The 144,179-nt window shown below is 42.9% G+C and overlaps 2 protein-coding genes and 1 long non-coding RNA gene across 5 annotated transcripts; 2 read left to right on the top strand and 1 right to left on the bottom strand.

Moving 5' to 3' along the window:
• Nucleotides 1-52,939: 52,939 nt before the first annotated feature.
• Nucleotides 52,940-58,522, top strand: LOC134301309 (cysteine-rich venom protein). Its single transcript, XM_062985964.1, has 6 exons — nucleotides 52,940-53,057; nucleotides 54,621-54,711; nucleotides 55,533-55,675; nucleotides 56,647-56,732; nucleotides 57,899-57,981; nucleotides 58,150-58,522. Exons 1-6 carry the CDS (start codon nucleotides 53,010-53,012, stop codon nucleotides 58,278-58,280), a joined length of 582 nt encoding a protein of 193 aa, XP_062842034.1. The 5' UTR covers nucleotides 52,940-53,009; the 3' UTR covers nucleotides 58,281-58,522.
• A 4,133-nt stretch (nucleotides 58,523-62,655) lies between these two features.
• On the top strand, nucleotides 62,656-111,308 carry LOC134300975 (inactive phospholipase C-like protein 2). 2 transcript variants are annotated; one of them, XM_062985470.1, is made up of 7 exons: nucleotides 62,656-62,732; nucleotides 64,462-64,979; nucleotides 88,496-90,982; nucleotides 95,911-96,114; nucleotides 100,595-100,670; nucleotides 107,533-107,642; nucleotides 110,721-111,308. In XM_062985470.1, exons 2-7 carry the CDS (start codon nucleotides 64,743-64,745, stop codon nucleotides 110,928-110,930), a joined length of 3,324 nt encoding a protein of 1,107 aa, XP_062841540.1. In that variant the 5' UTR covers nucleotides 62,656-62,732; nucleotides 64,462-64,742; the 3' UTR covers nucleotides 110,931-111,308. The 2 variants fall into 2 exon arrangements, with proteins under 2 accessions (XP_062841540.1, XP_062841542.1); XM_062985472.1 differs by lacking the exons at nucleotides 62,656-62,732; nucleotides 64,462-64,979 and adding an exon at nucleotides 66,129-67,585.
• A 2,801-nt stretch (nucleotides 111,309-114,109) lies between these two features.
• LOC134301154 (uncharacterized) lies at nucleotides 114,110-130,601 on the bottom strand. Of its 2 annotated transcripts, none has more exons than XR_010007418.1 (4): nucleotides 130,522-130,601; nucleotides 127,414-127,579; nucleotides 114,914-114,960; nucleotides 114,110-114,784 (listed from the first exon to the last, which is right to left on the bottom strand). It is a non-coding gene; the product is annotated as an uncharacterized LOC134301154 (long non-coding RNA). The 2 variants fall into 2 exon arrangements; XR_010007417.1 differs by having other exon boundaries at nucleotides 127,414-127,570; nucleotides 130,522-130,595.
• Between the last annotated feature and the right edge of the window lie 13,578 nt (nucleotides 130,602-144,179).

Below are 144,179 nucleotides of genomic sequence, written 5' to 3'. Positions count from 1 at the left end.
CCAAAGACGTGCAGTCAGGTTATATAAAGCTACTTGAAACTGCCCTGACTGTGTGTGTGTGTGTGTGTGTGTGTGTGTGTGTGTGTGTGTGTGTGTGTGTGTGTGTGTGTGTGTGTGTGTGTGTGTGTGTGTGTGTGTAATGGACTTGAGACCTGTATGAACACATGAATGAATGAATTAACGAATGAATGAATGAATGAATGAATGAATGAACAAATAAATGAACGAACAAATGAATGAACAAACGACTGAATGAACGAATGAATGAACGAACGAATGAATGAACGAATGAACGAACAAATGAATGAACAAACAAACGACTGAATGAACGAATGAATGAACGAACGAACGAATGAATGAACGAATGAATGAACGAACGAATGAACAAATGAATGAACGAATGAATGAATGAACGAACAAACGAATGAATGAACGAACGAATGAATGAACGAACGAATGAACAAATGAATGAACGAATGAATGAATGAACGAATGAATGAACGAACGAATGAACAAATGAATGAACGAATGAATGAATGAACGAACAAACGAATGAATGAACGAACGAATGAATGAACGAATGAATGAACGAATGAATAAATAAATGAACGAATGAATGAATGAACGAACGAATGAACAAATGAATGAACAAATGAACGAATGAATAAATAAATGAACGAATGAATAAACAAATAAATGAATGAATAAATAAATGAATGAATGAGTGAATGAATGAACAGCAGAGTAAAGTTTGTTGTTTCTTCAGCGCTCACATACTGCATCTGTCCAAATACTCTTGATCTGAAGTGGCTCACAGAAATGTCGCCTGTACGCAGGGCACGAGTTTCAATTCTATTCATTCTATGATCGTTGGTGTGGTGGGCGAGGTGTATTAAAAGCATCGCGGAGGAGAGGAAACTGATCTCAGCAGGATTCCACTCTTGACCTTTATCATGAAAGTGGACTGGAGGTGAAAAAAATTCCATCAGGCGTCAAATTTTCTTTAAATAACTCAGAAAGTCTCAGTCGGTTATTTGGTCACTTTAGATGAGATTGAAACCTGTGGAAACCTGTAGAGAACTGTATGTTGGGTCGATGTGGGATGTTAGTTAAAAACAAAAAGATTCAGATGAAAAGATGCATTATTATAGTCCAGATCAGTGACTGAGTGAACATGTGTGGCATACACCAAAAGAACAGTACTGAACTGAATGCTTAATCCCAGCAAGAGTGGCTTTTTAAGCTGAGCTTGGGTCGACCTGTATCCTGTAAGGAAAGGGTCGCTGCAACTACACCTGATCAATATGATGGAACATTTCTATGCTAAGGGCGGCATGGTGGCTCGGTGGGTAGCACTGTCACCTCACAGCACAAGGGTCCTGGGTTCGATCCCCAGGTGAAGCGGTCCCGGTCCTTTCTGTGTGGTGTTCTCCCCGTGTCTGCGTGGGTTTCCTTCCGGGAGCTCCGGTCTCCTCCCACAGTCCAAAAACATGCAAGTGAGGTGAACTGGAGATACAAAATTGTCCGTGACTGTGTTTGACGTTAAACCTTGTGAACTGATGAATCTTGTGTAATGAGTGATGAATGTAACCAAAGTGTAAAACATGAGGTTAAAATCCTAATAAACAAACAAACAAAATACAAACCGAGTCTCGGAGACTCGTATAATGAATCTAATTTGGTCCGACACTTTACTTATAAGGAACAAACAGCACCCACAAATGCATCAACACAATCTTCCTCTCTCATTCTGTCGTAATGAACCCGGCTCCGTCTGATTCCATTTGACTTTTTGATTTGCCGACGCTGAACGTCCCTGACGGCGCTGTGCTGCGTTCGCCCTTCCCGGAGTCGAAAGATATTAACTGACTTTGCAGTTGCTTGCTCTTGCACCCCGTGTGCTCTGGTGTTGGAGGAATAAATAAAGAATGGTTTTCATTACAAGCTTTTGGGAAAACAGCCACCGGGCAGCGGCTTTTCTAGTCGACCTTAATCGTTGTGAGAAGTCTTAGACAAACACTTACCGCTGCTCTAATGAGTCATGCTAGGTTTTATGACGGTTTTCCAGCGTCTGTGGTGTGCTTAAGGTGGTTGATTAGCAAAAAAGGAGTTTTTTTACTATCTTTCTTGACATCCATGATTATACTTGTTTGGAGAAATGTTAGGTTTGGGATTTAACATTTTGTCTGGGATAATAATAATAATAATAATAACAGGCGTAACCTTTGCTCAGAGACATGAGATGGAAAAAAAAGAAAGTAGATCACGCACCCGGTCTCTAGTCGTCCCCCTGAGACTATTATTAAGAAATGTAATTATTTTTTCATTTACTCTTACATGCTATGCACTGAAGGGGCACGGGAAATCGCCTGCAGCTCAAAGGGCTAAAACAGGTTCCAGTTTTTTCTGTAGTAATAATAATGTTTTTTTACTTAATGCACGTGCCGTGGTCACACTGTGGCTGAAGCGAATCAAACTCAGACTCAAAAAGTCAGACCTGAAATCCTCTACCAAAGTTGGTGTTAGTGTTTGCTCTCATCTAATCTGTGTTCACAATATTTACCCCACTAGAACCCCCCTCAAGGCTTTTAAAGCCTGTATTCAGGACTCAGAAATGAACGAGCACTTTTTCTGAGCGATGGCAGTGAAAGATGCTAACATGCTTAGCCAGTTTAAATAGCACCGGCGCATTTATTGCGAGTCATTTGAGCAAGGTAACATTGCTAGAGGGTTTTTATGATGAAGGTTTATGACTGGCGATAACACATTTAACACAGACGAACAAGTCGTAGTGGAATTCTTCTTTCCTGTATGGATGTAGTCGAATATGTGAGCGCTGATAAATGGTGGCACCACTATTTTTTTTTGTTTTTAGTCCTCTGAGACACCAGGATTGTTTCCCAGCTACTAACCCACCTATACCAGGTACTGGGTAGTTTTTGATTACATCATGTCAGGATGAGGAACACACACTCATTCATTCATTCATTCACTGAGACACAAACAAACTGTTCTTAACTAGATGGAGCCACTTATTAGGATTTTCACTTCGTCTTGTTTTCTACAAAGGAAAAAATCCCACTGATACCCCTGCGTAGCTCCAACGGCGTTGTTATCGAGTCTCGTACCCTCAATTGCTGATGTTAGGAACGCTCATGTTCCCCTCTCAAGTTTAAATCTCAGCTGAGTTGATGACCGCAGGATGGGGGGTATCGTAAGGGTTGTCTGGGGGTCGGTCGGGTGGGGGATTGTTTGGAGGGTGAGCTGATAGTCTGCTGCTCTCCTCAGTCAGGTTGGAGGACTGCAGCAGCAGAGGAACTTACAATTTGGGGAGTTGGATATGACTAGATTAGTTAGACAAGGGAGAATTCAATAATAATAATAATAATAATAATCTTAAGTCTCAGTCAGAAACTGTAAAACCAATTCAAAGTTAGAAGCTTCACAGTTTGTTTATTCAGTTTTTATTCTTTTATTTTCATGATGCTCAGGGTTGCAGCAAATCCCAGTTCTCCCAGTAAGCACTGGGTGCAGGGCAGTATTACCCTGGACAAGCCGCCAATCCATGACAAGACTCCTTTAAACCAGGATCGCAGAGAAAAATAATAATAATTAAATAAACTAATTTTAACAGGCACATAGACAGTTGTAGCCAAGCGGTCAAAGCACTGGACTAGTCAGCATAAGGTTGCTGGTTCAAACCCCACCACTGCCAGGTTGCCACTGTTGGGCCCTTGAGCAAGTCCCCTAAGCATCAATTGCTTAGACTGTATATTGTAAGTTGCTTTGGATAAAAGCATAAATGTGAACATGAAATGAACTTGTACATGAGCGCCCCATTGTGGAGGCTTTACGTTACATCTTGTAAACCACAGTGGGACCAGATTGCCTTATTAAGTATATTTCATTTTGTGTTTTGCTTTGATGCGTTGTTTGTGTTGCCTGGGTCGCGGTAAAAATCATGGACAACATGAAAAGCCCCCCCCCCCCGAAAAGCCTAAGACAACATGGTACAATCATAGGAAAACAGGAAGGGGGCTTCCCTAAACTGTTGCTACAAAGTCATAAGCATTTGTTTAATATACTTTAATATACCTGAAACACCTGAACTAAACGATAAGACTTGGTGTCCACATACTTTTGGTCACTGTACCTGACGTCAGGGTTTGATAATGGTGTGTGTGAGTGTGAGTGTGTGTGCAGCAGACTCCTGTCATCAGTAGTCATGAGCATATGAGCCCCAGGGCACCGCGGCACACGTTAATTACCTCGCTAATGACCCTCTGTGAGAACAGCCTGTCAGGGCCAGAGTTCCTCGCCCCGCCCGAACCGTTCCTCCGCTCCCGTAACCCTCACATCTTCAAAGCTCGTCCGAGCCCCTCCGTAAAGATTCCAGCCCAAAAAAACAGACATCGGTTCAGCTGAGTGCTTTTTTTTCTGGACGTTTAGTGCATCTGAGACGTCTTGGACTCATTTCCTGACAGCGATCAGAGTAACTGTGTTTGATTTTCTCATAAGGTTCCTGAAGGCTCTTGGGTAATTCTGGCTTTAATTTCAGCCTGCACTGCAGGGATTCCTGCCAAGAGTGTGATGCCACTTATTGGTGCATCTATAGCTGAACGGAAAAAATAAAAGGACAAAAAAAGAGAGACCGGTGGCTCAAAATACAGGATACAGGACAAAAACAATTCCAACTCTGGAGCAGTGATCAGAAGGTTGCCAGTTCAAGTCTGACTATTGCCAAGTTGCCACTGTTGGGCCCTTGATCAAAGCTCAAATAGTAACTGTTATTAAGTTATACTGTATACTGTAAGAGGGCGGCACGGTGGCTCGGTGGGTAGCACTGTCGCCTCACAGTAAGAAGGTCCTGGGTTCGATCCCCAGGCGGGGCGGTCCGGGTCTCCACACAGAAAGGACTCAGACTGCTCCACCTGGGAACCGAACCCAGGACCTTCATGCTGTGCGGCGACAGTGCTACCCACCAATCAGCGTTAATGTAATGTTCCTTCTTTATCTGGTGTATCTGTGCACATAAGCGTTCACACTTCAAAGTGCAGACACCAATGCTCAAATTCATCCTTAACTATTGCACAAATTAGTACACTGTATAGCCAAAAGTATGTGGACAGCTGACCATAAACCTGTTGGACATCCTATTCTAAGACCTTTTGCATTAATCCCCTTTTTTCTTTAAATGTATAGCCGCCACTAGTGTTTTGGGAAGGCTTTTCACTATTTTTGGACTCCCTTTATGACCAAAGATCAAAAACCAAACACCAGACTCATCATACCATGTCTTTATGGATCTTGCTGTGTGCACAGGTTCACAGTCATTATAGAATAGGACAGAACATGTCGCAACGATAAATGAAGCATATTTATCTTATAAAGCTGATTTTCTTTTACACCTTTTAGTAGTGGGTGTTGGCACGGTGGCTCGGTGGGTAGCACTGTCGCCTCACATCAAGAAGGTCCACCCCGTCCAGGGTGTTACTGTGTGCCTTGTGCCCATTAAAAAGCTGGGATAGGCTCCAGCACCGGGAGCTCCGGTTTCCGCCCACAGTTCAAAAACATGCAGTCAGGTTAATTAGAGACACTGAATTGCCCTATAGGTGAATGGGTGTGAGCGTGTGTGTGTGTGCCCTGCGATAGACTGGCGCCCCGTCCAGGGTGTTACTGTGTGCCTTGCGCCCATTGAACAGCTGGGATAGGCTCCAGCACCCCCGCGACCCTGATTGGATAAGCAGTTAAGAAAGTAAGTGAGTGAGTAATGGGTGTGATTGAAACTCATTAATGATGAGAGGCATCCACACACATCACTGCGACCTGACTGCTTTTATTTCCCGGAAACTGTATTTTTACCTCCACATATAGCTGTAGTACAGATAACTTCATCCAGATGCAGAGGCACCAGCTCTGGATAAAACCCTGTACAAGAAAATTTCATCTTCTTTAACGATCGCTCCCGTTTTACATGCTACTCTGGATGAACATTATGTTAGACGGTAGCTCAGATGAGTATCTGCAGCGCTCCCTGGTATAATGTTCTTTATGAGAACAGCTTCGTCCAGAGGAAGGAGAAACAAGCCCTGGTTTTAATGGAATCGTGCTTCACCATAACACATTACGGTTATTAACTTACTTGTTTTAGCATTGACTTTTTCTCCTTATATTGAAAGCGGCGAGAGCCGATGAATAAAAATAACACAGTAATGTACTTTATCACCAGCGCTAATGAAAAGAAAATTCAATTAAAACGTTGTATGAAAGGGAGACGCTTTATTTTTCCCCATGGTTCATTCAGGACTCGTTGTTTATAAGTGCAACTCAGCCTCATGCAACACAGAAAAGTTCATACGTCCATCTAAAAAAGTATATCGTCGGGTTTGCCATACAATAAAAAAATCACCGGGTCAATAACAGACTTACAGCTAATTAGCCGATTCATTCGGTGATGTAGAACGTTCTATAATGTCATTTACCTTCGCCACATGGCCTGTTTATTCCTCACTAGTGATTCTGACTGACTACACCTAGTGACTTCTCTGTGCCCATGTAAATAAGACTTCAGAAATCAGGAATGCCACTCAGAGCCATTTCTAAGATGAACGTCACGTTCCAAGATAATCTGCACACACAATAATCGGGCGGCACGGTGGCTCGGTGGGTAGCGCTGTTGCCTCACAGCACAAAGGTCCTGGGTTCGACCCCCAGGTGGAGCGATCTGGGTCTTTTCTGTGTGAAGATTGCATGTTCTTCCCGGGTCTGTGTGGGTTTCCTCCGGGAGCTCCGGTTTCCTCCGACAGTCCAAACACATGCAAGCTCACTCGTTCGTGAGTCAAAATACCATAGAAATTTTAAGATACCTTACTAGTGAGCATTTTAAGGCATCTAGGATTTCGAACAGCCTCCTTCTCGGGAGCGCGTCTATGTCGAGAGCGCACTAGGTTTTCGAACACACCCATAGAGTTTCTATTATTCTGAGCCTAAAGCACTACTGGTGGGTACTGGAGCAGCACTGGAGCAGAAGTGAGCACTAGAACTTGCAAAAATGAAGCATAAAACAGTGAGAAAAAGGCGAGAACAACGCGAGCCTCCTGAAAAAACAAAGCCTGCTTATGTAAACAGAGAGATGTGCGCCGTCTAGTGGACGATTACTGGACTACCAGTCTTGGTACGCTTCTCGCGGGGATTTTAAACAATCGGACCGGACATTCGGTTTTCCAGGTTTTGTCCGTTAATTAAATGGAGGTCTGTTAAATCGAGGTACCACTGAATGTCCAGACAAGCTCTTGACCAGGCATTCATATAGTTTTATCCATACAATGAGTTTTAGATACAGTGTTGGTACTTGTTTATGTAAAGACAGACTATGTGCAGTCAGGACTTTGATTACTGACAGCGTAGTAGCTTCTATTTCTGTACTCGTATCTAGAAGCTTGTGGGTTTAAATGCCGCCGTTTTGTTCTCCACCGTAAGCTCCTCGGCTTTGTGCTCGGAATGAGTTCTACCTTCTTCGTAGGTCTCTTGGCATAAGAGCGCCGGTCGAAAATCAATACATGTAAATAAGTGATGGCCTTAAAGCTGTAGAGAGGAGAGAAAAAAGCCTTTTTGGGCTTTGTGTACGGAGTCGTTTGTAGAAAATGGACAATTTTAAGCTCCAGCCCTGCAGCTACAGCGCACAGCGCTAACTTTAACTACTGCCTGGACTACATGTCACCTCCCCTGAGCTCCTTCGCTTCTTGATTGCTCAAGTTTTCTCTTCGCTCTTGTTCTGGCCTCTCTGGTATATACGCCAACGTTTTCAGGAAAGGAAAAAAAAGGGGGGCAGTTTTTTTACACCCCGGTGACTCAGTCAGTGTTGGACTGTTATAATACTGAGGTCTTACTTTACTGTACTCGAATGTCACTGAGCATGAGACAAAAGCTATCCCAGCTTTTCAATGGGTGCAAGGCACACAGTAACACCCTGGACGGGACGCCAGTCCATCACAGGGCACACACACACACATTCACTTATAGGGCAATTCAGTGTCTCCAATTAACCTGACTGCATGTTTTTGGACTGTGGGAGGAAACCGGAGCTCCCGGAGGAAACCCAGACACGGGGAGAACATGCAAACTCCACACAGAAAGGACCTGGACCGCCCCACCTGGGGATCGAACCCAGGACCTTCTTGCTGTGAGGCAACAGTGCTACCCACTGAGCCACAGTGCTGCCCGCAATTGGTGTAATAAATATATTATATTATTATAAAAAGGAAATTACTTTGCAGCAACAGTTTAGGGAAGGCCCTTTCCTGTTCCAGCACAAAGCAAGCTCTATAAAGACATGATGAAAGTCCTTACCTCAGCCCTACTGAACAGCTCTGAAATGAACCAAAACATCAACTGAGGCATACAAATGCATTTTAACTAAATGAGCACAAATTCCCACATACTCTTTCCCACCGTCAGCACTGTCTCTCCGTGCACGATACGGATCTCCATCTGAACCCACCTCATACAGGTGAAAAGAAGCGGTCAGCTGGCTGCTGCACATGTGTCATTGGGAGAGTGTGTTAGTCAGGAAGCTTGAGCTCGAGGAGAACATGCAAACACCACACAGAAAGGAGCCAGGCCGCTCCACCTGGGAGTCGAACCCAGGACCTTCTCGCTGTGAGGTGACAGCGCTACCCACTGAGCAGCAGTAGATGAAGCAAAGTGCATTTGAGTAATTGGATATGAAAACAACTAAATGACCTGACCTATTAAATGATTATTTTTTTGACTAAATGGACGCAAATTCCCACAGACATGGCAAAATCTCATGAACAGCAGCCTTCTTTAAGGAGTGGAGGCTGTTGTTGCTACAAAATTGAGGTGGAAACCTGATTATATCAGTACACATTGTCTCATATGGATTCTACTGTACAGGAGAAATTGCTCCTTCATCTTTTGTCTTCATTTTAATTTCTGTGCTGGTGTCCGTAATCGTCCGGTAGATCTTTTTTAAACTCGGGAGGTTTTGTGGTTTTAGCATTCATTGTGAGGCAGCGCACGCTGAAAGCTAATCCTGAAAGTGGCAGCGCTTCCCAGATCCGAACCCTCCGACCAGAAGAAAGCTCCAGAGCCTAATGGAGAGCAACACGAGTGATTTGTTTTGCAGGTAAAAAGGTCTATTAATAGGCACTCGGTGGAACTCGGCGGCGCGTTCGCTCGACAGGATGTGGCGGACGCTGGGTTTCGCTCTGTTGCTTGGAGACGCCTTCTGAAAGACGAGCTCGGCTAAATAGGCGGCCGTGTTCATTAACATCGTTTCTTCCTGCGTGGATGAAAATGGCGGGCTGTCACCATGCCGCCGTCACATGGCGTATTTACCTCCCTGTACTGCACGACATGTGGCATCATGATTACTGACTTCTCAATGTGTAATAATAATAGTTATAATAATAATAATCATCCCTGTCACTGGTCAAATGGGCGGCACGGTGGCTTGGTGGGTAGCACTGTCGCCTCACAGCAAGAAGGTCCTGGGTTTGGATCTGGAGCCTATCCCAGCTTTTCAATGGGCGCAAGGCACACAGTAACACCCTGGACAGGACGCCAGTCCGTCGCAGGGCAGACACACACAGACACATTCACCTATGGGGCAATTCAGTGTCTCCAATTAACCTTGACTGCATGTTTTTGGACTGTGGAAGGAAACCGGAGCTCCTGGAGGAAACCCACACAGACACGGGGAGAACATGCAAACTCTACACAGGAAGGACCCGGACCGCCCCGCCTGGGGATTGAACCCAGGACCTTCTTGCTGTGAGGTGACAGTGCTACCCACTGAGCCACCGTGCCGCCCTTCTCTTATCCAGTTATGTACAAATTTAAATAAATGTTGTGCACTGAGCAGCTTTTATAATGTGGAAAAACACTTAAAAACTTTCATTTGTATTTATACATGCTGTTTAGTTTTTCATAAACGCTGTTTACATGTTTTAAAGTATGAGCAGTTGTTAAAAGTGAACGTCCTAAGGCCAAAGCTAACATCGTTCTGTTGTTTAAACAAAAGAAGTAATTACAAACAGACAGCATGAGAGAGTCCATATTTACTCTTGCTCAGGAAACACTTACATTCATCATATAACCATCATTCCATTAATTACACCTCGCTGAGGAGCGGCCTGTGATGAGCAGCAGGAACAGAACGGGTTAACAGGAAATAATAAATAGTTGAGAATATTTTCTCCCCCGAACGTCTCATTTATCAGTTCATGAAATGCCGAGGTGCCTTTTTGACCTTTTATTCAATTTCCCATGGAAGCCTGGAGAAAATTCTTTTCTAATTAATCACCGACCCCGTACAGACGACTTGTTTTGTCGAGAGAGAGAGAGAGAGAGAGAGAGAGAGAGAGAGAGAGAGCTCAGTGGCTTTTTTAATATTAATTTACATTACATTTACAAATTACGGGGAAATTTTTCATTAAGAATGATTTACTTATTTACTGAGTGGGCAGCACGGTGGCTCATCTGTAAAAAATGGGTGCTTAGAAAAGAAACATGGTATATGTGCAGTGCTTTGGTCTGTTCCTACCTTCCGAAACTTATAAAAGTTGTACGTGAGTGTTTAAATGGGTACGTGTGTGGCAAGGTCCTGGGGGCGACCAAGTATACCTGTAAGAGGGGGGCGTTCCTGCTATTATAAAACAACTGACAAATCAGAATAATATGCAAATTATATTATGCAAAGCTGTAAATGTTTTATGTTTACGTGTGCCAGCTCTGTACCGTTGCATTTAGAGTTTCTAATCTGACCTCCTTAATGCAGTGAAATATTTAACTAATAAATAACGAAGCTAGTAGGCATTACTTCATTATATAACATTCAGGGAAGGCACTTTCCTGATCCAGCCTGAAGGTCCCCCTGTTTAACAAGCAGGGTCCATAAAGACATGGTTTAACAAGATCTGTGTGAGGGATCTATCTATCTATCTATCTATCTATCCATCCATCCATCCATCCATCCATCCATCCATCCATATTGGGGGGTGAACATTTTGAGCACAACACACACTAACACACCACCACCATGTCAGTGTCACTGCAGTGCTGAGAATGAGCCACCACCTAAATAATAGCTGCTCTGTGGGGGTCCTGACCATTGAAGAACAGAGTGAAAGCAGGTTAAAAAGTATGTAGAGAAACAGATGGACTACAGTCAGTAATTGTAGAACTACAAAGTGCTTCTATTTGGTAAGTGGAGCTGATAACATGGACAGTGAGTGTAGAAACAAGGAGGTGGTTTTAATGTTATGGCTGATCGGTGTGTGTTGTAATTACCGCCTTGGCACCCTGTCCAGTACATATTACTTACAGCCTTTCTTGCACCCAGTGTAAATAACTTACTTAATCACTACGACTTTTGTTTCTTGGACTTCTCACCACTTCACTTGCACTTCAATGCACAGTCTCATTCTTAAAAACAAAACATAAAAAGCTTAAAGAGAGGTGCACGGTTTGACAGCACATAGTTATTTATGAGGGCGGATAAATCTGATTAATTCATTTTTGGGATGGATGGGAATGTAGCTTGTGAGCCAGGCCTTTTTTTTTATCCATAACAGCGATTGAAATGCTCTCCACGCTCCAATATCTGGTGAAAAGCCGAAGTCTGTCAGTCCTGGATTATGTAAGGTTGCTATACAGATAAAATTGACTTGACTTGATAGTCACAAAGATGAACAATTCATTTACTGCCAGTGGTTTTGAAATTGAATGTCCAGCAAGGTCATGTGGTTTTGATGTAGCTGTTCACATAATTTTGGCTATAAAGCACAGCTTAAATTTTAAATAGCTTCTACATCACATTATTCACCACTAAATCAGTAGCAGTTAGCATCCATGTACCATTTTAGCCTTCCAGTGTAAAAAATCATCCAGTTTTGTTTTTAAAAAACAGTGGACGCTTCACAGAACCAGATCTGTTCAGGCTCCTGCGTTTGATTTGCATTCTTCAGTGATAAATGAAGTCCTCTGAAGTGCTGTAATGACTCATTAGTCAGGAACGTCGTCCTCGTGTTTAAGCGCAGTAGTATTTCACCCAAAATCGGCTGCTTGGTTTCGGCTCGGCTTTCCGTTTCTCCGCCCGTAGCCGAACGACTCAATGTACAGTTAAAACTTCTGTCTGAGATAATGTTGTGTTTTTATTTTTGTTTCTGCTGCTGGTAAGTGAGGTGATACTAATAATACTTAATAATTTGTGCTGAGTTTTTGGAAAGACAATAGAAACGTGTATTTAATTCAGTGTGAGGGAAAAATCTAAACTCTCTGCATTTTAGTAACGTGTTTACTGGGCATTTACATTAGTCTGTTTTTAAATAAGTCTGTTTTATTATATTTTATATATCTGTGAGCCTTTTTTTGTAAGCTTTATATATTGGTTAGTGCTTTTATATTTTTTATATTATATAAAATATATTATATATTTTATTATTTTTTAAATTTTTATATATTATATTTATGTTTTTTATATTGGTAAACTTTTTTATATTATATAAAATATATTTAATATTTTTTATATTTTATTTATTATATTTATGTTTTTTATATTGTGAGCTTTTTATAATATAGAAAATATATTTTATAAAACTATTTTATATTGTTGAACTTTTATTTTTTATATTATATAAAATAGATTATATATTTTATATTCTTTGTATTTTATATATTATATTTATTATATTATTTATTTTTTATTCTTTTATATTTTATTAATTTTTTATATTGGTGAGCTTTTTATTTTTTATATTATATAAAATAAAGTATTGTATATTTTAGATATTATTTATTTTTTATTTTGTCGAGCTCTTATATAAAATATGTTATATATCTTATTATTTTTAAAATATTTTATATATTTTATTTATGTTTTTTATATTGTGTTTTTTATATTTTTATTATGATATATAAAATATATTATATATTCTATTATTTAAAATATATTTTATATATTATATTTATGTTTTTTATACTATGAATTTTATATATTTATATTTTTTATATTATATTTATGTTTTTTTTTTTTTTTTTTAGATATTTACCTATAAAGTGGGTTTGGGTTTGATGATCATTTATTTTGTCTGCTTCTGTTAGCTCCCGCATGTTTGATTTTGACACTGTTTTTACATTAGATCCCCTTCTATTTATCCATGCTTGGGACCAGCACTGAGGGTGCACTGACGTGTCACTTCAATGGCTAGATTCACGTATCATCATGTGCTCTCTGTATTTTTGAGCTCAGCCTGGGATTCAAACCCCTGGAAATCCTACCATTACACCACACAAGCTCAGAAAATAACCTGATCTAACCCCTTCCCATTCTAAATCCACATTAAATTAAATGCTTTGTTAGGGTTTTGTTTGATCATTTCAGTCCCCTGATCGAAACCCTGTTAAAAATCTGTGAAATGATGTAACAAGAGTCCATAAGAAATGACCCAGGAGCCTGGAGGACCTGAAGCGATCTTTGATTGCTTGCTCTCAAAAGCATTAAAGAGGAAGACTTAGTGCTGTTTAAATATTTACTAAAGGAGGTTGCATAGTAAAAGTAGAAAACCCCTGGAGCCAAGAGAGTTAAGGGACTCGCTCAAGGGTCCAACAGTGGCCAAAAGTGTTGTTGATTGGTCTGACTATAGAACATCATCCACAAAGTTTTGAGGACCGTCCAGGTACTTTTATGGGAATGTCAGCAAGCACTGAAGTTGCTCCTGGTTGGTGGTTGTTTTCTACTCGCTTCGTTAAAATAAATCCCGTTTACTTAGTTCTTTTTGAGTTCGGACATCAGATTTAATGTCTTTCTCCCCTTATCCAGTTTAATTATTAGAAAAATGAGGTTGCACAATGTTCTTATTATTAAAAATAAAATCCAACGGTGCCAGAATCTCTGGAGCCGAACACACGGAGAGTCTGTAACCATATGGAACTGAACAAAGAACCAATGTAATGCGAGACTTGGCAGTCAACTACTGACAGACGTGCGAAAGCCTCCGAACAACAGGTGGCAGATCGTCATGGAAACAGCGCCACAATCCCGGCGCGGAGACGGCATCCATGGAAACCCTGGCGAGTCCGAAACCCGAGCCCGCCGTTACAGAGCCGTGATGCTCGCGCTCGCTCATTCCTCCTACAGAAAAACGCGTGTTCTCTCGCGTTCACGGCTTCGCGTTTCCGGGTTCCACGCTGAGCGAGCCGGGTTCCATCCGAGCGGATCATCTGTCGGCGTGTCGCGACGTGAAATCAGCTCTGAGTTTACAGTAACCGATCATGAGTTCGGATGCGCCGCAGGTCGCTCAGGTTCTTTATTTTGCTTTTAAGATGATGAAGTACATCAGGAAATCCGCAGTGAAACTGGAAAGTTGTAATGATACACGCCATTAACGTCCTGCGCTCTGAATATTCAACCAGTTTTTATTGATCAGGTTTGACGTGAAACGGAAAAACAGACCCAGTCTTGATATTGTGCTTATTTTTGTAGTCATACGACTGATTAAAATATTCTTTCTTGCGGCTAAGACAGCGGCTAAGCATTTGGCGACATGAAGCTTGATCGGCTGCGGACAGTGTCACTCACTAATGTATATCAGACCTGTTTTTAGAGGTTCTACGTTTACATCTGACTCTTTTGACCCACATTTATGCTTAGCGTAAACTGAGGTTTGTGTTTTCTTTCAGACCTTGTCAAGAGACAACTGTTCCAATCCAAACCTTAAACTAGTTCTGTTTATACGGGCACAGAGAAGTGACTTTATATGGGCACAGAGAAGTTTTTGGGGAAATATTTTAATCATTTAGTCACAGAACAGTCTTTTCACAAGGAATATATTAGATTTGATGGTCACCTAATCTAAGATCCAGTTGTTGGTTATTTTGTTGACATTTTATGTATGTATTTATTATTTATTATATTGTGTGTGATCCCCTCTCGTTTGCACGTCTGTGCTTTCTCTGTGCAGTCCTAGAATCTGATTCTAACCTCAGCGTGTTTGTTATGCATGACTTGTCAGTTTTGCATGTCTCTGCTTTTGGGGGATTTTGACTCAGGAAGCATAAAATGTTTTTAGGTTTGAGGTTAGAAAAATGGCTCAAAAGTTTTAAACCAGGCTCTCATGCATATAAGCAGTATGTGTGGGTACCAAAAGTATTTGGACACCTGACCATGAGCTTGTTGGACGTCCTGTTTCAAAAACAAATGGTATTAAAACAGAGCGACCTCTATAAGATCTTGTAGCTAGAATAACAGCCGCTCTTCTGAGAATTTGTGCACGTTCAGTCAAAAGAGTGTTTGTATGGCTCGGTCAAGAAAGCCGGAACCGATGTTCCAGTTCATCCCAAAGCTGTTGGTCAGGGCTCTGTGCAGACCACTGGAACTTTTCTTCACGTCTTTATGCTGGAACAGGACAGGTCCTTCCCTAAACTGTTGCGCCCGTTAGTAAATGTTGTGGCTGAAACACATGAATTAAAAATTAGCTACTTGTGTCTCAATACTTTTGTCCATGTAGCGTGTATAGACACGCAATCTTTTATGAAGGCTTTCTACAAGGATTGGAAGTTTGTCTGTGGGAATTTGTGCTCGTTTAGTCAAAAATGCATTTGCGAGGTCAGGCACAAAGCAGCTGAGATTTTAATTTATCCCAGATGTGTTTAATGAGGTTGTTTGAGGTCAAGAAAGCTTGAATTGATGTTCCTGTTTATGTCAAAGCTGTTGGTCAGGACTCTGTGCAGACCACTGGAGTTTTTCTTCACGTCTTTATGCTGGAACAGGACAGGTCCTTCCATAAATTGTTGTGCCTGTTAGTAAATGTTGTGGCTAAAACACATGAATTAAAAATTAGAACTGGTGTCTCAATACTTTTGTCCATATAGTGTGTATAGACACACAATCTTCTATTTAAGGCTTCCTACAAGGATTGGAAGTTTATCTGTGGGAATTTGTGCTCGTTTAGTCAAAAATACATTTGTAAGATCAGGCACAAAGCCAACCAGACACCTCAAACTGTGTCCACATACTTTTGGCTGTATATTTTACACATACTATATTATATACATTAACCACCGCGCAGCATTTGTGCTGAACCTCACCGTAACCACAGTGTAACTGGTTTTAGCTGACAGGGCTTTATGATACTAAAGCAAACCAGACTGACGAGTCAGAAACACACACTTACGGCGGCGAGCGGAGACGAAGCTGTCACGCTGATGAGCTTATTTTCACCATCGTGCAGCTGCAAATAGCGTTTCCTAAAACCAGTGGCGGTGGCGGCGCATGGGCTCCTTTATGTGTGAAAATAACATTTATTTCTCATTTGTTTCTCCAGCAAACAGGAAAATGTGGGAGGCTGAAGGTAAGCGGCTTTATTTAAATTCCTGCCGCAGATCGGGTTTTCACGCCGGCCGTCCATTATGAGAGACACGAGGGACGAATCAGAACTGAGACAGGCGAGCAGATGCTGAGATGTAAATTATAACCAGAGCTGGAGTTGCTGTGTGTTCTTTTTTTTTTCGCAGAGAAGGGCCTGGGTTCGATTCCCTTTCTGTGTGGAGTTTGCATGTTCTCCCCGTGTCCGCGTGGGTTTCCTCCGGGTGCTCCAGTTTCCTCCCACAGTACAAAAACATGCAGTCAGGCCAACTGGAGCTACGAGAAATTGCCCTGAGTGTGTGTCTGTCTTTTGCCCAATAAATTGGACCCACTGCAACCCTGACCAGGATAAAGTGGTGGTAAAACAGACAGTGAATGAATGAATGCTTGTTCATCAGTCACTTCATCCTGGTCAGGGTTGCAGTGTGCCAGGCACAACTTTGGGTGCAAGGCAGAAATACAGTACACACTGGACAGGTTACTAGTTCATCACGAGCTATCACTCATTCACTTATTAATTCACCCACCCACTAACTCACTCATTTACTTACTCACTCACTCACTCATACTCACTCACTCATTTACTCACTCACTCACTCACTCACTCATTTACTCACTCACTCACTCACTCATTTACTCACTCACTCACTCACTCACTCACTCATTTACTCACTCATTTACTCACTCACTCATACTCACTCACTCACTTATTTACTCACTCACTTATTAATTCACTCACTCACTCACTCACTCATTAATTCACTCACTCACTCACTCACTTATTAATTCACTCACTCATACTCACTCACTTATTAATTCACTCACCCATTAATTCACACACACACACACACTCACTCACAAACTCACTCACTTATTAATTCACTCACTCACTCACTCACTCATTAATTCACTCACTCACTCACTCACTCATTAATTCACTCACTCATACTCACTCACTTATTAATTCACTCACCCATTAATTCACACACACACACACTCACTCACAAACTCACTCACTTATTAATTCACACACACACACACTCACTCACAAACTCACTCACTTATTAATTCACTCACTCACTCACTCACTCATTAATTCACTCACAAACTCACTCACTTATTAATTCACTCACTCACTCACTCACTCATTAATTCACTCACAAACTCACTCACTTATTAATTCACTCACTCATACTCACTCACTTATTAATTCACTCACCCATTAATTCACACACACACTCACTCACAAACTCACTCACTTATTAATTCACTCACTCCTTTACTCATTTACTCACTCACTTATTTACTCACTCACTTATTTACTCACTCATTCACTCACTTATTTACTCACTCATTCACTCACTTATTTACTCACTCATTCACTCACTTATTTACTCACTCATTCACTCACTCACACACACTTACAGTAGCCTGTTGTGCTTTTGCTTGTGTTTAGGAAGAAGGGAACTATCATACCCAAAGGGAAACCCTGAGTATAGATTAGATTTTAACCCTAAACCTTGGAGCATTGCAGAACCAACATAACTTGCTAATACCTTGTTTAGTTTGAGTTTTTTTCCCATGTTTTGACGCCAGATATAAAACGTGTACAGTCGAGGTTAAACTCGGTTTAAGCGTTAGACATTTTTGGACAAAGCCAAGCCCCCCCCCCCCCCCCCCCCCCCCCCCCCCCGGTGCCCCAGACAAGAAGGACTCGGAGAGATTTTCTTCTGAACTCCGTTAAACTGAGGTGAGTGTCAGAGAGGAAGGAACTGTGCACAGATCTTTGTTTCCTGTTGACGATGATGCTGTCAGGCCGTCATGGTGCCTCAGTTTTCTGACGTCTATCACAGAAATCTGCTGCTGATTTTATTTATCAGATTAATTCTTACAAAATCCTGACAGTCGCTTCACGCTGTCGCTGTCGCCGCTATTTACATCGACCTGAACGTACAGTAACAAAAAACTAAACGTCTGGTTTAAAGACACCTCAGTTCATGTTACAACAGAATCTGAGCACGGTCAAGCTGGTGTAACCAGATTCTATCTGTCTGTCTGTCTATCTGTCTGTCTATCTGTTTGTCTATCTGTTTGTCTGTCTGTCTGTCTATATATCTGTTTGTCTGTCTTTCTGTCTGTCTATCTGTCTGTCTTTCTGTCTGTCTGTCTATTTATCTATATACATATATACCTGTCTGTCTGTATCTATCTGTCTGTCTGTCTATCTATTCTATATGTCTGTCTATCTATCTATATACCTATCTGTCTGTCTATCTATATGTCTGACTGTCTGTCTATCTATCTATCTATCTATCTATCTATCTATCTATCTATCTATCTATCTATCTATCTATCTATCTATCTATCTATCTATCTATCTTCAAATTTCTCATTAGTCATCATAACTGACTAGAGCTGGTGACTTCTCTGTGCCCATATACACTATATGGTCAAAAGTATCGAGACACCCCTTCTAATTATTGAATTCATGTGTTTCAGTGACAACAGTCACTAACAGGAGTAATAAATCAATTATATAAATAAATCAGCAACAGTTTAGGGAAGGCCCTTCTCTGTTCCAGCATCACAAGCTCTACCAAACAGCTTTGGAATGAACTGGAACGTCAGTTGAGGCTTTATTGACCAATATCAGTGCTCGGCCATACAAATACCATATGTCATCTTTTGATTGAATGGGCACAAATTACAACAGACATACTTCAAAGTCTTGTGAGAAGCCTTGTGTGAAGTGCAGCTGTTGTTATAGCTGAAAAGATCACACAGAGGTCACTCATTTTAATAATGGTCAGGTGTCCACATACTTTTGGCCATAGACTTCATCTGGCTGAAAGTTTCATTACTGTGGCTGTTTATTTATTATTATTTTTGACATTTGTTTAATCTTTCATTGGCAAAAAAAAAAAAGAATAGGTGTAGGAATCCTAATCCTAAACCTGCTCCGACCATAATGTCCCACAGCTGTATTTGTCTGGTGTTGAGATGGATGGGACGGACGATTCAAAAATATAAGCACAATATAGACACCCTAATAAAAACGACCAGCGTGTTTCACTGCAGAATCATTCCAGAGATGATAGAAGGGTCATCCCGCGCACCTCGGTCGGGGGTAATGTAACGTAACCGGGCGTCTCGAAAAGATGCTGATGGTTAAAAACGTAATGTCGCCTCCATTTGGGGGAATGAAAGTAGCCTGTGCTCAGTCTGCCCGAAAAAAAAGAGAGACGGGAACCTGGAGTCATCAGAACAATGGCAGTCATCCACGCGGCTCAGGCGAGATGGAGAAAGGCAATGCGGCAAACCAAATGGCCCTGAATTCTCGCCTGAATGTGCCTCCCGCAGAGCCTCGTTCCGTATGATTTTTTTTTTTTGCTGGCTGGCTGCTTGATGAAAGCGAGGGCTTCCCTGCATCCAGTCGCTCTAATCTACTGCATAAAAACAGCACTTTTTTAAACCCAGGATTCTACACTCAGCATCGTCTTCCAAAAGAGCTTGTAGAGCAGATTTGCATTTGCTTAAAAACACAATTTTAAACCCAGAATTAGGCTGGTAAAGATGTAAAAGACGACTTGGGTTGATTAGTTTTACCCCATAATATTAGAAGGATCGTAGATCGGCGTTTGAAGGAGTCTGCAGGAGGCAACACAGTCACAGTGCAGCACGATTATATATCAGGTGAAAGGTTGAGAGTTTGAATCCCAGCTCTGCCATGCAGCCATGCTGTTGGGCCCTTGAGCAAGGCCCTTAACCCTGTCTGCTCCAAGGGCGCCGTACGATGACTGACCCTGCGCTTCCAAACAAGCTGGGATATACTGTATTGTAGCCTAGCGGTTAAGGTACTGTACTTGTAAGCAGAAGGTTGCTGGTTCAAACCCCACTACTGCCAGGTTGCCACTGTTGGGCCCTTGAGCAAGGCCCTTAACCCTCAATTGCTTGGACTGTAAGTCGCTTTGAGTAAAAGCATCTGCTAAATGCAATATATATACAGTATATATATATTTCACATCACTGGCTCGTTGGGTAGCACTGTCGCCTTACAGCAAGAAGGTCCTGTGTTCAATTCCTAGGTGGAGCGCTCTGGGTCCTTTCTGTGTAGAGTTTGCATGTTCTCCCCATGTCTGTGTGGGTTTTTTGGGTGCTTCGGTTAATTGGAGATACAAAATTGCCCTAGCTCGGTGTGTGTGTGTTTGTGTTTACACTTCGAGGGCAGATGTAGCCTAGTGGTTAAGGTACTGGACTAGTAACCGAAAGGTCACTGGTTCAAGCCCCACCACCACCAGGTTGTCACAGTTGGGCCCTTCAGCAAGGCTTTTAACCCCCAATTGCTTAGACAGTATACTGTCACGTTACTGTAAGTCGCTTTGGATAAATGGGAATGGACTGGTGACCTATCCAGGGTGTTTCCTGCCTTTCACCCAGTAAATTACACCCACCGTGACCCTGACCAATATAAAGTGGTGGTAAAACAATGAATGAATGAATATATTTTAAATGACAGAGACAGGGAGAAGCCAGTGTGATGTGCCAACCATCTCGAGCTCTGTGCTGTTTAAATGCACGGCCTGTTTGCCCGGCTTCCTGCCCTCACGCTTACTTTAATGGAGCTGCGCTACTGAAGGCCTGCTGATAAAACATATGATTTTCCACTCGGGGGGGCAAAAATTCCACTTTCATTTTGGCGTAGCGTTTAAACGGGCTTGGTGTCGGAACATCATTTCATTTAATTGATGACATTGCTCTCCAGACAACACACTAGAACGTAATTACAACATCTGGCACGCTTCAGCGTCTGTAAGATCTACAGCTCTTCTTCTGCTCCCAATATTCATACAAGATAGAAATGTTGTACATAAACACAGCACCCTGTACAACCCCCCCTCCCGGGTACACCGAGAGATGAATGCCCGGTCTGTATCGCGGCACCATAAACTTGATTAATATGATTAAGCAATAAGCATGCCAGTCCCTCCAGCAGAGCCGCGATAGGGATCATTAAGCGCGTTCAAGCTCTCGCTGCACTAATTTATTGTTCCCATGTCGTTATCGTACATTCTGCCTCTCTTTTCGATTTTCATTAAGCTTTATTAATAATAATATCAACAAAAAACACTGATTACATTTTTTCCCTCCTAGAAAAATAAGCAACTGAGCAAAAATTATAAAAAAAAAACCCCAGTATTTTTTCCATCAGTTTATAGTTTAAAGGAATAATTAAATCAAAAACAAAGATATTTTTTCATGTATTATTTAAATAGAATTATTACTTATATTTAATATAAATATTTACTTTTTTATTTTGTGTTTTTCTTGTTTTATAATATTTATGTATGTTAAATGTTATCTAATTCTTAATATTTTTTTATTAAACATATTAGCTATATTTATTCATCAATATATTTTTTAAATAATGATGTTTAAAGTTATTATTATTATTATTTAGTTTTCTTTAATTTTTCAATTTATTTATTAAATTATTTAAATTAATGTTTTTGTTGCTTGTTCTATTTTGTATATAAAATATAATGTATGTTTCTAAATGTTACTAAATATAAATGTATTATTAAATGTCTATGTAATTTTAGTAACTGTTTTACAGTATTTATTTAATACAATTTTATTGTATAATAAAATATACACACCGATCAGCCATAACATTAAAACCACCTCCTTGTTTCTACACTCACTGTCCATTTTATCAGCTCCACTTTGTAGTTCTACAATTACTGACTGTAGTCCATCTGTTTCTCTACATACTTTGTTAGCCCCCTTTCATGCTGTTCTTCAATGGTCAGGACCCCACAGGACCCCCACAGAGCAGGTATTATTTAGGTGGTGGATGATTCTCAGCACTGCAGTGACACTGACATGGTGGTGGTGTGTTAGTGTGTGTTGTGCTGGTATGAGTGGATCAGACACAGCAGCACTGATGGAGGTTTTAAACACCTCACTGTTACTGCTGGACTGAGAATAGTCCACCAACCAAATATATCCAGCCAACAGCGCCACGTGGGCAGCGTCCTGTGACCACTGATGAAGGTCTAGAAGATGACTGACTCAAACAGCAGCAATAGATGAGCGATCGTCTCTGACTTTACATCTACAAGGTGGACCAACTAGGTAGGAGTGTCTGATAGAGTGGACAGTGAGTGGACACGGTATTTAAAAACTCCAGCAGCGCTGCTGTGTCTGATCCACTCATACCAGCACAACACACACTAACACACCACCACCATGTCAGTGTCACTGCAGTGCTGAGAATCATCCACCACCTAAATAATACCTGCTCTGTGGTGGTCCTGTTCTACAGGGCTGCTGTGTAGAATTATGTAAATAAAAAACAATCACTGTTGAAGCTCTGTTCGGACTTATGGACCTCAGGGTTGAATTGTTTAACCGAACACGCTATCGTGCACCGATCGCTCCGACGTGCTTTCACACTATACTTTGTTAACAATCACACTCTCAGCGCTATATTTAACCACTTCCCCGGAGCCTTTCCTTACCTCAGTGTTTCTTCTCAGCTTCAGCAGGGTTCTGGATTCACACAGACCTTCCGCAGCATCTCTAACACTCCTACCGACACCTTGAACGGTAACAATACTCCTCGTGTTTTCAGAAATACAGAAATAGATCAACCTTGATCCGCTTTCTCAGAGAGCTACGTGATTTGGAAGGATTTTGCTTTCAGCGTTTGGAAGTCTTATCACGTTTTTATAAACATCCCCGGTGAGAAGGTTCGTAAACCAGCAGGGAACCCAGGCAGTCATTTCAGCTCAAAGTTCTCATCCCAAACCTACACAAGACTAATAATAAAAAATGATCTTAATGCTTTGATGAACGGTTTCTACTGTGGGTGATTAATCTTTCTATGATTCACCAACCTGTCAGGGGCTACAAATGTTACCGTATGTTTTATACCACAGCGTATCTGGTATATAGTTTGCAGTAGGGAACCGTGACTCCTAAACCTCGGACCTCTGACTCCCCATTACCTCATCTAAAAAACACAGCCTAGTTAACAGTGTCCTCCAAAAGTCCTTACAAATAACCACATCGTCACACAAGCACTGCACCCGAGTCCCCACAGCGGGGTACGGTTAAAGGTAAGAGGGGTACAATTAAAGGTAAAATGGGTAAGATTGAAGATTTAAGGGTAAGAGGGGTACGATATTAAAGGAAAGAGCGGTACAAATTATAGATATGATAGGAGCGAATTACAATCTAAGGATAAGAGGTGTACAAGTAAAGGTAAAAGGGGTACGATTAAAGGTAAGAGGGGTAAGATTAAAGCTAAGAGGGGTTGCTGAACCACCAGTCACAGACAGGTGGGAAAATTCTGGTAGGTAAACAAAGCAGCTTCTTTGATTTAATCCTTCACATTCCAGCACTAATTGAAAACGCAGGTATGAAGGATTTATTTGCTTAGATTTGTATTTGTTTACTGTTCATTGTATAGTTATAAGCTGATGAAATAAAATTAGAGCTGCTCACTTTTAAATTATTACATTTTTGCCTGGCTGGCTGATAGTAGCACTCAGATTTGAACCCAGATCTTGTTTGATTTTGTTTATTTACATGCTTTATTAAACCATCCCTGTGATTAAATTTGGTGTGTGTGTGTAAACTTTTAACTTTCTGTCTGACAGGATTTATTAATAATTTATTTTAGAGAACGTACCTTCTTTCCCAACCAGGAAGTCCAGGTGACAGTAAGTATAAGTCACTCCAACCTTGGTCTCCACCTGAGGTCTCTTCAGGGTGGAGTAGATCTTTCCTGGACTGCAGTCGTCTGTCTGACGGATCTTCCTCAACCCACAACCCATCTCTACTTCCACACGCCTCTCCGATCCTGAATGTAGAGATACACAGTGAGGGGTACGATTATAGGTAAGAGGGAGTACGATTATAGATTTAAAGGTAAGAGGGGTACTATTATAGGCAAGAGGGGTACGAGTTAAATGTAAGACTGGTATGATTAAAGTTTACGGGTAAGAGGGGTACAGTTAAGGATTTAAGGGTATGAGGAATATGATTAAAGATTTAAGGGTAAGAGGGGTATGATTAAAGTTTAAGGGTAAGAGGAATATGATTTAATGGAAGAGGGGTACGATTTAAGATTTTAAGGTAAGAGGGGGACGATATAAGATTTAAAGGTAAGATTTGAAGGTGAGATGGGGACGATTTAATATATATTAAAGGAAAAAGCGTTACAAATGATACATATGAGAGATACAAATTAAGATTTAGGGGTAAGAGGGGGCGATTTAAGGGTAAGAGGGGTACAACATAAGATTTAAAAGTAAGGGGGGTACGATTTAAGATTTAATGGTGAGAAGACGACGATTTAAGATTTATGGGTAAAAGGGGTATGATATATGGTAAGGGGATGTGATTATAGGTAAGAGGGGTACGATTACAGGTATGAGGGGTACAGTTTATGGTAAGGGGGTACGATTATAGGTAAGGGGTACGATTTAAAGCTAAGGGGTACGATTTATAGGTAAAATTGGAAGATTTAAAGGTAAGAGGGGTATGATATAAAGCTAACACACTTCAATGTCTTGGGAGAAGCTTTATGGGAGATGAATTGTGAAGCTACAGCATCTCTGAGGCCTGACGGTTTTTTATTGTGATTAAATAAATGCAAATCTGACAAAGTTTCACCTAATGACTTGTGACTGTGGAGGAATAAACTATTAAACGTAGTAAATAAGCTCAGTTCCAACAGCAGATTAGCAGAGCGAGTTCCTCAAACGGCTCCTGATTTAAATGTGTTTTGACGCCGGCGCGACGGCTGATTAAACGGTGAGGGAGCGGCCCGACACTTTATTACGTTCCCTTCTAATTACGCCACCCCGCTTTATGGTGGCTGGCTAATCTAGAAGGCTAGCCAGGGAGGAAAATAGAGGCGCGGCGAGGTGAGCGGCACGGACGCGGAGGTGAGAATCAATCACAGCAAATCAGTGGCCCGTGTTGTTTGCTTTGGGGTCAGAGGAACTCGGAGGCGAGGCGCGGTAAGGAAGGGCGGCGGGTTTAATTAGGGCCTCGGCGAGGAGCCTGCCGTGAGGAATGAAGTTTTTTGGGAACGCACGGACGAATTGATGCGTTTCATTAAACGTTGGGATAATGACGTGTCGCGCTAGCGGTCGTGTCTGAATGATGGCGAGTCCACCAAACAAATGGAATAAAGCGCAGGAGCGGCAGTCAACAAATAACTAAACATTCAGTGATTGTTTGTGTCATTTTTTCCTCTTTATGTCTTTTGAGCGACATTTTATAGGCTGACTGGAGCCTGAAACAGGCGTTTTGTACACTAGCATCCAGCTTTTACAGACACAAACAGGACAGTTTAAAATAAGTAAGTAAATAATATATTCAGTATATTTACAAAAAATACACTTTTATTCTTTTAAAATGTGTTTAATAACGTCTCATCTGGGCTCAGATGCCATTAGAGACTTACATGCTCATAATAATGATTGTAATAATATTTTTTTTCTTTTAGCTGCTCTTGTATTTAGGGGTCGCCACAGCGGATTTGGTCCACATATCAAACCGGGTTTTACCCCGGATACCCTTCCTGATGCAACCCTACGATTTCTATCCAGGTTTGGGACAGGCATTGAGAGCGCACTGACTAGGCTGACCCCCCATAATAATGATAATGATAATGATAATGATAATGGTAATAATAATGATAATAATAATGATAATAATAATAATAATGATAATATAAATAATAATAATAATAATAAAAAATAATGATAAAATAAAAATAACAATAATAATAATGATAATAATAATTATAATAATAATAATAATGATAATATTAATAATAATGATGATAATGTTGATGATGATGATAATACTAATATTAATAATAATATTAATAATGATGATGATGATGATGATGATGATAATACTAATATTAATAATAATAATAATAATAATAATGATGATGATGATGATGATAATAATAATAATAAAGCTAGTAGTGGGGGCCACTCATTTTCTGTCCAGGTTTGGGACCAGCATTAAGAGCGCACTGACTAGGCTGTCTCACCCTACACTTATAATAATAGGTGGCTCGGTGGGTAGCACTGTTGCCTCACAGCATGAAGGTCCTGGGTTCCATTCCCAGGTGGGGCGGTTTGGGTCCTTTCTGTGTGAAGTTTGCATGTTCTCCCCGTGTCTGTGTGAGTCCCCCTGGGTATGTGTGTGTGAGTGTGTTTCCTGCCTTTCACCCAATAAATCAGACCTATAGTGATGCTGAATAGGATAAAGTGGTGGTAAAACAGACAGTAAATGAATGAAATAATGAATAATAATAATAATAATAAGCTAGCAGTGGTTATGGGGCCCCTTGCTGTGTTTATAACCCTAAAAAGCTGTATATGTTTCCTAGTAGGTCAGTTTGGGTCTAAATCTTCAGTTTTTATGAAGTAGAAAAGCTATAAAGAGAAAAAAATGAAGAACGGAGAGTGAACAGAGCGACAGAGAAAATGAAAAACTCTCCCCCAGCTCTCTCGGAGCAGTAATATCTCCTAAAGTGCCTCAGAGGACTCGCAGCTCTCAAAAAACGCTTCTTCCAACAAAAACATCAAAACACGAGTCGACATCGGAGGTGTGGAAACACACAAAGCCTCTAAAACACAAAGCTCTGATATCAGAAGTGCTCCAGATCGACTCCTGAACCCAGGAAGGCGTTCAGATGGTAATCCACGAGAGTCCCGACCGTCCCGAACAAAGCCCAGAAACAGCGGGAGGAAGGCGAGGTATTTTTAGAGTCGAGCGAGGAAGTGGGAGATGTTTACGCTTTCAGAGCGACTTCTGGATTGCTGAAGTCCAGACTCGTGCTATCGACGTTCCTGGCAGCTCTTTTCCCTCCAGATTAGAGTTCTCTCCAAGCATGTCGGAGACTGACAGCGGAACAGAAGAGCGCAGCAAGTGCTGCCGTCCCCCGACACCCGAAAAGAAAAGCAGAAAAATGCATTTCCCGTTAGATTTTAATGCTCCGAAAACCTCTGCACATGCCAACATCTGACTCCAGCAGTCTGGTTTGTGCTTTTGTTTTGAGGTCTACAAATAAATAGACTTGCCATTTTAATTCTTTCATTCATTGTTTGTTTTACCAAATTTTCATCCTGTTCAGGGTCACAGTGATTCAGATTCACCAGGCGAGAAGTATGAAACACTTTAAACAGGTCACCAGTCCATCACAGGACACACACACACACACACGCAGGGCAATTTTGGTAGCTTGACTTGTGGGAGGAAACTCACACAGACATGGGGAGAACATGCAAACTCCATATAGAAAGCAGCTGGACCGATCCACTTGGGAATTGAACCCAGGAGCGTCATGCCAATAATGCCTAGTTCACACTACACGTCTTTTGCCTTGATTTTCGCTCGCCGACTGGTCGGCGCTAGATTTACCGGCTCGGGAGCAACTCGGGTGTTCGTTCGGCGATCGAAACTCTGCTCTCAATCACTATGTGTGAACTACTCAACAACTCCGACCAAAGAGAGATATCTAGCATGTCAAATATCTGGACAAGATACGGTGTGAGGGGAAACACAGGGGGGGAGTTGTAAAAAGGTGGGACAGGGGCATTATATAGTTTATATCAGAATACATCGGCACACACTCAAGTTTACAGTATTTCTGACCTTATCGTTCTCTACAAAGCACCCACGCTGCATTGCAAAGAATATTTATTAACCCCCAACTCACTATAGAACAATCCATGCTGGTCGCGTTGCCAAATCCACTCAGATTCATTTATTTTTCTCCTTGATTTTACGCTGCACATCGGCGCACAAACTTTGATCGCTCGCTATTTGTTGACGTGCATTTTTGGACGTGGTATCATTAAACCCCTCGTCACTTCTCGTGTGACAAAACGTAGTTTGGGAGACCAGAGAAGCTCGCCTGCGATTCCAGTTGGTGATAGATGGTGTAGTGTGAAACCCCCTATCACCGATCAGTCGTGTAGTGTGAAAGCCACACCGACCTGAAAGACTCCCGATTACAAGAGATCCAGTCGTGTAGTGTGAACTGTACAGCGACCCGACCACTTGGAAAGTCGTGTAGTGTGAACTTGGCATAAGGCTTCCTATGAGTTTGAGTTAAGCCTGTTCATGTCGTTTACTTTGCTGCACACTTAATATAAAAACATAAACAGACCAAAAATTCTCGTGTGACCCCCGACCACCTCACCCCCTCACCCCCTCGCACCATGTTCAAACTTTTCCCTCGTTAAGTAATAAATAACTCAGAGGTGCAGCTTCCTGTGCCGTGTTTTCATCCAGTCAGCAGGGAAGCGACTCTCGGTGAGGTTCTGTGTTACTTCCTCTTTCCTTCCTGCATGGACCTCCTGACCTGGGTGGGAGCTGCATGTGTGTATAATAAAAGGAACTGTACTCAAAGGTAGGGGGTAATAGGTGCACCCAAAAGAGAGAGAAAGAAAGGGCGAGTCCATGCTAACGTCCAGCTTGGTTTTAAACAGAACAGGGTTCTCAAGTGGTGCAGCAGTAAAGTACGGGGATCCGGAGATCCGGGGTTCGAATCTCAGTGGTGCTATCAGCAGGACATGATTGGAAAACAGCTTAGCCATCAGGAGGTGCACTAGGATGTTTACCATTTTGTAAATTAAAAGGAATACGCTTTTAATATTGTCACAACAGTTTAGGGAAGTCCCCTTCTTAGAGTCGAGCAAGGAGGTGGGAGATGTTGAAACAGTGAAACAGAAGAGCACAGCAAGTGCCCTGATAAACATTTTATCATTGTGGCAACAGTTTAGGGAAGTCCCCTTTCTAGAGTCGAGCAAGGAAGTGGGAGATGTTTATGGTTTCAGACTCGTGCCATCAACATTCTTGGCAGATCTTTCCCTCCAGATTAGAGTTCTCTCCAAGCATGTCGTAGATAAACAATTTCAAATCAAGCAAAGAGGTGGGAGATGTTTACAGTTTTCGACTTCTGATATTGACATTCTTGGCAGATATTTCCTCCAGATTAGAGTTTGCTCCAAGCATGTAGATCAACAGCAGAGCGCAGCAAGTGCTACGATACACATTTTAACATTGTGGAAACATTTTAGGGAATTCCCTTCCTCTTTCAGCATGATGCACAAATTAAGCTCTATAAAAACACGGTTTGTCCAGTTGTGTGCAAAGGTGCTCCAGTTGCAAACTTGGATTGCAGACCAGTCTTCCTCTTCCAACATCAGCACCTGACCCCTCCTAAACAACAATTTGTAAATTAAAAGGAATTACAATAGTAAGATTTGGAAAGTATTAACACCCCTAACTCTCAGACTAGCTTCAATCTTGGTTCTTACATTATCTTCCCATTTGCTGATAATCTAGTCTGGGTTGTAGCAGGTCCAGTTTCACCGGGAAACACTGATTGCATTGCAGGTATACCCAGGACAGGGCACCAATCAATCAGGGCTTCGGCCACCAATTCTCCTTAGACAAAGAACATTGTGTCTGTGTAGATGCCCGGCCGGCCAATGGGAGTTGAGATTCGAACCTGGATCTTAGCGGTGGAGGGCTAGCATAATAGACGGCTCCGCCACCCAACTGTTACTATACGTAGATTTATATTTTATATTCTTAATTTCTCAATAATGATGTGAATTATAGAATTAGGTTCGAGGGCTTGTCCAGATCTGTGCTTCTCTGTGATTTGGTCACTGAATTGCTTTTAAAACTTGAATGTTTATTTGTTCCAAGGACTAATTTCTAATGTAGTGATCGATCTCACAAAGAGATGAGCTGCTTATCCAAATGTAACTGCAGGCTAATATAAGACCTGAGATTGAGTCTAAGAGTTGAGGGGTGTTAATACTTTCCAAATCATACTACAGTATTATTATTCCTTTTAATTTACCAAATTTTAAACATCTTTAACAATCGTTGACCCATTTTTGGGGGAAAATTCAGATGCATCATTTGTCGTTATTTATCCAATGCTTGAAGGGACAAGAGACAAAAAAAAAATCCATTTACTGAGCATCTCAAGACCTGGCCATGACCACGCTGGGAGCCCGGCCCTGGATGATGGGATTGCCATGGGAACCGGCCCCTTGACAACCATTTCATACAAGGCTGAATAAAAGACGACAATATCGCTCTCCCTCGCTCGGTCCCTCTCCGTCTTTATCCCTTTTGTCCCTCTTCTCCCTATCAGCTAGGCTTTTTTTCTCATTTACATTTTCATTATGGACAAACGAAGCACCCATATTCAGCTCGCACTTTTACCGGCGTACTGTAGGGCACGACGAGGTTTATGGGTTTATAGGGAGTCTATTAACGTGAGTAAATAATCCAATAAGGCGGCATAAATAATAAAGACCGCACGCACGCGGCACGTGCCCGTTCCAGCCGAATAATCGAGGCATTATCTAAATTTGCTCCCAGGCATTTTTTCATCAGGCCAAATGGAGGCCAACGTGGTTTCCCTTTAAAGCAGAGTATTGAAGTCTGCGTCTCCGACATCAGCGGATCAATATGAGCGCAATTATCTCGACCACCCATTACAAAGCGAGTCAATCCGTCCCTGCTTAACCATCACCGGCCCGGTACACTCGGCGGGGCCGGCGGCTCCCCGACACCTTTCCGCTCAGACTTCCTTTTAATATTCTCCCCGTGACAAGGCGGCGAGTGATTTTTTTTGCTCAGGGCCTTCAAGAGGAAGCTAATCTCCGCTCCAGCCACGAGAGCGTAATCCATTCAGAGCGCCGGGGCGTAGCGGCAAGGAACAGAAATCGCCATTCATCTTCCGTCCCGATACCGGGCAAAGCCGAGTCAGCTCGCGGGGCCGAGGCGGGAATGCGAAGCCACGTCTGATTTGTAGCTTCAAGTGAGCAGTAGTTCAATTTCCTCCCGGAGCGGAGGCCTCGAGCGAGCCAGGAGTTCGGTGGGGGAGCTATCGGCCCCAGCGAGGGCCACGAGAGGTGGCGAATAGTTCATACTGCAAAAAGAAGAGCCAATCCGGTTACCTAAGGTCACTATTGCAGTTAGAAATTTGCATTTCACAAGCACAGAGTCTTCTTAATGAGCTAAATTAGCCTGAATTGGACTCGGAGGATTCTCCGATCTAATCAGGTTATCAAAATATTGGAGCTCTCGCTTCCGTTAATCACGAACCCTCACACATCGAGAGAAGAACAGCTGCTGACTCGAAGGTAACAACAACAACATTGTCATTAACGAAAAAACGAAAGATTTACAGAGTGGATCGTCAATGTGAGCGCGTACGTTCCTGTCAGATATCGAAAGACGGACGAGGCGAATGGGTTCATACGGTTTTATTATCATCAGGGAACCATGAACATGCAAATAAACATTTATGTTTACATTTTCGGCATTTAGCAGATGCTTTTATCCAAAGCGACTTACAGTACTGTGACAGCATACTGTCTAAGCAATTAAGGGTTAAGGCCTCGCTCAAGGGCCCAACAGTGACAACCTGGTAGTAGTGGGGGTTGAACCAGCGTCCTTTCGATTAGTAGTCCAGTACCTCAACCGCTAGGCTACAACTGTCCTTGTTTATTAAATAAACATAGAAATATAGTCACAAATATGTAGACACCCAAACACAAGCTTGTTGGACATCCTATTTAAAAGCGTAAGCATTAAGGCATTAAGTTTGGACTGCCTCTGTGGGAATTTGTGCCTGTTTAATCAAAACAGTGTTGGTAAAGGCTGCTGTTGTTCCACAGGGTAACAGTCATGCTGGGATTTGTGCTCTCATCATGAAAACGCAGCACATTTCAAACCACTGGGCGGCACGGTGGCTCGGTGGGTAGCACTGTCGCCTCACAGCAAGAAGGTCCTGGGTTCAATTCACAGAATGGGTCCTTTCTGTGTGGATTTTTGCATGTTCTCCCTGTGTCTGCATGAGTATCCTCCTACAGTCCAAAGTCGTGCAAGTGAGGTGAACTGGAGATCTAAATTGTCCATTATAGACTTGAACTGATGAATCTTGTGTATTCAGTAACTATCTGTTCTGTTATAAATGTAACCAAAGTGTAAAACATGACGTTAAAATCCTAATAAATAAATAAATAAATAAATAAATAACATTTCAAACTAAAGCCTGAGGTGGATCAGTGACAAAAAAAACACATATTATTGTGTCCAAGTGGCTGTTAAGGCAACAAAAGCAAGCAAAACAACGTCAGTGAATCATGAGATTGATTCTACAGTCCCTGAATCTGTACGGGAGGAATGGAACAGCGTTCTTCCTCAAGATCTTCCTTAATTTGCTGTGTAGAGGGCGGTGGACAGGCTGGGTAACATGCCGGCCCTAAATCTTTCAAAAAAGGCTTATTAAATAAAGATATGCAGCCTGTGACGTCCCAAATTATAATTCTACATCATTTTCATACAATAGATGGTCAAACTATATAGCTATGCCTGCTATTGATTCAATTTAGCTGTTTCTTTAATACCTATTGCAAACAGGTGTATTAAAAAACGCTATACTGTAAATGATATGCTTTTAACATTGAGGAAATGGTTTTTTGCGGCCATTGTTTTCCCGGTGGAAACGGACCCACCGCAACCCTGACCACGATGAAGCAGCTAATGAAAATGAAACGATTGCATATTGCTATATGATGAAGTCAACTGGGCGGCACGGTGGCCAAGTGGGTAGCACTGTCGCCTTACAGCAAGAAGGTCCTGGGTTTGATCCCCAGGCGGGGGAGTTTGCATGTTCTCCCCGTGTCTGCGTGGGTTTCCTCCGGGAGCTCCGGTTTCCTCCCACAGTCCAAAAACATGCCGTTAGGTTATTTGGAGACACTGAATTGCCCTGTAAGTAAATCGGTATGTGTGTGTGTGTCTGCCATGCAATGGACTGGCGTCCCGTCCAGGGTGTTACTGTGTGCCTTGCGCCCATTGAAAAGCTGGGATAGGCTCCAGCACCCACCCTTCCCCCCCCGTGACCCTAATTGGATAAGCGGATAAGAAAATGAATGAATGAAGTCAACTGCAAGTGTTCTTCGTCATATGCTGTCTTGACCGAATGGGCACAAATTCCCACAGACATACAGCACTTTAAAACCATGTGAGGTTACTTTTGGCCACATAGTGACCAAAATAGAAGTAGATGAGCTTGTTCTCAGTCAAGCAAGCTTCACTTTTTCATGTCCAGAGACAGACTCAAGTCCAGTTTCACGGTCTTGATTCCATAGCATCCTTTTCTTTATTTCAAGTAAAGCTTGCTTGACTGTGGACAGAATTACCCATACATTCAAGCAGCTTCTGTTTCACTGTTTTTAGTTTAGTATAAACTTGATTTATATCTGACCAGTAGTGACAGTTAGGTTTTTCTTTCTGACCTTGTCAGAGACCACTGTTCCATGCACTGCAAGAATATCCGCTTATCAGTTTTACAAAACAAGTAAAGAACCATCTGACATCGCTGGCACACGCTTTAAAGGAGTTATTTATGGCATGAAGAGCTGACAGTAGCCCGGTAGCTTTTATGTTTTAGATTTCAGCCACAGCGACTCTTCTGTCTGAGGTTTCGGAGCCGAAGCCGCCCGATCCCTGACCCTCCTCCCCGCCAGAAGCCGGTTCTGATTAATGACAGTTTGCCCCCTTCTGCCCTTTTCCTCGTTCTTCCTTTCCCCGGCCCACATTCCTCCGTCTTCCCTCGTCTCCCGTTTCTGTCTCTTCTGATTCGTCCTTGACCTCAATTTTTTAGGTGGAATTTGAGAAACGTTGGACATGAAAGACGCATGTTTTCCTATTAGAACTTTCAAAAGCCATTAAACGATCGAGTCAGGTGGACGAGTCTGGCTTTCACAGAGCTGCACTGCGGATCATGCTTTACACATGTGACTCCCGGCTGCTGGTGTGTGTGTGTGTGTGTGTGTGTGTGTGTGTGTGTGTGTGTGTGTGTGTGTACTTTTGAAGTTAGAAAATCAGTGTCTTGTGGCTGAACATGATTGATTCTCACAGTAGATACCACTATCAGCAAAACCTCTGTTCTATTCTGTCTATTTCATTTACACCCCTGTCTGGGCACAGACCTGGCACCAAGAGGATGCCCAACCTCTAAGTGAAGAGCTCTGTCGAACATGATAATTGGCACCAAGCACAATCACAAGTTCTGGCTCATTCATTTAGTTTTAATTGTATCAAATGCTTTATCGTGGTCAGGGTTGCGGTGGGTTTGCTTACATAAGGAAACACTGAGCATGGTGCCAATCTAGCCAATCGTGCCTGTGTTGACAAACAGCATCACTGAGATTCGAACCCATATCTGCTGCACCACTCAGCCACCCACTGATTTACATCAATACTTGTGATCGTTCTAATAATAAACACAAACACAAACACACACACACACACACACACACACACACACATTTTATACACATTCTATTATGAAGAAAGTCAAACAACATGTGCTGGATCAACGGGACATCTATTTAGTCACAGCCACATCCCCACCATCACTTATTCAGTGGCATGAAGTCGATCCCTAAGCTATTTGGTAATCTATTTCCATAAATGTGGCTCATGCTGGCAATATGTTAATATGCTATATAAGTTCAAGCCCCGCCACTGCCAAGTTGCCTCTGTTGGGCCCCCGTTCAAGGCCCTTAAGTCTCAATTGCTCAATCCCTTCATAATTGTAATTTCCACTTGGAATCAAGTTTTCAGACCTCAGGGCTCAATTAACTGTTTCTGTTTATGTTCTATTTTAAATATATTTAAGGTGGTATTATATATTTAAATATATTATAAAGATATTTAAGGTAGTATGAAGGAATCAAAAATGATGGGACACCATCGAGATCTGATTTTGCCACCTTTGATAATATTGCCGCCAGTTATCGACAAGCTCCAGGTACCAATATTATTACATTTCTAATAACGGGAATAAAACCCAACCAGACTGTATTGCTAACAAAAATAAATGAAACGACTGGATTAACTGGAGTTTGTCTGTCTGAGTCTGAGCTGGCATCAAGAGGATCCCAGTGCGACTAATACAAAAAATATGGCTTATAATGGTAATTTAATTAGTATAATTACAAATACATTGGAATACAAGACAGTATTGCCAAAAATAAACATTAAATAATATGGACTGGTCAGCTTGTGGGCATTTCAATCATCCATTTATTTACATCGCTACCTAAGCAAAGACCTGACATAACGAGGATCCACATGCCTGTGAGGGTACTTCCAAAAAGTTTAGACATCAGATCTCATTTTCATTTTCCACCATTTTTGATAATGTACATGGTGGCAGCAAGCTAAGCAGATCAGCCCAAGTCCTTCCATATAACCCTTCCAGCAGGAACTTGGGTCTGGACCATGTTGTCCAGCCAGTAGATTGTGCCTGAAACAGCTAAAACCAGTTCTTCTTGAGTTAAAGGAGCAGCATCTTTACTCTGAGGTTCCTTCAAAAGCCTGAGCATCACAGGATTAGAACCAAAACTACTCCTGTGGAGTATTCCCACTTCTACCCAAGCCTATTTTTTTGTCATGAAAGTAGATATGGAACATGATGGGTCACGATCAAGGTAAAACAAGATGCAAAACATGGTCAGGATGAAGCCAGAAGAGAAATGCAAGCAAGCTAAAACCAGGAGATACAGAAGTCCATAAGTTGGTACGTTTGAAGGAGCAGCATCTTTACTCCGAGGTTCTTTCAAATGCCTGATCATCTTCTAACTGTGGAACAAGCTCATTTCTACCCTTATTTTTTGGTCATGACTACAGGTCTTAGATCAACATCAAGGTAACACAAGGTGCAAACATGGTCAGGAGGAAGCAAGAAGAAAACCAGGAGAATATTGTGAAGTCCACAAGTTGGTATGTTTGTTGTTAGTGACTTAAATTGGTTCCTCTTGATTTGAAGGAGCAGCATCTTTACACTGAGGTTCCTTCAAAAGCCTGAGCATCTTATAACCAAAACTAAGCCTGTGGAGTAATCCCACTTCTACCCGAGCTTATTTTTTGGTCATGAAAGTAGATATGCACCATGATGGGTCAAGATCAAGGTAAAACAAGATGCAAACATGGTCAGGATGAAGCCAGAAGAGAAATACATGCAAGCTAAAACCAGGAGAACATTGTAAAGTCCACAAGTTTGTTGTTAATGACTTCAATCGAGGTTCCTTCAAATGCCTGAGCATCTTAAGTAAAAAAATGATATGGATATCTTTAGTAAAAAAATGATATGGACCATGATGGGTCAAGATCGAGGTAAAACAAGACGCAAACATGGTAAGGATGATGCAAGAAGAAAACCAGGAGAACATTGTGAAGTCCACAAGTTGGTACGTTTGTCGTTATTGACTTAAACCGGTTTTTCTTGTTTTGAAGGAGCAGCATCTTTACTCCGAGGTTCCTTCAAATGCCTGAGCATCTTCTAACTGTGGAACAAGCCCATTTCTACCTGAGCTTTGATTTTGGTCATGACTACAGGTCTTAGATCAAGATCAAGGTAAAACAAGGTGCAAACATGGTCAAGATGAAGCCAGAAGAACAATGCATGCAAGCTAAAACCAGGAGAACATTATGAAGTCCACAAGTTGGTACGTTTACGACTTACCTGTGTAGAGCTGGTGGATCCACAAGTGTGAAAAGTCTCAAGTCTCAGAGATAAGACGTCGTCCTCGCAGCCGAGCTCTCAAACGTCATGAAGCAAATCAAAAGCAGATTAAAAGCCCCTCCGAATCCTTCACAGTTCCAGATCAGACGAACAGAAGTCCACGTTCTTCTCCGTTCCTTTCTCTTGAATTCCACCAGCAGAACCTCCTGCAGAAACACGCCTGGAGAAGAGAGCAGCGAGAGTCCGGACCCCGTCTCTGCAGAACTCTCTCCCACGGTCTCGGTGCTGTGGAGGTTAAGCGAGGTGCCTTGTGGAGCTGAGTTCGCGTGCCTGTGTTGAGGTCATGCTTGAACTATGCCTGCGCTGGGTTCTGCAAGCTGAGGAAAACCACATCCTCTGACATCTCTACCTCCTCTCGCGCTCCTGCCTCTCGCGCTCCCTCCTCCTCCGCTCTCTCTCACTTTCGCTCGTTCTCTCTCACTTTTGCATTCTCCTTCGCTTGCTCTCTCGCTCTGGCTTTGATTGACTGAGATGACAGACTATGCTGACCCAGACGCTGTTCAGCCCCCCATTCGATCTCTCTCGCAATCTCTCGCTCTCTCTCTCTGCACTGTTTTTCCCCTTTTTCGTATTTTCTCTCACCACTCTCTCTTTCTCTCTTCCTTTTTCTCCACTATTTCTCCTCCTCTCTCATTCTCGCTTGCTCTCTTACTGTTTATTTCCCTCTCGCATTCTCTTTCTCTTTTAGTCTGTCTCCTACTCTAACATTTTCTCTCTCTTTCCTTTTCACAGCTATTTTTTTTCTCTTGCTTGTTCTCGTACTCTTTTTCTCTAGCAGTCGCTGCAGTTCCAGTCCAGTGAGTAAAGAATACGAGTGAGAATCCGGCTCCGGATGAGAGAGAGAGGGAGGAAAGGAGGGGGATAGAGAGGATGGCAGGCAGGGGGGAAATGCCTAAGAGAGGAGGGGAAAGTCACCGACCTTTCTATCTGAAACACAACAGATCGAATGTTTTCATTTTAAGAGGTGGAAAATTACTGTGATGTTATAATAAAGTAATAGTTACGGGTTCGAAAGTTTTCATAACTTCGGCAATGGTGACGAACCCCCCAAAAATATCATCTAATGAGAGAAGGTAGGAGGGAAAGTTAAAGAAAAGTGAGAAAGGAAGATAGAAGCAAGAAAGTTAGAAGAAAAGGTAATAAACGGACCATTTGTAGAAATGGAGGAAAAAAGAGCACGTTATTTTGTATAATGTTCAATACCTCTACTGTATAAAATGTAAAACCTATAGCACATATACACTTTTTATTTACTTACTCTTTTTCTTAGGGTGGCACTGTAGCACTGTGGCCACACAGCTAGAGGGTCCTGGGTTCGATCCCCTGGTGGGGCGGTCTGTGTGGGTGTCCTCCTGGAGCTCCGGTTTCTTCCCACAGTCCAAAAACATGCGAGTGAGGTGAATTGGAGATACAAAATTGTCCATGACTGTGTTTGATATTAAACTTGAACAGATGAATCAGTAACTACCTGTCCTATCATAAATGTAACCAAAGTGTGTAAAACATGATGTTAAAATCCTAATAAAATAAATACTCTTTTTCTTATATACTACACTTGTAGTGTGTATGTTGTGTAGATCTTTAATATTTTAAGGATCTAATTGTTGTATGTATTTCACCATTTGAGTGTGTCACAGTGTGTGTTCTTTTTTTTATACAATGACTATAAAGGCATTTGTTCATTTTTTTCATTCAATTATTTATGAGCAGTGAAAAATGTAAAGCAGTCAACTTGCCTACTGGCATGGTTTCTGGAGGGTGAGAGGAAAACAAAGTACCTGAAGAAAATCCACAAGGAACGGAAAAACATATTTAAAACACACAATGACAAACGTTAGGAAATAAACCTGCCATGCAGCCCCATAAAAACAGAGATCAAAATCTAAATAAACCAACATAACAAAATCTTTCAATTCTAAATGGAAACTGAAAATAATATAAAAATATTAGGCAAGCATGGTGGTGTAGGTGGTAGAGTGAGTGTTGCACAGCAAACACAGATCCTAGGGACCAGGGTTTAATCTTAGATTAGAATACATTACATTTGATTCGATTTCATCAAGTCACTGTCTGGGAGGAGATTGGTATGAAGGTACACCAATTAGCCATAACATTAAAACCACCTCCTTGTTTCTACACTCACTGTCCATTTTATCAGCTCCACTTACCATATAGAAGCACTTTGTAGTTCTACAATTACTGACTGTAGTCCATCTGTTTCTCTACATGCTTTGTTAGCCCCCTTTCATGCTGTTCTTCAATGGTCAGGACCCCCACAGGACCCCCACAGAGCAGGTATTATTTAGGTGGTGGGTCAGTCTCAGCACTGCAGTGACACTGACAGCAGCGCAGAACTACAAAGTGCTCCTATATGGTAAGTGAAGCTGATAAAACGAACAGTGAATGTAGAAACAAGGAGGTGGTTTTAATGTTATGGCTGATCGGTGTATAGAGATTGGTATGCTATCACTATGTAATGCAGTATGACTGGAAAGGTGAGTAAACAGGTGTGTTGCTGTGAATCATCCTGTGATACTGCCAGGTTGCTGTTGTTGGGCCCTTAAGCAAGGCCCTTAACCCTCAATTGCTTAGACTGTAAACTGTCACAGTACTATAAGTGGCTTTGGATAAAAGCATCCGCTAAATGCCGAAAATGTTAATGTAAATCAGCAGTCTGTCCAGTGTGTATTTCTGCATCACTGGACTCACCGCGACCCCTACCAGGATTAAGCAGGAATAAATAAATATGCATTCTAACTCATTTTAAATTTGGGTACTATAATAACACGTACACTATGATTAGAAGTGTACTAGGTCTCACAAGGACACACAGACTGTAACCGGCCCTGGCCACCCAGACATTAGCGGGGGAAAGGGAGGGGCATTGTGGGGTTGTTCAGGGGGCAAAAGAGAGAGAGAGCAAGAACAAGAGAGAGAGAAGAAGAGAAAGGGGGAGTTTATCATGCAGATGTTTTTACAACCCCAATTCCAATGAAGTTGGGACGTTGTGTAAAACATAAATAAAAACAGAATACGATGATTTGCAAATATTCACTCATTTTGAATTTGATGCCTGCAACACGTTCCAAAACAGTTGGGACAGGGGCAACAAAAGGAAAGTTGAGGAATGCTCAAAAAACACCTTTAGAACATTAGAACTTTAGAACATTCCACAGGTGAACAGTTTAATTAGAAACAGGTGAGTGTCATGATTGAGTATAAAGGGAGCATCCTCGAAAGGCTCAGTCGTTCACAAGCAAGGATGGGGCGAGGTTCACCACTTTGTGAACAACTGCATGAGCAAATAGTCCAACAGTTTAAGAACAACGTTTCTCAACGTGCAATTGCAAGTAATTTAGGGATTTCATCATCTACAGTCCATAATATCATCAAAAGATTCAGAGAATCTGGAGAAATCTGTGCAAGTAAGCGGCAAGGCCGAAAACCAACATTGAATGCCCGTGACCTTCGATCCCTCAGGCGGCACTGCATTAAAAACCGACATCATTCTGTAACGGATATTACCACATGGGCTCAGGAACACTTCAGAAAACCATCGTCAGTGAACACTGACGCTGCCGCTCCATCTACAAGTGCAAGTTAAAACTCTACCATGCAAAGCGAAAGCCATATATCAACAACACCCAGAAACGCCGCCGGCTTCTCTGGGCCCGAGCTCATCTGAGATGGACTGATGCAAAGTGGAAAAGTGTCCTGTGGTCTGACGAGTCCACATTTCAAATTGTTTTTGGAAATCATGGACGTTGTGTCCTCCGGGCCAAAGAGGAAAAGGACTGTCCGGATTGTTATCAGCGCAAAGTTCAAAAGCCAGCATCTCTGATGGTATGGGGGTGTGTTAGTGCCCATGGCATGGGTAACTTGCACATCTGTGAAGGCACCATTAATGCTGAAAGGTACATATAGGCTTTGGAGCAACATATGCTGCCATCCAAGCAACGTCTTTTTCAGGGACGTCCCTGCTTATTTCAGCAAGACGATGCCAAGCCACCTTCTGCACGTGTTACAACAGCGTGGTTCGTAGTAAAAGAGTGCGGGTACTAGACTGGCCTGCCTGCAGTCCAGACCTGTCTCCCATTGAAAATGTGTGGCGCATTATGAAGCGCAAAATACGACAACGGAGACCCAGGACTGTTGAGCAACTGAAGTTGTACATCAAGCAAGAATGGAGAAGAATTCCACCTACAAAGCTTCAACAATTAGTGTCCTCAGTTCCCAAACGCTTATTGAGTGTTGTTAAAAGGAAAGGTGATGTAACACAGTGGTAAACATGCCCCTGTCCCAACTGTTTTGGAACGTGTTGCAGGCATCAAATTCAAAATGAGTGAATATTTGCAAAAAACAATAAAGTTTATCCATTTGAACATTAAATATCTTGTCTTTGTAGTGTATTCAATTGAATATGGGTTGAAAAGGATTTGCAAATCATCAAATTCTGTTTTTATTTATGTTTTACACAACGTCCCAACTTCATTGGAATTGGGGTTGTATATACACTGCATAATCTATTATTCTGACCAATCAGAGAGGAGATTACTCAGATATCAATGCATTTTTAGTACAGTATCCTGTATACACTACTCTCTCACGTGTCCACATCGTGTCTGCATGGGATTCCTCAGGTACTTTAGCGAATGCCAGTATTCTCACCTCCCAAATTCATGCAGAAGGTGTATTGGCTGCTTTTAAATGCCCTTTAGTCTGAGCAAGTGATTGAATGTGGGTGTGTTGCTTTTTGATGGATTGGCACCCTGTTCAGGGTGTGCCACTACCTCAAACACAAGGTTTCTGGGTGGCACTACAACCTTGACCAGAATAAAAAGGTTATAAGTACATTAAATTCTGGTGGGCACCGGAACCAACCTGTTTCAGGTTAAATTGAAAGAGCTCGGGACACATGAGGTGTTCCAAATTACAGACGCCGCGTAAAAACGTAAATATATTTAGCATGTTGCTAACAGAAGGAAGGCAGCTAAGTAAAGAAAGCAGTTAGCAGGAAAGCTAGGCTAACTTAGAGTGTGATGAATGACTGGGTCGAGCCCATGTGAAGAAAAATGTAGAAGAAGAAATGTACACAACTTGGTACTAATAAAATGTAGATAATAATTTTAATTTTCTGTACCATGATAATTAAACATTTAACACAATAGATGGAAAGTTTTCGAATTTTAAACTCACAAAGTGGCAGAATTTTATTTTAATTTTTTAATTTCACATTTACAAGCAATAAAAAAAAGTTAATTCATTTTTAATTTAGTCCACAGTGACTCAACTCGTTTATTTAGCACTTTTATTTCTCAAAACTACGTCAGAATAAAAGTAATTTTATTGAAATCCTTCTTTAAAAGCCCTTACCAATTAATAAGTCGTACCATTATGCAGAAAACAGCCACATATCAAGCTGCTCCCATGTTTGCGTTCTAACTGTTGTTCCTTTTTTTTACCTTACTTTTGTTGTCTTATATTGTGTAACAGGCACGTGCACAGATAAACCCCTAGTGGTGCTCAAGCACCTGCCCTTTTGCCCTGGATGAGAAAAGTGCCCTCTCTGCTGGAGCCCAATTTGTTTTTCTACATTCATCAATATTAAAAATAAAAATTACCCTCTCTGTCATCGATTTCCCCCAAAAGTGTTTTGATATCTGACGGGCATTTATTTGAGTTCTTGTGAGAATTCTGCCCCGATCTGATCCGCGGCGCGCACAAGCTCCCGCCTTGCCCCTCCCTCCTCCTCCTCCGGTTAGCACTCATGCAGTGCTGAGCGCCAGGCCAAACCGCTGCTATAGACAGACAGGTAATGACAGTGTTTCATACAAAGAGCATCCATGCATAATGCATAGCCTACACGTTTTGTACTCATGAGTCATGAAATACGTGATTTCAAAGCCTTGTCCAGCTGTTTACTGATGTTTGTCATGTTTAATGAAGGGGGAGAAGGACAAACTGCAGCAGACAGACAGAGAATTTAAAGACAGTTTTACTGTTTTACAAATTAGACAAGTTCACTAGTTTTGTTTCATTTAAAAGCCTGAAGACAAAAAAGCATGAGCACAAACATTTTGCAGGAGAATGTCAAGTAGCTCTCACAGAAAAGTGTTGAAAATAGATACAAACATACAATACTTTATAATTACAACATCCTGGCCAAAACGCCGTGTAGGAAAAGTCACCTTTAGTCAAGGAGTTATTTTCATGCAAGCATTTATACTTCAACAGTTGAGGTTTACAAATGAGGAATAATTTTGCTACGTAATTAACATTACAAACTAATATATGTAGAAGGCTAAATATAATGCTCTATGATACAGAACAGCATACAGAAAAATGAAGGAAAATTTTATTTAGCTGTCTATTTGATTTTATTGGCATAATAATAGGCCCATTGTTAACATTAACTACCCAAAGTGGGTTTCTGATTTGAAATCAAAGGTAGGTCTTAAGTTGAGCTACATGACAGTCTGGTGAGGTAAATTGATACTAGTAATGGTATATTATTAGTGTAATGCTTCAACTCTGTCAGAAAACAGTAAAATGATGTATACTGTGTTCTCCCCTTTATGGAGATTCAGTAAGTCACTCTTGATTTTTATGCACAACATTGATTTATCTCATTTACAAATTTTGCAGCATATTGCCAAGAAAAGAAAGGTTACAAAAGCAGAAAGAAAAGGAACTACAGCAAGCAGCTCAGGGTAGCAGCTCTCTTTTATCCTGGATTAGGCCATCTACCAGTAAAGCAAATGAGGGAGATGTATCAGTATCAGTTGTTTGGTTATTAAAAAGCATGCACAATATGGCCTTGTTTTTGCCGGTTTTTCATTTATTTATGCAATTTGATAATTTGAGTTATTTGATTAGATGTGTATTGATTGTGTTAACAAAAATAAATATATAAGTTAAATATTCTACTGTGTTTTTTTTTTATTTTTTTTTTTTTTATTAATAATTTTGGCGATGGGTGCCCTTTTTTTTGGCTTAAGCACCTGCCCCAAAAAATGTCTGTGCACGTGCCTGTTGTGTAATCTTACATGATGCACCTCTCAAGGAGAGAGATTTACGGCTACATGGACATTTGACCAGTTGTACTGACAGGGACGTTTAAGTTGTTTACTTTCAGGTGTTGTTTAGTAAGTTTGTCCAGTAATAACTTTAGGAAGCTCCTTATACTCCTTATACATCATCAAAGACACCACACACCCCGGACACACACTGTTACAGCTACTACCCTCAGGCAAACGATTTAGGGCAATAGTACGCACAAATAGACTGAGGCCTCCATCACACGCCACAGAACTGAAAAAGACTGAGCACACACACAAACACAGGACTATGGGTCACACACGGACTATGCAGCATTTGCACACACAGTCAGTATTTAATATTTAAAGCTACAACAGAAATTTACTTAAGAGTGCAAAGATTTTTATTTTTATCTTGTTTTTAGAGTGTAAATGATTTTTTGTGATTACTACTGCTGTCTTTTCTCTACTGCTGCTACTCTATCAGAGAGATGCCATTCGAAATTTCATTGTACCTGTGTATAGTGACAATAAAGATTGTATTGTATTCTATTCTATACTTTACCACGATTGACATCCAGTAAAAATCCAGTAAAATCAGTTATTAAAGTATACTTTAAATATTAGACAAATATGACACAAGTAAACACAAACTGTAACCTGGTGATGGGAAACATATGTACAAAAATAGAAGAAATTGGGACAGGGGCGAGCACATGTCCAAGTATAAAGTTAAAGTCCAAGTATAAAGTGTTGTGTGGTATTTGTAGTGGATATTTGCACTGGAAGTATATTAGTTAACCATTTCTTTTCTTTATGTTGTTTGTCAAATCGAAAATCCCTATACAGGTCCTTCTCAAAAAATTAGCATATTGTGAAAAGGTTCTCTAAACGAGCTATTAACCTAATCATCTGAATCAACGAATTAACTCTAAACACCTGCAAAAGATTCCTGAGGCTTTTAAAAACTCCCAGCCTGGTTCATTACTCAAAACTGCAATCATGGGTAAGACTGCCGACCTGACTGCTGTCCAGAAGGCCATCATTGACACCCTCAAGCAAGAGGGTAAGACACAGAAATAAATTTCTGAACGAGTGCTGTATCAAGGCACCTCAGTGGGAAGTCTGTGGGAAGGAAAAAGTGTGGCAGAAAACGCTGCACAACGAGAAGAGGTGACCGGACCCTGAGGAAGATTGTGGAGAAGGGCCGATTCCAGACCTTGGGGGACCTGCGGAAGCAGTGGACTGAGTCTGGAGTAGAAACATCCAGAGCCACCGTGCACAGGCGTGTGCAGGAAATGGGCTACAGGTGCCGCATTCCCCAGGTCAAGCCACTTTTGAACCAGAAACAGCAGCACTGGACTGTTGCTCAGTGGTCCAAAGTACTGTTTTCGGATGAAAGCAAATTTTGCATGTCATTCGGAAATCAAGGTGCCAGAGTCTGGAGGAAGACTGGGGAGAAGGAAATGCCAAAATGCCTGAAGTCCAGTGTCAAGTACCCACAGTCAGTGATGGTCTGGGGTGCCATGTCAGCTGCTGGTGTTGGTCCACTGTGTTTTATCAAGGGCAGGGTCAATGCAGCTAGCTATCAGGAGATTTTGGAGCACTTCATGCTTCCATCTGCTGAAAAGCTTTATGGAGATGAAGATTTCATTTTTCAGCACGACCTGGCACCTGCTCACAGTGCCAAAACCACTGGTGAATGGTTTACTGACCATGGTATTACTGTGCTCAATTGGCCTGCCAACTCTCCTGACCTGAACCCCATAGAGAATCTGTGGGATATTGTGAAGAGAAAGTTGAGAGACACAAGACCCAACACTCTGGATGAGCTTAAGACCGCTATCGAAGCATCCTGGGCCTCCATAACACCTCAGCAGTGCCACAGGCCGATTGCCTCCATGCCACGCCGCATTGAAGCAGTCATTTCTGCAAAAGGATTCCCGACCAAGTATTGAGTGCATAACTGAACATAATTATTTGAAGGTTGACTTTTTTTGTATTAAAAACACTTTTCTTTTATTGGTCGGATGAAATATGCTAATTTTTTGAGTTTTTTTGGGTTTTCATGAGCTGTATGCCAAAATCATCAGTATTAAAACAATAAAAGACCTGAAATATTTCAGTTGGTGTGCAATGAATCTAAAATATATTGTAGCGTCAGTGGGAGGAGCCGTGGTATCCAGGCTTACCGTCAGCGTGTATCCCAGTGTGGGAGACTGGGTGGCTGCGGTGAGAGCTGGATAGGTAGCTTATATGTTTGTCTGTTGTATGGATGTATGTGTGCATGAATGAGTGTACGTCCTAAACCACTGAGAGATCTGCCAAGGGCAGCTCACTCGAGGTCCCGACGCTCGCCTTCCTGCTCGCCGGCGCCACAATATGAAAGTTTAATTTTTATCATTACATTATGGAAAATAATGAACTTTATCACAATATGCTAATTTTTTGAGAAGGACCTGTATATCACATTTAAAATGAATGTTTCTTTACATATAAAGGTTTAACGCAACATGATTAGCACGTTAGCACCGGTCTCAATGCGGGGTATTTAACAGAAAACCTGATGGCATACTGCCCCCTAGTGACACTTGATTTTCATTCATTACGAGGCATAAACTCGAACACATCATGGTCAAGGGTGGAAATATATAGGTGACTTTGACAAAAGACCAAACTGTGAGCGGTAGCTGAGACAGCTGGGTGGATCAGTGCATCTTCAACACGGTGGGTGTTGATGGTTAAGCATCTGTACTGGACAAACAAGTCTGGATCTAAGACTACAGGTCTGATTTATGGAGATTTATGAAGGCCCAACCTGGTATCTTACAGGACTTAAAGGATCTACTGCTACATGTTTGATCCATGGAGGCCTCACCTTGCAACCTACAGGACTTAAAGGATCTACTGCTACATGTTTGATCCATAAAGGCCCCACCTTGTATCTTATAGCTGGTTCACACTATATGATTTTTGCCCTAATTTTTGCTTGCAGAGAGGCTAAAGAAATACAGGGGTTGGACAAAATAACTGAAACACCTGGTTTTAGACCACAATAATTTATTAGTATGGTGTAGGGCCTCCTTTTGCGGCCAATACAGCGTCAATTCGTCTTGGAAATGACATATACAAGTCCTGCACAGTGGTCAGAGGGATTTTAAGCCATTCTTCTTGCAGGATAGTGGCCAGGTCACTACGTGATGCTGGTGGAGGAAAACGTTTCCTGACTCGCTTCTCCAAAACACCCCAAAGTGGCTCAATAATATTTAGATCTGGTGACTGTGCAGGCCATGGGAGATGTTCAACTTCACTTTCATGTTCATCAAACCAATCTTTCACCAGTCTTGCTGTGTGTATTGGTGCATTGTCATCCTGATACACGGCACCGCCATTGGATGCACATGGTCCTCCAGAATGGTTCGGTAGTCCTTGGCAGTGACGCGCCCATCTAGCACAAGTATTGGGCCAAGGGAATGCCATGATATGGCAGCCCAAACCATCACTGATCCACCCCCATGCTTCACTCTGGGCATGCAACAGTCTGGGTGGTACGCTTCTTTGGGGCTTCTCCACACCGTAACTCTCCCGGATGTGGGGAAAACAGTAAAGGTGGACTCATCAGAGAACAATACATGTTTCACATTGTCCACAGCCCAAGATTTGCGCTCCTTTCACCATTGAAACCGACGTTTGGCATTGGCACGAGTGACCAAAGGTTTGGCTATAGCAGCCCGGCCGTGTATATTGACCCTGTGGAGCTCCCGACGGACAGTTCTGGTGGAAACAGGAGAGTTGAGGTGCACATTTAATTCTGCCGTGATTTGGGCAGCCGTGGTTTTATGTTTTTTGGATACAATCCGGGTTAGCACCCGAACATCCCTTTCAGACAGCTTCCTCTTGCGTCCACAGTTAATCCTGTTGGATGTGGTTTGTCCTTCTTGGTGGTATGCTGACATTACCCTGGATACCGTGGCTCTTGATACATCACAAAGACTTGCTGTCTTGGTCACAGATGCGCCAGCAAGACGTGCACCAACAATTTGTCCTCTTTTGAACTCTGGTATGTCACCCATAATGTTGTGTGCATTGCAATATTTTGAGCAAAACTGTGCTCTTACCCTGCTAATTGAACCTTCACACTCTGCTCTTACTGGTGCAATGTGCAATTAATGAAGATTGGCCACCAGACTGGTCCAATTTAGCCATGAAACCTCCCACACTAAAATTCTTTCAGTTATTTTGTCCAACCTCTGTATATCTAGCATGTTAAATATCTGAACCAGTCTGCAACTCAAAATGTAGAGTGCAAGGTGTTGCAATCAGATTGGGGTTGTTGTGAACGCAGGATACAGAAGGGAAACTTGGGTGAGTAGTGTAAATGTAATATAGTATATAGAGTGTAAATGTAGTATAGTAATAAGTAAGACGTAATATAGTTTCTCTCAGAATACATCAGCACACACACAAGCTTTACAGTATTTGTGACCTTATCGTCCACGGCAAACCATAATAACCACGCTGCATTGCAAAAAATATTTATTTGATCTTCAACTCTCTACAGAACAGACAATCCCTGCTGGCTTACTTCTTGTTTGTGTTTCGTGACAAAACGTAGTTTGTGAGACCAGACAGACTCGTCTGAGATTCCTACGGGTTATAGATGGTGTAGTGTGTGACCCCCTATCGCCTGTCAGTCGTGTGGTGTGAAAACCACAAAGACTTTCGATTACAAGTGCTAAAGTTGAGTAGTGTGAACTGTACAGCCATCTGAACAACTTGAAAGTCATGTAGTGTGAACTTGGCATTACAGGACTTCATGGATCTGCTGCTAATGATTACGACCTTTGTTTTAATAAATTATTTAATTAATGCATGCTAAACACCCAAATTCTAATCTGGGATTACAAACATCAATTACAGATATGCTTGATGTAAATGAAAAGCTTGGTATCCACTTGTATTAACACGACTGCACTGATTTATACCTGGTTTTGGAAGGTGGAGGAAATTATGCACCAAACCGATTGTTGCTTCTTGTCCTGATTTAAATCAAATAGATTCAATCAAATCAAACTTTTAACATCTCCAAATTCTTGCTCACATGTTTATGACTGCACACTGCCAAAGTGAAGCAGCCCTTAATGTTAAACCGTCTGAGCTGGTTTGTGTAACGAGAGCCGTCAGAATGTAACTACAGTGTCTTTCTTGTTTGAGGATCATTGTGTGCGTGGCCTGGTAAATAAAATCAAAGTCAATATTAACAGCATTACCAAAACACTGTCACGAATCACAAGCCAACACCAGGACTCTTGAACTTGATGGAAAACAAAAATGGTGCACAAGGTTTAACAGTGCAGTTCATATACACAGATACTTTCTAAAGAGAAAACACAAACTTGTTTACACTGAAGACAACCTATACACGTTAGTCAAGATTAATTACACACATGTGCAAACAACGATCAGTCAACAACGGCCAATATGCAAATGATGCAGGAGCTTCAAGAAAGAAAGATTATCATCAGAAATGTTACAGTGTTACACACACACACACACACACTTGGTCAATTTAGTATTTCCAACCCACATGGACACAGGGAGAACATGCAAACTCCACACAGAAAGGATCAAACCTTAGGCCCTCTTGTTGTGAGGTGACAGCACAACCCACTGCACTAATTGTTAATATTTTTCTGTTATTTCTTTTTTCTTTAATGTTTTTTAAGACGTACAAACATTTTTGCTACTGTCAAGAACTCCAGTCTGTTTCTCTCTTTTATTTGTTATTCTGTTCTTTTAATATAAATCCAGTTAAATGGTTTAATTTTAACCTGTTTTCACCCTCTTCTTTAATGGTCAGGACCCCCACAGGACCACCACAGAGCAGGTATTATTTAGGTGGTGGATCATTCTCAGCACTGCAGTGACACTGACATGGTGGTGGTGTGTTAGTGTGTGTTGTGCAGCGCTTTTTCAACACTGTCTGCTTTCTGCAATTCACCTTAAGGAATCATGCTACTACCGTTATGCTTGACGGTAGGTACAGTGTTGTTGGGGTTAAACTCCTAATCTTTTGTCATTCAAACATACGTCTGGTCATTGTATACATACAATCTTTGTCTTTGTTTTATCTAATCTGGGAATTTTTAAGAATGTTTTATTCTGATGTCTATGTCAAGTTTAAACATGACAAATGTGTGTGTGTGTGTGTGTATATATATATATATATATATATATATATATATATATATATAAAAAGGTCAAACATTTACAACATTTAAGCTAAATCAAATGATGTAATTATGATACTGCTAAGTCATCTATGTTTGTTCAGTATGATAGACACGTATAAAAACACTGCCATATCGGACCACTGATTCTGTACAGGTGGAATTAACACTATAGAGTAAACATACAGTATTTGAAATGTTTAAATGTACTGATCCGAGAAAAGTATGTGTAACATCTGACGGCACAATGCGGAGGGCATCATAAATCTTGTTGGCCATATGGGTGTAACCTGTTGCCGTACAGTCTGGAGGATTTGTTAGCTTTTTAACTCCGTAATCCAGTCGCTTAGCTCTGTTAATACACTGACTTGTTTTCACTCCCTCAAACTGTATTTGCTTCCATTCTTTGCCAACACGCGACCACAATATTACTTGTTGATATTGCCCAGGGTGGGTCATTTAAATGTCATCTTGTGGGACCGCGTACATAAAAGGGCCGAGCACTTCTCAGAGCGCACCTACATCAGACCTGCTTCTTCACCTGAACCCAGCAGGTACTCTATACATTATACAATATATACGATTACTGATCATTAGATTTGCAGGGTCGATGCATGTCGTCATTTAAAGCAGTCTGGTAATGACAGAGTGAACATTATGCATTAGGTTATTCGTGAATGCGGTGTTATTTATTTTTATCTCATTTTTATAGTATTATTGGTGTAATTTTTGCTTGGATTTGTTTCTAGAAGCGAGACCTGCAGCACAATGATCCTCTGGAGTGTCTGTCTTCTCGCTCTGATGCAGATAAGCACAGCCTGCGATGTGGTGAGTGAACACAACATAACTCATATTGCATTTCTTTCACATGAGACACTTTGTTATGTTTGTTTGCTTTATTTTACCTGACATTAAAGACTAAGATATATTCTTATATATATTCTTTTTTATTTCTGTCTTACAAACCTCTCCGGTGGCTCCAACAGCCAGGTAAGCATTAATCCTCATACACCTGTTACATAAACCTATTATTCTCTGACTGAACCGAAGCTCGTGCTTTCTAAAATATCTGTACGATATAGCAATATAAACCAACACTAATTCCTAACTTAAGGGGCAAAAAGACTACATACACTCGTAAGGAACATTCCCACTATATGGTAAAAGTATGTGGACACCACAACTTAATATTTAGTTTAGTGATTTTTGCCACACCCTTTGCTCACTTGTATAAAATCAATTATGTAAATTAAATGATCCGCTTTGGACTTTGACTGCACAGAGCCCTGAAAACCCTACAGGACAACGACTGTGTGCCCTGCCAATTCCACCAGTTGGCACTAATTCTGCCACCTTTTATTATTATTTATTATCGGTCCACTTTTTGCAATGCATCTCAATGGAATCAGCTGTAGCAGCTGTAGCCTAGTGGTTAAAGTAATGGACTAGTAATCAGAGGGTTGCTGGTTCAAGCCAACCATTAACCCTTAATTGCTTAGACTGTATACTGTCACAACTGTAAGTCACTTTTGATAAAAGCGTCTGCTAAATGCTGAGAATGTAAATGTAAATGGAATCATGCTACTACCGTTATGCATGACGGTAGGTACAGTGTTGTTAGGGTTAAATTCCTTAGCTTTTCCTTATCTCCTCCAAACATACTTCTGGTCGTTGCATCCAAATAATCTTTGTTTTATCTAATCTGGGAACTTTTGATCTGTCCATCTGTCCATGTGATCAAGGGGATTAATTTTATTCCTGGATTACATTTAATCAACCGAACATATTTACACTTAGATTAAAGTTTGGAGTTTCTTTCCAACCGTAATAAACCCAAAGACCACTGTTCCATGAGAAACCCATCGGAAATCACACACAGGTCCTTCTTTCAAACTCACATTGACGTCCAAGTTCTGCTTGTAGTCTTTAAAGCCATTTATGATGACTTAAATGTTAATTTACTGACCTTTTAAAGCAGTATAGCCCATCCTAATCACTTACACCCATCAAATAGATGTGGAAAATGTCTCTGTAGATTTTAAAACTGTGAGAAATATTCTGGAGTGTCTTTTAAATTTTTTGCATGGCTTCAAAACAGCTGGTGATTTCTGTGTCCGTATAAATAAGTCTAGTTTGGCTGCTTCCATCAAACTATGCCACAAACGCCACAAAGTTCAGGAAGCGAGTTTTACATTTACATTAGAGCTCGATCGACGTATTTGCTGATCATAAGAGTTTTTCAGTCAGATGAAACCAAGATTGAGTTACACACTGTTCCATGTACCTTGCATTTAACTGCTTTCTGAAACCCGTACATCTCTATATACAATATTTTACTGACATGCTTGCAGCGGAGTCTTATGCACGCAGTCAAACTGGTCCTATGTATATGGGCACATTAATTATTCATTTAGTTCTTGTATGTATCGTTTTAGTAAGCCCACAATTAACTCACTAAAGAACTGTTACCATTATTCAGTTACAAGAAAGAGAACTCCTTGTGCTATGTATGCTAAGTATCCTGTTATGTACGCAAACATTTGACTTAAGCTGCACTCCAAACGTCCTGTGAGAGCCTACGGTTAGTCGTGTTTACATTGACCTTGTTCTTTATCTTCCTCTTTCTTCCAGACTCAGTCTGTACCAGCCTGCCGAGCGTTCAGGACCAGATAGTCGAAAGTCACAACATGTTCAGGAGACAAGTGGCTCCATCTGCTAGCAACATGCTAAAAATGGTAACGTAGCATTTTAACGTTTCCCAGAATTTCAGTTTATCAGTTTGATGAAGTGTTAGCTAACATTCATTCATCAATGACTCTTTTACCACCTACTTCATCCTGGTCAGGGTCTGATTCATTGGGCAAAAGGCTGGATACGCCCCAGACAGGTCGCCAGTCTATCACAGGGCAAACCCACACACTCACACACACACACACACACACACACACACACACACACTCAATTTTATTAGTTCCGGTTGACCTGACTGCACATCTTTGGACTGTGGGAGGAAACCGGATCACCTGGAGGAAACCCACACAGACACAGGGAGAACATGCAAATCCACACAGGGAAAACACACACACACTCGCACACACTGGGCAATGTTATTACCTCTGGTTGGCATGACTGCACATCTTTGGACTGTAGGAGCAAACTGGATCACCAGAAGGAAACCCACACAAACACACACACACACACATGGGCAAGTCTAGTGGCTCCACTTGGCCTGACTGCATGTCTTGGGACTGTAGGAGCAAACTGGAGCTCCCTAAGGAAACCCACACAAACACAAGGAGAACATGCAAATCCACACAGAACGGACTGGGAATCAAACCCAGGCCCTTCTATCACGGGGCACTCACACACACTTAGGGCAATTTTATTAGCTCCGGTTGGCCTGACTGCACTTCTTTGGACTGTGGGAAAAAACCAGATCACCTGGAGGACACTCCCACACACACACACACACACACACACACAAACACATACTCTCTCACACACACACACATAGGGCAAGTTTGGTAGCTTTGGTTAGCCTGACTGTACGTCTTTGGACTGTGGGAGGAAACCGGAGCACCCAGAGGAAACCCACACAGACACAAGGAGAACATGCAAACTCCACACAGAAAGGACTGGGAATCGAAACCAGGCTTTTGTTGCTGTGAGGCGACAGCGCTAGCCACTGTGTTGCCGTGCCGCCCTGTTAGCTAACATATGTACGTAGTTAATTATTACTGTTGGATTTCTCAGTTAACTCTGAAGTGATTTTTAAACAGTAAACCTCTCTTAGACGTCTGATTGTATTATGACTTAATTATATAACATTCAGGCTTGTGTCAATATAAAATATTTCTGCACAGAAATCACTTTTTTTTCTTTTAAAACAGATGCCAATACCGGGTGAGTCAAAATGATGTTAACACTAATGGATCTATTCCCCGAAATGTGTGTCCAGGCTTTAAATGGTGCCGTTGCTTACTGGTTTTTGTGTGTTGAACATGATGCCGAACAGGTTGAGACGGTCCTGTACATCATCTTACACATATGAAGTATGTTTTGTGAATAAATGGTTTCCGCCATTCAAGTGTTCACATAATTTTGACTTCTGGTATTAAAAGCAGGGGTTTGATGATTGTTTGGGGGTTTTGGGTGCTTTCTGATTTTTATTTGTGATTAATAGCACTTATGTGGATTTATTTCACCAGTGGTGCATTGTATTAATTATTAATAGGTGTGTACATGTAATTTTAAATGATATTTAAATATATAATATACGTATATTTTCTGTCTCGCAGAACTGGAGTGTGGAAGCGGCGGCATCGGCTCAGAAATGGGTTAATACCTGTGCAATGACACACGGCCCATCCAGCTCACGCATGCTCGGAAGTAGGTGATTTTTTAAAACCTTTTATTTGCTTGCTTGTTGACTGTTGACTGGTCAGACATGAGCAAACATTTTTATTAGCCACTTAATCCTTGATGTTTACGTCTACTGAGCTGTTCAGAGAGCCAGACATGTTTAACTGGAAATATATTTAAAACAGGCATCTATTCAGACGTAAGTGATGGGAGGACACAGATGAAGGATGTGAAATATTTGCTCGGAGAAGAACTACCAGAAAAACGTTACATAACAAACAATTAGGGGCGCCTCAAGTGTCCATATTGGCCACCGTTTTTTTTTTCAGCTGCTACCATGGGGTTACCAGGGCGTAACGGTGGCTCAGTGGGTAGCACTGTCGCCTCACAGCAGGTGAAGTGGTCCAGATCCTTTTCTGTGTGGAGTTTGCATGTTCTCCCCATGTCTGTGTGGGTTTCCTCCGGGAGCTCTGGTTTCTTCCCACAGTCCAAAGACATTGGTGCAAGTGAGGTGAATCTTGTGTAACCAGTAACTACCTGTCCTGTCATGAGTGTAATCGAAGTGTGTATAACATGACGTTAAAATTCTAATAAATATATAAATAAATAAATATAGGGGTTACCACAGTGGATACCAGACTTTGCCCAGTTTTTACACCGGATTCCCTTCCTGACGCAAACATCCTATTTCTATTCAGGCTTTGGACCTGCACTTAGAGAGCACTGACAAGTGCACCTTTCAACGGCAGACATTTAGGCTGATAGCACAGCATTCATTTTAGAAAATACACTTACACGTACAATTTATATTTACATCCAGTTTATGTTCCCTTGTTTTGTTTCTACAGATTATGAAATGGGTGAAAATCTTTTCAGCGGCTCAGAAGTTTCCTTGTGGACCAGTGTTGTGACAGCGTGGCACAATGAAGTCTCTGATTACCTCTATCCCAATGGATCGATCAACGGGAAACCCATCGGCCATTACACACAGGTCCTGTCAAACTCATGTAGACGTCTAAATTCTGCTGGCAATTCTTAAAGCTACGATATAAATTATGACATATGTGTTAATTTACTGATCTCCTAGAGCAGTATAGCCCATCCTGATCACAGACACCCGTCACATGAAGTGTGGGCTCCATACCTGTCTTTAGAAATGATCTGAAGGTATATGAAATTCTGCAGTCTTTTAAATTTGTGGCATGGCTTCAAAACAGCTGGTGATCTCTGTGTCCATATAAATAGGACTAGTTTGGCTGCTCCCATCAGACTACGCCACAAACATTACAGTTCAAAGTTCAGGAAGCGAGCTTTACATTTACATTAGAGCTTGATTGGCGTTTGTTTTATGGTCAGATGAAACCAGAATTGAGTTATTAGACACAATATGCAAGTGTTTGCAAGAGTAAAGGGGCATTTAAACCCAACTATACTGTACCTACTATCAAGCATGGTAATGGCAGCATTATTCTTTGAGTCTGTTTTGCTGCCAGTTGAACTAAGATAGATTGGCTCAAAAACACTGAATCAACCCTATCTAGAATACACTATATGGCCAAAAGTATGTGGACACCTGACTATGAGCCTGTCGGATCAATAGTAAATGCTAAATTAAGGCTAATTTCACCTTAGCGGATCTGGTTTGCATACCAGACTTGGCACAGTCTTTACGCCGGATGCCCTTCCTGACACAACCCACTTTATTTTATCCACGCTTGGGACCGGCACGGACAGTGACCGGCTAATAGCACGACTCAGAGGTGGGCTGGCGTGCTTTACCGTCGTGCCACCTGAGCGCCCAGATTCTCGTATATTTTAGTGTCAGCTAATTAACCACAATAACCGTCTGAATAATATTTACACATATTTACTAAGGATGCTGTTAATTCTGGACCTGCATTTACATCATTAGAACTGAAGTGTTAGAACTCTATTGTAATTCTGTTATCTTTCCCCCAACAGGTGATTTGGTACGGCTCCTTTCAGATTGGCTGTGGTGTGGCCAAGTGTGAAAAAGGCTACTTTTACGGCTGCCAGTACTATCATGCGTAAGTCCAGATACTTTCCCGCTGATTATAGCCAGTGAGCTTTACACCACTGTACAGTGAGATAAAGCTTGCTCTACTGTGGACGGTGTCATCCAGCTTTTAATCTATAGCAGACCTGCTGACCATCAAAGCAAATTTCCATCTAACTTAAGACTCCTGTTCACGGTTCATGGCTAAATATATTTTTAATGGTTGCAGTAAGAATGTCCTAAATATATGTGTACAGAAAAGCCATTATTCATAGTTTTCATTCATTAGTTCTCAGGTTGGTCCCAAAATTGTTGAGGTCAATTGAAGGTCATTAAAAATAAGATTTGACCAATATATTTAATAATAACAATAATTTTTCAAGATGACAATAATGAATGAGCTGAGACTTTAAGGCGATATAGCATCTAGTCCCCATGCCATCATATTAAGCTCCTACACATGTCTGGTTGGCACAGTGGTGCAGCAGGTACCTCCAACATAGATCTTTAGGTCCTCAATTCTCACTCCTGATTACCCGGTGTAAAGTTTAGCATGTTTTTCCCGTGTTCACTCGGTTTCTCCGGGTGCTCTGGCTTTCCTCCCTCCACCCAAAACCAGGTGATGCTCGACCCACTTAGACTTGTCCTAACTTTTATCAATAAATAAATGGATTAATAAATCGTACCTATATATTTTTACTTTTTACATTTTGTGAACATTGCACACTTAATTTATTGATTTTGGGTGTATAATTTAGCAGTTATGCAGAGGGGGCCAGGTAGACACATGCAGACTAAAATAGATGTTATTTGTATATATTAGGGGTCGACACAGTAGATCTGTTCCACATACCAGACTTGGCACACTTTTTACACCAGATGCTCCTCTTTTTATCTGGGCTTGGGACCGGCACTGGACGCGCACTAACAAGTGCACCTCCTAATCTCTAGACTGTTTTAGCCAATCATGTCCATGCACACACTCGATCAGCTGATAGCACCGCTAAAACTCAAACCTCTGGGTACCCAGATCTCAGCAGTTGCAGGCTAGCATACTTTACCACCGTGCCACCCAAGTGTCTCATATCTATCCCTCAACATCTGTATACATTTAGTATAACATATACCTTTTATACAGGTTTTTGTTTCTCTCTGTATAATAAGTGTTAACAAGCTGTTTACTTTATTCTGAAACAGAGGGAATTACAAAGGGGTGCCTCCGTACTCCCTGGGAGAGCCCTGTTCAGCCTGTCCACAAGCCTGCGATAACAAACTCTGCAGTAAGTATGAAGTATAATCTATAGTCATTAATATTCCTAACACGTTACCATGACTTACACAAGCACTTGAGTGTAAATTCTTTGAATTGAATGTACACGCTGTCGTGTATAGAACGGCGTCGGCGACTTTAAACCTCACTCTTTCTCTCTAATCTTTTTTTTTTTCAGCCAATCCCTGTCCTTACATTGACTACTATGCTAACTGCCCTACCTTGAAAAAAGGGGGCGTGTGCCGCACCTATCTGAAGTCATGGTGCCAGGCTCAGTGTCAGTGCCCGACTGAGATCATCTCTTATTAATTAAGGAATGAACACAGACCTGTGGGATGTCATTATTTGGGCTGCTTTGCATATTGGTTTTTACTTCACCTTCCTCTACTTAATGTGTTACCACACACCGGTATTTCCGATATTTAAAGTAAAATAAAATATGGTTAGTAATTATGGGAGGTCTGAAAGATCCACTTACTGTGACTGTATCTACAATGTATGACTCTGTTCTCATCTTGGTTTATAAAGCTGTTCCTGAATATTAGAACAATAAAGACATCATTTAAATAAGTTTTTTTTAAATCATTTGTTTAGTAAATGTATTACATTGTTGCCTTGTCTTACTGAACCAAGTATGGACTTGTCTAGGGACTGCATGTCTATGTCTTTAACAAACCCCATTTCCAGAAAAGTTGGAACTTTCTAAGAATGCAATCAAATCTGAATTTCTTGATTTACTTGAATCTTTATTTAACAGAAAAGGGACAAAATTAGTGTTTTTCCAAGGTGTTTTTTCACCATGCATCCTAAACATATTCAAGCAATCACTGAAGCTAAATGATGCTGATGCATAGAAAGCTTAAAAACAGCACAAATTTATTGCACTTCAGGTTAAAGCAGCACTGTGTAGCTACATTACTACATGACTTCCAGCAGATGACTCTGTGGTCCAAAAAATAATTGTTTTTTTTCATAATAACTTCCATGTGGTACTAAAATTGGATTGTTATCCGACCTGCAGCAATGTGAACTCAGTCTAAACTGAGATTAAACGTTCATGTGGTGTTATTCAGTCTAATTCATCGTGTGTCATAATAGTGAGACCAAATGATAATTAAAAACTATTTAGACTTTCAGGATTGAATTATACTTTAACTGGGTTTTGGACCTAGAATCTATAAAGTTCCCTTAATACAATGTCTGTTGTAAAAAGTGCTATACAAATGAATTTGACTTGATCTGATTACTGAAGCAGACAGAAAGCACCAGTAGCGCCACACTGTGGGACTATAAACCACTGAGTTCAAAAATTACTTCATGTTTTACCAGCAATACATATTGTAAAATGTGATTCTTTATAAAATAATTAAGTCTTACATTTTTTAAAATGTGCACTACATAGAAAAGAATACAGAGGTACTTTAGTGGTTAAGCTGCATAATGAAAGGCCTCCGCTAAGCACCTGTCGAAATGACTTACATGATCACATTCTTTCTCAATTTTTAATTGCAGCATTGATAAATCATATTAAATAAATGCACACTAGAAAGAAAGGATTACATTAACTTAAACTTAACTTAAATACCAATGGTTTTCAAAGCCTGGTGTTAAAACAATTGTTTTATAAATGAAATCTATGGGTGATTTTAAGTTTTGTTTTCTTCATTTGCACAAGAAGCAGTTCTTTTCCTTAAAACATTTGAGAACCATGGCGGTGTATGTTGCTTTTATTGTGTACTTTTTCTCCTGTACTTACAAATAAACTTTAACAAAAATTAAACACATAAGTCAAACATATATATATATATATATATATATATATATATATATATATATATATATATATATATATATATATATATATATATATATATATATATATATATATATACATACAGTGTATCACAAAAGTGAGTACACCCTTCACATTTCTGCAGATATTTAAGTATATCTTTTCATGGGACAACACTGACAAAATGACACTGACACAATGAAAAGTAGTCTGTGTGCAGCTTATATAACAGTGTAAATTTATTCTTCCCTCAAAATAACTCAATATACAGCCATTAATGTCTAAACCACTGGCAACAAAAGTGAGTACACCCCTTAGTGAAAGTTCCTGAAGTGTCAATATTTTGTGTGGCCACCATTATTTCCCTGAACTGCCTTAACTCTCCTGGGCATGGAGTTTACCAGAGCTTCACAGGTTGCCACTGGAATGCTTTTCCACTCCTCCATGACGACATCACGGAGCTGGTGGATATTCGAGACTTTGCGCTCCTCCACCTTCCGCTTGAGGATGCCCCAAAGATGTTCTATTGGGTTTAGGTCTGGAGACATGCTTGGCCAGTCCATCACCTTTACCCTCAGCCTCTTCAATAAAGCAGTGGTCGTCTTAGAGGTGTGTTTGGGGTCATTATCATGCTGGAACACTGCCCTGCGACCCAGTTTCCGGAGGGAGGGGATCATGCTCTGCTTCAGTATTTCACAGTAAATATTGGAGTTCATGTGTCCCTCAATGAAATGTAACTCCCCAACACCTGCTGCACTCATGCAGCCCCAGACCATGGCATTCCCACCACCATGCTTGACTGTAGGCATGACACACTTATCTTTGTACTCCTCACCTGATTGCCGCCACACATGCTTGAGACCATCTGAACCAAACAAATTAATCTTGGTCTCATCAGACCATAGGACATGGTTCCAGTAATCCATGTCCTTTGTTGACATGTCTTCAGCAAACTGTTTGCAGGCTTTCTTGTGTAGAGACTTCAGAAGAGGCTTCCTTCTGGGGTGAAAGCCATGCAGACCAATTTGATGTAGTGTGAGGCGTATGGTCTGAGCACTGACAGGCTGACCCCCCACCTTTTCAATCTCTGCAGCAATGCTGACAGCACTCCTGCGCCTATCTTTCAAAGACAGCAGTTGGATGTGACGCTGAGCACGTGCACTCAGCTTCTTTGGACAACCAACGCGAGGTCTGTTCTGAGTGGACCCTGCTCTTTTAAAACGCTGGATGATCTTGGCCACTGTGCTGCAGCTCAGTTTCAGGGTGTTGGCAATCTTCTTGTAGCGCAACAATTCGTCTTTTAAGATCCTCAGAGAGTTCTTTGCCATGAGGTGCCATGTTGGAACTTTCAGTGACCAGTGTGAGAGCTGTACTACTAAATTGAACACACCTGCTCCCTATGCACACCTGAGACCTAGTAACACTAACGAGTCACATGACATTTTGGAGGGAAAATGACAAGCAGTGCTCAATTTGGACATTTAGGGGTGTAGTCTCTTAGGGGTGTACTCACTTTTGTTGCCGGTGGTTTAGACATTAATGGCTGTATATTGAGTTATTTTGAGGAAGAATAAATTTACACTGTTATATAAGCTGCATACAGACTACTTTTCATTGTGTCAAAGTGTCATTTTGTCAGTGTTGTCCCATGAAAAGATATACTTAAATATCTGCAGAAATGTGAGGGGTGTACTCACTTTTGTGATACACTGTATATATATGTGTGTGTGTGTGTGTGTGTGTGTGTGTGTGTGTGCGCGTGTGTGCGCGTGTGTGCGCGCGTGTGTGCGCGCGTGTGTATGTGTTTGTGTGTGTGTGTACATATGTTTTGTTTAAACACAAACTTAAATATTAGTTGAACAAACTAATAACGTGGAAACTTTTTTTATCAAGGTGAGACAAGTCACATGTGGTGATGTTAAATCTCTGTAAGGTTTGAGGCCTAATCTTTATTAAGAAGCTTAATTTCCACCACAACAATGTCATTTCATATACCGTCGAAAAGCTTGTTTTATGTAGAATAAGTTACATATATGTCAGTTGTGTCTATAATGGGGACAAGGTTTGTACAAATGTTCTTTTTTGAGATCCCACCTGTTTCTGAAAACTAGGCTACACTCATTTACATTACATTTTCGGCATTTAGCAGACGCCTTTATCCAAAGCGACTTACAGTACAGTGACAGTATACAGTCTAAGCAATTAAGGATTAAGGGCCCAACAGCAGCAACCTGCAGTGGTGGGGCTTGACCCAGTGACCTTCTGATTACTAGTCCAGTATCGTCCCTATGACACTCAAATCCAAAATCTCAATTGCTAGGTTGCTTCTGCCATTAAAATATCACATGTTAGTTTTTATTCTTATTTAGTAGTTAGTATATTTGAAGCTGTTGGATTTCTATTGAATAATATCAGTAAAATCAACATAGACAAACAGCAGACAGCTGCTCTGCCATGCACTAGAAACCACTGAAACATGGGTGACACTTGTAATCAGCATACCAACTTGAGGTAAACGTTTGTTAAAAATGTATTTTAAAAGTATTTTAAAGCTAAATTTCAATATTTAAGCACATTTATTGTAGTTTCTCCTGGATACTGACGATTCATAAAACCTCTCATTCTGATTGGTCAAGAAAATTCAGACGCCCAATCAGAATTGCATTAAGCCTTAAGAAGGCAGGACCACTATCACATACTTGCATACTACAAAGTATGTCAAAATAGTAGTACGCTACCAACCGCTGCTTAGACTCGAGTTCAACCCGCCTACTTGCGTACTAAATAGTATTATAAAATAGTACGCAATTTCTAGCAGGGTAGTATTTTGACACACAATCTATTTAGAGCGCTGTGCGATCAGCTTTAAGTTTACACTGAAGTTGACAGTATAAGGGCAACGTTGGCATGAAAACAACAAAAATAATAAATGGAAAGTGGAAAACGGCAAGTTTTACCATCTACAAAAGGTAAGTAACATGGGTGTTTGGGTAGAAATGCGTGTACACCTAATAATGTGCATTACTATTCAAAACTTTATGTTTAAGGTCGTAAAAAGTATAAAAGTCTGCTTAAATAAAAAGAAAATATCTTACTGAACTGACAGAAGCCAATAAATTAGCGTTTTGACTTGCATCAAAATGCAAAACTAATCCTAAATCAGTTACATTTTCGCAAGTGAAACTACGAGTAAGGACACGGTTGTGTCCCAAATCACACTGTTTTATCCTAGATAGTGTACTACACTACAAATGGCGTCGTCTCTATTTAAGCCTACTATGTAGGGCATATTGTGCGGCTTGGAACGCAGCCATTTAGGACGTAATTCTGGTTTTTTTAAGTTACAAAGCGTTTATTTGAATAGTTAAAGCTCAGAACTCGGAAAAGAAAACATTTCCCAAACAGGTTAAAGTTTAATGTCATGTTAGAGAAATTATTTATTGATATTTGTGCAGTAAGTTAGCTATGAAGCTAACTAACATAGCCAACTGTTCTCAGACTTAGTGGTTAGCTACATAGGCTAACTTAAACTGCGACTAGTTCATAAACTACAAATAATAAATAGTCATTAATTCAGACAACTTTATGAATATTAGTGTCGTGTGTTTTTTTAAAACTCACAGCCAGTTAAAATAGTGGTGAATATTTGATTTTTAAATAAATGCAGTTGGGGGGCTTTTAATAGTCAATAAAAACACAAACATACTCAATCCTAAATGTTTCCAAGCCAAAGTTGTAAGATAAGTGTATGAGCCCTTTGGAATTTAAATTTATCTGATTTATATTATATTAGACAAAACTAAGAGCAGTTGTAGCCTAGTGGTTAAGCTACTGGACTAGTAATCGAAAGGCCCTGTCACTGCCAGGTTGCCACTGTTGGACCCCTGAGCAAGGCCCTTAACGCTTAATTGCTTAGACAAGCAACTGTCACAGTACTGTAAGTCGCTTTGAATAAAGCGTCCGCTAAATGCTGAAAATGTAAATCACGCACAGGTATTACAAGGATTGACTCAAACCATCCAGGCCAGGTCAGAATTTATGGGGAAGTTGTAGCCTAGTGGTTAAGGTACTGGACTAGTAATCGAGAGGTCGCTGGTTCAAGCCCTATCACTGCCAGGTTGCCACCGTTGGGCCCTTGAGCAAGGCCCTTAAACCTCCATTCTTAGACTGTATACTGTCACAGTACTGTAAGTCGCTTTGGATTAAAGTGTCTGCTAAATGCTGAAAATGTAAATGTAAAACACTTTCTGTGCTATTATTAATAAATAGGGCGGCACGGTGGCTCAGTGGGTAGCACTGTCGCCTTACAGCAAGAAGGTCCTGGGTTCGATCCCCACGTCGGGCGGTCCGAGTCCTTTCTGTGTAGAGTTAGCATGTTCTCCCCGTGTCTGTGTGGTTTTCCTGCAGGAGCTCCGGTTTCCTCCCACAGTCCAAAGACGTGCAAGTGAGGTGAACTGGAGACACTAAATTGTCCATGACTGTGTTTGATATGAAATCTGAACTGATGAATCTTGTGTAAGCAGTAACTACCTGTCCTGTCCTCATAAGCATGAGGTAAAAAAAAATAAAATAAACATCCAACCATGCTGAGCTTGCTGATTGATAAAAGATGGTAAGACCAGCAAGACCAGTAAGGTTCTGTCCCTGATGATGGTGTTTTAATAGCTGATTTGGGCTGTTTGTGTTGCTGTAATTCAGCAGATGGCAGTATTAGTGAGGGAAGCCCATGTCCTGGATGTGATGCTGAACAATGAGGTTCACAGCAGCTCAGACAGCAGCAGCAGCAGAAGCGCTGACGGATCTGGAGCAGGAAACGTTCTAGTGCGTGGAGTCCAGATGCCGCTGCTGAAGAGGAACCATGTCGGACTGTTTACCCGCTTCGTTCGTGCCACCAGCCCCCGCGGTTTAACTCCGATCTCCGGCTGAACGGGTTCGAAAGCGGAACCGAAGGACGCATCCTGTGTGCCGGGGCTGAATTCATGCTCATGGCGGAGTTTATGGAGAGCTGCGCCGCCGTGCCGCCTCCCGACAGCGCCGAAAGCGCTCGACATGAAAGCGGGGCTGCACCGGAATCAGGACCGGGATCCGGACCGGCGTCGGTGTCGGTACTGAACGGGGACTGTGCGCTCTCGGTGGAACCGGCTCGATCAACGGAATCGGATTGTAACGCATCAGACACCAGACCTGGAATACCCCGCAGGACCAGCATCATCAAGGTACGCGCTGTTCATCACCATGCTCGCCAACCTCACCCTGATCCATATGATCAACATGTACAGCCTAAACATGCACATAGGGGTGTTTTCTATATGTCAGAAATCTTATACTTGACATTTTTTTTGATTAATGGTATTTAATTTCCTTCATTTTGTTTCCCTGACTGACATCAGTGAGCTAAAATGAATGTATAGTGTAAATACATTAGGACCCCTTCTATTGGCATATACTATTTTTTTTTTTTAGTATATAGAGGTTCCCACATCAGATCTAGTCCGTACACCTGACTTGACACTGCTTTTACACCAGACACCCTTCCTGTTGCAACCCCAACTTCTTTCCAGGCTTGGGACCGGCACTGAGAGCGCGCCGACAAGTGCACCTCCCAATGGCTAGGCTGTTTCGGCCACCCTTACTCAAACATTAGCCAATCGCGTACCGAGATTCGAACCCTGGACGCCCAGCTATAAGCAGTAGTGGGCCACCCGAGCACGTGGGGAGATGATTTTGGAATGATGGTTCACCTGGTGAGCCGAATCAGCATGATCAGACGACTGGGTTGAAGTATCCCCGAAATAGCAGGTAGTCATAGTGAGTACCCACTGACAGTGGTCCCAGATTGTTGGGTAGCCAAGACTCATTAAGACTCATTAAAGCTAGAGAACATGGGCTGTTGTCTGGTACGGACCAATGGAGGTGCCGCCATGGCTCAAATTGTAGATATTTTCAGTACTGGTGTGTGTGTGTGTGTAGTCTCAGACCAGTCAAAGTGCCCATGCTTACTGCATTATATTCTTAAAGGCACCTAAGAATGATGAACGCCTTTATGTGTACAGTACAATACTATTCTTTCTTCACATATCCCAGCTGTTTGGAAGCTGGGGTCAGAGCGCAGGGTCAGTCATTGTACGGCGCCCCTGTAGCCGAGAGGGTATCGGGCCTTGCTCAAGGGCCCAACAGTGGCTGCACAGCAGATCTGGATTTGAATCAACAATCTTCCCTACAATGTACACGCAGGCATAAGAGTGATGGGAGAAGGTTGACTGATCGATCGTCCAGTCGGGTGTCTCGTGGAGTCCATGTCTTGGCAGGTCAGAGCTGTTTTGACAGCTTAGAAGAAGAATAATATTTGTGGTTATGTAGGCTTGTGTTTGGTTTATATAAAATTGACACCCGGCCATTAATGTAGTGATATGATATGATCAGCCAATCACGTGGCAGCAGCACAGTGCAAAAAATCATAGTCACATGTCAAGAGCTTCAGGACACACTGACACCAAGGTTTTGAACCTCAAAAAGCGATTTATAACGACAGCGGTAAACGAAAAACATCTTAGAGCACAAAACGCGTCAAAGCTTGAGGCTGATAGTTTATGACAGCAGAAGGTCACGTCGGGTTCAACGTTAATGTCAGCCAGGAACGGTTATGGGCTATGAGGCTACACTACAGTGAGGCTCATCATCACTGGACAGAAAAATAGTGCCTGGACTGATAAATCCTGAGATGAAATTTTGAGTAAACAGCGTGTTCTTGTCTGACAGGAGTAGTCCTATAGTTCTGCTGTTGATCCTATACGTCAGGGATGTCCAAACTATGTCCATTTGCGAGCTGTTTTAGAAATCAAATTAGGGTTGTCCCGCTATTAAGCAGGACTGTTTGAACTCTGGGTGGCGCTATTTCATAAAACAAATCTAAAACGCTCCCCGTCTTCTTTCCCCCCAACTCAAAACATTAACGTCACACCTGCGTTAACGTTCCTCAGTTTTTGGATAAACACGGAGGCTCAGAAGAAATTAAGACTAGATGACCGAGCGAACGCAGAAGATTTCAGGAGCGCTGAGAATGAAAATGTATATTTTTTTACTGGGTTCAGAGGGAAGTGGGTATGTTTCATTTAAAGAATCATAATAATCATCCCATTAGGATTATAAACTGGTGAGTGAAATCAGATCATTAGTAAATCAAATCAAATAAAAAGGTTTTGTTAAATAAAAAGTAAAAAGTTTAATTGTTAGGAATTAAGTAGGTTTGTTATATTTTTATTAATTTTATTATAAACGAATCTGTGGCCCCGTGTTTGCATATTTTTTACTCCATATGTCCCCTAACAAGAAGAGTTTGGACACCCCCGCTATACTATTTTATACTATACTGTTATACTATGTCTTTTAGAACCTGAACTCCATATATTTACGGCCATATCATTTATATTACAATATAATTATTATATCTCTTAAGCTGAGATGTCAGCAGGTTTAAGAATCTGATCTGGAGTTTTTCGTACACAGTTTGTTTTACCTTGTCTTGGTTGTGCAACAAACTCGGACTGTTTGACGGAAATACAGTACGTCATGTTTCAAGAAAAAGATTTTCGTTTCACATTAAAAGCCCGATGTTGTCTGTGTGCGTGACTGTTGAGCTTAAAAAGGTGTCAAGTGGCGCTCAGGTGGTGCAGCTAGCCCACCGCCACTGAGATCTGGGTTCGGATGTCAGCGGTACTTTCAGCCAGGTGGGCGTCCGCACATACATGATCGGCTGTGTCTGAGGGGGAGCGGGGGGGCCGCTGCAACCCTGACCCGGATAAAGCCGCTGGAGGCGATGAAAGTAAGTAAATAAATGAATGAAAGATATCAGGTTAAGCAAGTCTTCTCTAAACTGGAAAGCCTACGACGGCCGTCCTATCACGACTTTTGGCTGTAATGTTTCGATTTCGTTCTTGAAATTGTACACTGTAAAATACACTATATTCAATTCAGTTCAATTTATTTATAAAGCACATTTAAAAGCCGAAGCTAACCAAAGTGCTGTACAGCAGGAAGCAACATTAAAAGAAAATACATATATATACTGTACATATATGTTAGGTTAATAAATATATAATATACAAAAATAAATAAATAAACAAAAATAAAACAGCTGGAGTAAAATAAACACCTGGAGATAAAAGGTAGGTTTTAAGACACATTTTAAAAGCATCAATTGAAGTCTGGGATTTAACACCAGGAGGTAATGAATTCCACAGACTGGGAGCAGCTATTGAGAAAGCACGGTCACCCTCGTGTTTCAAGCGAGACTGAGGTGCAAATAGTAAAGATTTGTTTGAAGATCATGTATATCATATATCATATATGGTCCAAAGTATTGGAACACCCATTCATATTTTTTTAATTCATGTTTTTTACCTATAAAAATTGCTAACAGGTGTAACAAACAGTTATATAGAGGAAAGTATATAAGTTTAGGGAGGGAAGACCCTTTCCTCTTGCAGCATGACTGTACCAGATTCAGATTCAGAAAACTTTTTCCATCCCCAAGGGGCAATTGAGGGCACACAGAGCAAAAAGCAAAAAAAAAAAAAAAATATTCATATTGAAATATGAATATAAAGTGACTAAGTAATTAAATACAAGATATAAAGTGACTGACTGTTAGGTATATATACACAGTAGTGCAAATTGCAATGAGGTATTACGAGGAAGTGTTTGAATGGAAAGGCCTTGAGTTTAGGAGCTGGACGGCTCTGGGTACAAAAGTCGCCCTTCTCCTTTGAGCCTTGCACGCCGGACAGCGAAGCCGGCGGCCTGAGGGCAGCCACTCAAACGCTAAGTATAGAGCGTGGGAGGGGTCTTGGGTAATCCGATGTGCAAGCCTGCGTGTTAAATGTTCGTACACTACAGACAGATTTCTGAGTGGCAGTCCAATGGTTTTCCCGCAGATTGTAATGTTCCTCTGTAGGCGGTTCCTATTCTGAAGGCTGGTTGAATGGAACCAGCAGGTGATAGAGAAGGTGGTGATACTCTCAATGAATGAGTAGTAGAATGTCTGCATGATGTTTTTACTCACGCCAAAGGAGTTGAGCTTCCTGAGGAGGTATTGTCTCTGATGACACTTCCTGAGAATCTCCTCCGTATTGGCTGAGAAGTTCAACTGACTGTCGAAGATGGTACCCAGATATTTATATTCCTCCACCAATTCAACAGGCATGCCATGGATTAAGGTGGTGACTGCAGAAACCATATGGAAATATGGTACATGACCCATATGAACAAGGCAAGCTCTGTAAAGTAAAAGAATGATCGCCAGTTACCGGAAGCGTTTGCTTGTAGATGTAAACAATCACTTGTTTAAGTCAAGAAACCACAAAACACAGTTTTTTTTACAGTTCGTATGAAGATCTGAAGAACTTGTTCACAGCCCTGTGATGCCAAGCTGCCTTCTGAACCGCCTGTATGAGCATTTTCATTCCTTTAAAGATGATCGATAAAGCTAGATTTTTTTTTTAGCAGCAGCATTAATTCTGCAGCCTTCATTGTTTGGTAATCGTGTTGTTAGATGATAGGAAGTGTTGTGCTTGTAAGGGGAATACCACCGTACCACTGATTCTCTAGAGGACGTTTAGCAAAATCCGCAAGCTAAATAATTCATCTCGGCGAGAAGACCAGCTGCTTATATTCACACCATCGTCTACTTACTTTACTTTACGATTCTACACAAAGTGCCAGAATCCCCCCGCTACCCCCCCACTACTCATACTTGCACCCATCATTAGCTGTGCTGGTCCACCTCGACCTCTTCCTAACTTACGGCCAGTCCCGCTGTGGGTGGAACCCCTTACATATTTATCCATAGGCCCATACTGGTCAATCAGCAGGACGTGTGTCTTCTCTATAGCTTTTTATAGTGTCTGTCTGAAAACCCAGTGATCTCCCTACACAGACGCATTTTACCTCATTCTACTCTCTAGGACTTTTAGTTCATTTTAATTCTGTGTGTGTATGATTTGTGTAAATCTTATTCATTTAAAGTATCCTCCAGACCACCCAAGAAGGATGGAGGACCCTGCTGAGTCTGGTTCCTCTCAAGGTTTCCTTGCCACTGTCGCCCTCGGCTTGCTCAACAGGGGTTTTTGTATCTGTCGGTCCTGGATTTTGTAAAGTTGCTTTGAGACAATGTCTATTGTTTGTTTGTTTATTAGGATTTTAACGTCATGTTTTACACTTTGGTTACATTCATAACAGGAACGGTGGTTACTCATTACACAAGGTTCATCAGTTCAAGTTTTTAATATCAAACACAGTCATGGACAATTTAGTGTCTCCAATTCACCTCACTTGCACGTCTTTGGACTGTGGTAGGAAACAGGAGCACCCGGAGGAAACCCACGCGGACACGGGGAGAACATGCAAACACCACACAGAAAGGACAATGTCTATTGTAAAAAGCGCTCTATAAATAAATTTGACTTGACTTGGCTCTCCCGAGAAGAGGGCGTGTCTAAATTCTTAGCTCCCACAAAATGCTCCTACTGAGGCGCCTTAATTCTGAGCGATGATCTGACTGAATGACGAGGGAGCGTCCGGCGCCTCCTCAGCGCTGAAGGCAATCCCAGCATTCAGTGCGGCACGACTTTTCTCAAGCAAAACTACAAACGTGGTGGACGAATAAATGTGGAGCAACCAACAGAGTTCTTTTTAAACGTAAATAAATTCTCATTGATGTTTAATTCGTATAAAGGTGTTCGGGCTCGTCAGGGACAGTTTAACTGTTTTTGGTACGTGGAGGGTTAGCGGGTTGTGCCGCCTCAGCCCATCGGTTCGAATGACCTGAAAACTGACTTGACGTAATCTGTGTGTAAGTAGAGCGTCTAAATAATCTGCCTTCTGAGTTCGATGTCTTATTAGAATCCTCTCCACTGAGGCAGCTGATCAGGTAGGTAGTAGGGAGCAGGGCAGGTCACTGGGTTTTCAGACAGACCCAGAGATAATTTATTAGGATTTTTGTGGACGTTGTATGTAGTTTTTATTAAATAAATGTAAATGCATATCGTAGCAGAAGTTGCTGTATTTTCTGTCTAGTCACAATTCTACTGAACTTGAGCAAGTTCCACCTAACACTGTAACGCCCCTCCATCAATCACACAAGCCTGAACGCGGTCCGAACAGCTCGCGTAGCTTCTCTAGTTCGAAACGCAAGATTTATTTTCTTTCTTCTGTGGCAAGAATCGACGCAGGAAGTGTTGCTTCACTTCCTCATGATGACAAACCCAGAGCGGCGGCGTGTGCTTGTTCTCTACACTTCGTTTACTGCGGCGTTGGGCAAGCTACGTTCACTGCTGGGGAGGCACGGTGGCTCACAGCAAGAAGGTCCTGGGTTCGATCCCCAGGTGGGAGCGGTCCGGGTCCTTTCTGTGTGGAGTTTGCATGTTCTCCCCGTGTCTGCGTGGGTTTCCTCTGGGTGCTCCGGTTTCCTCCCACAGTCCAAAGACGTGCAAGAGATGAATTGGAGACACTAAATTGTCCATGACTGTGTTTGATATTAAACTTGTGAACTGATGAACCTTGTGTAATGAGTAACGACCGTTCCTGTTATGAATGTAACCAAAGTGTAAAACATGACATCACAATCCTAATAAACAAACAAACAAACAAACAAACGTTCACTGCTGTGCAGAAATGTAGCTTAAGCTAACTTCATTGCGCTACTGACGTCACATGTTCGCTAATCACAGATCAGATAATTCGTCCGACGGAAAATTCGTTCACTATTACGTGGGCCGGTAAACGCTATAAAAAACACCGAGCGCGACTCTGACAGCAGCGCTGACACCCTGGAGACGAGAAGGAAGTGATGCGGCCGGGTTTAGTACGCTGCAGTTACGCTCGTCTGTGCTCTCGCTTCAGATACGCCGGGGTTTCCTGTGGAAAGTGTTTGTGTTAGCGGTCAAAATGTCATGTGAAGAGAAGCGCCAGCACACGAGCTCATGTGCTTTCTCCTCACTGTACTGTCAATTCCTGCTCAGCCATAATAAACCACCTCCTTGTTTCTACACTCACTGTCCATTTTATCAGCTCCACTTACCATATAGAAGGACTTTGTAGTTCTACAATTACTGACTGTAGTCCATCTGTTTCTCTGCATGCTTTGTTAGCCCTCTTTCATGCTGTTCTTCAATGGTTAGGACCCCACAGGACCACCACAGAGCAGGTATTATTTAGGTGGTGGATCATTCTTAGCACTGCAGTGACACTGACATGGTGGTGGTGTGTTAGTGTGTGTTGTGCTGGTATGAGTGGATCAGACACAGCAGCACTGTCCCTGCTGGACTGAGAATAGTCCACCAACCAAAAATATCCAGCCAACAGCGCCCCGTGGGTGACCTGATGAAGGTCTAGAAGATGACTGACTCAAACAGCAGCAATAGATGAGCGATCGTCTCTGACTTTACATCTACATGGTGGACCGACTAGGTAGGAGTGTCTAATAGAGTGGACAGTGAGTGGACACGGCGTTTAAAAACTCCAGCAGCGCTGCTGTGTCTGATCCACTCATACCAGCACAACACACACTAACACACCACCACCATGTCAGTGTCACTGCAGTGCTGAGAATGATCCACCACCTAAATAATACCTGCTCTGTGGTGGTCCTGTGGGGGTCCTGACCATTGAAGAACAGTAAAAGGAGGTTAAACACGTAAACACGAAATGAACGCCCCCTTGTGGAGGCTTTACGTCACATCTGTAAACCACAGTGGGACCAGATTGCCACTGTTTTTATTAATTATATAAGTATGTTTTGCCTTGTTTCATTTTCATGCATTGTTTGTGTTGCCTGGACAAAAATATCACAGACAAATTGTGGGTCGCTTGATAAACAATTTAAAAAACGCTGATTTAGACGACTTGCTTTCCTTTCTGCCGACGCTCGTCTGTTCTGCGTGTCCTACGCTGCACTCACAGCTGGATCTGGCAGCTGCGTATTACCAAATTGCAGCTTTAACTTTAATAATAATATTGGTGTCACGTTTTTTTCTGTTAATCCTCAGCGCCGCCGTGCAGCGGTGTTACCTAAACGAAGTACGTGACGGCGGGTCCGCTCAGCGGCGTGCCGAGTGAAACTGGGACTGGAACTGGGCTTCGGAAAGATCTATAGAGCTACGAGTGTCCCTGTGGGTCGATGGATTAACAGCTCTTAGTGAGGGACACTTTGCTTTATCGATGATACACTGCTGCTCGGGTCTGTTAAACACATTAGGGATGAAACATGGTGGTGGATCGATCTTCCAGAACATAGCTAATACAGATCTGATTATAGGTCTGATGTTGTGATGGTTGGGTGGTCTGTTAATTCTGGTCAGGGTCGTGGTGGGTCAGATTCTATTGGACAACACTGGGTGCAAGAAAGAAATATTGCAGGGCTTCAACCCCCCATCAGACTCCCCAACCCCAATCATTCTGGTTTGTATACCTGATTTACCAGTTTGACACTGGATACCCGTCCTAACACAACCCTCCTTATTTTTATCAAGGCTTGGGACGGGCAGCGAAAGTGCCACCTCCTAACGGCTTGGCTGTTTCGTCCCCCGATGTCCGTGCAGCTCAACCGGTTGATAGCACAGCTGAGATTCAAACACAGGATCTCATTTATAGTGGGCTAGTGTGACCTAGTGAGACCGTATTCTGTACTGTAAAGGCTGTAGACGCAGGAAGGACACGCTGAACCTCTCACAATGACCCGAGTTAAAAAACGAACCTTGATACCTTGACTCTGCCCACAGTGGTGCCACTCACTTTTCATTTATGCATTTTACACCTTTTTCGACCCCAACGGCATCCAAGGAGGGTGTGCAGTCCTACCAGTCCCTTCTTATTCACCCATACTTCAGTAGATTTGCGAGTGAGGTCGGCGTCATGTACAGAGAACCACGCCCTGATCCCTGGGCCCCTTCACTTTCTGTACAGGTGCCCTGGGCAACCAAGATCCTTAAACAGCGTTAACAACCTCACTCCTTAGTCCGGCCTTTTCCACCCAGCATAAGCCAATTGTGCCTGCTAGAGGGTGACTGGTAGCAGAGCTTATATTCGAACCCGGGAGCTCAGAATCTCGGCGCTCGTGGGCTAGCGGATTATCCCGCAGCGCCCCCTGGTGGATGGATCGTATTCGCCATACTTAAGGTTTGCTTCGGATGGAAAATGGTCCAGTAGGCCGATACGAGGAGTTTGACGGGTTAAAGGTGGAGCTATTTTAGATTTGCTCATCCCTTTATATCCCTCCGTCTCAATCCATCACCACACCCGTTCGCCGTTCCGCTCGGCTGGCACCTCTGAGAGCTTCATTAATCCTTCCTCTAACTTCGTCTCCTGCTCTTTAAATAGCCCGCAGAGTGGAGGTCATTAAAATAGATGAAAATGGAGGGATGGAGGGTGGACCGGCGTCAGAAACGAATAACGCATCCGACCTTGACGGACTGTGTGGACGCGGTTGAGACGGAGGCGGAGAAACCGGGTTCATTATTCTCGTCCTTTTTCTTTAGAAGAAGTGACCACAGCGTTTAACACCTTTCAGAACCACGTTCTATATTTAGGAGACCACTCGAAGGGAATCGAGAGTTGGGTGTTCAGCATGACACAAGTCCTTTTACTATTAATAAAATAATATAAAAGGCAGAGCAGATTAAAATTAGAAGTGTGTTTAAAATTATAACATGATGAGGTGAGTTTTATTAAAGAATCTTCACACTGGACCGTCCGCCTCCTCTAGCTTTCATGGTTTTACCCCTTTTAGTCATCTGTGTTCATCGCTCTGTTTTAATTTATTTGCATTTTAAACGGAGTGTCCGACAAGCTTATGGTCAGGTGTCCAAATACCTTTGGCCATATATTGTCACACAGTGTGTGAAATAAGCTAGACAACAAGAATGTGGTCTCAGAATTGAAGCTGGTCGGCACACTGTGGACACAGCCGACCACATGATGGACACAGTCCAGGCTTGAATGCCAGGGAAAAACGGACAACGCGGCTTGTGGGAAATCTGCCGACTGGTAAAACAAAGTGCCGGGTGTTCCACACATGATCGAAATTCGATAGGAAATTGATTAAACTTTATAATTATTAATATTTATATTATTGTGAGTCGTTGTTTTCCATTACACTCGGTCACTATGATCCCGCGATGAGATGCAACCCGCGGCGTCCGTGTTTTACCACAGCCAGGCGTTATTGTATGTTTCATTAATGGAGCGTTTAGAACCGTAATCTCGCTGCCGCCACTTCAGAATCCACGTGACGTTTGTAAATGCATGAATCTCAGAGTGCTGTGAGGATTTAATGCATTTTATCAGCATATAATGAATCCTAAATGATTATGCAAAAAAACACCTGTTGTTGTTCAGGGACATTTGTTCCACTTTTTCATCAGCTTTGCTTGAACTACACTGATGTGGTCAGCATTAGCCGGTCAGTAAGGCGGTTGTAGTTTAGTGGTTGAGGTACTGGACTAGTAATCGAAGGGTCGCTGGTTTAAGCCAGCACATCATCCACTGATCAGCCATAACATTAAAACCACCTCCTTGTTTCTACACTCACTGTCCATTTTATCAGCTCCACTTACCATATAGAAGCACTTTGTAGTTCTACAATTACTGACTGTAGTCCATCTGTTTCTCTACATGCTTTGTTAGCCCCCTTTCATGCTGTTCTTCAATGGTCAGGACCCCCACAGGACCACCACAGAGCAGGTATTACTTAGGTGGTGGATCATTCTCAGCACTGCAGTGACACTGACATGGTGGTGGTGTGTTAGTGTGTGTTGTGCTGGTATGAGTGGATCAGACACAGCAGCGCTGCTGGACGGGTACTCGCCCCACAGGTAGAAAACCCCAGGTTTAGACATTATACTGTCTCAGTACCGTGAGCTGCTTTGAATAAAAGCATCTGCTAGATGCCGACGTCGTGCAGAAGAATCGTCCCGGGTGATGGTGTCACCGAAATATTGTAGTCAGGGTTTATAATAGCTCAAAAATCCTCATAGAGTTTATTAAATTATCAAATATTGTAATATTGATTATAGCTAGATCATGAAAACTAGGTTTTTAATCTGATTCTGGTTATCAATACCAGGACTAATAAAGGCCTAAAATATTGGATCTGTATTGAATCAGATATGAAACGTTATACGGTTGATCCGCCGTGTTTGTATTTTATTCTGTAATTACTTTTATAAAATGCTTTGAGGTTTCACCAGACCTGAAATGATCAACATTATGCAGCCATCAGTCCATTACTGTCCTGTTTAAATACATCGATAATATTTATACTACTGAGAATTATTATCTGTTTAGACAAGAGTGTCTTAACTAGTGAGCGGCCGACCACAAATGAGCCGCTAAAAGTGTTCTGCTCAGCTCGCCACATCATAAACCATCTAATTGCCGACTGTTTTTATTGATCTTTTAATGTTCTGGATTGATTGATGAAACCCTGAACTTCAATTATGCACAGAGACGTTGAACTAAAGTTAACATTTGGTACTTTAATACTACACCGATCAGCCATAACATTAAAACCACCTCCTTGTTTCTACACTCACTGTCCTTTTTATCAGCTCCACTTACCATATAGAAGCACTTTGTAGTTCTACAATTACTGACTGTAGTCCATCTGACTGTAGGTCCCCCACAGGACCACTACAGAGCAGGTATTATTTAGGTTGTGGATCATTCTCAGCACTGCAGTGACACTGACATGGTGCTGGTGTGTTCGTGTGTGTTGTGCTGGTATGTGTGGATCAGACACAGCAGTGCTGCTGGAGTTTTTAAACACCGTGTCCACTCACTGTCCACTCTTAGACACTCCTACCTAGTTGGTCCACCTTGTAGATGTAAAGTCAGAGACGATCGCTCATCTATTGCTGCTGTTTGAGTCGGTCATCTTCTAGACCTTCATCAGTGGTCACAGGACGCTGCCCACGGGGCGCTGTTGGCTGGATGTTTTTGGTTGGTGGACTATTCTCAGTCCAGCAGTGCTGCTGTGTCTGATCCGCTCATACCAGCACAACACACACTAACACACCACCACCATGTCAGTGTCACTGCAGTGCTGAGAATGATCCAGCACCTAAATAATACCTGCTCTGTGGTGGTCCTGTGGGGGTCCTGACCATTGAAGAACAGCATGAAAGGGGGCTAACAAAGCATGCAGAGAAACAGATGGACTACAGTCAGTAATTGTAGAACTACAAAGTGCTCCTATATGGTAAGTGGAGCTGATAAAATGGACAGTGAGTGTAGAAACAAGGAGGTGGTTTTAATGTTATGGCTGTATCGGTGTATTAAGCTGCAGCACTTGTATTACCTCCTTATTCTGTGCTGGAACTTGATATGGTAGAGGACACATTCGTACCGCTGTCGTGCCATACTGCAGCGAACCATGCCAGTCATCAGCGCTACAAGCGGCTTTTAGGGGTCAGGACCCAGGGCGGAGCAGTGGTCAACTGCGCTAGGTACTTTGCCGGCCTGGTAACTGGATACGACCTGAATGGGTGAAAATTTGGGGTAAAATGCATAAATAGAAAGAAACAGCTGATTGCAAGGAGTCGTTTGTTCACTTTTGATGGATACTGATGAGCAGATTCATACACCAAGGTTGTAGTGTCTCCTGGGAGGTAGCAGATTGTTAAAAGGCCAACACTCGGTCCATATGGAGTCTCTCCGGCCTTACTTTACAATCCTAAACCCCGAAGGGATTTTTACTGCCCAGTAAAGCCGAAGTAATATGTCGCTGTGTATCTTTTAGCACAAACTAAAAGCTCTCCCGGCGTCCCAGCGATGCCCCCATCGTGTTTTATTAATTCCCCCAAACGGGGCTCATTTAAACGCACCACTTTGTACGACGGCTTGTTCTGTGAGCTTATTTTTCTAGCCGTGCGATTAATGCACTCTGGTGTAATCACTGTAGCCGGACGCACATCAGCGCCAGATAGACGCCAGTCCCAGGTGAATTCCTCCGATAGAAGTGAGCCAGTAGACAAAAAACACACACAGATAATCCATTAGTGGATTCACGGCCATGTGGGAAGATTCACGTGTCGGGGAAACGGAGACGAATCAGAAGGACGAAGCAAAAATCTGTATATCACACTTTAGTCTGACCGTGAGATCTGATTGGTCTGATTATTAATTAATTACTATTAACAATATTATTAGAGAGTCTCTGTGTGATCATTATGGAATTTTAGTCGGTTACTAGGGTGTTGCTAGTGTGTTTTTTTATGGTGACATAGAAAGAACTTGAACCTAGCTATTGGGGGTGGGGGGGTATCAGTGAACATTTACCGGTCCCAAGCCCAGATGAAATAAAAGAGGGGTGTGGTCAGAAGGGACCAAAACGACCTCTAATATACAGGAGCATCGAAGGTACATTTAGCACACGCCTTTATCCAAAGCGACTTACATTACTGTTACAATATACAGTCTTAGCAATTGAGGGTTAAGGTCCTTGCTCAAGGGCCCAACAGCAGCAACCTGGCAGTGGTGGGGCTTGAACCAGCGACCTTCTGGTTACTAGTACAGTACCTTAACCACTAGGCTACTGCCTGCCCAGAAACTCGAATTTATTTCATAAGTATGTTTTTAATCTATCAGATCTCAGCTGTTGATGTTTATGCTGTATTTAACCAGCATTATACAGTGGGGCAGTGGTAGCTTAGTGGGTAGAGCGGTCAGAAGGTTGTGGGTTTGAATCCCAGCTCTACCATGCAGCCACTTTTGAGCCCTTGAGAAAGGCACTCAATACTTTCAGCTCCAGGGGCACCATACAATGACTGACCCTGCGCTCTGACCCCGACTTTTAAAGAAGTACCGTACATGTACATGTGTATATGTGACATTAAGACGTTCTATCTACCCCGGATTATCCATAACTTTAATATAAAAAATATTATTGGCTGTTTTACAGTGAATCCAATAAATTTCCAAAAATAAGTCCAATAAGCTGCCGAAAACGGATTAAAACCATCGAACACGTTATTGCTAAACTCCGAGAGCCTTTTTGGTAGACTGTCCACACTAAAAGAAGCAGTTTGTCTGATATCATGTGCTTCGTAATTAGATCATGTGCCGGAGAGCCGAGAGAAACGGCCGAGCGCTTCCCAACAGCGCTTACGTAAGAGCGCCCAAATAGAATTTGGAGGAAATAATGAAACCGCTGTGCAGACTCTGGCGGTGCTTCTGCTGCATTGTTTCTCTGTTCCAGTCCGGATATTTCCTTATACACCAGAGAGGAAATCCTAAGGAGGAAGACTGGGCTTTGCCTTAAGAAACTGACCTTTAAAACAGGAACCGGGGCTTTTATATATATATACTGTATATAAACACTTGACCACACCTGAAGGTCAAGGCAAAAACAGTGGGAGGCTTTAGAAATTTCCCGTGTTCGGTTGCTTTATACACCGTTCAGCCATAACATTAAAACCACCTCCTTGTTTCTACACTCACTGTCCATTTTATCAGCTCCACTTACCATATAGAATCACTTTGTAGTTCTACAATTACTGACTGTTCTTCAGTGGTCAGTGTTGTGCTTATATGAGTGGATCAGACACAGCAGCGCTGCTGGAGTTTTTAAATATCGTGTCCACTCACTTCCACTCTATTAGACACTCCTACCTAGTTGGTCCACCTTGTAGATGTAAAGTCAGAGACGATCGCTCATCTATTGCTGCTGTTTGAGTCGGTCATCTTCTAGACCTTCATCAGTGGTCACAGGACGCTGCCCACGTGGCGCTGTTGGCTGGATGTTTTTGGTTGGTGGACTATTCTCAGTCCAGCAGTGACAGTGAGGTGTTTAAAAACTCCAGCAGCGCTGCTGTGTCTGATCCACTCATACCAGCACAACACACACTAACACACCACCACCATGTCAGTGTCACTGCAGTGCTGAGAATGATCCACCACCCAAATAATACCTGCTCTGTGGTGGTCCTGTGGGGGTCCTGACCATTGAAGAACAGCATGAAAGGGAGCTAACAAAGTATGTAGAGAAACAGATGGACTACAATCAGTAATTGTAGGACTACAATCAGTAATTGTAGAACTACAAAGTGCTTCTATATGATAAGTGGAGCTGATAAAATGGACAGTGAGTGTAGAAACAAGGAGGTGGTTTTAATGTTATGGCTGATCGATGTATATCACACTTCAGTCCGACTGTTCTTACTTTATTTTACTCATTACTAACAGAAGTGACCATCTGAATTTAGCCATGGTTTAACTTAAATTGTTAACAGAACATGTAAATAATTAATTGGTCCCTAGTGGAGACGGTATAACCTGTTCGTCCTGCAGTGTGCACTGTGGGTTCATTATTGAGTTCAGTTCTGGACCGGTCACTTCCCTCTGGCCACCGTTTTTCCAGACTCATGCAGAAGATGCACCGATAGCCGCACCACCAGTAAAGCCAGTTCTGTTTATTAGCACCGCTCGTGCTCTCTTACCTCCAGCGCTTATTTATACAGTTCACACCGAGTTCGTTTCCTCCCTAATGAGTCTTAGTTCTCACTCACCTCTGAGCCAGAATTACCAACCAGATTCTCCCGAGATCTCATCAGAGTAAAAGTCTGGCACCGTACGACCCCTCGATTGCTTTGTTGGTGGGCACACTGTTGTACAAATGTACATGTGATGGAAAACGATATTGTTTTCACATTTATTGAGGCATTCAGGGTCGCCGTGAGTTGGGGGTGGTGTTGTGGTCCTGGGAGAGACCACGTCCTTCAGGATAGATGTTTTATTATATTAACCAGAAGATCGGTCATAGTTAATTAGTTTTGATTTGCATAGATCTTTCCCCAGTTTACTGTTTAGGCAATTGAGGGTTAAGAGCCTCGCTTAGGGGCCCAACAGTGACAACCTTGCAGTGGTGGAACTTGAAGCTTGAAGCAGCAACCTTTTAATGACCGGTCCAGCACTTTAACTGCAAGGCTACAGCTGTTCTGTAGCCTAAGGGTTCTGGAGCCTCAAAGTTCAGAAGTTCAAGAGTTCTGTAGTCTCATCATTCTGTAGAGTTCCAGAGCTCGAGTGCCATAGTCTCAGAGTTCTGGAGCCTCAGCATTTTGTTGCCTCAGAGATCTGTAGTCTCAGAGTTCCAGAGCTCGAGTTCTGAGTTCAGAGTTCTGAAGCCGTGGCATTTTGTAGCCTCAGAGTTCTGTAGTTCAGAGTTCCAGAGCTCTAGTTCTGTAGCCTCAGAGTTCTGTAGCTTGAGAGTTCTGAAGTCTCATAGTTCTGAAGTCTCAGAGTTCTGTAGTCTTAGAGTTTAGGACCGAGTTCTGTAGTCCTAGAGTTCTGTAGTTCAAGAGTCCTGTAGCTCAGAGTTCCGGAGCTCGAGTTGAGTTCCATGGCCTGAGTTCAGAGTTCTGTAGTCTTAGATGTCTGTAGTCTCAGTCAAGTAGCTTGAGAGTCCTGTACCTTTTAGAGTTCTGTAGCTCAAGAGTCCTGTAGTGCAGAGTTCCAGAACTCAAGTTCCATAGCCTCAGGTTTCTGGAGCCATTTTGTTGCCTCAGAGATCTATAGTCTCAGAGTTTTGTAGGTCAGGGTTATGTGGTTCAGAGTTCTGTAGCCTCAGAGTTCTGCATTCTCAGAGTTTTATAGTCTCAGAGTTCTGGAGCCTCAGAGTTCTGTAGTTCAGAGTTTTATAGTCTCAGAGTTCTGGAGCCTCAGAGTTCTGTAGTTCAGAGTTCCGGAGCTTGAGTCTCATAGCTTTAGAGTTCTTTAGTTCAAAGTCCTGTGGTCTCAGAGTTCTCTAGTCTCAGAGTTCTGTACTCTCAGAGTTCTGTAGTTCAGCGTTCTGGAGCCTCAGAGTTCTTTAGTTCAGAGTTCTGTAGTCTTAGAGTTCCTGAGCTTGAGCTCCTTAGCCTCAGCATTCTGTAACCTTGAGACTGCAGAACTCTAGAGTCCTGGACCCTCAATGTTCTGGAGCCTCAGAGTTCTGTAGCCTCAGAGTTCTGTAGCCTCAGAGTTCTGTAGTTCAGAGTTCTGTAGCCTCAGAGTTCTGTAGCCTCAGAGTTCTGTAGGTCAGAGTTCTGTGGTTCAGAGTTCTGTAGTTCACAGTTCTGTGGTTCAGAGTTCTGTAGTTCAGAGTTCTGGAGCCTCAGAGTTCTGTAGGTCAGAGCTCTGTGGTTCAGAGTTCTGTAGGTCAGAGTTCTGTAGTTCAGAGTTCTGTAGTTCAGAGTTCTGTAGGTCAGAGTTCTGGAGCCTCAGAGTTCTGGAGCCTCAGAGTTCTGTGGTTCAGAGTTCTGTAGGTCAGAGTTCTGGAGCCTCAGAGTTCTGTAGGTCAGAGTTCTGTAGGTCAGTGTTCTGGAGCCTCGGAGTTCTGTAGGTCAGAGTTCTGTGGTTCAGAGTTCTGTAGGTCAGAGTTCTGGAGCCTCAGAGTTCTGTAGGTCAGAGTTCTGGAGCCTCAGAGTTCTGGAGCCTCAGCGTTCTGGAGCCTCAGAGTTCTGTAGGTCAGAGTCCTGTGGCTGTAAATCACAGTATGCAGCTACACCCTCATTCTGCGGTCCATCAAAGCTCAAATGTACACCCCTCTCACCCTCCCTCCAGCTTTTCATCATTTGTTAGCTGCTTGTTCTGGCTCCACGTCGTGGTTTGTTTGACAAACTCGGTTTCTAAAAAAAGGGTTTTACAAACGTTCAGAGTTTAATCAGAGTTCCTGCAGGAGAACCGAGCCAGATGTTCTGCTGCTATTTCTGCGTGTTTATGACAGGCTGCACTAACACACATTCTGACGGTGGTTTGGCTTTCACGATCGATTTGGATCGAACACGCCGAGAGCCGTCACCGCCACAGCCGCCGCCGTTTATCCCGCAGTGTATTTTTAACTCTGACTTGTTTACTCACGTCACTTATTTTTGGACTTTTCAAAGTGATCTGAGGAACTGGATGGAACAGTCACCAGGTTTTTTACTTTAATGTGTGACGAGCTGCGCAGAACCGACGAAGGGATTTGTGGGATTTTCAGTGCCATGTTTATTTTCATGAATGTATAATGAGGGAACGCTGACTCGTACTGAAATGATTTACCACTTTTCAGAACTTTGCCTCGTGTTATTTCAGCCCCTCGGTTAAATCCCGTACGCTTCATTTTCTAAATGAAAACAGACATAAGCAATCTGCTAATAGACATCCCAATTTTACTGCACAGTTAACATTGAATTGCTGAATTAAACACCATCTTTTTTCTGCAGACTGCACAGTTTTGCTGAGCTTAGCATATTTGCAAAAAGATATAAAACATTAGATATTAAATACGCCATAAATAACATCTGGGTGGCACAGCAGTCTATTTAATGTAAGCCCATTTTGTTGTGCCTCCAGCAATATAAACACAATTTGATGTGTGTGAAGGAGGGAAGGCCAGGATGGGTATCATTTATCAGTGGCAGCTTTGAGTGTCTGGTCACACGACGTGATGGTTAGTGGAATAAAAGATCTACAGTGTTTGTTAGTCTTTCTTCAGCACTGTACTTTATCTTTCCACTTCTTTCATTTTAATTAATTTAATTTAATTCACTCTTAATCTGTTATTTTATTTATTTCTTCTTTGCAAGTGGGTGCTCGGGTTGCACATTGGTAAAATATGCTAGCCTACTAACACTGAGATCCAGGGTTCGAATGTCAGCAATGCTGTCGGCCAACGTGATTGGCTAAAACAGTAAAAATCAGGTGCCAAATCAGGAATGTGGACCAGAATTATCCGCTTTTGCAACTCTTAAATAAATATATGGGAGCAGCCGAAAGGAAATAATAATCTTCTTTGCAAAACTAGATCTGGAGAGTTCTGGAGTTCTGCAGTCTTGGAGTTCTGTAGCCCTAGAGTTCTGTAGTCTCAGAGTTCTGTGGTCTCAGAGTTCTGCAGTCTTGGAGTTCTGTAGCCCTAGAGTTCTGTAGTCTCAAAGTTCTGTAGTCTTAGAGTTCTGTGGTCTCAGAGTTCTGCAGTCTTGGAGTTCTGTAGCCCTAGAGTTATGTGGTCTCAAAGTTCTGTGGTCTCAGTGTTCTGTAGTCTCAGAGTTCTGTAGTCTCAGAGTTCTGCAGTCTTGGAGTTCTGTAGCCCTAGATTTCTGTGGTCTCAAGAGTTCTGTAGCCCTAGAGTTCTGTGGTCTCAAGAGTTCTGTAGTCTCAGAGTTCTGTAGTCTCAGAGTTCTGTAGCCACAGAGTTCTGTAGTCTCAGAGTTCTGTAGTCTCAGAGTTCTGTAGCCTCAGAGTTCTGTAGTCTCAGAGTTCTGTAGTCTTAAACTTCTGTAGTCTCAGAGTTCTGTAGTCTCAGAGTTCTGTAGTCTTAAAATTCTGTAGTCTCAAAGTTCTATGGTCTCAGAGTTCTGTAGTCTTAGAGTTCTGTAGTCTTAGAGTTCTGTAGCCTCAGAGTTCTGCAGTCTCAAAGTTCTGCAGTCTTAGAGTCCTGCTGTCTCAGAGTCCTGTAGTCTCAGAGTTATATAGTCTCAGAGTTCTGTAGTCTTAGAATTATAAAGTCTCAAAGTTCAGTCTTAAGGTTTGGTAGCCCCAGAGTTTTGCAGTCTCAGAGTTCTGTAGTCTCTGAGATCTGAAGCCCCAGACTTCTATAGTCTTAGAGTTCTGCAGTCTCAAAGTTCTGTAGTCCTAGAGTCCTGCTGTCTCAGAGTTCTGTAGTCTCAGAGTTCTATAGTGCTAGAGTTCTGTAGTCTCAGAGTTCTATAGTCCTAGAGTTCTGTAGTCTCAGAGTTCTTTAGTGCTAGAGTTCTGTAGTCTCAAAGTTCTATAGTTCTAGAGTTCTGTAGTCTCAGAGTTCTAGAGTTCTGTAGTCTCAGAGTTTTATAGTGCTAGAGTTCTGTAGTCTGAGTTCTACAGTGCTAGAGTTCTGTAGTCTCAGAATTCTATAGTCCTAGAATTCTGTAGTCTCAGAGTTCTATAGTGCTAGAGTTCTGTAGTCTCAGAGTTCTATAGTGCTAGAGTTCTGTAGTCTCAATTCTATAGTGCTAGAGTTCTGTAGTCTCAGAGTTCTATAGTGCTAGAGTTCTGTAGTCTCAGAGTTCTTTAGTGCTAGAGTTCTGTAGTCTCAGAGTTCTATAGTGCTAGAGTTCTGTAGTCTCAGAGTTCTATAGTGCTAGAATTCTGTAGTCTCAGAGTTCTATAGTCTCTCCGAGTTCTGTGGCCCCAGAGTTCTGTAGTCTCTCCGAGTTCTGTGGCCCCAGAGTTCTGTAGTCTCTCCGAGTTCTGTGGCCCCAGAGTTCTGTAGTCTCTCCGAGTTCTGTGGCCCCAGAGTTCTGTAGTCTCAGGGTGGCATAAGCTTTATAAAAACTACATTTGAAAAGTAGAATTTATTGCTGCTGATGCTTTCTTGTGCTACTTAGCTTAGAATCGAGCATCAAAGTGAATCCACATAGACTTACATAGAAGGAAACTACATGCTTGGAACTGGATGGTAAAAGTTTTCCAGTTGTTTACTTGCTGTCAGTCAGACAGGACTGTGGTACTGAGGATTTTTTTTTCTTGGCATCTGTATTTTGTGCCAACGCAATATTTTTACCTCTCTATTCACAGCCAAATCCTCTCAGTTAAAGTACGAACAGCCCCTCCATCTTATCCTGTTCCTGCCCTTTTAGCAGATTCTGCCACTAAATATTTTCCTCTTCGGTTGATGAGTCTCAGCTGTATCTGTGACACGAAGCTCCAGGGACCTGGAGATATGCCCGCTGCACGCTGGCATCCTTCCCTCTCTGAGACGGTGCCACACGGGGCGGGCAGTACATTGGCCTAGAAGAAATTAATGGATGGCACGAAGCTGGGTCACCACCGTCTGCAGTCGGAGCACGACAATGATTAACCGAACGCATTTGAAATAACACGCAGGACGGACTTATCTGATGTTTCCCTGGTTCCCTCTCAGAGACAAACAGTCCATGATGACGAATCAGAATGAAATGGAGCTCTTCTGGTTCCTGCAAATAGAACGACGTTAATGTCAAGTAAAGTCATTCTGAAACGCTTCATCATGTGACCTAAATACTGGATTCAGTTCACAAGTACTACCAGACGGATCAGGAGCGCAGGTGCTGCTGGTTATAAATTAAAACAAATCTTAATGTCCTCAGGGTTTGGTCCTGGTTCTCCTCCTCCCTCACTCACTCACTCACTTAACTGCTTATCCAATCAGGGTCGTGGGGGGTGCTGGAGCCTATCCCAGCTTTTCAATGGGCGCAAGGCACACACTAACACCCTGGACGGGGCACCAGTCTATCGCAGGGCAGACACACACACACACATTCACCTATAGGGCAATTCAGTGTCTCCAATTAACCTGACTGCATGGTTTTGGACTGTGGGAGGAATCCCACGCAGACACGGGGAGAACATGCAAACCAGCACAGAAAAGACCCGGACCGCCCCGCCTGGGGATCGAACCCAGGACCTTCTTACTGTGAGGCGACAGTGCTACCCACCGAGCCACCGTGCCGCCCTGGTTCTTCTCCTGTTTCGTCTTATTCCTCTCCTTCCAGGCAGCTCTCGGACGGTTAGGGACAGTGGAAGCCTAGTGGGTAGAGCCTTGGGCTATCAATCGAAAGGTTGAGAGTTCGAATCCTAGCTCTGCCATGCAGCCTCCGTTGGGCCCTTGAGCAAGGCCCTTAACCCTCTCAGCTCCAGGGATATGCGAAGAAAGAATTTCATTGTACTGTACACCTGTATTTGACAATTAAAGCCATTCTATCTATTCTATCTATTACTACTGTTGGGATCCAGGGTTCGAATTTCCAGCTGTGCTGTCGGCCAGTTGGGCGTCCACATACAGACACATCAGGCCATCTTGCTTTGTTTCTTTTGGTTAATCAAGTGTTTTGTTTAGGGGTCCGCGAATCAAACTTGGTACAGTCTTTACACCGGATGCCCTTCCTGACACGTGCCCCTCTCAATGGCTAAGCAGTTTGCCCCCCCACCCCAGGAGTCTGCGTACAGACATGATTGGCCATCATACCAGGGAAAGAGGGATTTTGGATCCTATTTGAACTTGAGCTCTGGAACTGTATGTAGGTCCTGGATTCATGTAGTGTGTTCATGTGTTAGTGAATCGGTTCACTTATTCTTATAAACATCTTTTATTAATTAGAATATGTGTAATGTTTATTAAGCTGTGGTGTACATATTTTTACATATCTGGCAACCCTAGCTGGGCTAGAACAAGCTTTAAAGATAAAAGAAGCCAGTAAGTAAGTGGTTTTACACAACCGCGACGCCTCATGATCCTCTGACGTTATTTTTACCCCCCCAACACCCCACTGCTTGTTTATCTGAACTTCACTCTCGTCCAGACTGAGACCAAAGCGAGCAGGACTCAGAACTTTGAGATGAATGGTTTCACATTATGAGCTTTTATGGCCTGAAGCTCAGACTCAGATAAGTTTGACTGATGCAACCAGAAGTGACATTTGTGGGAAATGTGATCGCTGAGGGAGGAAGGGTGTGGACCCACGCACACACACACACACACACACACACACTAAAACTATCAAAGATATACAAAAACACAACAAAAACATAATTTTTATGGCTTGTTTTGACTTTACACACTTTTTTGATACTTTTGTTTGTATTACAGTTCAGGTCAAAAGTTTACACGCATCTGTACATACATCTGTAGGGGATGTGTGTGTCATAACAGCTGCAAAATGTGTTGACTAATTACAATGTACTTTTTTGGTAATATATAAATAAATGAATAAGCAGTTTTTGGATTTCAGTGAACATGTTCCAGCAGCTTTTAGTTCGTAATAATAATAGTAATAATATTTATAATAATAATAATAATGTTTATAATAATAATAGTAATTATATTTATAAAAAAAATATTTAAAATAAAATTTATAATAATAATAGTAATAATAATAATAATAATAACTAAATTATAATATTTTTAATAATAATTATATTTATAAAAACAATAAAAAAATATTTATAACTAAATTTATAATAATAATAGTAATAATAATATTTATAATAATAATAATTAAATTATAATGTTTATAATAACAATAATGATAATTATAATAACTGATAATATTTATAATAATAATAATGATAATAACAATAATATTTGTAATAATAATTATAATAATATTTATAGAATAATAATAATAATATTTATAATAATAATAATAATAAAACAACAATAGTTATAATAATAATAAATCAGTACTTATATTTGTAACAGCAATAATAATTATAATAATAATAATGATATTTATTATTATTATACTTATAATATTTATTATTATCGCCATTATAATAGCAGCTATATTTATAATAATTATTATACTAATAACAATTTTTATTAAAAAAATTATAATCATATTAGTATAAAAATAATACTAATAATAACAGCGTTATCTATAATAATAATATTTGTAATTATAGCAACAACAATACATTTTTTATAACATTGATAATACTGATACGATTACTAATAAAACGGTTCTAGAGAAGATGGAATGGAACGTCTTTTGTCAGATATAAATATACATGTGTACAGTACAATGACATTATTCCCTTTTTATGACGTCCAGCAATGGCTGCATGGCAGAATCTAGATTCAAACTCACAACCATCCCATTGGTAGCCCAAAGCTCGGCTCACTAGGCTACTACTGGTAAAATAAAACATGTAAAGCTTTTAATAAGATCCCATCAGGTGTGTAACTGTAACCTGTGTCGTTTTTCAGGATGGATCAAGACAGAGGAAAGAGAGGAAAAAGACGGTGTCGTTCAGCAGCATGCCCACCGAGAAGAAGATCAGCAGCGCCAGCGACTGCATCAACGCCATGGTGGACGGTTCCGAGTTAAGGAAAGTGCGATCCAACTCCAGAGTTTACTATCGATATTTCCTGTTAGATGCGGACATGCAGTCTCTCAGGTGGGAGCCTTCGAAGAAGGAGTCGGATAAAGCCAAAATTGACGTGAAGTCCATTAAGGAGGTGAGGACGGGTAGGAATACGGACACTTTTCGGACCAACGGGATTTACGAGCAGATTTCGGAAGACTGCGCGTTTTCCATCGTCTATGGCGAGAACTACGAGTCTCTGGACCTGGTCGCGAACACGGCCGACGTGGCGAACATCTGGGTGACCGGACTTCGGTACCTGATATCGTACGGGAAGCACAGCCTGAACGTGATGGAGAGCAGCCAGAACAGCCTGCGCTCCTCCTGGCTCAGCGATCTCTTCGACGAAGCCGACGTCAGCGGCGGCAAAAGCGTCGGCATTTGTACGGCTGTGCAGCTGATCAAAAAATTAAACCCGGGTTTAAAAAACGTTAAAATAGAACTCAAGCTGAAGGAGCTGCACAAAGCGAAGGATAAAATAGGGTGTGGCATTACGAAGGAGGAGTTTATTGAGATCTATCATGATCTTTGCACCAGACCGGAGATTTATTTCTTGCTGGTTCAGTTCTCGAGTAACAAGGAATTCCTGGACGCCAAGGACTTGATGATATTTCTGGAAGCGGAGCAGGGAATGGCGCAGGTCAGCGAAGACACAAGTTTAGAGGTCATTCAGCGCTACGAACCTTCAAAAGAGGGTCAGCTCAAGGGCTGGCTGTCTTTAGATGGGTTCACGAACTACCTGATGTCCAACGACTGCCACATCTTCGATCCGGAACACAAAAGCGTGTGCCAGGACATGAACCAACCCTTGTCTCACTATTACATCAACTCCTCCCACAATACCTACCTGATCGAGGACCAGTTCAGGGGTCCGTCGGACATCACGGGGTACATCCGGGCCCTACAGATGGGATGTCGGAGCGTCGAGCTGGACGTCTGGGACGGGCCAGACAACGAGCCGGTAATTTACACCGGCCACTCCATGACCTCGCAGGTCGTCTTCCGGAGCGTCATCGACATCGTTAACAAGTGTGCCTTCGTGGCGTCCGAGTTCCCCTTGATTCTGTGTTTGGAGAACCACTGCTCCCTCAAGCAGCAGAAAGTCATGTTTCAGCACCTGAAGAAGATCCTCGGGGACAAAATTCACAAAGATCCGCCCAAACCGGACGATAATTACCTCCCCTCCCCTAACGACCTGAAAGGCAAGATCCTTTTGAAAGGGAAGAAGCTGGGGAGCACCTGTACCGGCTCGGAGGGGGAGGTGACCGACGAGGACGAGGGCGCGGAGATGTCCCAGAGGATGAACGTCGAGGGAGGAGAACCGCAGACCGTCACTCAAGGGAAAAAGTTCCAGCTCTCTAAAGATCTCTCTGACCTTGTGACCTTGTGCAAATCCATCCAGTTTAAAGACTTCCAGACGGCGTTCCAGAACCAAAAACATTGGGAACTTTGCTCCTTTAATGAAGTATTCGCTACCAGGTGCGCCAGCGACTTCCCTGGCGAGTTTGTCAACTACAACAAGAAGTTTCTGGCCAGGGTGTACCCGAGCCCCATGCGCATCGACTCCAGCAATATGAACCCTCAGGACTTTTGGAAGTGCGGCTGCCAGATAGTAGCCATGAACTATCAGACTCCGGGTTTGATGATGGACCTGAACATCGGCTGGTTCCAACAGAACGGCAACTGCGGCTACGTGCTCCGCCCGGCCATAATGAGGGAGCAGGTGTCTTATTTCAGCGCCAACACGAAAGACTCGGTGCCCGGCGTTTCCCCCCAGCTCCTTCACATAAAGATCATCGGCGGGCAAAATTTCCCCAAACCCAAGGGCTCGGGCGCCAAAGGGGACGTCGTGGACCCCTACGTGTACGTCGAGATCCACGGCATTCCGGCCGACTGCGCCGAGCTGAGGACTAAAACCGTCCACCAGAACGGAGACGACCCTCTGTTCGACGAGAGCTTCGAGTTTCAGATTAACCTCCCCGAGCTGGCCATGGTGCGCTTCGTGGTTCTGGACGACGACTACATCGGGGATGAGTTTATCGGTCAGTACACCATTCCGTTCGAGTGTCTACAGCCGGGATTTCGCCACATTCCTCTTCAGTCTCTGACCGGTGAGGTGCTCCCTCACGCCTGGTTGTTCGTCCATGTTGCCATTACCAATCGGCGTGGCGGGGGCAAGCCTCACAAGAGAGGATTGTCTGTCCGCAAGGGCAAGAGCAGACGGGAGTACGCCTCCATGAGGATACTGCTCATTAAACCGGTGGACGAGGTATTCCGGAGGGCCACGCAACCTCTCAGAGAGGCCACTGACCTCAGAGAGAACATGCAGGTACGAAATTATTGCTTTAATTGTTTACTTTTGTTTACTATCTATCTATTTACTTTCATCCCATCAACAAGACAGGAATACCAGCGCAGGACTATACAATCCCTCTTCCCAGACATAGTCGTAACCAATCAGCACCAGGATTCTGGGCTGTTCCAGCTAATAATCGGATTTTCCCCAAATAATGAAGACACCATTGGACGTGTCTGAGGATATAAGGTGCTGATACCCTAAGAAGCCACCATTAACACCATTAAAACCATTGAAGATGCTGCCTGTGGCTTCACACACAGCAGAGGAAGTGGGTGCTAGTATCAGGAAAGGTTGCCAGATTGCACAGGAGAATTAAGTATATCCAAATTGGGGAAGCTGCCTGACCTGACACATGCTGTTTTGACTAAACGGGCACAAATACCCACAGACACACTGACACTACAAATCTTGTAGAAAGCCTTTCCACTGAAGTGGAGTCTGTTATAGCCACAAAGGGAGGCCAACTTCTAAATAACGTCCATTACCCACATGCCCACCCCTCCAATTTTCCTCCCAGTTTGGTATCCAGTTACCCACTCGTATTTTACCTGTACTGCTGCAGACCTTCATTAACACACGCCCTCTCCGACACGTGTGCAGTTGCCGACCGCTTCTTTTCACCCGCACCAGGAGGATTCATATGGAGATCCGTATCGTGCATGGAGAGTCACACACTGATCTCCATTATACCCCGTCTGAGGAATCCCTCCGGCCCTCCCTCCCTCACACAAGCCAATAGGCGCCCATCCTGCCAGTATCAGAGCTAAGATTTAGACTTATACGTTTAAAATGTCATGTTCAGGTGGCACATGACATCTCGAGATGTCGGTCCGAATCTGAGCTCTGCCACCGGCAGGCTGGGCGCCAACACCAGGGTGTGGCTCTACACCTATATACAAAGCTGATCCACATATGAACTCGCCTCGTGCAGGTGAGAAGACGCAGTCGGCTAGTGCACACGTGTCGGAGGGGCCGTGTGATAGTCACGGAAGCGTAATGCAAGCACTGGGCCGCTCCCGTTAGGGGTCGCCGGCGGATCGTGATCTGCATCGTTGATTTGGCACAGGTTTTACCCCCGATGCCCTTCCTGACACGACCCTCCTTATTTATCCGGGCTTGGGACTGGCACTACAATGCACTGGTTTATGCATCTTAGCGGCCGGGTACCTATAGGACAATTCAGTGTCTCCAGTTAGCCTGGCTGCATGTTTTTGGGCTGTGGGAGGAAACCGGAGCACCCGGGGGAAACCCACGCAGACACGGGGAGAACATGCAAACTGCACAGAAAGGACCCGGACCGCCCCGCCTGGGGATCGTGCTGCCTGTTTTACCCCTAATGAATATGCTTGTATAAATAAATGCACTTGTACGCTGCGCTGCACTGTGCAGTCCAGTTTATTTTGGTGTTATTTACATTCAGACTTATACGTTTGAAATGTCGCGCTCAGGTGGCGCAGCAGTAAAACATGCTAGCACATAGGGCTGGGCGATATATCGAGATTTTATAAAATATCGATATATTTTCATACGCGATATAAGATAAGACAATATCGCGTATATCGATATAGATGTTGCGTTCCAGTTAGATCCGACAGTTCGTCTTTCTCTTCTCCCAGTTTGTCTCTGCACATGTTCACTCGCCCCGCCCCTCTCCCTCACTGAACACAACTCACCCCTCCCCTCACTGAACACAACTCGTCCCGCCCCTCTCCCTCACTGAACACAACTCGCCCCGCCCCTCACTGAACACAACTCGCCCCGCCCCTCTCCCTCACTGAACACAACTCGCCCCGTCCCTCACTGAACACAACTCGCCCCGCCCCTCTCCCTCACTGAACACAACTCGCCCCGCCCCTCTCCCTCACTGAACACAACTCACCCCGCCCCTCTCCCTCACTGAACACAACTCGCCCCGCCCCTCTCCCTCACTGAACACAACTCGCCCCGCCCCTCTCCCTCACTGAACACAACTCGCCCCGCCCCTCTCCCTCACTGAACACAACTCGCCCCGTCCCTCACTGAACACAACTCGCCCCGCCCCTCACTGAACACAACTCGCCCCGCCCCTCTCCCTCACTGAACACAACTCGCCCCTCCCCTCTCCCTCACTGAACACAACTCGCCCCGCCCCTCTCCCTCACTGAACACAACTCGCCCCGCCCCTCTCCCTCACTGAACACAACTCGCCTCGCCCCTCTCCCTCACTGAACACAACTCGCCCCGCCCCTCTCCCTCACTGAACACAACTCGCCCCTCCCCTCTCCCTCACTGAACACAACTCGCCCCGCCCCTCTCCCTCACTGAACACAACTCGCCCCTCCCCTCTCCCTCACTGAACACAACTCGCCCCTCCCCTCTCCCTCACTGAACACAACTCGCCCCGCCCCTCTCCCTCACTGAACACAACTCGCCCCTCCCCTCTCCCTCACTGAACACAACTCGCCCCGCCCCTTTCCCTCACTGAACACAACTCGCCCCGCCCCTCTCCCTCACTGAACACAACTCGCCCCTCCCCTTTCCCTCACTGAACACAACTCGCCCCGCCCCTCTCCCTCACTGAACACAACTCGCCCCTCCCCTTTCCCTCACTGAACACAACTCGCCCCGCCCCTCTCCCTCACTGAACACAACTCGCCCCTCCCCTCTCCCTCACTGAACACAACTCGCCCCGCCCCTCTCCCTCACTGAACACAACTCGCCCCTCCCCTCTCCCTCACTGAACACAACTCGCCCCTCCCCTCTCCCTCACTGAACACAACTCGCCCCTCCCCACCGCTTCACCAGTAATTCTTGCAGGCAGCGATAGCATGGAGACGGATAAAGACATGACAGAAGCTATCGAAGAGGAGCTGCTTACTAAAAAGAAAAATAATGACTCTTTTTGGAATTATTTGGAGATGGTTCGAATTCAAAGTGTCAGATGAGCAGCAGAATAATGTATTCTGTAGAGAACGCCGAAAACAAGTCCAGACAAAAGGTTCCAGCTCCGTGTACCTTTGGTCATTCGTTTTCACTTCAAATCCCAAAGTTAAAAAACAAGAAAACGAGTCGTTATTCGTTTCAAAAACCAATACAAGGGCATGCACGCGCTGACATGCACGTATTTACTTCACATTAAGTGTTGAGAAAGTAATAATAACGTAACGGTGCGTCTCCTGTTGCTCTGACTCTTGTGTTTGTATATGTGATGTGCATATATTTGCTCTATCTGTAAAAATCAAACATTATGGGGAGTGATTTCTGTACCGGATGTTGTACGTGGTCGTGTTAGTTTATACTGGACGATCGACCGACGTCCGACACGTCATTTATTTATCTTCTATTATAGTATTTCTTGTTGTCGGCCAATAAACAACCAAACATTATTAAATTGCATGAACTAACTCTGCAGTAAACAAGGAGCAAACAGCAATTAAACAACAAATAAAGCTGTTAAATAATAATAAAGTGCATGAAGCAGAACGCTGATTAAAATGCAGGAAATGTTGTAATAGTTACACAGTAACATGAACGATTCTATACGTTAAAAAAAATATTAATGTAAATGTTGTGGCGACATATACATAAAATAATGTATAAAGTCCAAACATGTGGGGGTGGGGGGGTGTGGGGGTTAACGAGGGGTTTACTTTAACGGGGTTTTACTTTTAATGTCACACAAGCTCAGCCGGAAACCGTGTCATTCCGACGTCTTCCCTACACACTCGCTCCCTGCGCCCTATAGTGCACTTAACATTCTTAAAGGGCCAGACAATATATTTGTAATTCACATTACACGACAGGAGATGCCTTAGAAAACAACTTTTTTTTTTCTTAGAGTAGCTCTTTTTTTTTTTTTTTTTTTTTTAAGTAAAAATAGTTCTTGTGTGAAGCTTCCCCAGCATGAATATTAATAAAAGTGCCTGTAAAAAAATTGGAACATGTAGCTTTGTCTCAGAAGTGTCTTTTTGTTATTACCTTATGGGATAAAAAAATATCGAGATATATATCGTATATCGCCGTTCAGCAAAAAATATCGAGATATTATTTTTGATCCATATCGCCCAGCCCTACTAGCACACCAGAGCTGACATCTTGACCTGTCGGTTTGAATCTGAGCTCTGCCACCGGCAGGCTGGGCGCCAACACGAACAACGACTGGCTGTTGTTCAAGAGAAGGTGCCAGAGAAGATTCATTATAACCGATGCAATTATGACCCCTGCTGGCTGTTGATGGCACCTGCACAGAGACAGGGTGTGTCTCTCCGTACACAAAGCTGATCCACATATGAACCCATATGAAGAAGCAGTCAGCTAGTGCACACGTGTCGGAGGGGGCTTGTGAGAGTCACGGCTCTCCTCAATCAGAGTGGAGGTCAACATCAGTAGAGGAAGCGTAATGCAATCGCTGGTAGGATAGCGTGTTTTACCTCTAATAAATATGCTTGTATAACTCATTTATAATTGTTTTGTCGTGCTTCATGCTGCGCTGTGCAGTCCAGTTTAGTTTGGTGTTATTTACATCCTGTTCTGTCTGCAAACAATCACTCGTGTAGTCTGTAGTAAATCTGATGATGGCGTTCTGATCGTGATGAATGGAGGTGTGAAGGATGAAGTTCATTTCATCACATTCTGTGCTCAGATGCTTTACACACAACACCTCGACTAAACCACTTCCTGTTGCAGCTGTGTTCTTTTACACATCGGAGAGGAAGTGTACTCCGTGCACTGCTTACACAGTGGGGTTGTTGCTGCTTCTATTTTTTTGAGAACAGGGACCAGGCGCCTGTTAGCGGCTTTCGGGAGAGTCGGCGTCTTCTCATCAAACACGTTTTGAACCGGTCTGGTCGGGAACCGGCGTGTAATGAATAGCTGGAGTTCTGTGTGTCTCATAATGGTGTGTGTGTGTGTTTCCACAGAACTCTTTAGCATCGTTCAAAGAACTGTGCGGTCTGTCCGCTGTGGCCAACCTGAAGCAGTGCATTCTGGCTCTCTCGTCTTGTCTGACGGGTGCAGACAATAACCCGCTGGTGCTGTTCAACCTGAAGGAGCAGTACCCCACCATGGAGGCTCAAGGGTTTCTGCCCGACGTCCTCAAGAAGGTGGTGACTGCCTACGAGACGGTGAGGTTCACCCCAATTCTCTTAAAGCACAGATAAGCATCAAGTGTAGTTTTAATACTTTTAAATAAAGAATATAAAGAAAATAGCAGATTTTTAAGTGTTAATCTCCTTGTCTGTGGTGACGGTTTATATCAGCTGCAGAGCAAAAATATAAACGTTTTGTTATGTTCCTGTTTCTATCCAGGCTTGGGACCTGCATTGAGAGCGCATTAATAATAATAATAATAATCATTAAATAAACAAGTTTTATCAGCCACGTAAAAACGAAATGAACTTATGCCCCCTTGTGGAGGCTTCACTTTACACCTTGTAAACCACAGTGCAACCAGATCACCACCATTTTTATTAATTAAGTACACCGATCAGCCATAACATTAAAACCACCTCCTTGTTTCTACACTCACTGTCCATGTTATCAGCTCCACCTATCATATAGAAGCACTTTGTAGTTCTACAATTACTGACTGTAGTCCATGTGTTTCACTACATACTTTTTTTACCTGCTTTCATGCTGTTCTTTAATGGTCAGGACCCCCACAGGACCACCACAGAGCAGGTATTATGTAGGTGGTGGATCATTCTCAGCGCTGCAGTGACACTGACATGGTGCTGGTGTGTTAGTGTGTGTTGTGCTGGTGTGGAGGTGGAGGTGGTTTTAATGTTAGAGCTGACCGGTGTATATTTTGTTTTGTGTTTCGTTTTGATTCGTGTTTGTGTTGCCTGGGTTGCGGTAAAACTCTCGGACAGATTGTACTGGACTAAACCCCCGGTACCTCCTGTTGGCTAAGCCGTTCGGCCACTCGCCCCCTTCCCACAGACATAGCCAATCATGCCTGTTTAGACGCCGGACTAGCTGATAGTAGGTAGTATGGCCAAAAGTATTTGGACGCCTGATCGTGAGCTTGTCGGACATCATATTTCAAAAACAAATGGTTTTAAAATCAAGGGACCTTCGTTCTGTTGCCCCCCTTAAGGACTCAGTCTTGCGCCATCCTAAACATCTTCATCTGTAACACCGATCACCTGCATGTCCTCCCTCATTGCTTTTCATTCTTTTGAAGTCCTTTTATATGAGTTCAGGGCGGCACAGTAGTCACCTTCCAGCAAGAACATCCTGGTTTTGATTCCCAGGTGGAGCAGTCTGGGTCCTTTCAGTGTGGAGTTTGCATGTTCTCCCAGTGTCTGGGAGCTCCGGTTTCCTCCCACAGTCCTAAGACGTGAAAGTGAGGTGAATTAGAGATACAAAAACAGTCCAGGACTGTGTTTGATATTGAACTGATGAATCTTGTGTAACCAGTTACTACCTGTCCTGTCATGAATGTAATCAAAGTCTGTAAAACATCTGATTGGGGAATGGTAAAATGCGAATCTCCTCTATTGAGGTGAAGATCTTGACGGTTTGTGGTCCAAAATGTCTCGTAATTTATTGGTTCATTAATTTTAAGATCTGGTGTTTGGGTCACAATGGAAAGAGCTTAAATTAAATAACGTGTAAATCAGTGTTGGCATTATTAAGTGTAAGTAAACATGGTCGACCCTGGTATTGACTGTCCAGTTCTGGATTTAAGTGATTAATTGCAGGATGCTGAAGCTCATCATGATGTGATGGACTGAATTCTCAGATAAATACGATGTACTAAACACTCTATAATGAACTCTTGAGGACAGTCAGGTCCTTCCTTGTTTTTTCCCTTACCCATCACTGAGACACGCTCCTCCTCTAAGTACCCTGTGCTATAAATACCCCCCCGCGCGCTGCCGGTCCTGCCACCAAGGCTGTAATTTCTGCAGTCATTAGGAATCTAATCACAGTCGACGTGCCGGCCTCGGGACGGCCTCCGCAGCTGCGGAATGTGACTAAAAGCCGCTCTCGCACCGCCTGTCTTCCTCCTCGACCTCCCAGTATGACTGAAGAACCACATCGTAAAGTGGAGCTGGAGACTGTGGTCCTGTTTAAATCAGGATGAAGTCGGTGTTGCGAGTTTAGGATTGTACAGTTTGTGGGTTCTGGAGTTAGCAGGCCGGTTTATAGGATTGGTTCTTTTTTATGGACGTCTGGTAGCTCTGTGTGATCGTGGCAGTACAATCACAGGGTCTGTCTGAAAACCTGGTGATGCATTGTCCATCATCTTACACTCCTGAGAAGAGGGCATGTCAAAAATCTTAGCTTCTTTAAAATGTTAAGCGATAATCTGACTGAACAACGAGGGAGCGTCCGATGAGGGTCTGTTCGAGCATTTTAAGGAAGCTAAGAATTTAGACGTACCCTCTTCTTGGGAGTGTAAGATGACGTCTATGTAGAGAGAGAGTCGCTTATCCTAATCGGGGTCGCGGGGGTGCTGGAGCTTATCCCAGCTCTCAATGGGCGCAAGGCACACAGTGAGACCCTGGACATGGTGCCAGTCCATCACAGGGCAGACACACACACACAATTAACCTGACTGCATGTCTTCATACTGTGGGAGGAAACCCACAGGGAGAACATGCAGACTCCACACAGAAAGGACCCAAATCACTCCCCCTGGGAATTGAACCCAGGACCCTCTTGGTGCTCAATGATCAGGCAGATAAACGCAGCACCAGTTCACATGTTTATAGTGAAAATTGTTCATAACCCAGTCGAATCGGTTCTTTCATCCCCGCCGTGAGAGCCTGACTTTTTTTATTTCCTTTTGTTGTACGTCTGCCAACTAAGAGCAGTCGCTTTTGAGTAAGTGTGTCTGTTCGAGAGGCTGTTGTGCGTCGCAGCTCTGCCAGAACCTTGACGAAGCAGCATTAAATTATCAGAAGCGTCGGGCTCCGTCTCTCGCTCGATGGGCTGGAGCACAGCGAGGAGCAGAAGTCGCGGACGAACCGCCTAATGTTCTTTTAGCTTCTATAGGAACGTGCGAGTCGATTAGCGTAGGCGTAAGTCGTTTATGTTCCTGTTCTTGGCACAGAATGAGGCGGAGCTGGACGAGCCCTCGGATTACAAATGGACGTCTGCTCCAGTTTCTTTATCGGCAGAGTCCATCGTTTCATACGCCGCCAGCTTTTTGTAGCTAGTAATAAATTCTGTTAGAAGTGAAACATGTTTAAAAAAAACACTAATCGTGGAGGATTCGGGTGGTGCAGCGGTCCGATACGCTGCCGATTTAACAGAAACGATTGGCCGTGCCTGAGGGAGGAAGGGGTGGATGGGGTCTCGCCTCTGATCGTGCGATGGAAGAATATAGACAGAGGAGCACGATGCTTCGTACCTGCTGAGGATTTCTTCCAGAATCCAGCTAGTCGCCAGACAACCCTAAGGAATGTGATATATCTAAACCCTATACATTTGCATTTTCAGCATATAGCAGACACCTTTATCCAAAGCGACCTACAGTACTGTGACAGTATACAGTTTGAGCAATTGAGGGTTAAGCGCGTTGCTCAGGGGCCCAACAGCAGCAACCTGGTAGTGGTCGGGCTTGAACCAGTGACCTTCTGATTACTAGTCCAGTACCTTTACCACTAGGCTACGGCTTCCCATATAGAGGATCTTTAAGAGCTACAGACCTTCTGATTCTTGAATTCATGTGTTTCAGTCACAGCAGTTGCTAACAGATGTAATAATTCAATTATATAAGGAAAATTTAAGGCTTCCGACTTTGCAGCAACAGTTTAGGGAAGGCCCTGTCCTGTTCCAGCATGACTGCGCCCCCGTGCACAAAGCAAATCTCTATAAAGACATCAACAGCTCTGGGATGAACCGGAACATCAGATGAGGCTTTTGTACTGCTGAATGGGCACAAATTCTCACAGGCATATTCTTACATCCTTTAAGAAGCCTTGTCAGAAGAGTGGTCATTGTTATAGCTGGAAATATCACACAGAGGTCACTATTTTAATAGCATTTGTTTTTGAAATGCGATGTCCGACAAGCTAATGGCCAAGTGTCCAGATACTTTTGGCTTAGCAGCAGAGCACCAACAGCCGCGGTTGCAGCATTAGCAGTTTGATTTTGTAAGATGTGACCGTAACGGCGCTGTTCGTTGTTCTCCACGTTGCGTAACGGCCCTGAATCTGATTTCGACATTTCTGGCGCTGATATTGCTGGTAAGTGCATTCGAGGGCACTCGAGGACACGAGCCCGGCGCCCTTGGATGGAGGTATTCAGTGTCGGTGTTGGCGGTAGAGCTGAATAGGTTCTCAGTATTCGGGTCATTAACAGGGTGCGGCGGCGTATAAACAAAGAAGCGTATCCATCATGTTCCGTGTCGGGCTCACCCACTCCCTCTCTCGCCTCAATCGAAACACTCGTGCCAGGTCTGGAGTGATCGCTTCTCTTTCGAACCCGGCGGACGCAGCAGTTACGAGCGCTGGGTGCCAACCCAGGATCACGGCCAGCGCGGGGAAGCACGCGGCGACCGTCCGCACGCCGCTAAACAACCGTTAGTGTTCGATCGCTGCACAGAGGTCTGTTTTGTGCTCATGTTGTTTTCTGTTTGTGCCCTCGCAGATGATCCAGACCAGCCGGGCGCTGCTGGAGAACTTGGAGGGCATTTATGACAAGATCCTTCAGGTCCAGAAAGCAGGTGAGTGGACGGAATTAGGACAGGAAACGGAGAAAAACATGTTGTTGTGATGGGGGATTGTTTTCCTGGAACTGAAAGCAGGATTCCATTCCTCAGGGTCACGATTTTAGCCCTGATTTTCAACTCGGTGTCGAGCTACAGCCAATCAGAACGCAAGATACGGAGTGAGGGGGGAAACTTTTATAAACGTCATTCATCTAGTTACTATCAGAATACACTAGCATAAATACAAGCTTTAAGGCGCCAAGGTGGCACATCAGGATAATCCGCTAGCACACCAGTGCCGAGATTCAGAGCGTGTAACTACCTGTCCTGTCATGAATGGAACCAGAGTGCGTGAAACATGACGTTAAAACAAATGATTGAATAAGCATCAACGCGCTCAGATGAAAGGAAAACGATGCAGAACGAAGGTTTTTGATCGTGCATTTTCGACCCGTTGATTTTGTGTCCCGATTCAGTTTTGCTCTGAGCCTCGGATGCTGCTATAAACATGACAGATAATGAAGCACGAAGATGATAAACCGGCACCGAGCAGCGCTGGCGGTCGGGCCGCGCCGCGCTCTGGTGCCAGTAATAACAACAGCCTGCAGATCATTTCCATTTGTGTCACAGTGACTTGAAACATTCGCCTGCTGCTCAGCACTGAACTGGAATGGTGCTTACGGACCGATGTTTGCTGGGAGAATTTCCATCTAAATGTTGTATCATGTATTTAGAACGATGATTTAACTTTATCAAACATGTATCAGTGCGTAATATTGTAGGCCGAACAGCCTATCACTGTGCACTTGTCAGTGCGCTCTAAGTGCTGGTCCCAAGCCTGGATAAATAATGAGGGTCGTGTCAGGAATGGCATCCGGCGTAAAAACTGTGCCAAATCAATAATGCGGAACACGATCCGCCGGCGACCCCTAACGAGAGCAGCCGAGGAAATAGATATCAGTGCATAATATTATAGGCTGAACAGCCTAGTCATTGGGAGGTGCACTTGTCAGTGCGCTCTAAGCGCTGGTCCCAAGCCTGGATAAAATAAAGAGGATATGAATCGTGATGAATCAGGTACGGTGACCAATAAACATGAGAGCAGCCGAAAGAAAAAAAGGAAATGAAAAAACAGCATATTAACTAAAGTCTGTGTCTGTGGGAATTTGTGCCCATTCAGTTAAAAGATGACAGCATTTGTATGGGCAGTTGTAGCCTAGCGGTTAAAGTACTGGACTAGTAATCAAAAGGTCGCTGGTTCAAGCCTCATCTCTGACACGTTGTCACTGTTGGGCCCTTGAGCAAGGCCCTTGACCCTCAATTTCTTAGACAGTATACTGTCACAGAGTGTTTATGTATGGCTGGGCACTGATGCTGGTCAGGAAAGTCTCAGTTGATGTTCCGGTTCATATCAGGGCTGAGGTCAGGGATCTGTGCAGGACACTCGAATGCTGAAACAGGAAAGGGCCTTCCATAAACTGTTGCTGCAAAGTCAAAAGCACATTTATTTCACCTGTTAGTGATTGTCCTGGCTGAAACACGAGAAATCTATAATTAGAAGGTGTGTCACGATACTTTTGTCCATATAATGTATGTAAACATTTGATTGCTCAGTGGTTAAGGACTGGATTAGTATTTAAAAGGTTGCCAGTTCAAGCCCCACCTCCACCAGGTTGCACTGCTTACGAATGGAATGATGATTTAACTTTATCAAACATGTATCAGTGCGTAATATTGTAGGCCGAACAGCCTAGTCATTGGGAGGTGCACTTGTCAGTGCGCTCTAAGTGCCGGTCCCAAGCCTGGATAAATAGGGAGGGTCGTGTCAGGAAAGGCATCCGGCGTAAAAACTGTGCCAAATCAATATAGTGTATGTAAACATTTGATTGCTCTATGAAGAGAGACATGAAGAAAGGCTCAGAGCCCTGACCTCAGCCCCACTCAACAGCTCTGGAATCAGTGCTGAATAGGCACAAATTCCCACAAACATACTTTAAAGTCTTGTGAGAAGCCTTTTCATTCGTCTGGATTTTGCTGCCAGGCTCGTTTTCCTCAGCCGACGTTAAAAGGATGCAGATGATTCCTGATGAAAGAGGATTATCAAAAAAGGTAAACAAGAAGGTGTTTCACAAGGCCGCGACCACAAATCAATGCCGACTGAAGCCTGGTGACAGCAGCCTCCGCTCCCGCTTCAGGCGTAGAAGCAGTCATTACATTTTCAGCAGAATAACGTGATTGAATAAAGAAACCCGAAGCGTTTCCTCCGAGAGGCGCAGCTCCGGTTTTAAATTGTGTTTTTATTTAAATTCGGCTTATTGAGAAACAAATCAAGCGCGCGATCCGTTTCAGCGCTGATGAATCTGTCAATCCCATCGATCCGAATCCAGGCCGCGAGGCGAGAGAGGAGCTCCACGGGCGAACGCTAAACCGCTTCTGACACTTTCTAAGATTCAATCAGCGCAGATCGATGCCAGCCTCGTCCGGCGCGTCGGGCCGATCAGCTGCCAGTCACGGTAACCTAGCAACAGCAGCATGGGCGGCGAGGCCGTATGTTACTTAACCTTCACCTCTTTACTGACGAAATTAGGTCTGCGCGTTAGCACCGAGCGTTCAGAGCTCTTCCGAACTGAGGATGAACTGAGCACGTTAACGTTTATTTTTACTAACTGGTCAGAGTCCCTGCCAAAAAAACACTGGACACTAAGACTAAATCCACATTAAAACTGATTTTTTAAACCCGAATGCTGCTGGATCCTAATTTTAATTTATTTATTAGGACTTTGGTTACATTCATGACAGGACAGATAATTACTGCTTACTCAAAATTCACCAGTTCAAGTTTTTAATATCACACACAGTCGTGGACAATTTTGTATCTCCAGTTCACCTCACTTGCACGTCTTTGTACTGTCGGAGGAAACCGGAGCTCCCGGAGGAAACCCACACAGACAAGGGGAGAACATGCAAACTCAACACAGTTAGGACCCGGACCGTTTCAGCTTGGAATCGAACCCAGGACCTTCTTGCTGTGAGGCGACAGTGCTACCCATCAAGCCACTGTGCTGTCATTTGAGGCATTTAGTACACGATTCAGTGGTTAAGGTACTGGACTAGTAATCCAGAGGTTGCTGGTTCAAGCCCCACTACTGCCAGGTTGCCACCGATGGGCCCTTGAGCAAGGCCCTTAACCCTCAATTGCTTAGACAACATACTGTCACTGTGCTGTAAGTCGCTTTGGATAGAAGTACAGAAGTATGTCTTGCACTCAAACCCCTAAAAGTAGCAAACCAAAGTAACTGATCATTTTGCACTGGTCTTTTCCATTTTAATTTTTTAAAAGGTGGCACAGCGAGATAATCCGGGTTCTGAACTCTGCTAATGGTCGACAGGGCACCCCCTAACGGGCATAATTGGCAAGACCTGCAGCAGACAAAATTAGGCATTAAGAGTCTGCCGGGTGGGAAAAGAACAGACCGAAAAGTGGGTGAGGTCTTCAATTCTGTGACTCTGGTTAGTAGCCCAAGGCATCTATACAGAAAGTAAAGGAGTGGGTGCATGTCCATGAAGGTTAAAAACCCCTGGTGTGGGTGAATAAGAAGGGTTGTGGACCGTGCACGCATCGGAGGGAGCGTGAGGCAGGCAAAATTACCCTCCTCGGACACGACCGGCGTCTCCAGGAGCGGAACACCCCAGAGTCTCACAAGTGTATATAAACTTTTGACTTAAACTGTAAACATAATAATCCAGGGTAGATGGATTTATGGCGCCGTATTTGTCATAAATAAATATACACATGTACAGTACAATGACGTTTTGTCTGAAAGGTGGCAAGAGGCGAGAGGGTTCCCAACAGTGACTAAGGGATTCAAACCCAAAACCTTTCAGTTGGTAACCCAATACACCACTATTCTACCCACTAGGCTACTGTAAGTATATACAAGGTGCTTGAATTTGGAAAGGTAAAAGCAGGCAGTGGGGTGAAGCCGTCACGACCGAACTGGACCGAGGATGTTTCGAAACTAGCGATTCACCTAACGCCACGTTAATCGTGCTCGGGGGTAACGGCGCCATGTCGTTACGACAGAATTACACAGCTCGTCTCGTCGACTGATTCACCGCACCCTCGGGGAGAAGCTTCAGCTCCCTAAGTCTGTTTGGACAGCCAAGCCGAACATCTAGTAAAATAACAATGTAAAGCACAGAGTACAGGAGGTTCTTAGAAATGCTAATCCGTGACGTTCGAGGGGAGCGTCCGCTGATTAGAAACCGCACGACAGCAGGCTCGGGTTTCACTGATGAGGCTGAGCGGTTGATGCGCCGTCGGTCTGATGGGTGAGTAAACGTTACACTTGTTGCCCGCTGGTTGATGGTAGTTAATTACAGCGCGCTTCAGTCCAAACGCCGGTGTTTCATACCCTCTTGCACTCGGACTCAATTCAGTAATTAATGAAGATTGGTTAGAAATGAGCGTCTCAAGCTCTCAGTTTGGCTTAAATGTAAAAAAAAAAGGAACGTTTGCACATCATTGCTGTAAAAAAGATTTTAAAGCCTAAAATCTCAGCCAAAAAATAAAGTTAGAGAATTTAAAATAAAATTACAGTATTGAATCATGGAATGAGATTTAAGGTCCTGATTTCGAAGCCTAATGCAATGTGAAGTTACCAGATCTTCCCCTTTTTCACCCAGTTTAGTCATATCCAAATGCCACCTTGCTCTCGCTGCTGCCACCCCCCATTTTCAATCACGGAATTCTACCATCAACCGCTTCTTTTCACCTGCTACACTATAGACAGGGTCATACAGACTACAAAAAGCACATACCAGATAGCTACGCACTACTATCTACGGTCAACCACTCCCTGTACAGGCGCTTTGTCCGGCCAGTAGAGGCCGTAATTGCGCCAGCTGTGAGAAATCCCTTCATCCTTCAACCCACAGACACCTAGCCAATTGTGTCTGTGTAGATGCCCGGGTGGTTGATAGCACTGACCGATCTTTCCATCCTGATCTGAAGAGGTCCGCAGGCTAGCTCTACACATGTCAGGGGAGGTGTGCTCCAGACTGACTGCCTCTTTTTTCACCAACCGGCAGTGGATTCCTACAGAGAGCTTTAACACATTAGAGGATCACACTGTGCTTTCTGTTGTTCTCCACCACAAGTGATAGTGTCTCAGCCAACAGTAGGAGTCGCTGTTGAGTCCACTCCGACTCTAACCCGGGTCTTACATATTCGATTTCTGACCGCTTTATGCACCGACTCTTCAGACCTGGGTAAAGTGCCAGTCGTCCCTCTTTATTCGCCCTTCGTCTGAGTGTCAGTGGGTGCGTTTCATCAATCGAAATGACTGGATCGAGCGCAAATTTTCCCACCCTCGCCCTACTGTACGTTGCTAGGCAACTCCTGCGATGAAAGGCATGTGCTGTCGGCCCAGTGCTCAGCACAGTGGCGTTAAGAAATCTGCCGGCGTCTCGTCGCCTTGCACACCTATACACACCAGAGCGCTCAACACTCCCACATTTAGCATCCGTTATAACAGCTTTATCACAAGAGTGTAGTGCAGAAAACACGTACACTGGCACGCCGGGCAGTTTCATGCCATCGCGGTCAGTCACTAGTGGTCAGTTGTGCCTCTGCTGGATCTGCTGGACATCATCCACATCATCCACAACGTCTTCGTTTGATCAAAGCAGATCTGCAGAGAGAGAAACGGGCGAGAAACAGAGAGAAAAATCCCTGATCCTTGACAAATCCTCCTTCTTTTCTTTTTTCATGCTAAATCAGCCTGAGAGGGTTTCTTGACTTCTGCCGTGCTCTCTCCCACCCACACATCTTCTCTCTCCCCCTCCGGCTACGGTTACAGTCCAAAGTTTACATACACTTGTGAGAAATGTGTGCTGTGGCTGTCATGATCTGTCAGTGTTTACTGCAGCTACTCTGTTTCTTTCTTTCTTTCTTTCTCTTCATACTTTTTTTTTTCTTTCTTCCACCTCCTTGTTTCTACACTCACTGTCCATTTTATCAGCTCCACTTACCATATAGAAGCACTTTGTAGTTCTACAATTACTGACTGTAGTCCATCTGTTTCTCTGCATGCTTTGTTTTGTTCTTCATTGCTCAGGACCCCCACAGAGCAGGTATTATTTGGGTGTTGGATAAGCTGAGTGGATCAGACACAGCAGCGCTGCTGGAGTTTTTAAACACCCCACTGTCACTGCTGGACTGAGAATATTCCACCAACCAAAAATATCCAGCCAACAGCGCCCCGTGGGCAGCGTCCTGTGACCACTGATGAAGGTCTAGAAGATGACCGACTCAAACAGCAGCAATAGATGAACGACCGTCTCTGACTTTACATCTACAAGGTGGACCAACTAGGTAGGAGTGTCTAGGAGTGGACAGTGAGTGGACACGGTATTTAAAAACTCCAGCAGCGCTGCTGTGTCTGATCCACTCATACCAGCACAACACACACTAACACACCACCACCATGTCAGTGTCACTGCAATGCTGGGAATGATCCACCACCTAAATAATACCTGCTCTGTGGGGGTCCTGTGGGGGTCCTGACCATTGAAGAACAGGGTGAAAGGGGGCTAACAAAGCAAGCAAAGAAACAGATGGACTACAGTCAGTAATTGTAGAACTACAAAATGCTTCTATATGGTAAGTGGAGCTGATAACATGGACAGTGAGTGTAGAAACGAGAATCAATAAATATATAAGAGGGTTCATAATCACCTTCCACCTTGCTGCTGTTAAAATAGCTAAATCAGGGTTGCTTTAACCCTGTCGAAAGTATGTGGACGCTACTGAAAAGTCAAGTCTGATAATGTAGAATTAAAGTTTGCGGTTTATTTTTTGTTCTGTGTGTTTCAGCGATGGAGTTTCACGAGAATCTGCACGACATGGCGGTAAAGGAAGGTCTGAAGGGCAGGAAGCTACACAAAGCTATCGAGAGCTTCACCTGGAACATCACCATCCTCAAGGTGAGCGCTGCATGCTAATCGCTAGTTCTGCTTCTCTCTCTCGGTCGTGTTTGCTTTTCTCACAGCGTCACTCCGCTCCGAGCTCACGCTGAGCTGTTAGCGCGTCCAGGTTTGGCTCGAGGAAGCACAGCAGCACGGTCGGGGAGTGACTGCTACCAGTCCTGCACGCTGGTGCCTAAAACGGGTGCTGTTTTGGGGGAATGGGTGAAGAGATCGACTCATCCTAATCAAACCCGGGATTTAGGATTCTTCTCTCTTAATGCTGGTGACGTTATAGCAGTGGTGGATATGTTAACTGGTCTGAAACGAAAAGGTGAAGGCTTGTGGGTAATAAATCATAACGCTGGCATAAGAATGTCATAAACCTCTCATGCCAGGTGTTATACGCTGTCACGAGTGTTCTGTTATAACAGTACAACAGTGATAAGCTACAGGTAGCAGTAACCATAATGGCAGCCTTCATAATGTGATAAGTACCTGTAATGACATTGCAAGTTATAAACTCATGATCATCATGTTACACTCTCATAAGTGTTTATAACAGCTGACGTGAGAGATCATAACAGTCTTATGACATTCTTTTGTTCACTCGGAAGAGTTCAGGTAGGGTGTTACTGGTGTTACTGGAACTGTCCTGTGTATCCCAGCAGCTCACTTTCTTTGTTCCAATGGTTCCAGAACCAAAAGTGAAAACATAACCAGTTATTTAACTTATTTAACTAAGGTTCCAGTTACAGCGTCAAAGGTTCCAGTTCAAGTATTAAAGTTCCCACTGCTAATATTAAACCGTTATAGAACTGGTTCCTGGTACAGCATCAAAGGTTCTAACACTAAACAGAACTGGTTCCTGGTACAGCATCAAAGGTTCCAGTTCAAGTATTTAAGTTCCCACTGCTAATATTAAACCGTTATAGAACTGGTTCCAGGTACAGCATCAAAGGTTCTAACACTAAACAGAACTGGTTCCTGGTACAGCATCAAAGGTTCCAGTTCAAGTATTTAAGTTCCCACTGCTAATATTAAACCGTTATAGAACTGGTTCCTGGTACATCAGAGGTTCCAACACTAAACATTGTGAAACATTGTCAAACTGAAACGAGATACTAGTAACAGCAACTGTTCCACAGGGGGGGTGTGGCCCCCACCACACCCCCCCGGACCCAGTACATTTATTTATTTGGAATTAAACATCAGGAAGCTCTTTGTTTAATGACATTCACGCTTTTATAGAATAACGACCGCTTGTCTCTTCACATGAGTCCCATTAGCATGTGCTAATGAAACATTAGACAAGGTGCTTAAGCCGCCTGTGATTAAAACATGGAGCCGCGGTCATTTCCCATAAGGTCAGTTCTGTTGTTTGGCCGGTCGAGCCGAGTGCCAGGATGAATAATTAATGGGACACGGTGGAGCTGGACACTGTTTACTATCTGTACCTGAAATCTGACAGCTTTTATTACTATAGCCAATTTACCTTATATGGTCAAAAGTATACTGGAACTGATCTCAGTACTGATCTTAGGACTGTTCTCAGGACTCTTCTTAGGACTGATCTCAGGACTGATTCCTGGACTAATCTTAGGACTTGTCTCCGGTGTGCTAGCGCCCTTAGGCGCTAACCCTTGCGCCACCTGAGCAGCTTAAGACTGGTCTCAGGACTGATCTCAGGACCTTTGTTAGCACCTTTCTCATGAGTGATTTCAGGACTTTACTTAGGACTGTTCTTAAGACGGATCTCAGGACTGATGTCAGGACTGATCTCAACTGTTCTCAGGACTATTTTCAGAACAGATCTCAGGAATGTTCTCAGGACTGATCTCAGGACTCTTCTCAAGGCTGACCTCAGGACTGTTCTCAGGATTGATCTCAACTGTTCTCAGAACTGTTCTTACTCAGGACTGTTCTCAGAACTGATCCCATGACTCTTCTCAGGACTGATCTTAAAACTCTTCTCAGAACTGTTTTAACTCAGGACTGTTCTCAGGACTAATCTCACGACTCTTCTCAGTACTAATCACAGGACAGCTCTCAGGACTGATCTCAGGAATGATCTCAGGAACAGCAAACGAGTCCAACTTTACCAGCCCTGCTGTTTGTTTTCTCTTTTCATTTAATTAAACCTATTTGTTATTACCCAGCCGAGCAGCACTCGGTCACCCCGGGGAAACAGAAATGTCACTGTGAAACTGTGACTATCCTCTCTGGTACCATCACAGAAGGATTAAAATATATCGAGGATTTTATTTATTCATGAGTCTCTTGGTTAGTAGAGGCTGAAATAAATGTGAGACGAGGATTTTAGTTTTTCTCGTGTGTGAGTTTTAACCGGATCTGCCTGAACCTTCCATACACGGAGCTAACAAACTCAGTGAGTGTTTAGCATTGCTGCCTCACAGCAAGAAGGTCCTGGGTTCGTTTCCCAGGTGAAGCGGTCTGGGTCCTTTCTGTGTGGAGTTTGCATGTTCTCCCTGTGTCTGCGAGGGTTTCCTCCGGGAGCTCAGGAATGATCTCAGGAATCTTCTCAGGACTGATCTTAGGACTGATCTCAAGTCTTCTCAGGGCTGATCTCATGACTGATTTTTGGACAGACTTTAGGACTGTTCTCAGGACTTATATCAGGACTTATAACAGGACTGAACTCAGGACTTTTCTCAGTAATGATCTCAGGACTGTTCTCTTCTCATGACTGATTTTGGACAGACTTTAGGACTGTTCTCAGGACTGATCTCAGAAATGATCTCAGGACTGATCTCAGGACTCTTCTCTGGACTGATCTTAGGACTGTTCTCTTCTCATGACTGATTTTTGGACAGACCTTAGGACTGATCTTAGGACTGATCTCAGGACTGATCTTAGGACTGTTCTCTTCTCATGACTGATTTTTGGACAGACCTTAGGACTGATCTCAGGACTGATCTTAGGACTGATCTTAGGACTGATCTCAGGACAGACCTTAGGACTGATCTTAGGACAGATCTCCAGACTGTTCAGGATCCTCAGGAACCCGATAAAACGTGCTATACTGCTGACAGACAGACTTCTACGTTCCTCTAACCATATCCATGCTTCCTTTTTCAGGGTCAGGCGGATCTGCTGAAGCACGCCCGCGCCGAGGTCCTAGAGAACCTGAAGCAGGTTCATTACGCCGCCCTGACCAGCTCCCTGGCCCATGGGGCGCAGTCCTCCGGGTCCGACTCCAGATCCTGCCGCAGCCTGGGGGCCATTCCGGAAAAAGCCACCGGAGAGGAGGAGGAAGAGGAGGAGGACAGCGACGAGGAGGAGAACTGAAAACACGAGCCTGAAACTCCAGATCTTTACAGGCTACGTGTGGCGTGAGCGCAGCAGCAGGTTTAGAGGAGGAGCTGGATTCAAAAAGGAGCCAAGGATTGAATTTTCCTGCCCTGATCCGAAAGAGGAAGGAGGCACAGAAATCAAACCCTGCCGTCGTACAATCCGTGTGTCCTCCGCCTTTTTTAGAAATCATTCCACGTGGGCCGAAGTGCCTCATTTTCCACGAGAAACCTCGAACCCTTGCGTTCCTCCTCCCCTCTCGATCCTCTCCGCCGAGCTCACAGTTCTAGACGTGTGCCGTAGTCTAACAGGACCGCGAGTAGCCCGCTCGCCGTCTGCTCGTCGCCTTGCTAGCATAACACGCGCACGCCAAGAATCGGGGGGGGGGGGGGGGGGGGGGGGATGCGGAACTCGGACGTGCACTTACCGGAACCCGAACCGGGGGCCGCCGCCTACAAGCACAAAGAAATCGGAGCCAAGAATGCTAAGCGAGACCGAGTCGAGATGTTTACAAAAACAAACTGTGTCCGTCTGCCAAAACAGTGTGTGTGTGTGTGTGTGTGTGTGTATTTAAAAACTGAACGTACACACGGAGGTGTTAGCTTTTTATTTTATTTTGTTATGTGCATCGTTTAACTAATGAGATTTATTTTGTTTAAGAGAAATGGCTGTTTTAAAGAGTTTTATGATTATTTAAATGGCTGTATGTATATTTTCGACCCAGCAGATTTTTGTTGAAGGTTTTTTTTATTAAACTTTTTTTAAACTTCCATAAAGAGATGATACAATAAGCGGACTCGAACATCATAGCGATTATGCCATAAAACGACACCAATGTGTTAAAACATGGCATTAAAATCCAAACAAGAAATCATTACCATGACCTGCATCACGTGTCAAACTCAAATCTGGCCCGCCACGTTATTTTATGTGGCCCGTGAGAGCTTAGAAGACGCATGATTGTCTTAAAATACACTGTAAAATCACTTATATAACATAAACTTCATCTCCCACAATGCATGCCGATTTTGTGACCGCATCCCACCACTAGATGTCAGTGTTTCCACATCAGAGTTTAACTGAGGCGGTTTTCCAACAAGTGATGTTGAGAAATATTTACACATACTCCCAAAATGTACAAGAAGAGAAAACTGAAGCAGAAGGAGGAAATTTAATGAAAGATGAGAAAGTAAAAACACGTCTGTGCTTCAAGAAGAGAAGCCGGTACGTCTCTTGTGTTATGAGGCCGTGTCTGTGGTAAAGGAGGACAATATAAATGTAGATATACGTTATAAATATACAGAATAAATTTGGCATTTTGACACCAAACACAGAATTTAGCCTCCAAGAAAAACAACAAACTGTCCAAGAATTAAAAGGCAGAGAGCAATCACAGCAGGATACGTTACAATCGGCCCTTTGAGGGCCATCATAATGCAGATGTGGCCCTCGGTGAAAATGAGTTTGACACCCCTGGCATACATGTTCCTTACAAGTGTGTGTAAACTTTTGAGCTCAGGTGTATGTTGCGTCTTTTCCGCTGCAGGGCCGAAACAGATCCGAGCTCAGAGAAGAACCAGTGGCCTCTCAGCCTGGAAAATATTCATAACGTTTTTATTTTCAGCCGATAACCAGTAATACTGTCTTAAATTCTGTGATAACGTCGTCATTTCTTTTATTTTTGTTCCAGAAACACATTCTGAAAATATACAGAGGGGCTAAAAATGTAAACACACCTCAACAAAAGAAACAGGGGTGTTAAATCAGGAGAACGTGGGAATAGGGTGTTAGGTGGCTCAGTGGGTAGCACTGTCGCCTCACAGCAAGAAGCTCCTGGGTTAGATCCCCAGGTGGAGCGGTCCGGGTGCTTTCTGTGTGGAGTTTGCATGTTCTCCCCGTGTCTGTGTGGGTTTCCTGCGGAAGCTCCGGTTTCCTCCCACAGTACAAAGACGTGCAAGTGAGATGAATTAGAGATACAAAATTGTCCATGACCGCGTTTGTAACGACCGTTTCTGTCATGAATGTAACCAAAGTGAGTAAAACATGACGTTAAAATCCTAATAAACAAACAAACATCTATTAAAGTGTGTTTACATTTTCGGCCCCATCTGTACAGTGCTGTAAAATAAGAGGGATCTTCAAAAAGTTTCCTCACTTTTATATTTAGGTTATAAGCGGTGGGAGTGGGAGGAGTAATCGGTCGTGTCTGAGAGACGCTTATAGTCCAGATTTAGCTCCATCTGATTTCCACCTTTTTGTACGCTCAGAGAAGCTTTAAGGGGAAGAAGATTTTCATGTGATGATGATGTGAAAGCAGTGCTGCATCATTTGCTGATGGCATTAAAAGGTTGGTTCGATGCTGGGAAAATGCATCGGAAGGTAACAATGTAGAAAAGTGATGGAAAAAGTGTGGAAACTTTTTAAAGAAACCTCGTATTTATCACCCCCTTTGTTGCTGCATATTTGTCCACGCTGAACGGATTTAAAGTCATTAAAGAATTAAAGAAATCTTAATATTACACAAAATACACCGAGTAGGCATAACATTATGACCACTGACAGGTGAAGTGAATAACACTGATCGTCTCTTCATCTTGGATTTGAGCGAGTTTGACGAGGGCCAAATTGTGACGGCTACACGACTGGGTCAGAGCATCTCCAAAACTGCAGCTCTTGTGGGGTGTTTCCAAGGAAGGAACAGTGGTAAACCGGCGACAGGGTCATGGGCGGCCAAGGCTCATTGATGCACGTGGGGAGCGAAGGCTCCAACAGACGAGCTACTGTAGCTCAGATTGCTGAAGAAGTGAATGCTGGTTCTGATGGAAAGGCGTCAGAATACACAGAGCATCACAGTTTGTTGCGTATGGGGGTGGTCATAATGTTATGCCTCATTTAAACTAAATATTATGTAAAACATGAATTCATTGTTTTATCACCACTTTATCCTGGTCAGGGTTGCGGTGGGTCTGATTCATTGGGCGTAAGGCAGGAAACACCAAACAGGACACACACACACACATTCAGGGCAATTTTTAGTCGTCTCGGTTGACCTGACTGCACGTCTTTGGACTTGTGGGAGGTAACCGGAGCGTCCGGAGGAAACCCACACAGACACAGTGAGAACATGACTTTCACCCACCCCCCCCCCCACCCCAAAAAAAAAAAATACATCAATGGTTTACAGAATGTGTTTTTAGTTCCCTTTGTGATTGATAAAAATGGGCGTGGCTGAAACCTAACGAAGCCGCCACGATCGTTCGGCCCTGCAGTGAAAGAGACGCCGCGGTTATAACGCAAACACGGCGAGTCGTGTAGGAAACTGTTCTGTTGTTTTGCTCAGCTGATCCTGCCCAGCGTCGACCTGCCAGTCCGTCCGTCGCCTCCAGTCGGTTCTCGTTCGTCTCCGGCTCGTCCCGTCGTTCTTTTTAACGTGCCAGCTACTGTTGGACCCGGTGAACTCGAAATTTATGGACGTTTCAGTGCTGTACCACTTGGTGTGTTTTTAATTTCGGTTCAACCGGTCATACCAGCGGAGGGGGACGAGCAGAAGCTCTGAAATAAACCACGTTCAATTCTCTTAACTGTGTCATTATTTATTAATTCAATTTTTTTATCCTGGTCAGGGTCACGGTGGGTCCGATTGGCAACCAGCAGCCCTAATCTTTAGGTAAGAATTAATCCAGAACAGGTTTATTGACTCTTTTACTGACTCTGTCCTTCCTAGTGACTATTTAGAACAGCCAATCCACCTCCTGCATGTTTTGGAAAGGTCCCTGGAAAAAAGGAGAACAGTTCTTCATGATCTGTGTTGCTGTACGCCAGCCAGTCTGCCAGCTGCACCACAGCGCCACCTAGATTTATGAAATGAATGTTAATATTTAGTTTCATTTATCCTTCTTCACCCTGATCAGGGTATTGGTGGGTCCAGAGCTACCTAAACACACTCTGGACAGGCAGAGGTATCACAGGGCAACACTTACTCGTATTAAAGATGCCAATCCACCTTCTGCATGTTTTGGAATGATCCCTGGAGAAAAGAAGAACAGTTATACATGATCCAAGTTGCTGTACCTCAGCCAGTCTTCATCCTGATCAGGGTATTGGTGAGTCCAGAACTACCTAAACGCACTCTGGACAGGCAGCAAGATGTCACAGGGCAACACTTTTATACTCGTATTAAAGAGGCCAATCCACCTCCTGCATGTTTTGGAAAGGGGTTTTAGAGAAAAGGAGAACATGTCCTGTGTTGCTGTACATCAGCCAGTCTTCATCCTGATCAAGGTATTGGTGGGTCCAGAGCTACATAAACTCACTCTTTACAGGCAGCAAGGCATCACAGGGCAACATTTACTTATTAACTCATTTACTCTTTTATATCAAAGTGACCAATCCACCCTCTGCATGAACACTATGGAGAATCCGCTGTGTAGACAATGACTGACCGAAAGCATGTGTGAACATATCCTGGACAGGGAAGCGCTCTCCTACTTCTCCACTGCTGCAGACCCCGACACAACCCTGACCAAATAGAGCCGTACCTACCTAGCACACGCCCCCTTCAACACGTGCAGTAGCCAACCGCTTCTTTTCACCTGCACGATTCAGATTCATATGGAGAGTCACACACTGATCTCTACTATTTACCATCTATGTGATGGCACCATCAATTAACCCTTGGTTTCTTTAAGCCGAGATTTTCTTCATGTCTTTATAGAGTTTGCTTTGTGCAGAGGGGGCACAGTCATGCTGGAACAGGAAAGATCCTTCCCTAAACTGTTGCTGCAAAGTTGTAAGCATATAATTCCCATTAAATTACTGATTAATTAAGTAAGTAAAATTTATTTATATAGCACTTTTCACAGATAAGAATCACAAAGTGCTTTACAAAAACATTGCATGACAAAATATATATACACTCATCTACATAATAAAATACAACAAAATAAATTAAACAATAATAATAATAAAAATGAATAAATAAATAAATAAAAATTAATAAATAATTCATTCAACATTATACAAATGCCTGCTTGAAAAGATAAGTCTTTAGTTGTTTTTTAAAAGAATCTGCAGAATCTGCAGATCTTAAAAAGTTGGGTAGTGCGTTCCATAATTATTACACCTGACAGCAACTTTTGTGTCTGAAACGTGCATTAATTTAAAAAAAATTACAAGGGGTGTCCCAATACTTTTGTCCATATGGTTTATTTTAAATTCATTCTACAGTAGATAGTAGCCGGTTTGCTGGATCTTCTAGCAGGACAACAATCCAAAACGTGCGGCCAATGTTTTTATGAGCGCAGAATCTCTGTGTGAGCTGGACGGAGTTGAAACGATCGGCGATGTCGACCTGGAATTCAACTCATCAAGCATAAACTAATTAAACTGCCGTCCGTTTTATTCTGTCGACATTTTAATTAAGTGCACAGTGAAAAGGCCCGGGAGGAACGTTAAACTCCGCTCGGCTTCACCTCGAGGCCGTCAGAGGAACGCTCGTCCCGCGTCCTCGCGAGCTTTCGTAAGAACCGTCGTGATGAATAATCATCGCAATAAAAAACATCAGACGCCGTTTCCTAACCGATCGGGCGGTGGGGTGAGGTGAAGTCGGGCGTTTCCTGACAGATTTACGGCCGCCGCGCAGGCCGGGAGCAAATATTTCACCAGAGAGAATAATCGTGGCACCAACGAGCGCCGCGCCATCGATTACTGAGCTGTTCAGCGCTGGCAGAGAGAGAAGAACCTGACGTATGGATTTCAATTCATCACTGTGTGGACAAAAGTATCTGGACGCCTCGTCTAATTATCGAGTGTGTGTGTATCAGCCGTAACAGCTGCTAACAGGTGTACTATTATGTGCTTCCAACATTGCAGCAACAGTTTAGGGAAGGACCTTTCCTGTTCCAGACATGAAGAAAAGCTCGATTTACAGAAACTCCAGTGTCCTGCACAGAGCCCTGACCTCAGCCCCACTCAACAGCTCTGGAATGAACCGGAACATCAACTACATTTACATTTTGTAAATCCAAAGCGACTTACAGTTGTGACAGTCTACTGTCTAGGAAATTGAAGGTTAAGGGCCTTGCTCAAGGACCCAACAGTGGCAACCTGGCAGTGGTGGGGTTTGAACCAGCGACCTTCTGCTTACTAGTTCAGTACCTTAACCACACGGAAAAGGAATTCCATTGTACTGTACATGTGTATATGTATATATGACAAATAAAGGTGTTCTATTGTATGTCCAACAAGCTCATGCTTGAGTGTCCAAATACTTTTGGCACTATAATGTACATCTGTACACTTTCCTGCTCTGCCCATTGGGTAGCACCTCCCAGTCAAGGTTTACACACTTCATTATTACATGTTTTACTTCAACCCAATCAAACTGGGTTAACTGGACTGTCCAGTGTGAGCCAGGTCACCTCACTGGTGTTCTGTTAACAGAATGAGTACAAATTTCCACAGACACACTCCACAATCTTGTGAAAACCCTTGTCGGATAACCAGAGGCTGATAATGTCGATAATCTCTAAATAATGTCCACATGTTTATGGTCTTATCTCCTCCTGCTTTTGGGGGATCCTCTCTTACTGGACACTGCGGTTGCCAGATTACCGATATTCACATTTTTTCTTAGCGTGTGTTAAACCAAATAGAGAAGAGGGCAGAAGTCCTGGTCCAGTGATCTAAAAGCTTATCTCCCTTGGGCAGATGGAAGACTTGAGAGATACCCTTGGACCTCTACAGATATTGGGCCTCAGCAGAAGTTCTCTGATCTGGATTGTTGTAGTCGCAGATGTCAAACAAATACCAGGAGCTTATTTTATTATCTCCACCGGCCAGAGGTTCTGCTGCGGCTGGTACCGATCACTGATAAAGGTGGCGTCTCGGTTGGGTTAATGACCCCACGACAACAGAGCACTTCAGTTCATCACTGCTTGTTCGCTTCTCCTTTAAAACTTTGATTCTTTAAGGATTCTTTCTGAATTAAAAGGAACTAAAGATGAATAAAGGCTATAAAACCATTTCTTTAGGACTCTCCAGAACCACAGTAAGGGCCATAATCTCAATGAAAGAAGCTTAAAAGAGTTAAATCTATCCAGTAATGCTCTGTCATGATACCAGAGTCAACTTATGATGTTGTAGTCTAGTGGTTAAAGTACTGGACTAGTAATCAAAAGGTTGGTTCAAGCCCCACCACTGCCAGGTTGTCACTGTTGGGCCCCTGAGCAAGGCCCCTAACCTTCATTACTGTAAATCGCTTTGGATTGAAGCATCTGCTAAATGCTGAAAATGTTCCTTTTTGTGGTCTGATGTTCTCATTTCAGGGTCTGACGTTCTCCTTTTGGGGTCTGATATTCTTCTTTTGGGGTCTGATCTCCTTTTTGAGGTCTGATATTCTCTTTTTGGGGTCTGATATTCTCCATTTTGGGGTCTGATGTTCTCCTTTTGGTGGTCTGATCTCCTTTTTGGGGTCTGATAGTCTTCTTTTGGGGTCTGATATTTTCCCTTTGGGGTTTGATAGTCTTTTTTTGGGGTCTGATATTTTCCATTTGGGGTCTGATGTCCTTTTTTTGGGGTCTGATGTTCTCCTTTTTGGGGTCTGATCTCCTTTTTGGGGTCTGATATTCTCCATTTTGGGGTCTGATATTCTTCTTTTGAGGTCTGATATTCTCCTTTTGGGGTCTGATGTTCTTTTGGGGTCTGATGTTCTCTTTTCTGGGGTCTGATCTCCTTTTTGGGGTCTGATCTCTTTTCTGGGGTCTGATCTCCTTTTGGGGTCTGATATTCTTCTTTTGGGGTCTGATGTTCTCCTTTTGGGGTCTGATCTCCTTTTTTTGGGTCTGATGTTCTCCTTTTGGGGTCTGATCTCCTTTTTTGGGTCTGATGTTCTCCTTTTGGGGTCTGATCTCCTTTTTTGGGTCTGATGTCTTTCTTTTTGGGGTCTGATATCTGTGTCATGACCTGGAAGACTTGTCATAATTAAAAAAAAAGAGATCAATTGTCCTGATTCTCCTCTATTGTCAAAATTCTAAAGACAAACATGAGGCCATCTGTCCATGAGCTGCAGCAGAGGTGAAACTGGTTTAAGCAGCAGGACATTTTACCCAAAATACAGAAGCAAGTTCACGTCTAAGAGGCTAAAAGGAACCAGATTCAATATTTTAAATATTAAAGATCTGTCCTGATTTGGACCCCGTAAAGCATTTCTGCGTATAAAGAGTGAGCTGAAATTGCTCCTCGATGATGTGAGGTAGTCCTGTACTGAATGTCAGAGGTAATAAACGGCACATATTGTGGCGTTTAAGTTTCAGTTCCTGATGGTTATCAGGGCGAGAGTCCAGGAATCAGGAACTCGCTGATTTGTTCTCTCTAAGTGATGAATGGATCGACTGTGTAAATGTTTTTCTAGACTAAGACTGTAAGCTCATGAAGTCGACTCTCGCGGCCGCGGGTCGCCGGCGCGGGTTCGGAGTCGGTGCGTTAGCGCGGCGGACGTGATGTCGAGTGCGGTTCTGGGTTCTGCGTTGGATCAACACGGCTGAGCGAGAGGAACGTCAACAAAACCAGCCAGCGATGGATGACCGTGTGAAATCTTATCCAAACACAACCAGTGCCAGTTTGTAGCTCCGCCAAGATCTAAATGACACATCAGTGTGTGTGTGTGTGTGTGTGTGTGTGTGTGTCTGTATGTGTGTGTGTGTGTGTGTGTGTGTGTCTGTGTGTGTATGTATGTGTGTGTGTGTGTGTCTGTGTGTGTATGTATGTGTGTGTCTGTGTGTGTATGTATGTGTGTGTGTGTGTGTATGTATGTGTGTGTGTGTGTGTATGTCTGTGTGTGTATGTGTGTGTGTGTGTGTCTGTATGTGTGTGTGTGTCTGTATGTGTGTCTGTGTGTGTATGTATGTGTGTGTGTGTGTGTGTGTATGTATGTGTGTGTGTGTGTGTGTATGTGTGTGTGTGTGTGTGTGTGTCTGTGTATGTATGTGTGTGTGTGTGTGTGTATGTGTGTGTGTCTGTGTGTGTGTGTGTGTGTGTGTGTCTGTGTGTGTATGTGTGTGTGTGTGTGTGTGTGTCTGTGTGTGTATGTATGTGTGTGTGTGTGTGTGTGTGTCTGTGTGTGTATGTATGTGTGTGTGTGTGTGTGTGTGTGTGTGTCTGTGTGTGTATGTATGTGTGTGTGTGTGTGTGTGTGTGTGTGTGTGTGTGTGTGTGTGTGTGTGTGTAGCAAATATATTACATGACCAAAAGTATTTGGACTTACTGTAGCTTTGTTGGACGTCCTTACACAACCCCCACCTGATGTTCTCCTTTTTGGGGTCTGATGTCCTTTTTAGGGTTTGATGTTCTCCTTTATGGGGTCTTATGTTCTCCTTTTTGAGGTCTGATGTTCTCCTTTTTGCGGTCTGATGCCCTCCTTTTTAAGGTCTGATGTCCTCCTTATTTTCGGGGTCTAATGTTCTCCTTTTTGGGGTCTGATGTTCTCCTTTTTGGGGGTCTGATGTTCTCCTTTTTGTGGGTCTGATGTTCTCCTTTTTGGGGTCTGATGTTCTCCTTTTTAGGGTCTGATGTTTTCCTTTTTGGGGTCTGATGTTCTCCTTTTTAGGGTCTAATGTTCTCCTTTTTGGGGTCTGATGTTCTCCTTTTTGGGGGTCTGATGTTCTCCTTTTTGGGGTCTGATGTTTTCCTTTTTGGGGTCTGATGTTTTCCTTCTTGGGGTCTGATGTTCTCCTTTTTGGGGTCTGATGTTCTCCTTTTTGGGGTCTGATGTTTTCCTTTTTGGGGTCTGGTGTTCTCCTTTCTGGGGTCTGGTGTTCTCCTTCTTGGGGTCTGATGTTCTCCTTTTTGTGGGTCTGATGTTCTCCTTTTTGGGGTCTGATGTTCTCCTTTTTAGGGTCTGATGTTTTCCTTTTTGGGGTCTGATGTTCTCCTTTTTGGGGTCTGATGTTTTCCTTTTTGGGGTCTGATGTTTTCCTTCTTGGGGTCTGATGTTCATCTTTTTTGGAGTCTGATGTTCTCCTTTTTAGGGTCTGATTTCCTACTTATTGGGGTCTGATGTTCTCCTTTTTAGGGTCTGATTTCTTACTTATTGGGGTCTGATGTCCTCCTTTTTAGGGTCTGATTTCCTACTTATTGGGGTCTGATGTCCTCCTTTTTAGGGTCTGATTTTCTACTTATTGGGGTCTGATGTCCTCCTTTTTAGGGTCTGATTTCCTACTTATTGGGGTCTGATGTCCTCCTTTTTAGGGTCTGATTTCCTACTTATTGGGGTCTGATGTCCTCCTTTTTAGGGTCTGATTTCCTACTTATTGGGGTCTGATGTCCTCCTTTTTAGTGTCTGATTTCCTACTTATTGGGGTCTGATGTCCTCCTTTTTAGGGTCTGATTTCTTACTTATTGGGGTCTGATGTCCTCCTTTTTAGGGTCTGATTTCCTACTTATTGGGGTCTGATGTTCTCTTTTATGGGGTCTAGATGTTCTCCTTTTGGGGGTCTAATGTCCTCCTTTTGGGGTTATGGAGGTGGAGACTTTAGTGACCTGCTAAACAAATCTGCACAAAAAGGAGAGACATCAGACCCCCAAAAGAAAACCATAGACCCCAAAAGGAGGAGATCAGACCCCAAAAAGGAGGGCACCAGACCCCAATAGAAGAACATCAGACCCCATAAAGGAGAACATCAGACCACAAAATGGACTGGATGTGGCATCGTGTTATTTGTTATTTGCCCTTTGCTTCCCCAGCTTCGCTTCAATCAGAGATCCAATCCCACAAATCACGGTGCCCTTTTTTACAGCCCTGTGCCATAACCATTAGCGCATGATCTCTACCCCTTTAACCCGCCGTCCTCGGCTCTCGATTACCGGCACGACCTGAGCCGCTCTGCACGAGGAGAAGCTGCAGATGTTGCAGCACGTCGTTCACGTCTGAATGATGGTGTTTTCCTGAGACCGAGCCCTCGAGTCAAATACGTTCTGTTCCATTTTTTATGAAGGAGCTTTTGCACGCTTGGCTTGCTGCTTAACTGCCCCCCCCCCAACCTAACTGCCAACAAATAGCCTCACCGTTTAGTGGATAATGGGGGCATTTTGTCCGTTTCATCCCCGTATAATAAAAAGCAGTTTGGACCTTCCTGCTTTGCCTCCTGGCACAGAGAGAGAAGTGGAGGAGCGGCCAGACCGTCCATCTGGAATCTCTCAAACCAAAACCAGGTCGTGCTGGAGCTCATCGCTTCAGAAAACGTTTAACGTGGCACGAATCACTTACATGGAATTATATGCTTCTGACTTTGCAGCAACAGTTTAGGGAAGGCTCTTTACTGCTCTTGACCAACATCAATGGGCACAAATTCCCACAGACATACTTCAAAGTCTTGTGAGAAGTCTTCTCAGATGAGCGGCTGTTGTTGAAGCTGAAACGATCACACAGAGGTCACTCTATGTTAACACCATGGCATGTCCAAATGGGTCACAATGCTTGCCCAACTGAAAAAAGAAACCTGGCTGTGGAACATGACTGTGGGGGTTTGGCTCAATTCAGCCACAAGAGAAGGTTGCTTGCAGTCTTCAGTTTTCTCGCCCACAAGCACTGGATTAAACTCCATCCATCTGATGTTCTCCTTATTGGCATCTGATGTCCTCCTTTTTGGGGTCTGATGTTCTCCTTTTAGGGGTCTGATGTCCTCCTTTTTGGGGTCTGATGTTCTCTTTATTGTGTAGATTTGTTTAGCAGGTCATTAAAGTCACCACCTCCATAACCCCAAAAGGAGAGCATCAGACCCCAAAAAGGAGGATATCAGACCCCAAAAAAAGGGGACATCAGACCCCCAAAAAGAGAGCATCAGACCCCCAAAAAGGAGGACATCAGACTTTAAAAAGAGAGCATCAGGCCCCAAAAAGAAGAACATCAGACCCCAAAAAAGAAGGGAATCAGACCCCAAAAGGAGGATGTCAGACCCCTAAAAAGGGGGACATCAGACCTCAAAAAGATAACATTAGACCCCCAAAATGGGGAACATCAGACCTCAAAAAGGGGGACATCAGACCTCAAAAAGGAGAACATTAGACTCCCAAAAAAAAGACATCAGACCCCAAAAAGAAGGACATCAGACCCCCAAAATGGGGACATCAGACCCCGAAAAAGAGAACATCAGACCCCAAAAAGAGAACATCAGACCCCAAAAAGAGAACATTAGACTCCCAAAAAAAAGACATCAGACCCCAAAAAGGACATCAGACCCCAAAAAGGAGAACATCAGACCCCCAAAATGGGGACATCAGACCCCAAAAAAGAGAACATCAGACCCCAAAAAAGAGAACTTTAGACCCCAAAAAGGAGAACATCAGACCCCCCCCCCAAAAAAAAAAAAAAAAAAGCAAAACTAACAGACTCTCTGATCTTCTGACCCTCATTTCGACTTCATTTAACCCTGAAGGTCATTAAAATAAAGACCCGGTCGTGGGACTGCAAAAAGAATGACAGAATAAATATTTATAAGTGGATAACACAATGGCCGCTTGTTTGGCGTCATTGTTGTGCCCTGTAATGCCAAACAGACCTCCGTTTCCTTCCATGTACTAAAACACTTGGCCCACTGTTCTGGATCGTCCAGCGCCCGTCTGACTTTAATTCTTTATTCCCCTCTGCAGTTTCATCTCTGCCCTCGGTGCACAGACTTCAAAGGAGCAAATGGACATGGTCAGAATTTGAGAAACAATCACGGTTGTGCTGTTTGCTTTACCATCGATGTTTCAGTCAGGCAGGATGTTGCACAAACAACTGATGCAATAAAGGACGAGCTGTTCGGAATTTAGTCACGTCACGCTTTGTGGTTTTGATTTGTTTGATTTCTACAAAACAGCACACGATCACGATGTCTGGGACAGAGACCATCCAGTCTGGGGTTCAGATTGACTGGTTTTACTGGTCACCTGTCTAATAAACATAAACTATAATATTAATTTATTTATTAGGATTTTAACGTCATGTTTTACTCACTTTGGTTACATTCATGACAGAACAGGTAGTTACTGGATACATGAAAACCCACACAGACACAGGGAGAACATGCAAACTCCACAGAGACAGGACCTGGACTGCTCCACCTGGGGATTGAACCCAGGACCTTCTTGCTGTGAGGCAACAGTGCTACCCACCAAGCCACCATGCCGCCCAAACTGGTTATAATCACCCTATTGAACTGTATTGTCCTTTAATGCCATTGTGATTGGGAAGTTGTAGCCTAGTGGTTAAGGTTAAAAAGTTTCTGGTTCAAGCCCCACTACTGCCAGGATGCCACTGTTGGGCCCTTGAGCAAGGCCCTTAACCCTCAATTGCTTAGACAATATACTGTCACAGTACTGTAAGTCGCTTTGGATAAAAGCGTTCGCTAAATGCTGAAAATGTAAATGTAAAATGGATGGCTCTTTGACCAGTTTACTCATCATTACTGGTCTTTGTCTTTGTCTTAATGCTTTGTTCGCAAGGGCACAGTCATGCTGGAATAGAAAAAGACCTTCCCCAAACTGTTGTCCCAAAGTTAGAAGCATATAAACTGTGTAATTAAGCAATAGATCACGAGAGGGAGTGTGTTATTGCGAATAACATCACAGCCATGATGTTATTCGCGATAACACACGACCTCAAGTGTTCTATTGCTTTTATACAACAGTTTTTACAAAATAAAGAAAATATATTCGTTGTGGAACTACTTTTTGGTGGAAGGTATTGTCAATATTAAAGCATATTTAATATGAAATTCAGGGCTTCTTTGATTTAAAGTTTAATACTACAAAGCAGACATCCCAAGTTGCAAAAACTCGTTTTAGGGAGGTAAGAACAACAAGAAGAAGAAGGCAAGAACCTCTGAAGGGAAAAAAAATAAAATAAAAAACCTCTCACACACACCAAAGGATTATGGGTGATAACAGAACTCTTAGGAGCTGCTAACTGGGCTATTAAGCTAACTGTTCGCGTTACAAACACATTAAAGTTCCCTACATAGTGCACTAGATTGTGTATCAGATCGCGGATTTATGTTCCCTACATAGTGCACTAGATTGTGTATCAAGATCGCGGATTTATGTTCCCTACATAGTGCACTAGATTGTGTATCAGATCGCGGATTTATGTTCCCTACATAGTGCACTAGATTGTGTATCAGATCGCGGATTTATGTTCCCTACATAGTGCACTAGATTGTGTATCAGATCGCGGATTTATGTTCCCTACATAGTGCACTAGATTGTGTATCAGATCGCAGATTTAAATCGCGATTGGGAAAAAAAAAGTCTGTGTCGCAGCGTGCGCGTTTATGTGCATGAAGCTCGTCGTTACTGGCAGCGCGTCAGCGGAGTAATACAGTTGTGGTGTGAAAAGGCCGTACTGTTATCACGAATATCAGCACGGTTAGAACGCTTCTCAGCCAATCAGATTGTAAGGTCGGAACTAACTGTTGTATAATTAGTTATATACACCTTTTTTTAACGGGTGGGGTTGAAACAGCTTGATGTCATAATTAGGGCAACACGGTGGCTTGGTGGGTAGCCTCACAGCCAGAGGGTCCCGGGTGGAGTTTGCATGTTCTCCCCATCTGTATGGGTTTCCTGCCACAGTCCAAAGAGATATAAGTAAGGGGAATTGGAGATATTAAATCGAATGTGGTGTTTGACATTGAACTTGTCCTTGTCGTGAATGGAATTTCAGTGTAAAACATGACCTAACAATCCTAATAAACAAAAAAACAATCATAATTCAGGGTGTCTACATACTTCTGGCCATACAGTGTGCAGAACATGGACTGTACTGGTCTTAGTGGGAGATATTTATAGTTCGCCATGTGGTTTTCACACTATGAGGGCGTCACTGTGTTTGTGAGCTGGTCTTTAGGTCCCTCTGGTGGTGACTAGACGAACTGCAACCCTACAAAAAACAATGGACTCGCCATATTTGCTAGAGACGCTACTTGAAGTCGACCATGAGTGGTCTAGACAGACATCCTGACAGGAACGGGGGTTCCTCAGACCCTAACAGAGTGAAATATGGTGTCCCACAAGGTTCTGTTCTATAAAGACCCACCCTGGGACAATCTGTAAACATAATGTTGATGTTTGTTTCTCCACTTTCTCACATTATAGTCTTTCCCAGTTCCTCTAGTGGGCCGTGGGTAATAGTCACCTCACAGCAAGAATACTTATATCTCTTTGGACTGTGGGAGGAAACCCATACAGATGGGGAGAACATGCAAACTCCACCCAGGACCCTCTGTCTGTGAGGCTACCCACCAAGCCGCCGTGTTGCCGTAATTATGACATCAAGCTGTTTCAACCCCACCCATTAAAGAAATGTGTATAAAATTAATAAAACAGTTTATATGCTTCTAACTTTGGGACAACAGTTTGGGGAAGGTCTTTTACTATTCCAGCATGACTGTGCCCTTGCGAACAAAGCATAAAGACAGAGACAAAGACCAGTAATGCTGAGTAAACTGGTCAAAGATCCAACCATTTTACATTTTCGGCATTTAGCAGATGCTTTTATCCAAAGCGACTTACAGTACTGTGACAGTATGTTGTCTAAGCAATTGAGGGTTAAGGGCCTTGCTCAAGGGCCCAACAGTGGCATCCTGGCAGTAGTGGGGCTTGAACAAGCAACTCTTTGATTACTAGGCCAGTACCTAAGCCACTAGGCTACAACTGCCCAACCATAATGGCATTAAAGGACAATACAGTTCAATAGGGTGATTATAACCAGTTTGGGCGGCATGGTGGCTTGGTGGGTAGCACTGTTGCCTCACAGCAAGAATGTCCTGGGTTCAATCCCCAGGTGGAGCAGTCCAGGTCCAGTCTCTGTGGAGTTTGCATGTTCTCCCCGTGTCTGTGTGGGTTTCCTCGCACAGTCCAAACACATGCAGTCTAGGGGTGTGTCTGTAAGTGTGTGTTTTCCCTGTAATGGACTTGCAACCTGTCTTTTGCCCTGTGTGTTGCACCCACCGCAACCCTGGCCAGGAGAAAGTGGTAGAAAAACAGACAATAAATGAATGAATTCCTCTGCTGATTGCACCACCCACAAGCTGGTCAGAGAGAACCACAGACTAGCACCAACTCTGTTCAATGTGAGTGAAGTTGCCAGGCATTTATTTCCCTTTGTCAGTTAGTGGTGGATTCACAGAGATAAAAAAACACTGGAAACAAGTAAAACAGCCCCTGCAGTGAATGTACCAGGTACCATCAAGTATTGCACCCTCTTATTTACACACAAAGCCAAACCAAACATCAGCGTGTTGTTTAGGGTGGGAACAGAACCGGAGTCCCGGTAGAAAACCCACATGGATGTGAAGGGAATAAGAAACCATGAGAACCAGCTTCATATACAAAAAGTCTCAACGTGCTGAGGGTCTCATTTCTTTTGTTATATATATGTGTGTGTGTGTGTGTGTGTGTGTGTTTATGTTGTGTTTTGTTGAGGAGAGAAGAACGTTCAGACCTTCAGGATTGAAGAGCAGCTTCAGTTCTGCTCCACTAGATGGCAGGTGGAGCTCAGAGAAGGTGAGATGATCTTTCTACACAGTGTCGATACCTAAAGAGTGAGAAACCAGTCCTCCACCTGTGTGCTCTCCCAGTACACACACACACCCACACACCTACACACACTTACAAACACACACACACAGATATACAGCCGCACACAAAAACAAATCGATTTACACACACCCATATATGCACAGAAATAAGCAAGAACACATGCACATACACACACACACACACACACACACACACACACACACACTCAGATACACAGCTACAAACACACACCCACATACACACACAGATACACACACAGATACACAGAGCTACAAACACATACACATAGATACACAGAGCTACAAACACACACCCACATACACACACAGAAACACAGAGCTACAAACACACACCCACATACACACACACACAAACACAGAGCTACAAACACACACCCACATACACACACAGATACACAGAGCTACAAACACACACCCACATACACACACAGAAACACAGAGCTACAAACACACACCCACATACACACACACACAAACACAGAGCTACAAACACACACCCACATACACACACAGATACACAGAGCTACAAACACACACCCACATACACACACAGAAACACAGAGCTACAAACACACACCCACATACACACACACAAACACAGAGCTACAAACACACACCCACATACACACACAGATACACAGAGCTACAAACACCCACCCACATACACACACAGAAACACAGAGCTACAAACACACACCCACATACACACACAGATACACAGAGCTACAAACACACACCCACATACACACACAGATACACAGAGCTACAAACACACACCCACATACACACACAGATACACAGAGCTACAAACACACACCCACATACAGTGTATCACAAAAGTGAGTACACCCCTCACATTTCTGCAAATATTTCATTATATCTTTTCATGGGACAACACTATAGACATGAAACTTGGATATAACTTAGAGTAGTCAGTGTACAACTTGTATAACAGTGTAGATTTACTGTCTTCTGAAAATAACTCAACACACAGCCATTAATGTCTAAATAGCTGGCAACATAAGTGAGTACACCCCACAGTGAACATGTCCAAATTGTGCCCAAATGTGTCGTTGTCCCTCCCTGGTGTCATGTGTCAAGGTCCCAGGTGTAAATGGGGAGCAGGGCTGTTAAATTCGGTGTTTTGGGTACAATTCTCTCATACTGGCCACTGGATATTCAACATGGCACCTCATGGCAAAGAACTCTCTGAGGATGTGAGAAATAGAATTGTTGCTCTCCACAAAGATGGCCTGGGCTATAAGAAGATTGCTAACACCCTGAAACTGAGCTACAGCATGGTGGCCAAGGTCATACAGCGGTTTTCCAGGACAGGTTCCACTCGGAACAGGCTTCGGCAGGGTCGACCAAAGAAGTTGAGTCCACGTGTTCGGCGTCATATCCAGAGGTTGGCTTTAAAAAATAGACACATGAGTGCTGCCAGCATTGCTGCAGAGGTTGAAGACGTGGGAGGTCAGCCTGTCAGTGCTCAGACCATACGCCGCACACTGCATCAACTCGGTCTGCATGGTCGTCATCCCAGAAGGAAGCTGACGCACAAGAAAGCCCGCAAACAGTTTGCTGAAGACAAGCAGTCCAAGAACATGGATTACTGGAATGCCCTGTGGTCTGACGAGACCAAGATAAACTTGTTTGGCTCAGATGGTGTCCAGCATGTGTGGCGGCGCCCTGGTGAGAAGTACCAAGACAACTGTATCTTGCCTACAGTCAAGCATGGTGGTGGTAGCATCATGGTCTTGGGCTGCATGAGTGTTGCTGGCACTGGGGAGCTGCAGTTCATTGAGGGAAACATGAATTCCAACATGTACTGTGACATTCTGAAACAGAGCATGATCCCCTCCCTTCGAAAACTGTTTTCCAACAGGATAACGACCCCAAACACAACGTCCAAGATGACAACTTCCTTGCTGAGGAAGCTGAAGGTAAAGGTGATGGACTAAACCCAATTGAGCACCTGTGGCGCATCCTCAAGTGGAAGGTGGAGGAGTTCAAGGTGTCTAACATCCACCAGCTCTGTGATGTCATCATGGAGGAGTGGAAGAGGATTCCAGTAGCAACCTGTGCAGCTCTGGTGAATTCCATGCCCAGGAGGGTTAAGGCAGTGCTGGATAATAATGGTGGTCACACAAAATATTGACACTTTGGGCACAATTTGGACATGTTCACTGTGGGGTGTACTCACTTATGTTGCCAGCCATTTAGACATTAATGGCTGTGTGTTGAGTTATTTTCAGAAGACAGTAAATCTACACTGCTATACAAGCTGTACACTGACTACTCTAAGTTATATCCAAGTTTTATTTCTATAGTGTTGTCCCATGAAAAGATATAATAAAATATTTGCAGAAATGTGAGGGGTGTACTCACTTTTGTGATACACTGTACACACACAGATACAGAGCTACAAACACACACAGATACACACACAGATACACACACAGATACACAGAGCTACAAACACACACCCACATACACATACAGATACACAGAGCTACAAACTCACACCCACATACACACACAGATACACAGAGCTACAAACACACACCCACATACACACACAGATACACAGCTACAAACACACGTCCACATACACACACAGATACACACACAGATACAAAGAGCTACAAACACACACCCACATACACACACAGATACACACACAGATACAAAGAGCTGCAAACACACACCCACATACACACACAGATACACAGAGCTACAAACACACGTCCACATACACACACAGATACACACACAGATACACACAGAAATAAACAAGAACACATGCACATACACACACCTACACACAAACATACACACACCTGTACATGCACATACACAGATAGACACAGACACACATACACACATAGGCAAACACACAGATAAACACTAGGGGCAGTGTAGAACAGGCAATCCAACTACTGCATGTTTTAGAAGGTGTAGTGGGCCTGGAGAACGTGGACAAGACTCACCTACTGATACAAGGAAAACATACCAAACTCCCCACTGACACTGGCGTGAGGATCAAATCCAGATCCCCAGGACTCATATTGCAGTGACACCGACTGCTGTGTTGCTGTGTTTTTATTAGCATTTACTAACTGTCAAGTGTCCCATGAACTTTGAACATTTGTTCTATCGTACCATTCCACTCAGGCTGTACTGGCTCCCCCCCACCACCCCCACGGTCCTAAACTACTCTCGCCCTCTCTAATGAATCGATGCCACATTCTCAAAAACAGACTTCACAGGACGACCTTTCTCAGAGTTTCTCCCAGGATGCCACTTTGTGCCAGTTTCCACCACCTAAGCAGTTTATCAATCAACAAAAAAGTGTTTGGTTTATTTTTATTTCGTTATTTACTGTTAAGAAGTGCTAACTCAGCGGTTTTGGGACCGTGGTAGCCTGGTGGGTATAAATCCTGTACTGTTTAATGTCAAGTACTGTCTGACATCCTGTCCTCGATGTGATCACTGTGTGTATTGTTTACATGGTCTGTTGTGGCTGGTTTAACTGTGTATTGGTTTTTGTCTGCTGTCCATGCAGTGGTAGCTCAGGGGTTAAGCTACTGGACTTGTGATCAAAAGGTTGCTGGTTCAATCCCCTGATCCAGACTAAAAACAATTCAATCAATTGCCAGCATGGTATTCTATTCAGTCATAGCTGTGAGTCTCTATGGATAAAAGTGTCCGATAAATGCAACTGTAAATGTAAACGTTTGTCGTTCTACTGTCTTGTTATGCACTAGAACCAAACACAATTAGTGCACGCACCACTTCTATTTGTGTATCGTCATGCTTCACATATTGCTATGTATTCAGACGCAAGTTTGCAGCTCAGGGTTTAACACATTTATAGTAAAGGTGAAATTTTGTTCAGTATATTAACATCACAACCTGACATTACTGCAGCAAATCCAACTGGAATCATGACCTGTGACATTTGTCTTCATTTCAGACACTAAAAAAGAAACGGTTTAATAAATGGCACAAGACTTCCCGGCCTTCCTGGCCTTCCCGGGGGGCTGTTCGACTGCTCCATCATTCCTCAGTTTTGATTCGCCGTCGTTCATCGGGGCCACACACGTGCCGCCGCTCACCTCAAACTGCAGAACATCTATTAGTAAATAAATAAATAAATTAATCCGCTTACAAAGTCCATTAAAATGGAAGGCAGCGCCGGGGTGACTTTAGCTCCTAATTAAAAACAGATGTGTCCATTTAATATTCTTAATACTTGGAGGGAGACAGACAATCAGTGCAGAAATATCTATTTGCCTCATTAAATTGAGAGGCTTGATCATGATGAGGGAGAGAATAATGAATGAAGACGGGCATGTTTACCAGGTTGTCTAAATAGAGTTTGCCAGGTTGGAAGCAGCATGTGCCATAGACGGAGAGAGAGAGAGAGAGAGAGAGAGAGAGGGAGAGAGAGGGAGAGAGAGAGAGAGAGAGAGAGAGAGAGAACGAGAGAGAGGGAATGGTAAGTGCGGGCGGCCTCGCCCTGAGAGCTCCAGTTAATGTTTATTATGACTGACATAATGAAAGCCGAGCATGCTGACCAAACAGAAAAGACAAGTTTAGCTAAATCACGCAGCTGTCAGAGAGCAAGCGAACTCCTGCTTTTCATTTTCTCAGCTTTGGCGTTAATATGACACGCCGAGACGCGCCGGAGGGCCGGATCTTACTCCATCTAAATTATTCTCAACAAGAGGCTGAGGGCTGCACCGCTAAATCACAAAGGATGGGCGTAGATCCCCAAATGTCCATATAGGTGTCATTTAAAACAAATTCAGAAGTTGAAGTGGGAATACACACTGGCACACTTACACGCTCGTTCTTTAGACGTGATTCTGAATCGTTCGGGCAGGGCATGGCACTGTAGAGACTTTAGACGGGTGTGTGTTTGAAATATAAAGCAGGGGGTCACTGTGCACCCACAGCGTCTGTACCACATAATCGTGCACATTTGATTCAGTGTCATGATTTGACTTCGAAGCTTTAGTGTTGAATCTCTAGTCTCAATGCCCATTTTATCAGCTCCACTTACCATATACAGTGTATCACAAAAGTGAGTACACCCCTCACATTTCTGCAGATATTTAAGTATATCTTTTCATGGGACAACACTGACAAAATGACACTTTGACACAATGAAAAGTAGTCTGTGTGCAGCTTATATAACAGTGTAAATTTATTCTTCCCTCAAAATAACTCAATATACAGCCATTAATGTCTAAACCACCGGCAACAAAAGTGAGTACACCCCTAAGAGACTACACCCCTAAATGTCCAAATTGAGCACTGCTTGTCATTTTCCCTCCAAAATGTCATGTGATTTGTTAGTGTTACTAGGTCTCAGGTGTGCATAGGGAGCAGGTGTGTTCAATTTAGTAGTACAGCTCTCACACTCTCTCATACTGGTCACTGAAAGTTCCAACATGGCACCTCATGGCAAAGAACTCTCTGAGGATCTTAAAAGACGAATTGTTGCGCTACATGAAGATGGCCAAGGCTACAAGAAGATTGCCAACACCCTGAAACTGAGCTGCAGCACAGTGGCCAAGATCATCCAGCGTTTTAAAAGAGCAGGGTCCACTCAGAACAGACCTCGCGTTGGTCGTCCAAAGAAGCTGAGTGCACGTGCTCAGCATCACATCCAACTGCTGTCTTTGAAAGATAGGCGCAGGAGTGCTGTCAGCATTGCTGCAGAGATTGAAAAGGTGGGGGGTCAGCCTGTCAGTGCTCAGACCATACGCCGCACACTACATCAAATTGGTCTGCATGGCTGTCACCCCAGAAAGAAGCCTCTTCTGAAGTCTCTACACAAGAAAGCCCGCAAACAGTTTGCTGAAGACATGTCAACAAAGGACATGGATTACTGGAACCATGTCCTATGGTCTGATGAGACCAAGATTAATTTGTTTGGTTCAGATGGTCTCAAGCATGTGTGGCGGCAATCAGGTGAGGAGTACAAAGATAAGTGTGTCATGCCTACAGTCAAGCATGGTGGTGGGAATGCCATGGTCTGGGGCTGCATGAGTGCAGCAGGTGTTGGGGAGTTACATTTCATTGAGGGACACATGAACTCCAATATGTACTGTGAAATACTGAAGCAGAGCATGATCCCCTCCCTCCGGAAACTGGGTCGCAGGGCAGTGTTCCAGCATGATAATGACCCCAAACACACCTCTAAGACGACCACTGCTTTATTGAAGAGGCTGAGGGTAAAGGTGATGGACTGGCCAAGCATGTCTCCAGACCTAAACCCAATAGAACATCTTTGGGGCATCCTCAAGCGGAAGGTGGAGGAGCGCAAAGTCTCGAATATCCGCCAGCTCCGGGATGTCGTCATGGAGGAGTGGAAAAGCATTCCAGTGGCAACCTGTGAAGCTCTGGTAAACTCCATGCCCAGGAGAGTTAAGGCAGTTCTGGGAAATAATGGTGGCCACACAAAATATTGACACTTCAGGAACTTTCACTTAGTGGTGTACTCACTTTTGTTGCCGGTGGTTTAGACATTAATGGCTGTATATTGAGTTATTTTGAGGGAAGAATAAATTTACACTGTTATATAAGCTGCACACAGACTACTTTTCATTGTGTCAAAGTATCATTTTGTCAGTGTTGTCCCATGAAAAGATATACTTAAATATCTGCAGAAATGTGAGGGGTGTACTCACTTTTGTGATACACTGTACAAGCATTTTGTAGTTCTACAATTACTGACTGTAGTCCATCTGTTTCTCTGCATGCTTTGTTAGCCCCCTTTCATGCTGTTCTTCAATGGTCAGGAACCCCACAGGACCACCATTATTTAGATGGTGGATCATTCTCAGCACTGCAGTGACACTGACATGGTGGTGGTGTGTTAGTGTGTGTTGTGCTGGTATGAGTGGATCAGACACAGCAGCGCTGCTGGAGTTTTTAAATACCGTGTCCACTCACTGTCCACTCTTCTTTGTCATTTTTTTTTACACTTTTTACATTTTTAATTTTAATATAAATATTTTTTGTCCAATTTTGTATAATTACCAATGTGACCGAGCAGTTTCACTGCCTTTTGTGGGCATGGTGCCCTGTGATGGGGCGGCATGGTGGTTTAGTGGGTAGCACTGTCGCTTCACAGCAAGAAGGTCCTGGGTTCGATCCCCAGGTGGGGCGGTCCGGGTCCTTTCTGTGTGGAGTTTGCATGTTCTCCCCATGTCTGCGTGGGTTTCCTCCAGGAGCTGCGGTTTCCTCCCACAGTCCAAAGACGTGCAATTGAGGTAAATTGGAGATACTAAATTGTCCATGACTGTGTTTGATATAACCTTGTGTGAACTGATGAATCTTGTGTAATGAGTGACTACTGTTCCTGTCGTGAATGTAACCAAAGTGTAAAACATGACGTTAAAATCCTAATAAACAAACAAAGCCCTGTGATGAATTGACGACCTGTACAGGGTGTTTCCAGGCTTTCACCTAATGAATCAGACCTACCACAATTCCTACCATGATAAAGTGTTGATAAAACAGACAAGGTGACGTCTTTTTCCACGTCTTATCTGTCTTGCATGGCTTTATCGACACAGAGTGTGTGTGCTTGACTGGCCTGCCTGCAGTCCAGATCTGTCTGCTATTAAAAAAGTATGATGCATCATGAAAATGAAAATCAGTCAGACTGTTACCAGTAATTTCCACTCACAAAACGGCAGCAGTTAGTGTCCTCGGTTGCCAAATAATTTAAAACAGAAAAGATAATGGAATGCAGAGTAAACGTGACTCTGTTCCAACTTTTAAGTGTTTATATTTACAGAATACGATCAGTGGCTTACACTTGCATTCAGTCATGTTGGGTAAACGTACGTGCTAATTACTTTAAATGTACGTCCAATGTGAAACGTCAAGGCACATCACAACAATTAAACACCAAGTGTGTGTGTGTGTGTGTGTGTGTGTGTGTTTTCCTTTACCTGAGGCCTACACACAACACACTACACGACGTGCGTGGAGATAAACGAGTGTCACTTCATCCACCGGACTAATTATCCATCATGATAAGAAGGGCAATTAGGACTATTAATTCACACATCGCATGCGGAGGTGTTAAGAAGATGGAGCGACACATTAGCTGATGGTGGGAGACGTCCATTTGCCCCTCGTGAGCGTCTCATCTGTCCGGTGTATTGCCGCGACGTGACGTTTATTACCCTCCTATTAACGTGCGTCCGGAAGCTTCGGGCCACGGGGTTCACACACTTTATACGAGTTAGCGTTCAACACTGTGTTTACTGCAGGTTTTAACCATGGTTAAACCAACTCAAAAGCCTTGCATATTCGCTATATGTCCAAAAATATCTGGACAGCTGCTTAAAGTATTCGGACACCCAACCATGAGCTTGATGGACCTTGTTTCAAAAACAAATGCTATTAAAACAGAGTGACCTCTGCCACTCTTGTGTGAAGTCTTCTTACAAGACTTTGAAGTATGCTTGTGGGAATTTGTGCCCTTCCAGTCAAATAGTTATAGATTGTATATGGCTGTGCACTGGTCAGTTGGTCAAGGAAGCCTCGACTGATGTTCCAATTCATTCCAAAGCTGTTATGTCAGACTTTTTGTGCACAGTCATGCTGGAATGGGAAAGGGCCTTCCCTAAACAGCTGCTGCAATGTTCTTCTTCTTCTTGCATATAATTCTCTTTATAGAATTGTTTTATTATACCTGTTAGCAATTAAGGGCGGCATGATTGGCTTGGTGGGTATCACTGTCACCTCACAGCAAGAAGGTCCTGGGTTCGATCCCCACGTGGGGCGGTCAGGGTCCTTTCTGTGTGGAGTTTGCATGTTCTCCCCGTGTCTGCGTGGGTTTCCTCCGGGAGCTCCGGTTTCCTCCTACAGTACAAAAACATGCAGTCAGGTTAATTAGAGACACTGAATTGCCTTATAGGTGAATGGGTGTGTGTGTGTGTGTGCCCTGCGATGGACTGGCCCCCAGTCCAGGGTGTTACTGTGTGCCTTGCGCCCATTGAAAAGCTGGGATAGGCTCCAGCACCCCCCGCGAGCCGTGACTGGATAAGTGGTTAAGACAGTGAGTGAGTGAGTGAGTGTTAGCAATTAGAAGAGGTGTCCCAATATTTTTGCCCATATAGTGTATGCTGGGATGAATGAATGTGAGCATTTTACTTATTTAAACATCATTGTTTAGTATTAAAAGTCACAAATTTTGGTCATATATATTTTAGTATTCTCACGTTTACAGAATCTGACGCTGTGAGGTGATCCGCGCTTCGGTTCCCATCAGAAGAACCCCCCGCAGAGATTCTCACACCCTCCAGAGAGACCGCTTCATTAGCGAGCCGTGTCATGGGGCATTATTATTAAAGTCTCAACCCTTCGTACACACCTCGTCCCAGGGGCCCGTTCAATCCTCCAGACCCACGCGTACACACCTGTACTCCGAGAGCCGGGCCTGCGAGCAGAGAGCACGGGAGAGTCGCGGGGCCCCGGGGCCGCAGGGCAGGAAGGTGCTCGATGCCGGCAGGTCCTCATTTGATGGCTGTAATTAGTAGCCTGTGACAACAGTGCACACCAGAGAGGAGCGTTCAGAGGCGCAGCACGGGGGCACGGAGCGCCCGACACACGGCAATAATTATTATTAGTGCAAACAACCATTAGTTATCACTTATTCTATTATTGCACAGGCCGGACCGACAGGGACTCGACGTACAGATAAAAAAAGTCTGTTTTTAAATAGCTGGGCACTGATGCTGGTCAGGAAAGTCTCAGTTGAAGTTTCGGTTCATTCCAGAGCTGTTGAGTGGGGCTGAGGTCAGGACTCTGTGCAGGACGCTGCAGTTTTCTTAAGCTGAATATTTCCCACTGTTAGGCCCTTGAGCAAGGCCCTCAACCCTGTCTGCTCCAGGTGTGCCATACATTGGCTGACCCTGTGCTCTGACCCCAGCTTTCAAACACGCTGGGAGACACGGAAAAAGCATTTCATTGTACTGTACACATGTACTTTTGTATATATAACAAATCCTTATAGAGCTTGCTTTGTCTGGAGGTGTGCAGTCATGCTGGAACAGGAAAGGGCCTTCCCTAAACTGTTGCTGCAAAGTTGCAGTATTATAGTATTTACATTTGCAGCTTTTAGCAGGAGCTTTTATCCAAAGCGACTTACAATTATGACCGAATACAATTCGAGCAACTGAGGGCTAAGATGGCTCGGTGGGTAGCACCGTTGCCTCACAGCAAGAAGGTCGTGGGTTTGATTCCCAGGTGGGGCGGTCTGGGTCCTTTCTGTGTTGAGTTTGCATGTTCTCCCCATGTCTGTGTGGATTTCCTCCCACAGTCCAAAGATTAATTGGAGATACAAAACTGTCCTAGGTGTGTGTGTGTGTGTGTGTGTGTGTGTGTGTGTGTGTATTTGCCCTGTGATGGACTGGCGCCCTGTCCTTTCGCCCAGTGAATTAGACGATGGTAAAACACACAATAAACAAACTGAGAGTTAAGAGTGACAACTTGGTGATGGTGAGGCTTAAACCAGCAACCTTATGATTATTAGTCCAGTACCTTAACCACTGAGCTAAAACAAGAATTAAAAAATTAGAAGGGTGTCCCAATACTTCTGTCCATATAGTGTACGTATGTAGACTGTACTTATAAAAATCTAGAAAATAAAATCAACAACTTGATTAAGGAGACGAGAGCTGAGGGAGCAAATATTAAAGAGTTTTTGGATTCAGTCAAATAATTAAAATGAATAATAATAAAAAAAATAATAAAATAATAAATGTTTAATAAATAATTATATTAATAAATAAAATAAAATAATAAATAATAATAATTATAAATGAAAATAAAATCAACAACCTGATTAAGAAGGCGAGAGCTGAGAGACTGAATATGAAAGAGGATTTTTGGATTCAGTCAAATAATTAAAATAAATAATAAAATAGAAATAAAATAAAAATACAATAATAAATAATAAAATAATAAATAATAAAAAAAAAAAATACACAAATTATTATATTAATAAATAAAATAATAAATTTTAAATAAATTATTAGATTAATAAAAAATAAAATAAAATAATAAATAAAAAATCCATAAATTATTAAATTAATAAATAAAATACATTCTTAATAAATAAAACAATAAAATAATAAAAAATAATAATAATAAATGAAAATGAAATCAACAACCTGATTAAGAAGGCAAAAGTTGAGGGGCCGAATATGAAAGAGGATTTTTGGATTCAGTCAAATAATTAAAACAAATAATAAAATACAAATAAAATACAAATAAAATATGAAATAATAAAAAAATAAAATAATAAATAAAAAATACATTTAAAATAAATTATTGAATTAATAAATAATAATAATAATAATAATAATAATAACAATTCTCACTCATAATTGTCATAATTGTCATAATAATAATAAATGAAAATAAAATCAACAACCTGATTTAGTAGAAGAGAGCTGAGGGGCCGAATATGAAAGAGAATTTTTGGATTCAGTCAATAATTACAATAAATAATAAAATAAAAATAAAACTACAGATAATTTTTTACCTTCGGGTTGCCAAACGACCTAAAAACACAACAGACTGAAATATCACCGCTGCAAAAGTCGATGAAGCAGTCCATGCCCTAGCTTAGCTTAGCATTTTTAGCTTCTGGAGAGCAGATGTCAGACGCGCTGATGCTTCTACGTTAGCTGATTCAGCGCCGAGACTCTTTCTACCCCGAAAAACAACAATCGGAAAGTGAAGAAAGCAGAATCACGTCACCGGGGACTCACACAGCAACACAGTATCAAAAGCCGAACTCGGGCTGCGGCGCACCGTGGGGCTGATGGGATTTCTCCCGGGAGCCATTAGCGTCTTCGATCGGGGATGCGGCTCGGGGAGGCGGGGAGAAAAAAATCCCTCGTAACACGCTAACAACACCTGTCACCCTCCGCACCTAATGAGGGACACAATTAGCAATTAACAGAGTGATCTGTCAGCAGTGATACCGGGGTCCCTGCGCTCGGCCCCGGCCAACAGGGAGAGGTATAGCTCTTAATCAGAGTACACACACACACACACACACACACACACACGCTCAGCAAAACGTCCTGTATTAACCTGTTATTGTCAGTCCTGTTAGGCACTGTGTATGACTGACACGTCATATTCCATTCTCATGCCTTTCCATTGCTTTGTTAAGCCCCTGTGCATTATGGTACATTTGATTTTTCCACTCACACCACCCGTTTTGATTATTATTAATAATAATATAAATAATAATATAAATAATAATAATAATAATAATAATAATAATAATAAAAATAATAATCCAGGGTAAATGGAAGATTGTGTACACTTGGAGAGAAACAGAAAACATGACTGTGTGAATTTGCTCGGTATGCAGCAGCTAGTGTGGGTGTCACAGAGCACCAGGTTCATGAAAACCTGGGTTCCAACACGCTTTCTGGTCAGTGCTCAGTGAGCAGTGGTCAGTTCGTCATGCTCTACTATCCTCAAAAACATGCATAATGTGGACGGGCTTCTTCAAAACTATCTATCTTGTCTATATATGGGGACAGTGGTGGCCTAGTGGGTAGAACTTTGGACTGTCAACTGAAAGGTTGGGAGTTTGAATCCCAGCTCTGCCATGCAGCCACTGTTGGACCCTTGAGCAAGGCCCTTATCCCTGTCTGCCATACAATGACTGACCCTGCGCTCTGACCCCAGCTTCCAAACAAGCTGGGATATGCAAAAAAGAATTACGTTGTACTGTACAGGTGTATATGTGTACATGACAAATAAAGGCGTTCTATTCAATTCGATTCACCACAATTATTATTATTATCATTATTATTTATTTTTTTATTATTATTATTATTATTGCCACTATTATCATGTTATTACTACTATTATTATTATTATCATTATTATTTATTTTTAATTATTATTATTATTATTGCCACTATTATCATGTTATTACTACTATTATTATTATAATTTAATATTTATTTTTAATTATTATTTTTATTATTGCCACTATTATCATGTTATTACTATTATTATTACTATTATTATTATTTTTTTAATTATTATTATTTATTTTTATTGCCACTATTATCATTATTATTATTATCATTATTATTATAATCTGTTGATGCACGCTCAATAATCTAGGTACACAAATTTAAGTTAAATCAGTTAATCTGGACACAAGTTTGTTTCCAATAAATAAATTATTATTATTTATTTTTATTGCCACTATTATCATTATTATCATAATAATAATAATTATTATTATTAATATTATTATTATTATTGTTGTTATTATTATTATTATTATATTTATATAATTACTTTAATCATGATTATCATATTATTATTATTTTTTTTATAATTGGGTTGGAGGCATCCCAACCCTCCACCTCTATATTAAAAACATGTAATGACTGGATTGCAAGTCTTTAAGGAAGCACGTGTTAGCCCTCACCCATCTAGGTTTATAGCTATTATGTGAAAGAGAAGAGTGGGTACAATTAAACTGGAAGCCGATTGACGCCAAAGTTTTTCAAAACTTCACTTCTCATTGATCACAAACAAAATCTGGAGTTGAAATCTTCTCAGTAGCAATAACAACCACCCTCGCACTGCAAAGCTTTGGGGAATCAGAACCCCCCTCAGGCGGGTCCCGACTGCAAGGCCCCAACACCTATCAGCCATTGTATCAAAGTTGTGCCCGCGCCGCACACACACCTCCGGCATGGCAACCCATCAGCCGGCGAGGTCAGCGGGGAATACGAGTGCTAAATCCAATTTGGAGTTTGTCTCTCTCAGATGGGAGAAGCCGCCATATGTCACGCGCCCCGATTTCAGCGGATGAATATGGATGAGCTCGGAGATACTTTCACTTCTCTGAGTTTAGAGGGGCTCTGTGTTCACAGCAGGGGATCAACACTCGCCCCTCACTTACAGTCCAGATCAAGTGTGACGAAGTCAGCTGCCAAAACTGAAAAGTTCAACAAGATATTTATACACTAGGTGACCCAAAATATGTGAACCTCCCCCCTAATTATAGAGTTCAGGGGGTTCAGACACACCCGCTGCTAACAGGTGTATAGAACTGTCTAAAAAAAAACAATATCAGAATGCTCCAATACTTTCAACTTTGTGGCAACAGTTAAAGGAAGTCTACCTGTTCCATAATAATAATAATAATAATAATAACAACAACAACAACAACAACAACAACAACAACAACAACAACACAACAACAACAATAATAATAACAACAACAACAAAACAACAACAATAATAATAATAACAACAAGAACAACAATAATAATAATAACAACAAGAACAACAAGAACAACAATAATAATTATAATAATAATGTATTATAATAATTATATATTATTATTATATTTATTACAATAATTAATAATTTATGATAATGATAATAAAAAAAATATGTTAATGATAACAATGATAATAAAAAACAATCATTAAAATGAATAAAAATATATAATTATATGATAATAATTATTAAAGTAAAATAATAAAAATAATAATAATATCATAATAATAATTAAAGTAATATAATAATAATAATAACAAAAATAATAATAAAATAATTATAATAATAAATATGACAATAATAATAATATAACAATAATATAATAATAATAAAAAATAATAAAATAATAATAAGAATAATATGATAATAAAAATATTAATAATATTTATGATGATAATAAAATATAAAACATATTTATGATAATAATAATAATAATAACAATAACAATAATAATAATAATAATAATAATAATAATAATAATAACAACAATAATAACAATATTTATATTAATATGCTAATAATGATGATAATAAATAATAATTGAAAAAAGAATTATAATAATAAAATTAATAATTTGGTGGCTCATGGATAAATATTGGCTATGTCTGTTGGGGCTGAAGCTGGGGTGTGTTACTGCACTGTGCCCTGTGATGCTAGGAAAACCTGACCCACCGCTACCCTGACCAGGATACTGGAATGGTAAAACATAAAATAAAATAATAATAATACTTTTTGATGACTGTAGCACAAACATTAAAAGTCCCACACAATCATCCACACAAACACGTCCAAATCAATCAGACCGGTCAGAACCCCCATCACTACCTGTTTTACTCCGATTCTGAGAGACCCGTATAGTGCACAATAGTGCTCGTGTCCTTGATAAGCCCTAAAGTCGGGGTGTCAGCTGGTCCCTCCCCTGTAGTGCAAACTGCATTAGAAGGAAGTAGCGTGCACTCGAGTGCCGCCTCTCCGCTCCAAACCAGGAGCGCACCGTAGCCTGCAGGTGCTCCGCAACATCTGGTGAAGACAAGAAAAAATGAGAATGCTTGACATTCTTCAAATGACAAGTTTTAATTGGACTGAGTGTGTGTGTGTGTGTGTGTGTGTGCGTGCTTTAAATTTGCTGCTAATAATAAAGAGGGGATTTTGGCACGCTAGCAGATGCGCCGCCTGCATCTAATAGGCCACAATAAAGATAAGAAACGTCCGCTGATTAGCTTTGCGTACTTTAGCTACCAAACAATGAAATAAAAAAACAATTATGCCAAGTCGTGTGTAAGTAATCTCAGGCCTGGAGGTCATATCATTCATTCCTCTTGTTACATCCAGGTAGCATCGACAGCTCTCTGGAAGCGACGATAAATCCTTCCCGCTCTGCTATTGAACTGCTTTTAACACTAAAATGTAGCGGCGGGGAGATCAAATGCAGTCACGCTTTTTTTTAGCGCTTTCTGAACCAAGCGCCGCCGGCCTTGTGTTCCGGCTGCTGCGCTATCAATCACGCGACGGAAGAACAAGCAGATCGATCAGACGAGGCGCTCGGGGGAGCAGCGAGAGGGGTAAAACCGGTGGTTCGTGGAAAGCCTCGGTGTGAGACGAGCGAGCTGGTGAAATCCGGAGTGACTGATCACTACCAGGGTCAGGAAGTTCTCCATCACCTCAGCCTTCATCTGCAACCAGACGCGTCATCATTCCAGACGTCTGCTTCTGTTAGGCGAGCGTTCGTTCTTTTAGAGAGCATCCGGGGTAAAGCGTCCTCGCTGTAACGTGAGTCAGAACCTCCACCTCGGCATCAATCACTCCCGAGAAGAGGGCATGTCTAAATTCTTACATTCCTTAAAATGCACCTACTGAGGCGCCGACAGACAAACAGACAGGCAGACAGATAGATAGACAGACAGATAGATAGACAGGCAGATAGGCAGACAGACAGATAGAGAGGTAGACAGACAGTCAGACAGATAGATAGACAGACGGATGGACAGATAGAAAGACAGACAGATAGATAGATAGACAGACATATAGATAGATAGAAAGAAAGACAGATAGACAGACATTCATATAGATAGATAGACAGACAGACAGTAAGACAGACAGTCATGTAAATAGACAGACAGACAGATAGACAAACAGACAGATAGACAGAGAGATATGCAGAATGAAGGCCATGTAAATAGACAGACAGATAGACAGACAGATAGACAGATAGAAAGAAAGACAGACATACAGACATTCATATGGATTGATAGATAGACAGATAGACAGACAGAAAGACAG

The sequence above is a fragment of the Trichomycterus rosablanca genome, chromosome 23 (assembly GCF_030014385.1).
Source record: "Trichomycterus rosablanca isolate fTriRos1 chromosome 23, fTriRos1.hap1, whole genome shotgun sequence".
NCBI lineage: Eukaryota > Metazoa > Chordata > Actinopteri > Siluriformes > Trichomycteridae > Trichomycterus > Trichomycterus rosablanca.
This window is presented reverse-complemented; position numbering and strand designations above follow the sequence as displayed.

Coding starts and splice junctions, on each gene's coding strand:
- LOC134300975 (XM_062985470.1), top strand. CDS start 64,743: ATGCTCATGGCGGAGTTTATGGAGAGCTGCGCCGCCGTGCCGCCTCCC. Junction 90,983..95,910: donor ACCTCAGAGAGAACATGCAG/GTACGAAATTAT, acceptor GTGTTTCCACAG/AACTCTTTAGCATCGTTCAA. Junction 100,671..107,532: donor CCTTCAGGTCCAGAAAGCAG/GTGAGTGGACGG, acceptor TGTGTGTTTCAG/CGATGGAGTTTCACGAGAAT.
- LOC134301309 (XM_062985964.1), top strand. CDS start 53,010: ATGTTCAGGAGACAAGTGGCTCCATCTGCTAGCAACATGCTAAAAATG. Junction 53,058..54,620: donor CTAGCAACATGCTAAAAATG/GTAACGTAGCAT, acceptor TCTGTCTCGCAG/AACTGGAGTGTGGAAGCGGC. Junction 55,676..56,646: donor CCATCGGCCATTACACACAG/GTCCTGTCAAAC, acceptor TTCCCCCAACAG/GTGATTTGGTACGGCTCCTT.